At 41.4% G+C, this 142,619-nt stretch overlaps 8 protein-coding genes across 9 annotated transcripts; 4 read left to right on the forward strand and 4 right to left on the reverse strand.

Moving 5' to 3' along the window:
* Positions 1-246: 246 nt before the first annotated feature.
* On the reverse strand, positions 247-11,268 carry gabpb2a (GA binding protein transcription factor subunit beta 2a). Of its 2 annotated transcripts, none has more exons than XM_075449264.1 (8): positions 11,100-11,268; positions 7,514-7,621; positions 7,095-7,262; positions 5,173-5,367; positions 4,458-4,626; positions 4,026-4,202; positions 3,823-3,941; positions 247-3,371 (listed from the first exon to the last, which is right to left on the reverse strand). In XM_075449264.1, exons 2-8 carry the CDS (start codon positions 7,619-7,621, stop codon positions 3,024-3,026), a joined length of 1,284 nt encoding a protein of 427 aa, XP_075305379.1. In that variant the 5' UTR covers positions 11,100-11,268; the 3' UTR covers positions 247-3,023. The 2 variants fall into 2 exon arrangements, with proteins under 2 accessions (XP_075305379.1, XP_075305378.1); XM_075449263.1 differs by lacking the exon at positions 11,100-11,268 and adding an exon at positions 10,064-10,385.
* An 898-nt stretch (positions 11,269-12,166) lies between these two features.
* Positions 12,167-14,473, reverse strand: mllt11 (MLLT11 transcription factor 7 cofactor). The gene is made up of 3 exons (XM_075449446.1): positions 14,337-14,473; positions 13,235-13,411; positions 12,167-13,104 (listed from the first exon to the last, which is right to left on the reverse strand). Exons 2-3 carry the CDS (start codon positions 13,400-13,402, stop codon positions 13,012-13,014), a joined length of 261 nt encoding a protein of 86 aa, XP_075305561.1. The 5' UTR covers positions 13,403-13,411; positions 14,337-14,473; the 3' UTR covers positions 12,167-13,011.
* Positions 14,474-15,725: 1,252 nt separating this feature from the next.
* cdc42se1 (CDC42 small effector 1) lies at positions 15,726-40,263 on the forward strand. The gene is made up of 5 exons (XM_075449268.1): positions 15,726-15,806; positions 27,088-27,475; positions 34,126-34,230; positions 35,264-35,335; positions 35,628-40,263. The coding sequence occupies exons 2-4, from the start codon at positions 27,326-27,328 to the stop codon at positions 35,330-35,332; spliced, it is 324 nt and encodes a 107-aa protein (XP_075305383.1). The 5' UTR covers positions 15,726-15,806; positions 27,088-27,325; the 3' UTR covers positions 35,333-35,335; positions 35,628-40,263.
* Positions 40,264-47,661: 7,398 nt separating this feature from the next.
* LOC142367996 (bcl-2/adenovirus E1B 19 kDa-interacting protein 2-like protein) lies at positions 47,662-57,563 on the reverse strand. The gene is made up of 13 exons (XM_075450033.1): positions 57,328-57,563; positions 56,211-56,334; positions 55,479-55,591; positions 54,866-54,943; positions 51,872-51,943; positions 51,420-51,503; positions 50,882-51,043; positions 50,531-50,767; positions 50,344-50,446; positions 49,768-49,899; positions 48,654-48,740; positions 48,459-48,557; positions 47,662-48,226 (listed from the first exon to the last, which is right to left on the reverse strand). The coding sequence occupies exons 2-13, from the start codon at positions 56,249-56,251 to the stop codon at positions 48,202-48,204; spliced, it is 1,233 nt and encodes a 410-aa protein (XP_075306148.1). The 5' UTR covers positions 56,252-56,334; positions 57,328-57,563; the 3' UTR covers positions 47,662-48,201.
* A 4,237-nt stretch (positions 57,564-61,800) lies between these two features.
* psmb4 (proteasome 20S subunit beta 4) lies at positions 61,801-66,978 on the forward strand. The gene is made up of 8 exons (XM_075449221.1): positions 61,801-61,944; positions 63,611-63,737; positions 63,814-63,893; positions 63,974-64,120; positions 64,910-64,991; positions 65,351-65,467; positions 66,593-66,681; positions 66,836-66,978. The coding sequence occupies exons 1-8, from the start codon at positions 61,826-61,828 to the stop codon at positions 66,846-66,848; spliced, it is 774 nt and encodes a 257-aa protein (XP_075305336.1). The 5' UTR covers positions 61,801-61,825; the 3' UTR covers positions 66,849-66,978.
* A 797-nt stretch (positions 66,979-67,775) lies between these two features.
* Positions 67,776-82,073, forward strand: rfx5 (regulatory factor X, 5). The gene is made up of 11 exons (XM_075449554.1): positions 67,776-67,822; positions 69,738-69,892; positions 70,259-70,292; positions 70,415-70,497; positions 71,064-71,186; positions 71,482-71,598; positions 72,583-72,661; positions 72,753-72,951; positions 73,572-73,654; positions 73,727-73,852; positions 74,267-82,073. Exons 2-11 carry the CDS (start codon positions 69,771-69,773, stop codon positions 75,389-75,391), a joined length of 2,091 nt encoding a protein of 696 aa, XP_075305669.1. The 5' UTR covers positions 67,776-67,822; positions 69,738-69,770; the 3' UTR covers positions 75,392-82,073.
* Positions 82,074-83,970: 1,897 nt separating this feature from the next.
* Positions 83,971-103,443, forward strand: LOC142367118 (phosphatidylinositol 4-kinase beta-like). Its single transcript, XM_075449054.1, has 14 exons — positions 83,971-84,216; positions 89,287-89,779; positions 91,380-91,879; positions 92,001-92,450; positions 96,672-96,899; positions 98,024-98,281; positions 98,365-98,471; positions 98,675-98,779; positions 98,860-98,983; positions 99,516-99,629; positions 99,773-99,924; positions 100,518-100,650; positions 100,925-101,045; positions 101,373-103,443. Exons 2-14 carry the CDS (start codon positions 89,302-89,304, stop codon positions 101,552-101,554), a joined length of 2,952 nt encoding a protein of 983 aa, XP_075305169.1. The 5' UTR covers positions 83,971-84,216; positions 89,287-89,301; the 3' UTR covers positions 101,555-103,443.
* Positions 103,444-111,165: 7,722 nt separating this feature from the next.
* mindy1 (MINDY lysine 48 deubiquitinase 1) lies at positions 111,166-127,629 on the reverse strand. The gene is made up of 12 exons (XM_075450402.1): positions 127,530-127,629; positions 125,941-126,672; positions 123,019-123,270; positions 121,756-121,952; positions 119,754-119,811; positions 119,609-119,673; positions 117,562-117,720; positions 116,688-116,790; positions 115,751-115,893; positions 115,478-115,672; positions 115,229-115,399; positions 111,166-114,750 (listed from the first exon to the last, which is right to left on the reverse strand). Exons 2-12 carry the CDS (start codon positions 126,284-126,286, stop codon positions 114,685-114,687), a joined length of 1,755 nt encoding a protein of 584 aa, XP_075306517.1. The 5' UTR covers positions 126,287-126,672; positions 127,530-127,629; the 3' UTR covers positions 111,166-114,684.
* Between the last annotated feature and the right edge of the window lie 14,990 nt (positions 127,630-142,619).

The raw sequence follows: 142,619 nt of genomic DNA on the forward strand, positions 1-142,619 counted from the left end.
TGCTTTCAATGTAAAAAAGAAAAAAGAAAAAGACAAATTGCATCAGATTACTCAATAAGGTTAATTTCTTTAACTGGTAAACAATTAAATTAACATTTTTGCAAAAAAAAAAAAAAAAAAAAAATCAAGACTAATGGTGAATGCGTCCGTGCTGCAAAGAAAAAAGATAGAAAGCTCATAAACAAACGATGTAAGGTGTGGTCGGCAAAGGCCTCTCAAAGCGTTAAAAAACACAACAAAAAAAAGTTCTTATTCCAAAAAACAAGTTTATATTTCAGATTACCAATGCAGGCAGCCATTACCATCATAATCATCATCATAAGCAATCAGGTACAGTTAAAAAAATACAACTTTATATGTACATACAAAAGGGTTGGCTTTTCTGAGGTTATAAAAATAACTATAACTCAAAAGATGCAGGATCATAGATTAAAGGAAGAAGGGAAGGGAGGGCACAACAGGTGGCTGAGAGGATACAGGTGGGTTTAAAAAGCTGTTCACAGACATAAGCTCACAGATAGCATCAGCAACTGGTTTCTGAACTGAACCAACATGAAGCCTCTTAGAGGAGCATGCCTCTGGCATTAGGCGTTTCTCCTCCAACTAGAGTTCACTTTAATTAGACACTGTTATACAAGTGACATTTTAAAACCCTGCAGCTGTAAACAGGTTGTTCCGCTGCAATTTGTGGTGAAAGCCATTTTGATACTGCTGAACTAAGAGTTTTACCTGTTTTAGTTTGACATTCAGAGGGAACTTCTGCGGCGAACCATGAGCTGGAAAACACATTGCTGCTTGGGAAGCTCCTGACATTAGTTTAAATTAAGGGACGTTAAAATTCTTGCACTAAGATCAGCTGATTATCAACACAAGTTTTGACTGCTCCGTACTCCTACTGATGTGTGTGGATGTCGAGATAAGAGGAGGTAAGAAAACTTGACAAGATCGTATTTTTTGTCAAGACACTGGGAACTGTTCAAGGCGTAGCATTAGTTGTCAACCATTATGATCCAACACGTGGCAAAACCGCCCTGCCGAAAGGCAATTCCAAGTTTCATCCAGCCCGCAGGGGTTCACCAGGTCTGAATCCATTTCCATTCAAATAAACATGACAAAGAAAACTAGGTGCAGAATAACAACAAGGATGCTTGTTTTGAAAAGACACTTTGCAGGGGAATTGCTTCTACAGTCACTTGTATTATGTCCAAGCTTCAGTGCAGCCGATCCAAAAGGTAGTATGTTTAAGACAGTCCATGTCTGCACATGCATACTGAGACAGCAGGCACCGGCTTAATGTTTCCTGGTTCATTCACTTGATTTGCAGCCTGAAAAAGTCCAAGTTTCTTTTGTAGATTGCCTTCAGTGTATTGAATCATTTTGCACACGTATGGCCAAAGCCAACAGAAACACAGAACTACTGTAACTCTGAGACTGTTTTACAAACCAGACGAACTGTTACCGTGGGCAACACACCGAGCGTTTCATCAGGACTTTAGATCAATTCAGCTACTCCAGCGCTGTGTCACAGCCTCATGAAAAGTTTCAATACATGAAAAGTTTCAATCCAAACAAGAACTGGCCAAACGGATGATTTTTAACTCTTTGGGTTTTCAGAATTGTTCAAATTGCAGAACAAAAAAAAGAAGCTTCACGTGTTAATATGTAACATATACCTCCTTCTAGAGGCTGATGTGTAATATTTATCTGTAGTATTTGGACACCTAAAGAGTCACTCTTAGGACAGATCAGATAGAGGACCTGATAACTGGATCATCGACTACATGATGATTGGGGAATTAAAGAGGGAAGGGACAATATTTTGATATTTTCTTTGATATTACTTTGGGTTTTAAACAAAAAAAAGACAGTTGACAGTCATTTTGGACTGTGGCAAAACTGGGTTTATTTTAAAGCCTTAAAAATAAAATAAAAACATAGGGAGACTGACCGAGAAGCTCTTTGTCGAGGTCCCAGTCATACCAACAATGTCTTTAAATAATTAGTTGGAATAATTACGGTTTCAGTGATGGATCTGGTTCAGTTGTTGGATCAGTGACACTATAATTGGTTTCAGATTTAAAACGGGGAACGTTGGGCTGCCTCCCGGAAATGATCCCTTTGTTTGTGAAAGAATTCCACGGACAGATTAGTTATCGAAAGGCGAATGAGAAATGCTGTTTGGTGCTCAAACATGATCACATATGAAAAAGTCCAAAAACAAAAGTTCATAAGAAGCGAAGCGAAGAAAATAATTAAAGATTGGAGATCACTTCAGAAGGAGTTGGTGTCCTTGTTTTCTGTCCTTCTGCTTCGCTGTTACAGGGAAGCAAAATGGTGTCAGACAGGGAAACACCTTCCCCTGTCAGCAACATGTGTAGTTGTGAAGCCATTCAATAAACCGTGTCGACTCTGACATTTACTAAATGAGAGAGCATCGGGGAAAACTGAATATCATGTAATCAAAAGGGCATACATGGATAAGGTAAGAAAAAGCAAAGGTATTCACAAAAATCAAGAGGGGAAATTGTTATTAAACACAAACTAAACTCAAATATCTTGCTGCGCATCACTTCTTCTACATGAACCAACTGTTTTAAATGATCTTGTCTTCATAACCACTCACCACTCAACCTTTTGAGGAGGCATTCAAGAAAAACAAACAAGAAGGAACTCAACACTGTGAATGATTAAAGTCCTCCATCTCGTCCTTCCACATCTTCCGTTAGTAGAAAATCATGCTGCAGACATGAACTACACCATCATGACGATCGTCATGACATCAGTCCGTGTTTCTTCTCTGAATATTCTGTTTAGAGAATCCATTTTGTCTCTCTTCTCCTACTAGTTGGTTTCAGATCTTTGAAGGGGATTGAAAATGGTGCACGCTTCCCGCCGTGAGTCAGCTCCTCTCCCCTGGTCTCAGTTAAATGCTTGAGTCTAATCAACCATCTCCTGTTATGAGGAGTCTTTTCATTGGTGTACCTCCCCCTCCTCCCCCTTCTTCTCCTCCCGCTCCTCTTATGTTATGAGCTGACCTGTGTTGCTTCTCCACCCGTCTCCACCAGAGTCACCTGACCCTCCTCTCCCTCCATGATGATGCCACCCTCCTGCAGCACCACCATCTCTCCCTCTTCTTCCACCACACTGGCAGCGCCCTCCTCTTCATCTTCCCCTCCAACCACTTCCTCGGGGCTGGCGGCGTTGGCAGCAGCGCTGCCGGCAGTGTTGGCGTTGGTGCTGTTTTCCTGACTTTGGGACATGGCCTCCAGCTTGATGCGGTACTCCTCGGCTTCCTGCTCCTTACGCATCAGCTGCTGTCGGTACTCCTGAGCCTTTCTGTTGGCCTCCAGCAGTTGTCTCTGCAACATCTCCTGAGGAGGATGAAAAAGGGTATATTTATGAAGTCACACGAGTCTTTGAAATTGTTTTCTTGTTTTGGTCAAAAAGATAGATAATCAAGCCAACTTTGACTAAAACCTGCTGGGTTTTTTTAGCTTCTAAAAAAGTTTTTTTGTTTATATTCATCCATACTTGACATATATGATAATTATGGTCATCAGTTATGAAGATTTTCTTTCTCATATCTGATCATAAATGATAGATTTTGGGGTTTAGATTGTTGCGTGAATCAGACGAGACATTTGATTTACCAGCAGAATAATCAGTTACAGCAGGAAATTTGAACTGTTGGTCAAAATAGTACAGTTTTAAACTGAATAGTCGTCCCCACGTCCGTACATCAGACTGAGACTACAGATGTGACGTAACAGACCTATGACCATGGTTTTTACTGCTCTTTGTTCGTAAACGAGCTCCACTCACCGTCTCCCCTGTGTCGTTGTGGTTGTTGGTTACCTCCAGCTTCCTCTTCCTGGAGGGTGGAGGCTGAGGCTCCTCCGTCACCACCTCCTCTGTCACTGTGTTGGCGGGCACCGCCAGCACTGAAAATAAAACAAACACTCAGCAACAGAACAACCTCAGGGCTACTCCGAGTCTGATGAGAGGCATTACTGTCTGAGCCGTACTCTGCTGTCCGTGCTGCATTGTGACAAAGAACGGCTGCGACATCCCTCCGGTGGTCTGCAGGTTGCCGTGCTGGTCCGTTACTATGGTGATAACTCTCTGACCACTCTCGTTGACGACAGCAGCATGCTGGATGTTTGAGTCCAGAGCGCTGGCGGCCATCGCTTCTTCTGAATCTCCTGAAGGACAAAAACATTAAACCCGACGCACATGGTTTAGTCCTCAGTTGTGATACAATTCCCAGGTTTAAGAGTTTAATAACCGGGTTTCTATTAAAGCCTTTTACGCAATTTCAAGAGTTAACTGATTGTTCTGTCAGCAAAATGTTTTATTTTTATTTTACCTTCATGCTGTCTATCTCAGCCAAATAATTACACACCAACAGGGCTAATTATCAACCACAGCAGGGATATGGTGCCAGTGTGTGTTCATACCGGCGTTGGCCTTGTTGAGGAGCTCAGCCAGGTTGACCACGCCCCCTTGGAGGGCAGGTATCCCCTGGATGATGAACTGTGGCTGGTTGGTGGTGCCGCTCGTCTCCACGTTCATACTCAATTGGTTCATGTTCACTTGGTTCATGTTAACCTGGTTCTGCATACCCTCCTGAAGAAGCACAAAATGGAAACGTTCCTCTAAGTCACCATTACAGATATTTGTGAGCTCCTAAACAAACCTTTTTTCTGTTTTAGCCTCCATACATCTTTTTTTTTTTGTTAAACATCTTGAGGGCACTGATGTTCAGCTCCATCGCCCCGTTTCAAACTACACTCACGTTAAGCTGACCAGATTTTCATTCCCAAACACGTTAACAACAACAACACCAACAACAGAGCTGCATCACGAGAGAACATGACAGTTTAAAATCTTTACCGATAAGTTATGGAGGTTAAAAGTGATTCAGATTTATTTCAGCTTGTTGTATTGATCATTTATGTCCTTATTTTGGCTTCCCACAGCTGTAAAGCTGCAGGGAACTTACAACTAATTTTTCTACTGAAAATCACGGAGAAATTATTGGGATGAATAAATGAATATATGCTTTATCTACATCCTTCACAAAAAGTACAAACTGATACATCCAAGAAGAACAGGAGTACAACAGTCTCAAGGCTCAAGTCAGCCGACTGGATGTTTAAGGTCTTGTCTCACCTGCAGCAGCAGCATCAGCTCCGTGTTCTGGATGTCTACCGCGATGTCAAACGGCGTCTTGTCGAACTTGCTGAGCGAGTGCACGTCAGCCCCGTGTTTGATGAGGGTTTCGGCCACGCCGTTGTGCCCGTGCTGGGCTGCCCAGTGAAGAGCCGTCATCTTCAGCATGTCTTTGGCGTTAATGTCTGCTCCGCTCTGAAACCAGTTTTAAAAAGCTGATGAGAGCGCTGCAGACACCGATTCTGAACCAACTGTTTCTCTGACAGCAGGCGTTTACATTTAAATATTAAAAAAAATGACTTTTTAAGGCCTTTCAAGCGCAAGTAAACACAGCATGTAGGAACCTCTGTCCACAGAACCGATGCTAAAGCTGCGGTGGAGCTCTTTGATTCTCCTCCTCGACCAAAGCAGTTTCAGAGCCGGTTCTGGTGCTGGAGCCGCTTCAACTTGGTCTTATAAACAACCGGCTAAGAAGTTTTGGATTTTCCAAAGCCAGTGTGCATCTATGGAGCTGCTTTAAAAGCATCATCCAACACGTTTCAACTTCCCTCTTGTATTTTTTGAGTTTCTGTAGAGGACCTCAGAGTAAGGACACAGATTATCTTCACGGATATCAGTACTTGTTTAATTGTCCATGCAAACCAATGTCTTAATATCACCAGCCTAGCTTATAAACTTTTTGTGAATATTTCTTGCAAATCCGTCCAGACTTTAAAAACACTTACTGACGTTCATGAAGGTACTGAAATGATACTTATACACACCATCTCACGTGGAATCTATAAACCGCAGCTCGAAATATTAAAACACCAGACAATGTTTGTAAAGTTACCTGCAAACGCTGCTCTATGCAGGTCATTAGGCAGCGTTCACAAATACGACTTTAGATGTTAAAAACATTAAAGAGCAGGAAAACGAGAGGAAGACTGAGCTCATGTTCTTCCACTGCTGCTTCAACTTCCCATCAATGTTGGAGCTCAGTTTCAGCAAACCCGATACTTGCTCTGGATATATATATATATATATATATATATATATATATATATATATATATATATGTATTTTTTATATATATATATATATATTTTTTTAAATGTGGCGGTCACGACATTTTAGTTGGTCTCCATATGTCCGACCACAGCCCTTTGCTCAGATCGGTGCTGCTGTAGCACCGGCTTTTCGGGGCCCGAGAAAATGCTTTGGCGGTCAATTCAGAAAGAACTAGTTTCAAGTCAGGCTCGGGCTCCGAATCAGGACTGGAGCTGCCTTCGTGAGACCTGAATTCCCCCTGAAAACGGGTTGTTTTTATTTTGCTGTTACAAACTCACAGCTGTAAAAGGTTTCAGCAGCAGCCAAGCAGTTACTGATCAATCATGAACTGATTATTTGCTATAAATAACATAATTCAATAAACGGTAATGCAAAAAAAATAATAATATCTGATGGAACTGCACAACCAGGAGGAGTCTGTTCATGTATGATGAAGTGGAGATGCAGGTATTAATGCTCGCCACCAGTACAGACTGTAAAAACGTGAAATCATTGCACTGTTGATGACCTCCGGAACTTTAACTTCCTGAGTTGTCGTCTGTCTGCCTTAACTCGCTGCCCTCGGCCTCATATGTACAGGAGCACCAGGACTGGCTGACATTCTTCCTACAACATTAGCTTTAAAGCGTTTATCATCCGAGGATGGAAAGTTTTGAACACCTGTTCCAGCTGTAAACAGCTCACTGCATCTTGGAGATCAGTTCTGAGGAATACCGTAGACAGGAGCTCTAAAATGTCAAGTTAAAATTCAAAAAGCTTGTTTATGTAGCTGGTCTTTTAAGTCATTATGTGATTTAATATTGCTGTGTATGTTAGGTAGAAAAGATTTACTTTAAGCCTATGGAAAGAAATGTAAAAACTAGAGGCCCCACCCTGACCAGCAGCTCTACGATGACTGTGTGACCCTCGGCGGCCGCCATATGCAGTGGGGTCCTGTCAACTTTCGTGCGGGCATCCCTGCTGACGCCAGCTCTCAGCAGGACGTCTGCGGTCGAGTAATGGCCGTGCTGAGCGGCCAGATGGAGAGGGGACGTTCCCAACTGTGGGACACAGGAGTAAAACACATGTGACACCAATGCAGCAGATAAACTGAAGCTGAAAGACCTAAAACGGGTCTCTTTGGGTACATACTGATGGCAACAGCTGTAGCTTCAAAATGCTTAGAAGATAAGAAAATGAAGGAAATCTTTAGTTTGTTTTAACTACAATCTGAATGACTTGGTTTCAACATTTAACTCGTTAATCAGGAAACATTAAACAGATATCACTCAAAGTGACGTAAGCCTCTCACCCAGTCGGTGGTGAACGGAGCTCCGTTGGCCATCAGGTTTCGGACCTCGTCGTCCTGACCTTTCCGAGCCGCCTCCAGCAGCCTCTTCCCCAGGTCCACCAGCGACATCTGGCACAGAGCAGTACAGGTGATCACTCTTAACAGGAAGCACCACTTGCACTAAAGGTCTATTTCACACAAAATAGCCGTTTTCCCCTCCATTTCATCAACAAGTCTCTTTGAGATTACAATCTGTCTCACAAATAGCAGCATTTAAATTTGTTTCAAGCAGAAATAAACTGCCTTCAGAATAATCAATCAATATTGAATATATTTAAATAGTAAAGACAGAATCCAATTAACGAGCAGAAACACAAAGTTATTTAATCAACTGAATACAATATAGTCAACAGGTTTCTGGTCGTTCTCAGCCATTCTGTCTCTCTATGAGATGTGGTCTAGTACTGCCATCCTTACGAACAGCCAAGCCTCAGTCCAGACCCTTTTTATGTTGGAACCAGCTGCGAAGAGCAGAGCAGTGGCATCCTTATCTGCCTTTAAAAAGCTCTTGGGACATGCCTCTCACCATTCTGTACCAATACCCTCTTTTATTGTCCATTAAATACATTCAGTACCTAATGCTTACAACACAATTGTTTTGTTTTTTTTTACTGTAGCAAGTAACTTAGGATAAAACTATCTGCTAGTTAACTGTTTGGCAACTCATTCAAAGAAACATTTTTATTCCAAACAGAGATCCAAAATATTTGATGATTTCATGCTTCTCCTTGTTACACAGCCTTAAACTAGAACTCTTTGCCTTTTTTGGACTCAACTTGTCACTGTTTTCTGTCGACGGTAATACACTTTAATCATTTTGTGATGTTTTATTTAACCTCGAGGACACATGCAGCTCATGAAGAAACTAATAAGTTTGTCTATTTACTGTCTCAGTGGAAAAAGAGGAAAACTGCTGTAGACTTTTCCAGTAATCATGAAAATTAAACTAAATTAACTATAAAATAACATGTCAAAGTATGTATGAATTAACTGATCGTGATCAATGACTGAGAGCCTATGACAAAAGGAAACTTGTAAATATTTAGTGGAAAATATTTATTGAATTCATTGGCAAATCGATCATCAACCTTGTATATAGCAAATGTTTATTCACTATTTTTATTTTATATTTATTTTATTCTACTTGCTTGTTTTTACTTGAATTGTTTTCACATATTTTACTGTATGCTGGTGCAACAAAACAATTTCCCAAATTGGGATGAATAAAGTATTTATCTATCTATCTATCAACATAACTAACAATAAAAAATAATGTTAGTAACCTCTTATTTGTCTTCAAGGATAATTAACGAAACAACTTGGTTTCAGAGAGTTAATCAGACTAAACTAAATAAACACGTTCAGACTTTAGGGGGTAGGATGGGCATCTTGCATTGACTTCTTACATTTTATGGAATAAATTCTGCCCAAATTGCTTCTGTATGACTTGAGAGGGTTTATGAGACTTAAACTGTATTACGTTTTCATTTCACAGCATTTAGTGCCGCTGTGTGTGTGTGTCTGTGTGTGTGTGTGTGTGTGAGATGTAGGTTTCCATATAAAGTCAATCTTTCCATGAGAAAGGGCGTTTGTTAGCTTCCCCCTCCCCATCTCCATTCACTGTAACTAAAGCTAAATGTTAGGTGCCCATTATCGGACGCAGCTCCCGCCTATTGCCATCAAAATAAATCTGGAAAACTCTTGGAGGCGTTACTATTTTCTGCGTATTTCATTACGTTATAGCAACATTAACTTAGCAACTTTTGGTGAATGAGACCCGAACCATACAGATGATTAAAGTTCCTCAGAAAGGTGCCAAAACAACACGATGTGTCCGATAATGGATTAACGCGTGCGGGTGTTCTCAGTGCTAACAACACCCGTGACATCCTCAAACTGAGACTACACAGAATCACCTCATAACCGAACAATTTTTTTTAAAGTTAAGTCTTGGAATGAGGGCTCTTCTGGCGTTTAAATAAGAAATTGTAGTTTTCTTTTGTAAGAAAATTCAACAAAGCGGTGTCCGATAATGGAACCCAATCACACACACAGCATCTCGTATTGCGAAACAGCGGAGAAGGACGAGGCTTTTCTCTTCGCGGCCGAGGAGCCATTTTACGCGCCTTCATGGCCAGAAAAAGAGTCCGCCATGTGCCACGTACCCCCTTGCCCCCTCTCTAAGCTGCAATCTACTGCATTCGACGTGTAAATCTGTCCTCCTGTGCCACCGATGCATTTACAGTAGCACAGACAGGAAACTGTTTGATATTAAGTTGTTGGTTTTCCGGGGGAAGTCACACAGAAATTTCCTATTTTACACACGGAGAAAAAAACTACTTCCACATCCGGTTAAGTTGAATTCTGAAAGCGTGCATCGTCAAACCGCTTACCGGAGACCCGACTGAAGATACTCTTCAACTTCCCCCTTTATTTTTTGGTATTTTAAAGTATAAAGGCTAATAAAGCATGCATCTTCTCCTGGCGTAGGACGGCGGAGCGGCTACTTACCTTGTCCAGGTTTGTTAGGGGCCAGCCGGGCTGCTCCTCTCTGCTAATGTTAGCACGCTAGCCGGCTAAGTAGCACAAGCTCCCCTTTGTGAGGAGGACTAATTGGCTTTTACAGTTCCGCGATACGTAGAAAGAGCTGATGAGGTGCAAACTTTATTTCAAAATGCGCAAAACATGGACATTAGGCGCCGCTACAGCTTGTCGGGTTCCTCTAGGCTTGTTTACTGCAGAAAGTTAGCGAGAGGCGGCCGTTACCAAACCCGGATGTTATGAATTTAGCCTTCAAAATAAGAGTTTGATGAATGTCATATCACATCGCATCAATAAGCAAACGTACAAATATATTAGTGAATAAACTTCCACCATAAACGTATCCATGGTAGATTAGATAATTTCTAATAATAAACGTATTAATTAGCTCAAAATAACTATTGTTTTATTGAGATAAATTAGCACGCCTGGAGAACACAGTACAGGGAAAACTAATAATATTTTTAAAAAAAAATCAAATTCTTTGGACAGTTACCTAAAGTTATTGACACGAATGCTTTCATTTTGTCGGAATTAATATTAAATGTAACAATCAAGTAAAGTGATACAATTTATGTTAGGCTACCAGTCCCAGTCGTGGAGCCGATTGTACAGCTGTCTCCTTGTGGGTAACTGATTTACACACATTTTTAAAAGGATGTCTGCGTGTCTGCATTTGTTTCATTTTTGTGTTTGATTTATTGTTAAGTTTACTATTTTATCTTTAGCCATAACACTTAACCTATAAATATGTTAAGTTTTCTGAAAGCACATCAGCTAAACTGCTAACTTTTTCTCGAAATATAACCGAAATGACAGATCGATTATGAGAAATAAATACATACGAACTTCCCGCACATTTAGAGGGCACAGGCTGTATTTTATGTTGAAACTCCTGACAGGAAGTGCATACTTTTTTAACTCTTGCTGTTTACCAGCTGGTGGTGTTAGCCGTTAGCTTGAACACATGCAGATGATTAGCAGGTCAGATTAACGCGTGTTTTACCTTCTGTTCTTGGTCAGTCTCGTAACTGTACGCCTCCTGACGTGAATCTGTTTCTGACTGGTGTTCACCTGCCGAGGGCGCTTTAAAAAAACTCTTTATTTTTGTGTTTTGTCCAGTACAAATATGGCGGCCCCGCGACACCGGAGGTGGAAGCCAGGGTGTGCGTTAACCTCCCAGTGGGCGGGCTTTTGTCGCATCTTGTTCGAACAGACCTGAGGTCGGTATTGATAAGCAGAGACCGATTTACACGTCGGGACAGACGCTTATCTGAGAACAGCGCAAATAAAGCATTCCTGCCTGTAAAGAGCGTATTGTGTTCATTAGAAAACTATCAATTACCTGAATTGCACAAACATATGAAAATCGGATCTAATTGTTAACCGGGATATGAAGTCGGTTTCAAATATGCAATATGAATATTTATTCAGATTTTTATTAAACTCAGCTGTTGGTTTCAGAAGTTTGACTTATATTAAACATAATAGAGAAAACTACGCCTGGTGACGGGGTAATTGCCCAATTCTAGATTATTACTTTTGCTTTTACATTTGTAATGAGGGAAATCACAACTCATGAGCTCAACTATATTTTCAGATAAAGTGTTAATGTTTGGCAATATGTTGTATTACCCCTAAAAGTTGAGTATGAATAAAGTGTTTAAACCCAAATAAATTGGAGTCTTTCACTTTTACATATATTTATTTCTTTAAAAAATGTGTTAAAAAGACATGATTTTGTAACTATAGAGAAATAGCTATTAGTTTATTAGTATAGTTTTTCAATATTTCAGTCGTTTTCTTATAGAAAACAATTTGATAACTAAACTTCAATAAAAAAAGTGGGAAATTATTTAAGCACTTGTATTTTACAGTAATTTTTCATGTTTATTTTGAATAATATTACAGACTAATTAGTTTTAATATACAATTGGACATTTTCTATTGCAATTCTTCCTGAAACCATCCTCCATATTGGCTTTTCTTTGAACTTTTACAGCTTTCAGCTGAGAATTTGTTCTTCCTTCATGAGAGTTATTACGAAAAAAAAAAAAAGACAAGTGATTCCAGTCAAGAAAGGACATTTTATTTATTTTATTTTATTGTCTGTTCCAACAGGAAAAAGTGAACACAAGTTTAAAAGCAGCTTAAATAGATCAGAACAGAATGGGGAACTTAGTGTTAATAAAGCAGCTCTGAAGGAAACAAAATTGAACATTTAAACTCATCAGAAAAACATTCACTAAAGAATAATAAACAAAGGCTTTATTTCACAGCAGATGGATCCTGTCCAACTAACTGCTGGGATGGAAACAAACAGGCTTCAGGACACATTTCCTTTCATCCTGTTGGTAAAACTTTTAGATTACGGACAAAAAATTCATTCTGGTAGCAACTTCGTGTCGCCTCCTTCCGTCATAAATGTGTGATCAGAGCGTCTTATGTTAAATTGATATGGCACACAGACATTTTGGACTGAATGAGTGGATGGGAACAATGTTTTGATCATCAGTGGCCCTAGTAAGTAATGCAGTGTTTCTGTTTTGTGACCTAAAGAGATTAAAAAATCCAGCCTGATCAGAATCGGATTCTTTTCTGGTGTAAACACAGTCCGAAATCAGGTTTTAAAGCAGCGTTAGGTTATTAAACAACCAGATTCATACAAATTCAGTCCAACTCCTGGTGAACTGAGCCAGGATCAGAGTTTAATGTGAACCAGGATCAGTTTAGTCCCTCGTTTTATCCAAACTCTCTGTGTGTGACCGTGATAAGTCTTCCCATGTCTGTGGGAAACATTTAACACTGATCCAGGGTCAAAGGTCAACTGAAATCTAACTGATCTGGGTCTGAAGGTGCAGATCAGGGGTTAGTGGTCAAGGGATCTTGGGCTGGGCTGGGTTCAGGCTCAGGTAGTTTCAGAGCAGCAGGCTGAGGTCGGCCAGCAGAGCGTCCACGTCACCGATGGGAGCCCTCCAGTAGTTAAAGGAGGAAAACTCGACCAGCTCACCCTGTTAGGAGGGAGGAAACAGTTCTATTTACAGACCCAAAAAAAGAACAACGTCACAGCAAACAAAAATTCAGGTTGTCGCTTAACGAAGTCTGCATTTTAAATAAGGACTGAGAAAGCAAATGTGTCACCTGCTCTTGCGGACTCCTCAGCTGGGACGTCTTGTCTTTTGTTTTGCTGCCGCTGATCGGCTGACCGTCAGTCAGACCCAGGTCCTCCAGCTCGGACAGGTCGACGACCGGGATGGGCTGCCTCCAGAACAGGAAGGAGTCGTACTGGCTGTGGGATTTCTCCATCATGCCAAGAGTCTGAAATGAGAAAGAGAAGCACAAACCTGCAAACTATCTGGCACCAACCACGGCTGGACGGAGCGCTTTTACCTACACTGTGTTTGTATATCTGATTGAAATACTTTCATGTTGATATAATTAAATGCAAGTGATATCTGATCTGAGGAAACCCAGGATTAAAATCTGGTGAGGCCCCATCTGGTGGAGCAGACACCAGCTAATGAGCAATGTGAAATATCAGCTGATAATTAATGGACAGAGAGGAGGTTTATCTGGGTCACTTTTTTACGCCGATTAGTCGATTATAATAGACGATTTCATGATGAAATGGATGATTGGCTGCAGGCGCACAGAGTCTGATTCTTTCTCAGGGGGTGTGGTTCCGGTCCAGCATCAGTTATCTTTCAGGGGAATGATGCGGATTGTACCTGAGACTCCAAACAGAAACGGAGACCTGTTCATCGTGTCTCAGCAGACTGAAATAAACCTGCCACCAAACCCCATTTATATTTCTGCGCATTTTATTTTGGGCTGCTTTTATTCTGGGACGCGGATCCCGAGAAGTCGGCCTGGTTTCTGCGGACAACTGGTGGCCTACATGGCGATGAATAACAAATGTGTGATTTAATATGTGTGGCCAGTATTCGTGTTGGGACTATTGATTATTGTATATATATTTTTTGCGACAGGGGAGCATCAGCCCGAGTTTGAGGCGTTGGCCGGAGCTCAGGCGCAGAATAAAATACAACCACTCATCAAATATAGGACATATATATAGGCCAAGTGACGAATACAAATAATAATAGTGATAGCAAAAAACGACACCAGATATCAAATAGCTATTTTAGTATTTAATGAGCGTCTGACCCGTTTCTGGTTTTAAACGAGAATCATTACAAAACGAAGAAGAAGAAGCATCAAAGTGAAAATGACGCAGCTTTACCTGGTTATCTATCAGAATGCTTCCGATGTGGAAATAAAACAGGATTTTTGGGATTTCCCTCTTTGTTCAGCTGTTTTTTGATGCAGGTGGATCAGATGGTCCTTCTGATGCGTTGCCGCAGGTCAAATGAGCTCAAAGCTCAGTTAATAGCCCCTTACTTCCTGTTCCTCATTTAGAAATAAAGGTCCGTGTTTATGGAAGAGTTGTCATCCTATACATCGTTTATTTCCTATTATGGTTTGAAACAGTCTATTTTTATGGCAAAGCTTATGTGAAATTTAGTTTTATACCACCATCTTCATGAGGACTCCCTGGAAGAAGACTGTGGTATCTCAATAGGATTTTCTTGGATAAATAAAGAAACGATAATATCATTGATGACAGAAGAACAAGCAAACAGAGGTTAGTGGCAAAAACTAAATTATTATTATGTCAGTAGAGCCTTATGACAAATCAGGATATTTTTTTTTACTTTGCAGCATCTTATAGATCATGGTAATAATCCAAATTATATCTGACTTTTTCTCCCTTTGCAGCGATACTTGAATATGTTGTCATTTCCTAACATCCTTTCACAAAATAGTGCACTTTATTTGGAAAGAGACACACATTTCCGGTGTTTGACTCGCACTAAGAACTTTACGATGACATGCACTTACAGACACATACACACACACTGTGGTTTGTGCCATTCTAGGTTTTAAAAAAAACCTGTGAATATACAAAATGTTGGTGTTTTTCCCAAATAAATAACCTCAGATCCTATTGACAGTAAATACATAAATAAATGGACACGACATTCATGCACGTTTTCTTTTCTTTTTGCTTATGTCGTACTCAGCGAGGGACAAAAAGAATCGCCACAAATCCTCATGAAATGCTGATAAACAGAGAGCTAAATATCTGCAGCAGTAAAAGTTACATCCAAAGATGTCGGCAATGTTTTGGATCAACAGGGGGCGCTGTTTGATTGAACAAACACGGTCTGAATCAGCTTACACACATCTATCTATAAAATTTCATCACCAAAAAAAACCCCCAAACTCTAATTTTAGTCTGGTGGTGGAAGAGAAAAAAATTCAGCTTGTAAGACCCTGGTTTTGTGTACAACTTCAGATTCAACAATTAAAAATAACAAAGCAATTTTTTATGCAAAAAGTTAAACATTCAACAGTTTCAGCCTGTTAAATGAGACACAAAAACATCTATCTTTAGCCCTGTTATTTATAGTTCCTGGTGCGTCCTGTAAAGCTGACCGTGTGATGGCCTTCCCCTGCAGGCAGGGGGCGCTGTTTGGCTGCACAGGAACACAAAGAGGGAGGGAGAAGGGAGAAAAATGAAGTTCTTTTGAAAGAAAAGAGGATGGATTTCCTGTTTGGAGCCACACCTCACAGAAACACTGTCAGAGCTGCAGCTGGTTCAGAGAGCAGTTTTTCAGCCGCCCTGGTTGTCTGCTGTCCTTCGTCTCTGGTAAGTCTGCTTTTTTTTTCTTAATGAAGCTGCTCCCAGGTCTGATCCACATGCAGGGGGGCTGGGGGGCTTCCAGCAGGATAACAGGAGACACATCAAAATGCTTTAGAATGTGAAATGTTCAGCTGTCACCTGAAGTTACCAGTTCAACCACCTCCCTGAAGGACAGTTTGATCTGTAAATGATTCATCTACAGTGTAGAAGAGTCAGCTCAGGCGTGTTCAATGACTGTTTTTTTTTTCTTCTGACTGTTTTTTACATTAACAGAACAATGATGCCATTTGAAGGCTTTTGCTTATACTGTTGCCTCAAGGCAGCAGGAATTAAGAGACATGTAGTCACAAATGATGTTGTAGGACCTTTGAAATGCCTGTGAATCATTTTAGCCGCTGTTCCAGGTTCCAGTGTTTCCCTTCATGACCCTTGATCTTCTGTTTTCGTCTTCACGTCAAGTGTTGAAATGTGTTTCCCTCCAGAGTTCAGTTTGCGTTCAAGGGACGCAAGACTGCATTTCAGTTCCTCTACCAGGTCGCAGAATCTGAGGGTCACAGGATACACCGGCACAGCTTCTGCTGGCTTTGCTTTTGATTCTTGTGCGGTTTTCAGTTGAATCTGTTCAGGAGGTAAAACCGTTTTCTGTGTGGGATCACGAAGGATACAGAAACGTGTGGGTTTTAGATCTGATAAGTGTAGCTTAGCACAATGAACAGAGGTAGAGAGGGGACCGCTTGCCTAGCTCTGTGAAATCAGAGAAAATGTCTGTAATTCGGCACCAAACAGGCTGCATAAGATCATGGTGACACTCCAATCAAGGTCTGATAATCTGTAACATGCAGCACTTCTATGGAATAGTTTTATACTGTGTGACAACCCGCTTGTGTTATTTTTAGCCACAAAACTGAGCTCTGCATTATGGACAAAATATTTTCTGATGCTTTAAACATTTCAGACTAATCACTTTGTTCACAGACCAGAGAATTTAGTTGCCAAAGATGAAATTTTCCTCACTAGAAAGTGGAAATATTTGTCTTTTTGCTGACAGCTGAGCTTTGCAAGATTTTATAATCAGCGGAGAGCAGTTAGCCTATCAAAATGACTAAATAAAACAGCCTGATAACACGTAAACACACTGGGACTCAGTGCTTTTCCTGAAAACATCTGTAACATAAAGCTTCCATTATGAGAACATCATAGGCGACCTGCAGTTTGGAGGTTAGAGGTCAGAGGTCACAGGGTGCAGACAAACTCTGCTGTAGCTGTCAGGCTCAGGATGGACTCTGAGAATTGTTTCCGGAAAGCTATAAATGCGATCCTCGCCGCCCGTGATGGAGCGAGTTCCTTCTTTCTGGATCTGCAGTGTGAAGATCCAGATGCGGAGCCAAATTACAGGTCTGCAGAGAACAGAGCCGCTGACTGTGGTGAGACGGGAGAAATACTGCAGGTCTCTGTTCTCAGTGTTAGTGGGATGTATTCGACCGTTAGGCTGCGTTCAAGTGCACTTAGGAAACCGTTCAGTTTGGAAACCGGGACTTTCATTTGTGTAGACCAAGCAGTATTTTAACGGGTCTTTGAAACAAATGGAAAACCTCTGAAGTTACGGATATTTCTTACAGCCGCTGCAGCTCCTCTGGGCTTTTGAGCCTTCTTTAGAGCTTTGTTTTGGGTTTTGTTAACAGCAAGTTTAAATGCAGCCTGTGGACAATTGTCAAGAAAGCTGTTCAGTCACATGTGAAGAGGCTTGGACCCAGTTGTGGCTTGGACCTCCTCACATATAACCTAATTTTTGCTGTTTACAGCAGCAGAGTGTTGGTTTTATTTCAATGTGTGTCTGTGTGTGTCATGCAAACACACTTAATAACTCGGATTCTTGGAAATTGGACTGTTAAAGTGCCAGAAGAAGTCACGTGTTTGCAGTTTTGCTGTTTATTTTAACCCGCTGAAAGGTTTACATGTGCAAATTATTTGTGGTTAGTTTCTGGTTAGTGATTCAGGCTAGTTACTGGATTTATCTAGTTTTTCATCATTTGATTTTCTTTAATAAGTTGTGGTTTAGTTCCTGGTTACTGTCTTTAGTTTGTTTCTGCATCTTGTTTTAGTTTTGGTTTGTTTCAGTGTGTTTTTGTCACAGTTGTGTTTCTTAGTAGTTTCCGTATTGTCACGAGTTAGTTTTCTTGCTGTTTCTAATTTCTGGCTCCTTCCCAGAGTTTTTCTGGACTGTACGTGAACTGTTAATCTTGTTGATTTCTGTGTGGTTCTTGGTTTGCTTCTGGATGGTTTTTGATAGTTTCTCTCACGTCTCGGCGTGTTTCTGGTTTCCATGGTAGCACTGACTCACAGCTGCTGATCTGCAGGTGAAGCCGTGACTTGGCTAGATTTTGGTTTCTGTACAAACGTCCCAGGACCGGCAGATACGTGTCATCAGTCTTCAGCTGCGTGAGAACTGAACACTTTGCTGACCTCATCTTTCGAACAGTTTAATCACTGCAGACGCCGTCAGGACTTTCAAACTGACTCAGGGCTTTTTTGGGGGGGACTGGGAATGTTCTAAAGTCTTCAAGGTATTTTATGTATTTTAGCAGCTACACAGACTCAAAGTTTCCAGTTGGCTAAGAATCCAGTTCTTGGTCAGTGTTCGTGGTGTTATTCCTGCAGACAGTCGGAGGAACAGGAAGTGATTCAGGGTTCTGTTAGAGCGTGTCGTTTGGCGGCATGTGGCTGCTGGACTCTGACCTCAGTGGCTGTTTTTAGGGAGATAAATGACTAACTGGTTTTTGTCCTGCTTTTGATCATGTTTGGCAATGAAGTTTAAATTTAGCTCTGTATATTCCTGCATGCTTGATAAATACTATCATCTAATTACAGGATAAATACCAGTATCTGACCACGGCATTTTAACACACGGTCTGTGTTGAATTGGTTCAGCTCTCAGCTTCTCTCAGTTTTTGGATCTTGCAGATTGCTACCGTATGTTGTGCTTTTGAGTTTTGTTGTTTGAGCTGCTGAACCTGGAAACTCACCTCTGTTTAAAGTATGTTGGTGTGATTTTATTTTCCAAGAAGTGAAAGCTGCTCGTTGTGTTCAAACAGAGGGGTCGGCCGTTAACCAGTTGGAAAGTTTTTCCTTTAAATGTCTGAATGAAAAGAGCTCATTGTGAAGCTGTGTGCTCTCTTCCTCTTTCTTGCTCACCAACTTGAGCTATGATTCTCTCTACCTGCTCCCTGTCACTTTCTCCACATGATACACTCACCATGGACATGGCAATGACAGCACTGGGTTGCTGTCATGTCTAGTAAAGTCTACAACAAGTCTACAACATCCATACACATTTAAATTCATTACAGGTTTTATATATTAATTGGAACTATCTTAACTTTACGTTAGTGATCATTACTGACTGCTGTTGGTATCTTCTCTGTGCCAACACACAGTAGAAAGGGTCTCAGAGTAGATCTGAGTAAGAGGATTGTACATTTTCCCAAATCAGGGATGTCTCCTGAAGCCGTTTCCAAACTGTCAGTTTAAAAATCACCAGCTGAAGCCCTTGTATGTAAGTTAAAGGTACTGATTGTGCAGCCACTTTGCAAAAGGTGAAGAAGAAGAAGATCCAAACTGTCTTCATCAGCGCTTGTTCAGATGGTCTGAAAAAAACCAGGAAGCACAGAGGAACGTCTTTTTCCCCACCTTGAGCCCGAAGAACTGCAGCTAAGAAAGAAAAATCTGTTCAAACTGAAGCTGGTACACTACATAAAGTACATGGAACAATCAGTATGTTTAACGCAACGTTACAAACAAATAAAGTTACCGTGTTAGTCCGGCTAAAACCAAACTTTTAAGATAGATGTTAACACGTCAGCCTGACTGAAACTGTTATTACAAAAAGACCCTCTGCACTGCGTGCGTGCTCCACAGATCCTGCTTTGACCCGGAAGTAAGAGAAGAAGCCGCGAACAGCAACCATAAGGGATAGCATGCAGCTCATTTGTTTGAAAAATGAAAAAGTACAGCGAGCTGGAAAGCTGTCGATTGGTGTCTCCACATGGTACCAATTTACTGCCAGCTGTTTTGTCCGTCAATTATTTTGATCCGTGAAGAAATAGGTCAACTGTTAAAAGCCCGATACTAACGAGCTGAAAGAGGGCATATTGCCAAATGTCGTTTATATGCTGGAACAAGGAGAGCAGTCCAATTAAATGACTAAGCTGACCTATAACAGCAGCTCAACTTAACTGTGCGTGTAAATGTATTTAAAAAAGAACAAACCTTCAGTTAAAAAAAGACAACTGAAACTTGGATAAATGTGAGTTTTCAAATGGGAAAGTGACCTCAAATTGCTCTAAACCTGCTGTCGAACATAAAACAGACTAATGTTGAAGTTCCCACGAAGCGCTTTTTTTTATGTTTTGTGTTTAGCAACAATACACAACATTTTGTAACAGATGTAGCTTAAAGGCAAATTTGCTGTGATATCTCACAAGAAAGTCACAAAAACCACAGCCCTAAACGTCTACGACACAAACGCAGCTTTAATGTGCAGCTATCAACAATCCTGGTCATCACTTATCTTCCACTACATGTCACCTATACACCAGATGCTTTTTTGTAGGTATTTTTTAAGGTATTTTAGAGTATTTCAATTCCTGGAAAGCGATTGAAAATCTTGATGACAAATCCTGCATTTGGGGGCATACGCTAATTTTGTGTCCGATGAAATGCTTCTTTTAAATTCTAAATCACAACAGGGCTCATGCAGAGTTCAGGGCGGTGCCTGATCAGACCGCTGGAGCCGACCAATCAGAGTAGGGAGGGAATTTAGGGAGATCAGCTTCTGTTTTAGCGGGAAATGTAAGTGAGCAAATGCCACGCCGCTCGCTGTTTCTGGGCATTATAAGATTTGTTCTCTTAAATTCAACCTCAGGCGTATTGCAAATATGAGAACGATGCTTCAGAATCGGGTCGATGCAAGGAAATAAACGAATTAAGGGTTCTTTACCAGAAGAGTGGTTAAGCGTGCAACTGGAATTCTGACAGATGTTGTTAACTCTCACTTCTCTGCTCAGTTTACAACTTGCGGATGAACCGCATACGACATGTTTAATGTTTAATTGCGACCATGGCTGGATTTAGGAAAACAATCATTTAAAAATACTCATTTTTGCCCCAGAAAAACAGATCTGAAAGCCAGTTCTGAATTCACATTAGAGCGTCACTATTTTCATGTGGTGTTTTAACAGTTCCCCAAGCATTTACATACTTATATTGTTGCATTTTTCAGTCATTTATTGTCATATTAACCTTTTTGTTTGCAATCTATCATCTCTGATTTCCATATTTACACTTTAGAGCCACGTTGTTAAACAGTGCGTGCTAAGAAATGTACTGTGTTGCTTAGTTTCTTTAAAAACCGAATGAGTGCACTCTCAGCAGATTCATTCAAAAGTGTTGAATATAACACAAAACATAATGAATTTAATGAACTTAAACGGAAAGAAAATAGCTTAAACCTAGTTCTTGTTAGATGTTTTACAGGTCTGCAAACTGATCCCACATAAGTTGTTTTTTTATAGTCTATGAAGCTGCTGTTCTCCTGCATTTTCATCAACACATTCTTCAGAGTTTTTACTCAGACTATCGAAAGACAAAAACATCAAGTAATGAAACACCCGACTGATGACTGAGAGGTCGGAGGTCAGACTGGTTGGAGCTGGCAGAAATGCTTTGCAAGCTCAGATAACTGTGTTGAGCAGGGAGGCAGCTCACAACACGTCCAACCTAGAGTTGGATACAAGAGCAGAGGAACCTGTCAGCCAGGAACAGAAATCTGAGGGCAGCAGTGTTTAAAGACTCACCAAAACCAGGCAGTTCAAGACTGAAAAAAGGTTGCCTGGTTCGATAAATCTCCCTTTCTGCTCTGGCTGCAGATGGTAGGTTAATATCAACAGCATGAATCTATGGAGAGAACCTGCTTTATGTCAACAATCCAGGTTGTTGCTGGTGTTCTCATGATGTGGAGCATGTTTTCTTGGCCCCTTTGGACCCTCTTGATGCCAGCAGTCATGGTTTGAATGCCACCGCTTGTCTCAGTGTTGTTGTTGACCGTGTCCATACTTTTATGGCCACGGTTTACCTTCTAAAGCGGAACCCATTTCCAACTGGTGTCATGAACGTGATGGGGAGTTCAGGGAGTTCAGTGGGTGCCTGATGCCTCACAGTCAGCGGATGTAAAACCAGAGGAGAACCTTTGTGATGCGGTAAGACAAATCTGCAGAAATATTGATCTAAGAGAGGGTTTACAACCTCTAAGTGCTGAGAGAGAAGAGAGGTCCACCTTGGTGTTAGTGTTGGGCTTTTCTGATGAAATGCATGTGCGAAAGGTCAGACTTTCATGCTCTTGTGCATCTTTTCACACTGTATATGTTGAATATGTGCATAGAAAAACGGAAATTTGAAATATTCCAGAAAGCTTTCATTCTTGTTGCAGGAAGAGCAAGGTTGAGCAGTTTTTGTGCATGAGACGCGTACACGGAACCTGGGAGACTTTAACCTTCCTCCTCAGTCCAGGCTCACCGGAGCTCAGGATCTGCTGTTTTAAAGACGAAGCCCTTGTGTTTTTTCTTATCACAAGCTGCTGACGCTCTGAGATAAGCAGCAGCAGGAAGTCAGCGTCTGAGTTTAGAAAAAGGGAAGTGAACCAGAAACCAGAGAATAACAATTCAGTCTGTGTGTTATTAAGAGTTCAGCTTCCATAAGGGACTGTGCAGCATTCATTACGCATCAACCTATTTACGCATCGTCAACGCATCGTCTACATATTGTTTTATTTTCAATCTTTAATCCAGACATTTTTCTTTGTCTGTTTTTTCTACAAGTTAGTAGAAAAGTTAGTTAGTTTTTGTTTTTTGGTTCTAGTTGTAAATTTAATGAGCTAATTATGAGTAACTTTATTTGATTAATTTCAGTGCTTTATTTAGATTAGATTTTTTTTTGCTAATATTCTTTGTTAGTTATTTGTTTAGAATATTTTGCTAATTGGGTCACACTGGGCACCTGAGGCTATTTATGTAGGTAGGAACCTGGAGTACCAGCATGCACCGGGGTGGGCCAATGGTTTTTAACAGGGAAAGGGAGAGAGCAGAAGGTTTTCTTTGTTCTTTTGTTTGTTTTATTGTTTGGAAATAAATAATCAGAAAAACGCAAGAATTCATTTTTGGACATTCATCATCTTTTGCCTGCGTTAAACCACATCCCCATGGTGCATCAGTGGTCTTTTGATATTGTTTGGTTTAAGTTTAATTTGTTTTTTTATGGACAAATGGCCACTACAATCAAATTTAAACTTTTTATGAAGCGCACACACGTAGACGAAGCAAATAGATTAATCAACCTCTTGTTTTGCTTATTTAAGTCGCATCTAATTGATAAACTCTCAGGATACGTTAGTTTTGGCGTTTACTTGTTAAAATTGACTTAACACTGTGTTATAGGGAACTAAAATGACATGAATGATTAAATGTTTTCTTTTCTAATAAAGCATAGATACAATGTAATACATGCAAAAAGGAGAACTATTAACCATTAAAACACATCAGCTGGAGGTCATATACTGACTTCACTCACGTTATCAACTTCACAGGCCCAGCAGGATCGTTGTGAGGCTGTCAGAGGTCAGACTGCTCAGCAGACTTGTGTAAATAAAGATTTCTCGGCTTTCTGCTCAGCTGCTTGAAGCGTGATCATGTGACCCGCAGGCTGTCTGCCCTCACAGACAGACCACTGCTGTTGTTTTTGTTTAGTGGCGTTTCAGCTGATTCTGCCCTCAGGCTGATGAACACTCAGCTGGTCCCAGAGCAGGAGGTCAGTGGTGACGATGATGATGACGCAGCGAGGGCGATGACATTAATTAGTTTGTCAGGGTTTGATGTTTCACGAACATGAAACGGCAGACATAATCCGTACATGAACATCAATCAAAAGGCAGGAAAAACTCAAAAACATGACAAGATGTTAAACTTTAATTAACTTTAATTCATTTCCCACTCTTGCACTGTTAAACTTCCTTAGATTTGGATTTTGTTCCCCAAACTGTGACTCAGTTCACCTTCACCTTCCTAAATTCCAGGACCGCACCGCCTGTAGACAACACCAGAGGTGTGAGAGGGCGGCGCCTTGCCTTCTCACAATAACGTCATGAGACAGACATTCTGTTAGCTAACACACAAACAAGCAGGAGGTCAGGAGGTTTGAATTAATTTTCTACATTCCCCCTGCCGCACATTCATCTCTGTTCAGTCATCCATTCAGTCATCCATCCATTCATTCATTCATCTCCTGCAGACAATCTGAACATCATTCACCATGTTTCAGAGATTGGGCTGAATGTCCACATCAGTATGAATTTTGGCACCTCGTGAGGATTTTTATCCCTCCTTTCCATCCTCTTTTTTTTTGGTTTTTCTCTTCGCTGATCTATAGTCAGATGAAGTTGTTTATATCTCTCCAGTTATAGTGGGCTGTGGGAGTAAAACCAGTGGAAATGAATTTGACAGAAGTAGGCGAATGTTTGGAACACATCTTTATGTTTCTGTTTTTATACGGCTGCACAGCTCTATCCATGGATATCCTGGTCTTTTAATGCTCTACGTTCACCCTGACCTCTTCCTGTTGAATCTAATTGAGTTCACACATGTGGAGCTTGATTCACTCAAAAAATTCTCTGATCATATCCTGCAGAGATGACGTTTTCCACCAGAGCCTAACAGTAAAACTGTTCAGTGATATATGGGCAGCATGTGCTCCACAGGAACAATAACGGGCAGCATTACAAACTGAACAAAAAGCACTAAACAAAGACACAGAGTTTCCAAAGATCCCAACTCTGTCAAGATGAGCGTTTGGGAATTCTTTTTTTAAGATTAAGCACTGACATGTGGAGTCGGAAAAGCAGTTTTTTGTCTTGACAGAGGAATAAGAAGCGGTGCTAGAACTGGAACTAGCTGCTGAAGTGAATTGGAAATTGAAACTAGACGCAAAGAGAGGAGGAAAATCCCCTTGTTTTGTGGGGCTTTCAGTTGCAAACTGAAAGTTTTTGGTTCATGTTCGGTTCATTAAATAAACTGTGAATTGTTTGATTCACAAACAGGAAGTCCACCATCAGGTGGAGCATCTGGATGTCAGAGCCTCAGGCTGAATTCCTCTCTGCTGATTTGTGTTGATGTGAAGCATGAAGCTACATGTTTCTGGCCTCCACATTCTTTCCTTATCATCTGCTGAAATGTGTTGGAGGGACTCCAGACATTTCTGCTGCAGGACCAGAACAGACTGAGAATAGAAACACAGTTTAACCATTCTTGTAATCAGGAAACACTGGACGCCTCCTGCCATCCAGTCAAGGCGAGCTGCAGCAAGATTCAGGTTTGTCTGTCAGAGCAGTGTTCGGATTTAGAGGTCACCTCAGTTTATCGCCATCTTGGATTCACTCAGGCTGAAGCAAATTCAAATCTCACCACAATAAACTCCCGTGAGACATTTCAAGCACCGTTATGAGTTCAAACGGCTCAGATTTGATGCCTTCAGGTGTGAATTTGGTTTTCTGCTGTTTGACATGTGATGCACTCATCTGCAAGCGTCATTTTTTTCCGTTTCACGCTGTTTTCCAGTCTTGTGGATGTACCTTTGGTGGAAGTTTATCATTGTGATTACTAAAGGTCTTATTGATGAGTTCCCCAGTATTCCTCAACACTTACTTACAAATTATTATGAAATCTGGTTCACTTGATCCCGTAAAAGTCAACAGGAGATTGAAAGTGACATAACATGAACTTGTTTTATAATTTTTTTTAGTGTTCAGAGCTCAAAAGAAAACCAAAAAATATGTCTGAGTTACATTTTTTGCAAACAAGGTTGTGAAAACAAGTCTTAAACCATTGACCGTGGTTCCGTGATTCCTCGACGGCAAATGGAATTATGATCAGATAGTACAATGTGAAATAGAACTAAAGCAGTAACTGCAGGTTAGAGTTAAGTTTGAAAAATAAATGTTACAGTAAATCTCCATCAGAGCAGGAAAGAGAAACAGAGGAGCTATTCATGTTCACAAACCAGACTTCATTCTGTGTTTTTATTGCAGTAATCACTCATTAGTCTGTATAAATCTCACCTGAGGAGGCAAAGGTCAGGTGTGTGTGTGTGTGTGTGTGTGTGTGTGCGTATGTCTTAAATCCACAGAAACTTGAGCAACTTCTGGAGTTTAGGTTCAAGTCTTCTGATCAATTAAATTTGTATTTGTTCAGTTTGTGTCATCTGGAAAAAAAGAAGACCAGAAGACCAGAGACTCACTTAAATTCAAAGTAACAGCCCCCTCAGTGTGTGTCTGTTACTTCCTGCACTGTGCTTGGACCACACCCAGTGTTTAGTCATGCTTAATGTGCTTGCCTTGTTGATGTCTCAGAGGGTTTGGTTCCCATGCAGCTCAATGGCAGAGTGTATACATGTTCTTCTATCCTTGCGAGGACTATACGGGGGAAAATGCTTTGGGGAAGTGGTTGTTTTTGGATCATAAGTGCTGTTTGAGAGTCTAAAGACTGTACAGTAATCAGTTATTACATTACATTGTTTTTCATGCAACACACAGGAATTTGACTTTTGTAACCTTATTTGGTAGCTGATGGTGGCCAACTTCAGTAGATACTGTAGACGTCTCTGTGTTACTGCTGTTCCTGGATCAGTTATGTGAATTTTATGGCTTTGATTTGAAACACTTTCTCTTTTCAGTGAGAGAGGAGGCTGAGTAAAGGTCAATAGTTGGCTAAAACAACTAGGTTCAGGGCCACTGGTACATTATATAGTTATAATAAATCAGATGTAATTTGGAAGCATTAAAAGTCTATTGACTGATATCAGTCTATCTGGTTGGTTTTGTGTTGATGTGGGGACTTGAGGCAGTTTGATGTAGGAATTTTTCAGGCGGAAAACCAGTGAGACGATAAAGTGAATGCAGGGCTTTTGATGGATTAAAAGGTTTTTCAGTGAGAGGCATATTATCACAGATAAAAGAAACCACTCTCAGTCTGATTGCAAAAGAGGAACTTGCACAACTAGTGGCAGGCTTCCCGAGACAATAAGTCATCTGAGAACTTCCTTCTTGTGAAGAGAGACAAAGTAAAGAGATGGAATGATGAAATGTTTGAATCTCTCTCCATTGTGGAGAGAGACAGATTACTTTGTTCCAAGAAAAAAATCAAATAAAGTGTTTATTTAAAGGATCTTTTGTTTTCTGTCTCCACAGATAAAACTTGAAGTTTCGGCTCTGAACTCATCACAATTTGGATTTTAAAATTTGGATTTTTTTTTTGTCATCTGATTTTGAGGAATAACCCTTTTTTTTGTTTGGTTCTTATTCAACCTCTGAGGTTTCCTTCTGAACCTCCTGGAGTCCTTCTAAAGACCATTTTCCCTCTGAGGTGGGGTAAATTTGAGGGTTCGTCCTCTGAGTGTCTACAGCAGTGTAGTTTTTTTTTGTCTGGATGCCCCAGGATTATCCTCAGGCTGCAGTTCTTCCTCCAGCCTGCAGGGCAGCAGCAGAGACCAACAGCAGGCCGCTGGACGGGCGGAGCATCGGTATGAGCGACTTCTGGCACAAGATGGGCTGCTGCGTGGTGGCTAAACCTCCACCGGTGAGACACTTACACATCTTAATTCTTTAATGACATAATGTCCAGGAACAGTAAACAGGAACATCCTGTACATAATACACAAAAAGATCAATTTTATTCAAAAAGGAAATGTCTGCTTGGGATTAGTTGTAGTTGCTGTGATGTGTGAAGAGTACTGGAAACTTGACTTTTATAAAAATCATTAGGGTGTAAGCACAATCTTTATGGGTTAAGCTTTAGGTAACTCTTGCTGGAACAATATCTAAAATATAGTTCATCAACTGAGCTCTTCTATCCTCTGAGACTGGTGGTAAATATAATAGATGGGGTGGGTGTGAGTGGTCGGGGCTCAGAGGTCAGGAGTGACGTAATTTACAAATGAAAATCGGATCGGCTCCTTAAATGAGGAACTTTCAAACAAAGGGGCACAAAAAAAAATGTCAGGGAGTTTTACACTTGCTGGTGGATTTCAAACACCTTAATATATGCTCCCAAGAACAGAAAGAAGCAAGTTTTCATAATATGTCCGCTTTAAAATTGTCCATCCGAGGGTTCCAAGTCAGTGTGGTTCCCACAAAGTTAAAGGAACAAGAATGCACGCACCTCATACGGGTGGCAGAACTTCCTGTTTCACCTTGACCTCTGACCTGTTTCTGCTGCAGCCTCTCGCTTCCCCTTTTTCCCTTCATTTCACGTAAAACGACCTGACATACATTATGTCCACACACGAAAATAGTTTCCTTCTCCGGCTCTGCATTCAACTCGCTGCAGCTCCGAACAGCCGCTGAACATTGATGGATCATCCACATTTTTTCTTTGTGATTCCTCTAAAAGAGAAATATTTCAGATTAAAAGACACGTCTGAAGACATCAGATTGGAAACATTGTAAATGTCATATTCAAATGAATAATTGATTAACGGGGAAACAATCAGAGCGAATCCCTGCAGCCATGGGAGTAAACCCCAGCTCGCCACCATGTGCGGGTTTACTACAGTAATGTGTTGTAGACACGGTGTGTGCTTGTGCTGCCGGGAGGAAGTTGTGCAATGTTGTGCTTCTCTCCAGAGACCCTCCCTCCTTCCTCTGCCTGTATTTTTAGAGTTTTCTGTTTGTTCTATTGTGCCACTGCAACAATACACCTTTAATAAACATACTCAGACACACAGCAATGCCAGAAGTGACTTCACTCAGGAAGCAAAAACTGAGCCTCTTTGTAAAGCCCGACTGTAAAGATCAGGCTCAACAACTGCTCCAGCTGTAGAAAATAATGTAAAGATGCTTTTCACACATGAATGAACAGATTATTAGACATACGCCTCTTTTTCATGAGTGAAGGAGAAACAACAGGGCTAACTCCATAGTATTTTGGTCGAATTTTTACTTCCATTTTTGATGTTTTTGCATTTCTTTGTAGTCATTCCGTGTCCTTGTTGTTGTTTTAGTGTTCAGTAAAGCTTCTCTCATTGTTTTGTGCATCTTTGTGGTTTTTTTGTGTTCCCATAACATCTATTTTGATTCTGCCGAAGTTGTCATTTTGAATTTCTTTCCCCTTATTTTGTCTCTTTATAGCCATTTTTGTTTTCAAAGCCAGTCTTTTTGTAGTTGTTTTGCATGTCTTTCCTGCACTTTGCGTCTTTGTTGGGTTGCTTTTGTCTCTTTGTAACATATCACCAGTATTCAGTGTTTCTTTGTAATCACTTGTTGCTGACGTCAGCAGTAGTCTTTGTTAGGATTATTGTTTTTGTGCCTTTTTCGTAGTAAATCTGTGCTTTTTAATGCTGCTATTTGCATGTCTGTCACTGAAACTGAACTTAAGTATTGAGTTCACTCGGTTTATGACGATATGCTGTCTGACATAAGTTTGAAGCCTCCCGCACAGCTGTTTGTCACCGATACGTCTTTGCCTGTATAAACACCACAGTACAGATTATAAAATACGGCCCCATAGAAATCCTGACCAGAGGGGCTTGTGGACCTATGACCAAAGAGCCCGCTCAGGGCATGTGCGTGATGTTACCGGCCCACTGTTTGAGATCTGTGAGCAGCTGATGGTGTGCACACAGTAAAACACAGGGCAGGGCCAGGACTGGTTTTCTGTATATGTTTATATATCTGTGATGTCACTCCTCAGCCTTTTATTTAGAAATTCCAGCCTGTTCCCTGCGTTCATGTAGATGACTCAGAGATTACATGATGATGATGGTGCTGGTGATGGAGAGCAGAGCTGTTTATCAACCCAACACAGAGGTTGCCAGGAGAGTCCTTTTTTTTTTTTTTCCCCTCCTGTTTGTTCAGTAACTGAGCCGCAGCATGACTGTTACGCAACAAAACTGCTCTCACATCAGTTTATACCTCAGTTTGCCGTGTTAAAATCTCACATGATGAGGTTCTCGCCGTTATTAGACGTCCAGTGCACTTTACGATTACAAAGACTTGAAGAAATGAAACAACAAAAAGAGATGAGATATGGCATAAATGTGTGGCCCTGGACTGTGAGGGGCGGCGCCATCCACGTGTATCCCTCTGATTGGATGCTAGAGATATTAAGGCTGTCTTGTTTCAACACTCGGCTGAAGCATCCCGGAGAAACAAAGGTTTAAGATTCTTCCAGTTTGTCAGCCTGCGTTGCCAGGTTGCTGTTTCACTGCTGTTGCCATGACGACAGCTGTCGCTGTGGAGGAGGAAGCGTGTAGGCTGAGGGATGATTCACTCCCAGCTGGTCGACCACAGGATGCCAGCATGCTCATGTGTTAGTGGACCAGTCTGCCGTACGAGGTCTGACTCGAGTTTCAACCTTGCGTAGATGCGATGCTACTGAACCAGACTGCAGGAAAAACACCAGTAAATAACAGAGAGATGACCTCACCATGTCTGCTTCACTGCCTTATCTTCATTATGTTCAGTCTGAATGTCCCCATCAGAGAGTCAGTGTAGATATTAGGCTACAAGTCATGCTCTGATTGTATATGTTTGAGATTTTAAAATGAAGGCCATCGAATTCGAATGTAGCCGATTAACTGATATCAGTATCTATCAGTTTCATTCAAGGACAAAGCCTCTTCATGTTGGTTTTTGCTGCCAAACATTAGAAATCTGCAGTGTTGAAGAGAAATTAACGACTGTTTTACGTCACAGTGCCAGGCCGCCGAGTGGACGGATTCATTGGGGTGAAAATTGGCAAAACTGAACTAGTAGATTAATCATATTTTGCAGTAACCTGCTGGTGGTTGAAATATATTCATACATGCACATTAATTGGTGTAGTTAGTTACTTTTTGGGAACAAACCAATTTGAAAAAAAAATATTTTGGGCTGTTAAAGAAAATGAATTTTGCATTATTGTTTAACAATGCTTTTGTATTTGACGGGCTGCACACCGTTGTCTTTAATCCTGGTGGGAGCGAAGGCATGCTAATTTAACTAATCGCCCAACAGTTATCACAACACGGTGATTTGACCTTTGTGTTTGGGCTTGTGCAGAATCATTTAAATGTTATTTTTCAGTTGGAACTACTTTTTATCGATAATTTTATTCAACCAAATTAGATTATCTTGGGTAAAGCTTAGCTTTGAATTAAGTTTCTTTCAGGTTAAGTACTTGGTAGTTTGCAAAGCTAGAATTCCTTCACTAAATATTCACTAAATGGCTGAAGTTTCTTCTGAATTTGGTTCATCTGCATTTTGAAAGCATTTGAAACTAATTACGTGTAGGATGCCTTTGGTTACACAGACTTTTCTGTTCATCTTTAAACAACATCTACTCAATACAAAAACCTGTCTATCAAATATACACATCATACTTTTTTTGCCCTTAACAGCTTGAATAAAACAGGGAATTACTCAATAACGACTAACACTTTGATTATATCCCTATTAATTCAAACAAGCTACATCCTGATCGTGAACGACTAATAAACTGTGTGCAGAGGTAACAGAACGTACCATGTAGGAGATTTTAATATTTTTAATTTTTAAGATAAAGAAAGTCTGTTTAAGAATTTAGGCGTCTCATCTAGGCTTTAAAAAGTAATATATTTATGATGGGTGAATATATAAACATAAAATTACATACAATACATTCAAAAGAGTAAATGAAAATGCAAATTAACAATAAATTTTGTTTATTTCACACCAAATGAATAAATACATGAGTTGATTTTAAAATGGTAAACTTGTTAACGAGTTTGAACTGTTTTTACACTTTCGGTCTTAACGTTTTTAGCAACTCACTCTAGAAACAGGCAGCTACTTTTATTTCATCCAAAACAAGATTTCTTGTGATCTTGCAGATTTGACTTGACCTCTTGGTCATGTTCAACCTTTCACTTCGGTTCTGCTGTGTTACATAAGATCTCTGAATAATCCTGAGGAGCATAAGCCTCTTAAATCACATCTTAATGGTTGTGATTGTGGTTGGGATGTGTTTCAACGCAGCAGGATTTACTGGACTTTGGGAGCAAAATGGGATTTTAATGAAATGTTCTGTGGCTGTGTGCCAGAGCTCTGAGTGTCCCTGAATGCAGCATAGAAACTGCACAATGCACTAGCCTAAAAACCTCATTTCAGTTGTCAAATGATAACTTTTATCAGGAACACACTGTCTTCAATTAAACTAAGTGTATGTGAGTCATATTATTTCATTCTGAAGGCTTAGCCTACTGCTTCTTGTATTTGTTTTCTTTCTCTCTTTATGTTGCTTCACATTTTTGTTCTTACATGATTCCCTAAGATGATGCGAGTCTGAGAGTATGTAGACATGTGGAGACACACCAGAGACACACTAGAGACAAATCAGACTATTGAATCCAGAGTAAATAAGAAATAAATCCATTTTCTGAGTATGTCACATCACAGACAAATGTGTTGTTAACCACCAAGTTAAACTTGAATGATTAAAGCAGTTATCAAGTAAATTAAATTAGGTCTCTAAATCCGGGAGAATGAGAAAAGATGCTGGGGCTGTGTCAGCGTAAAACTCCTTATGAACAGATCTCAGATCAGCTCAAATGAACCATTCCACATGCCAAACAGCGGACTTTAATTTGAACCCAAGTAAACTGCTTGGCATGAAATCAAAAACACACAATAAAGGCATGAAATATTTAAGTCTCTTGCTGTGGACTTGGGTATCAACACTGTTAACTTGTGCAGCTTACTCACATTCTCATGGCAGGTATGTCTTAGCTGCCAAGGATTCAGCAGATACATATCAGTGCAGTGTGGGCACGCTACCAGGAGCCGCAGAGGTCTATCACTGTATCTGCTAACCGCAGCTACCTCCAGTAGAAGTTTTTAAAAGTACCAGGTGAACAATGAGGCTGGCTCTGAAAAACAAAATGAATCCTCCATGTGTGCACCGACCATAGTTACTCCTGAAACTAAATCCGCCGCCCTGGAACCTAAACTGTGCCATGTCAGATCTTCACAAAATGAATTCCCGTTGTGTAACTCTTGACAAAATGAATTCAGTTGTTCTTGTTCTCATTATTTCTCTTGTGGTTTGAGTAGACTAGTTCTGCTAATTCTGGCGTACAGGAGAGATTCACGATGATGATTTCCATGAAGAAGACAGAGCAGTTAGTGAGCTAGCTGCTCATATGAGGCACGTAACGCATCTTGTAGGTCTGTTTATAAAGTTCCAGTGTCAGGGGTGAACTTGCCTTTTATACTCGATCCCCCTGCATCATGGAATTGTGTTTTTAGGCTTTTTAATCACGAATAATAGTCTGAGCTTGAATTGAGGATAATTTGAAATGGTGAAAGTTTCCTTAACAGAAATTATGTTTTGGTTTGTCGTGTGTATATGTGTATCTATATGATATAACACAATCTTATCTGTTTGGTCTAAAAAGGGAGTAACGGTGCTTTTTCTGGTACTAGAATGATGAGTATCCATAAATCTTATTTGACTTCTTTGCGTAGTTGTAGCTCAACGACTTGCTCTGCCCGACCGTCCATAGCTATTTTCTTAGTACTCATTCATTTTTGTAAATAAACTGAGTTAATATGTTTCTTCTAAGTGTTAGATATATGTATAGATTACCTTACCTTCTACGTTTAAAAAAAACAAAAGCACTTTGTCCAAAAAAGAAAAAAAACAAACACACTAAAAGAAAATCATTAAAAACCCTGAGCACAAATTATTAAAAAAAAAAAACAGTTTAACAGCACAACTGCACAATTCAGTAAAACACAGCTCTCTGCATTGTAACACATTTTAAGCAACTACTGTCTAACACAAGCAACATGTCTCCATGTAAATCAGACCATGTGATACATATTAAAGGCATATTAGACCATTAGAGACATAAGACCAGCATACTTAAGACGGATGTACACTTATGACATATCGAAGACGCATGAAAGGCATAAGAAACTATTGAACGTGTAAAAAGCATCCGATCATCATAGATACATCATCTCATTGTTGGAGACTTAAGGAGAAAGGTTTCGAACCAACAGGCATTCATTAAAATGAGTTCTATGCCTCAGAGCTGGTATTTTATAGCAACATGTGGCATACTTATGGCATTATGGCAGCAAAGTGGCATAATCTTACAGCTGTATTTAATGATCTCTGTCAGATGGGCAAGAAAAAAAAGAGAGAAGCAAGAAAAACCCACCTTAGTAATGCCGGGAATGTGTGTTTGATTGTGTCTTTCCGTGTAGAAGAAGAAGAGGAGGAAGATTGATCGCGCTATGATCGGGGAGCCGACGAACTTCGTCCACCTCACACACATCGGCTCTGGAGAGATGGCGGACGGCATGCAGCCGGTGAGACACCACACTTAAGTACACTTACTGAAGACCTTGCAGCAGTCTGCTATTTAACGTCTATCAGGACAAGAAGTAAAATTGAAACTCTGCAGCTCCTCACATCAGAGACGACTTATCAACAGATCAGGCTTCTGTCCAACACGAAGACAGAGCGACATTGTGTGTGTGCGTGTGTGTGTGTGGGTCAGGAAGTGTCATGGGGCACTGCATCCGTCGTGCTTCTATTTTGGCTTTTTGGTTTCACATCTGGTGTGTGAAAGTATGTATCGGTTGTGAGACTCAACAGCCCCTATGAAAAACTAACAGCGTTAAAAACAAACAAAAAGACAGGAAATTCATAAATGGACACGACTTACATGAAAAAGGGAAATAAAAGGGAAAATCGGGAAAATTTGAGTTAAATATAACATGGCCACACTTGGAGAGGTGCGACATCATCAGATGATATCATTGTATTTTAGATTTAGTCAGTGTCAGCAGGTGGTCTTCCTTTAAGGTGAGGTCAGAGGTCAAACATGTCCTTCCTCTGTGATGCTTCTGTTGTTTCTTCAGAGAATCTGAAATAACCAGAATCACATATGGACATGGAGTAAATCAATGATGTCAGACCAGCATGAACCATGTAAAAAGATTAAATAGATCTCTGTGTACATGTCCGTATATATTCTAAAATACTGAAGAGTCACGAAATACTCACGTTTAACCTTAAGTTTGATCTTTCTTGAACAAGAATTTAAGATAAAAAGTTTAGGATGAAATCTAAATTTGAACTTATTTTGAATTTGGTTGTATGAGGTAGTTTTTTTGTTTTGTGAATGTATTATACTTTTTATCATGAATCCATTATAAGCACAGATATGTGTTTTATGCTCCTTCGTTGCATTTGGAGAACCATAAAATCGGTTTTTATCTTCATCAGTTTAGCTTGTGTTTGTCATTCTGATGCGTTTCTTTGCCTGTGGGAGACCTTTGACTGTCCTCCATGTTTTAAAATGGGATGTTTGAAGATATACTTGTTGTTGTTTTGCAGTCCGGGTCGGTTCAGGAGCAGATGAGGTCCAAAGGCCCTAACGTAAACGGGAGGAACAGCCTGTTATAGCTGGTAAAAACAACATATGATGTCACTCATCGTTTCTGCTTCGTCTAACACTTGCAACTCTTTCACCCTTTAACATCCTGCTCTACCATTTGATAAATATTTTTCAGTGACTACTATGTATCTTATTGAAAATAAAATGATAAAAAGGTGCAAGATATGTGCATTAAAGTTAAATAATATGAAACTACAAACAATGACAGTCAAATCATCTATAATTATTGTTATGTTCTGATTAGTTCGGGTTAAAAGAAACAGCTACTCTTAATGTTTTTATCTTTTCACGTTCTTTTTTTAGGAGTATATTAAATTGACCCAGACCAGCTGACTGACCTCCTACGCACTCTAAACCTCTGAGCCTCTTCTCCAACATCTAGCCAAGAGCCAAAGGCTCCCCTCTTGCCCTGCTGAAGTGTCCTTGAGCAACTGCTGCCACCCCAACACCTTTTGCAGGGTTTTTTAAGTGCAACATTTTAACCTTTTTTTTTTTTTTTTTTCTCAATACCTTTATTTTACCATCCACCCACAAGTTCATCTTCTTCAGGTCCAATTGACCTGCAGCTCTAGATGTCATCCTGCAAAAACAAAGGCAAGGACTTCTCCCAGCATGCCTCTGACCGGCCTTTATTTCAATCTTTTAAGAAAAACACACCACAAGAGACTATTTTTACCACCACATTTAAGATGAAACGTAATCACTTCGGATCAGAGGAGTCGAGCACGGTGTTCGTGTGCTCGCCAATAGAGGGCAGAGTGAAGAGGTTCCCCCATCAGTATTAAATTAACCGATATCACCACTGGACTCCATTTCCCAGCATCCATTACCATTTATGATAAACAGTTGATGACAGAAGGTCTGTATTTAGAAAAGATTGATAAAAGGACGATGTTTTCCGGTCTCGAGCGCTGTCTTACAGGATGCCGACTTTCAGGATGCTTCATTGTGCTAAATTTGCTCCTTATATTGAGTTCCTAAAGGATTATTACACCTTTGTTTGGTCGAAGGGGGTGGGTGTTGTCTGTTTTCCAACCCTTCCATGTGTTGTGGGGTCACATGGCCACAGTGATGACATCACTGGACTTCATCTCCCAGGATGCATGTCAGGCCATCCTCCCTGCTGGTGCTCGATGATGACAGACTCTTGTTTTAAGAGATGGGAAAGTCCCAGAAATCCCTACTACACTGGACCGGACTGTGTGTGTGTGTGTGTGTGTGTGTGTGTGTGTGTGTGTGTGTGTGTGTGTGTGTGTGTGTGTGTGTGTGTGTGTGTGTGTGCACTTTTAAAGCTGTCTTTTTGGGGACCAAGTTCAGTTTCCGACCTTATGGGGACATTTATGATTAGTCCGGTCCTCACTTTCAGAACCAGGTTTCGGGTCGTGGGACTGCATTATGTCAACACATGTTCTAACAAAGATAGAAGCACAAGTGTATGTGTGTGTGTGTGTGTGTGAGAGAGAGAGAGAGAGCGCCCCGTTTTATTTTTATTTTTAACAAACATGTTTTATGCAACAAAATTGTTCCCACCCCATCACTTTACTCAGACTGCAGTTCAGGGACTCTAAATGGGTCTGACATTTTCAGTCCTTAAGTATCATGCTGAGATATTTTTAGTATTACTGTTCAAAACATTTCATGCTGCATGCTGTCATGGTAGAAGATCAAATGTTTTACTGCTTTGCATTGTGTGTGTGTTTTATGCAAATTTATATTATTTTAAATTGTTTGCTGTTTTGAATGATTTGCTGTTATATCTCTTGATTTCAGCCTGCTCTGTTTTCTCCTGATGCTTTAGCTCAGATTAGCTTTTTGCTTTCTTAGTGTTCAACTTTCTGGACATTTGGGTAGATATGGTGATTTGGAGATGATTCCATGTTTCAAGTGTGTGATTTCACTCACAGATCAAATGTTTCATGTAAAACAGCAAAACGATTGATAAAAACAAGACAAACACTTCATCATTTTGTTAAACAGAACATATTCAAAGTCTTTGTGTTTTTAATACAAAATTAAATTTTGACGAAAACTGATATTAACTTTAACTTTTTCAACTTAATCCTCAATCAAAAAGTTTAATTCCAGCACTTTGTAAGAAACGACCTCTGGCGCAGGGTTACACCCACTCACCAAAGTGTCTACTGTTATTCTCCAGCAAATATTCTAAAATGGAAGAGGAAGTCCTCATTTCATCTGTTTATGTAAATGTTTTGCCATATTTATCCACAGTTATACCTACACGATGGTCCAAATGTGCCAAAGGCTACTTTACACTAACTGAGACACCGACTAACTGCAGTTCAACGTAATTTATTACATTTGAAGGTATTCATAATGGGGAAAAAAATTTTTTATGTCAACAACTTTTCATATCATTAAAACTCTTAAATTACCAGAGTATTAGATATTCAATAAGTATGTTAGCGGGAGCTAAAGCCCTATTCCAGACTTCTATTGCCAGACTAGAAGCTTTACCATATACATTTATTTGCTGATCATTTTGAGATTTCTGGCCATGACAATTTAGTTCAAATCTTGATTTATTTACTTTGTTATTTATGCAACTATTCCAACGCTTCTTTAATCGGTTTGTTTCCACTCTGCTTGATCAATATGTAATTAAAGCATAAAAGTAGGAAATATGTCTGGAAAATTTGCAGATGAACACACAGACTGAACTGTGTCCGTAGCAGTAACTCCTTGAGGGAAATCCATCTGAATGGTTGCCACGGAAACCACTGAGTCACGGTGTTGCCCCTCACTGTGGCGACTGACCACTTCCTCCCCAAGACTGAGGCTTAAGTAGTCAAAAGTCTGTTTAAGGAAACTCAAGTGTTCACAAGCCCCCTCAAAGTGTGGGAGTTTTTACACTTCCTCTTTTGTCTCTTTTAGCTCCCTACATGAAAAATAATATGAATGTTTTTTTTGATGATCATCCAGGCTCAACCAAGACGAAGCTGTACATTCTGTGCACACCTGGGAGTCTTGGTTACAAACACATATATTCTTCAGCTTTGTGTCTAGGGTAGGCAAATGTGTAAATCCAGACACATGAGGAATTGGTCATGTTTACAGAAATATTAGTTAAACTTAGTTCACACCACACACACTTGAACTGATGTCAGAGACAGGTGTGGCTTCTGTAAGACAGGGTTTTAAGACCTTTTCATTCACTTTTCATAGTTTTATTTACAGATTCAGTTACCATTTGGTCACCACGTATCTGGAGGCCTCTTACATCCTCTTTAACTGTCATGTTGGAGTTGTATAAGTCTTTAGGTTCATGTCAGCGGTACTGCTGTTATCTGTCCCATTCCTCCTCTAATTCTTGGAAATTCAAACCTAGCTGTTGAACTCTAGTTCCTTTTGTTTATCTCAACCATAGTTTCTTTCTTCCTCTTCCTCTTCCTGTTTGATTCCCATCTATACTTACAGTCCAACAACACTGGAAAGCACTTTCCCTTCAGTCTCACCTTAAAGCAGAATGACTAAGAGATTCAGCCCTGAATATAAAATATACTGTTTATCTACTCAAATTCAAACTTTCTTATTATCACTTTATTTTCCTGGGGTTTTATTTGTTGTTGTTTATCAAAGATATTGATTCTGTTTAACTATATATTTGTATTAGTGTCCCATTCGGAAAATATTGCTTATTATTACTGTATTGATGCATCTATAAAGAGTATTGATTGAAAACCTTTTCTGTGACTTTTCACACCTTGAGCCTCTGTGGATCTTGCTGTCCAAAACCAGCAGGAGTTAATGAATCAGTCAAAGTCAGATTATTATTATTATTATAATTATTATTAATGTTATTATTTAGCTCATTTTCCTCTTTTAGCAACTGTTTGCTCACAAAATTCCTGGTAATGACCCAAAGTGTAATCTGATATAAACCAATCAGCAACCTTCACAGTTGAATGTTTAAGTGTACTGAACTGCAGGTTTTTTTTATTTTACCGTCCTCTTCTTAATTTTCACTGACCACTTTAAAAAAAAAAAAAATCTAATTTAGAAGCTAAAATGTTGCTTTTGTACTGTTCTCCTTTGGATGTTTGTTCGATTTACACGTGTCCCAGCTTATCAGACTCCCCTGTGGCGGTTCCTGTTTGGGGTTCGGAAAACTGTGAGCATGAAAACCTACAAAATGATGATCTATATCTTGAAACTTCCTGCGGTTTCAATGACAATCTGCCAACCTGGTGAGATTTGAGGAACACGATAACACGCAGAAGTTAACCTGAATCCTGTCACGGTAATTTTTTTTGTCTAGTTTAAACACTACAATTGTGTATTGAGGCCTAGCGGATTGACAAAAATATTACCGTAAAGAATGAATTATGCAGCAGCCTAATTTTTTTAATTGTTTTAATTTTCATAACAGGATTTACTGTCATGTGTCCATAACATTTTTTTTATAGATATATATCAGTTTCACATTTAGAAAACAGAGTTCTGTGAAAATAATGTTAACAAAAGAGGCGCATATGTTCTGTGAACTCTATTAGATACACCCCCATGCAAAGCAGATAATGAAATATCAACTTTTAGTACTTTTGATATGTTGAATCCAGTCATTAAACAAAAACTGGTCAGACTGTAATATGATTTGTGAAAAAAATCATATTTTCCGAAGGAAGGTCGGAAAAAACCTTCCGTTGACACATTGAGAGACTTTGCTTTAAAGTGGAGTTTATCATTGATGCTACATTAAATTGATCTCACATTCAGTCTTCACTCGGTATATGTGGCGTGATGTATTTTGAGTTAAAGTGACACGAATGTGTGGTTCCTGTGTGTGACTGATTATTACTTTTTGTGTTTGTTATGTAAGTTGTTCCTCCTCAGCAGAAAAAGAAATACAGATTGACTTTATTCCTCATCGTTGTGTAATACGTGTCTCATGGCGGCTGAATAAATCTGCTGTTTTCTCTCAGTGTGTGTTTGTATGTGTGAAGAGCAATTTATCCCCAAACTCAGTTTGTTGAGGAGGATGGACATTTGAAACAGGCTAAAGTTGTTGTGTTTCAGTAAGTCATAGTTTTTTGTAAATAATTCTGTGATTCAAAGTTAGTGCCACAGTTTTTTGAGAATAACAAGATTTTTCACAACTAAAGCTGTGGGAATTTTAAGAATAGATTGATTGTGATTTAGGAAAAACATCATGGTTTAAGAATTGTGATGTTTGAGAACTTCAATCTCAGTGTTTCAAGAATAATTTCAACAATGACACCTCTTTGTATCAAGACTAAAGTTCTAGTAGTATCCTTATCATAGTAAATATCACGTAGCATTAAACATTAGGGCAATTACAGGAGCCAAGTGAGCTAATGTACTTTAAAATTGACTTGAATTACCCAAAAGTTATAAGAAATGACAGTTTTAAATCATTTTACATATTATACCATCTAAAAAATTTAAAGGCCTTTTTACTCAATTCAGTTCTGACTTTTGGGACCTGCATCAAAATGATGTCCTGAGAGCGCAGAAATCCAAGAATGCATTTATAGATAAAAAAAAAAAACAGCCAGTGTCTGCGGTCAGATAGAGACGGACAATTTGCTGTAGCATACAAAGGACAGTGATGTACATGACAATGATAAACCTTTTTCTGGAATAATGTTGCAGTGTTTCAAAAATAGAATTGTCTCACCACTAAGGTTGTGGTAATTTAAGAATAAAGTCATTGCACAGTTTAAAGATAATGGCATAATGGTTTGACATTTTAATATATTGAAGGCTGGATTTAATATAGGAACCTGGAAATTCCAGTTTGTACATGTTCTTGAATGCACCACCAAAAGGCAATCTTATGTTGCATTAAATTAAATGTATGAACTTGGAATTTCTAACATCCAACGGAATAAAACGATGCAATTAATGTATTGAATAATAATAATAATTCATGATGTAATTATCTCTAAACAACAATTAAGTCAGATTTCACGGTTGGGAAAGTTAAGGTTTGTCGTCCACGACTTACAAATTTTATGACATTCCCCAGAAAAGTTCTTCACAAAGTAAAAGTAAAAACTTTCATCTGAATTTCATGATTTGATTTCTACCGGGAGAGTATTTTCTAGCTCATTCTTATGTTAAGTTAGCTATATAACTGCATAAGAGGATTTACTGTTAATATCAAAGCAAACCAGAAGGCAGCCATGTTTCTTTTCCCACTTTATACATCAGATGCACAAAAGGTAGAAAATGAAGATGTTCTAAGCTCTGACTTCCAAAGTAAAATGAATACGTGATGTGAAGCTGTGGGTGATGTCTGAGCCGACCGCAAATCTGAAATTTCACAACATTCAACTTTTTTTCAGACTTAAATGGCCCGAAAACACAATGACAGGGTTGTTTTATTTCTGAGTTTACAGTTATTTCAGACACCCAAACGTATCCTCTTGAGCAGAAGGAGAAATTATGCTGTTTTTTCATAATGTGTCCAGTTTAAGAATAATGTTTCAATCCTGAAGTTGTATTTTTTCAAGAATTAATGCAGTTTTAAAGATTAAAGCTGCATAGTTTCAAGTAGAAATTGGCTGGAGTTTTTTTTAACAATAAAGCTGAGATTATTTTAAGAAAATAATGTAACATTCAAAGAATAACAGTGTTATAGTCCAAAAATGAAGTAAAAGTTTTTCCAAGAAAAAAAAGGAAGAAGATTAATTCACAAATAAAGCAATATGTAAATAAAGAATGAGAATCTTTCAGGAAAAGGTTGATTTGAATTCAGTTTGCACCACTGGGACAGGCTCCAGCCCCCCTGCAACACTGAACTGGATTAAGCGAGTGTAGAAAATGTTTTTGGAAGAATACATTCAAAGCCATATAAAAGATATTTATGAATAAGCCTTAACGGAGTGGTACCATGCTCGGAATGCCTTCTAAAAACTGTGGAAATTATAGTTTTAAAGATTTATTGATCGTGTCTGTAAAACCATCAAGCATCACATGTAATCCAAACACTCTCTTATGGTTCTGCGTGTACATGTGTGAGTGTTTGTTTACACACACCCTGTCTTTTTGTACATATATGACAACATTCACGTACTGTGTCGCACTTTAGGATCACGTTTTATTACAAGCAGCTGTGCAGAGACCGCAGAGCTGAAATAATGATGGTTGAACTCTGCGTTGCCACGGAAACGCAAGTCGAGCACCGAGGAAAAGGAAACACAAGTGGAAAAATTGAAGATGTGGTCGCTGGTGGCTTGTTTTGAGCTGAGTGTGTGGGAAACACACATGCTAAACATGCGTGACTTCATGCGTTCTCAATGTTCCAGCAGCTCAAATGAATCATTCGAAACTTTTTTAAGAAACCGACCCCCAACGAAAAAACTCTTCTTTGAACTGAGCCACGATTAGCTGTTTTTTAATACAGATCAACTCTTGGGAGAATGTTTTTTGCAAAGACTTGGTGGCGTTACAGACACAAATAAGACTCACGAATGCAGTGAATGTGTGTATTTTTGACCATGAATGGATTCCATTCGGTATTTGAAGGACACGAAGCCATATTTACCCTTTCCCACAGACCTTTTTTAATGCATATGCTGAACTCACAACCCTATAATACACACAGATAAAAGCATTGGGATTCATGGGAAAGCACTGGCTTAACTGTCAGTCCAGTCCTCTGTATTTTCTGTATAGAATGTTTGTAATGCTAATGTTAAGATTTTATGTCTATTTGAAAAAGTCCTCCATTTGTTCATTATGTCCCGGTTAGACTACTGCTGCTGCTGTAACAGTGAGCCTCATTTCAGAGCTGCACTCAAGACCAATTTCTTTGGTTTTTAAACGCAGCAGAGGCTGATTTTTATTTGAACCTTTTCCTCTTTTTATTCCGTTTTATTGTGTATTTAGCATACTTTTATTGGGTGTTGTTAGTTTTTAGACTGTACAGCACTTTGGGCAGTTGTAAATGTTGTAAATGTGCTATATAAATGAACATGACCTTGACCTATATGAGCCATGTTTTACCTCTTAGAGACTGGCAGCAAACGCTAACGTGTCTACTTATGAACAAGTGACAAGCTTCTCATGTGGTCGCTGCAGGATAAGAAGTGGAAATTCACAGGACCTGAAACATGACGATCACGATTGAGAATGCTGTTTCTAACTTAAATGTTCTTATTAATGTGTTTACTTTCAGTTCCACTCGTGGTTTTATTAGGTTTAGAGTACACAGCTGCTCCAGATATTGACATAAATGAAAGCCGACACCAAAGACTACCTTCTCCTATTTGTTTATAGGGTTTTTATCACATAGTAAGGCCACGGTTAGGATTTATGCTTCTGGATGTGCAAAGCAAGTGGCACTAATCATAATACCCTTTGCTTCAGCTTCCAGTTCATGGTGCCTGTTATCTGTCTACTGTACACTGTGGAGGTGTGGATGACAGCGCTTACTCTGGAAAGGTTTTCTTCTAAATAGGCATCCATGTTGTTCTTCTGTTCCTCTTCCTCTCTGGTATCTTTTTTTCTGAATGGACATTGATCCAGGTTCATGTGTAATCATTTGGGATGCAGGTGGTCATCCACGGAGTGACCCAGCAGACCCTTATGGACCAGTAAAAATGTCACGTCCACGCAGGCCCAGAGCATGAGCCGATGCAGAAACCTGGAATTAGCTTTAATAGTTTCATCATCTAATTCTTCTTTAGCACAATCTATTGCCTTTGGTAATGACCAAATTACCTAATGTTACCTTAGTTACACATACACATACACATACACATACACATGTACCAAAGGCTCTCAAAACTCTTTTCGAAGTTATCTCTTATTTTAACAACACCTCACCCTCACCACTAAACAGAACAACTTGTTTGTCCATGCAAACACTCTAAATAAACCTTACACCAGGATGAACCCTGAGGAAAGAAACACAGAAAAACTGACATTTATTTCTTTTAACAAACTGACATAACCCTCGTTTCTTCTGTGATTAGAGGTCTATTCATTCATTGAAAACACGTTGAAAAATTCTGAAATTATTGTATGCTTCAAAAGATAGCAAACTTTTGAATTTTATATATTTAGCAAACAACCAAGTTTGCTTATGTCTAATTTGTTTTAAAAAGTTTTTTTTTTTTTTTCATGCTTACAGCCTCCTGCCAATAGGGTGCAGGGGCCCCCTCAGCACCACTACTTCCTGCATCCCTTTTTATACTGTTTTCAAACCAAAAGCAGAATGTTTAAACTGTTTTTCGAACACGGGTACACCCACTAAATCACGCTGATTAATGCCTATCCGACTGCGAGTAGTAACTACTGGTCCAGCGTACCTCTACCTCCCAGTGGACAGGGGTGTCACTATGACAACACGAAGTTAGGGCATTACACTGTATCCTGAAGGCTGTGCTTCTAATTATCATGACTCCGAGATTATCAGGGTTGTTTACTACTTTTTTATAGGACCACAGATGTCAGCCCCATACAGTGGGATGGAGAACTACAAGTAAAAGACAAAAGTATGTGAATTGTTGTCAGTTTTAGAGGCTCCTTGTGAGATGTTACGGTCAGTAAATGTGTGTTTCTGTAAGGAAAGTGTGAGCTGGGCCCTTATTACGATCCAGAGTGAAGATGAACACGTCAACCTGGGCCTTGTGTTCCCACTGCGACTACTGCAGAGTCATTTGAGTCTGAATGCCGATGAAACACTTTCCCATTTTTGTCAAAAGCCCTTTTTAGTAGCTATAAAGTTTCCATATTCAATACATTCTGTTTCCTGTGCAGGATGATGCAGCAGTTTGTAAAATCATACCAAGAGAAGCTCATTTTAGCTCATTTAAAAGTTGTTGCTGCACAGGAGTGTGATGGTTAGCAGGGTCGCCTCACAGCAGAAAGGTTCCTGGTTTGAATCCCGACTGGGGCCTTTCTGTGTGGAGTTTACATGTTCTCTCTGTGTATTTGTGGGTTGTCTCCAGTTTCCTCCCACCATGCAAAAATATGCATGTCAGGTAAATTGGTGATTCCAGATTTGTCTCTGTGTTGGTCCGGCAACCTGTCCAAGGTGTACCCTGCTTCTTGCCCAATGGCTACTTGGATCGGCTCCTCTACGGGTTATTACTACAACACTCTGAGTGGGGACGTTGATGGAACGTTAGTGTCGTCTGTACACGACTAACTAACATAACTAACAAGTTATCGTTGTAAATAAGATGTAAATCAGACCTTCAGGGAACGTCCACATTTGGTCCTGTGGATGACATTTTCACAATCAATACCGATCAAGTTGTGTCTGTTTTTCATGTGCATCAATAAAATCACTGAGAATACTAGTGAAAAAACTATTATCTCTGAGCTGCTAACAAAAAGATAAAATGCCCTTATGTCAGTGTGGGTGTATACTTCACACAGGTGTGGGAGGACTGGGTTTAATCCTTGGATTTGCATAAGTAAAAGTAAAGTTCTTGGTGGTTTGGCTACATGTGACCTTTAAAGTTTCAGTTCTGAATTTCCAGAAAATAACTACACAGTAATAAAAAAGGAACCCAACACAATGACGTGGCTGAATGTCTCAGGGACTTTTCATTGTTTTGCTGGAGGCGTGTGGTTTACTTTGCTTAATTCCCCATCATTAGGTTTTCATTATACGTTTCACTGAAATGAGAAACAGAACCTTAGACACAGGAGGGAGTCCAGTACAATTAACAACGCTGAGTTTCTTCACGTGTTTAGATTTCAATGAATGTGGAAAAATTCCGAAAAATAAGTCAGCTTGGACCTGGATTCACACACAGTCTGCTCTGTGTTTTTGGAGTTTCCTCAGCAGCTACATCACTTCCTTCCTGTCAAACTCCATTTCCTGACCAGCAGCTTGATTCATACAGACCATACAAATTACTGTGTTTCCATCACTTCAGAGGGCATTACTTTGACTTCAATAACCAAACCTTACTGTAACCTTACTCTAGCACTGATTTCCCAGTTTAATGTGATGATCAACTTTATGGGAACTCCGAAAACCCACATAATGACTTTCTACACTTACCGTATGTTCCTGAAACATGTTTGCTGTATTCAGTGCTCAAACACTGAAGGTGTTCACACGCAGCTCACTCTGTTGTGTTTATTAGTGACCTAAAAGCTCACAGAGAGCCATGGTCAGAGCCAGATTAACCAGCTTGGAGGCCACGGGTCAGATAAGAGCTGCGGGCCCCTGTTCCAACCCAAACTTTATCTTTAGCTGGCTTGTCCCCTGTGTACTTTGTTTAAAATGACTGATATGACAAGAAAATAACATTTTTTCAAGTAAAATCTATATTACATTGTAAAGAAACGTTAATGGCAGAATCAGACATGCCCATTACACAAGATACACAGTGCAGTAAAATAGTGAACACTAATTTAACAGATTACCATTACATAGGAAGTGGGGAGTAAAAGATTTCAAACTTAATGACATGACAGGATCTGCGCTGCAACAACCTTGAACATTCAGGACGATAAACAAGTATAAATCCTCTCAAACAACTCATATCTAAGCAGAATACAGTTCCCAACTTTCCTGAACATCTTATTTTTCCCCATAGTCACAGTAAGACGGCCACAGTTAACTGTACACACTTGATACAATGGGCTCAGAGAGGAGCACAACTTCCTCAAGATGATTTTCCCCTCTTAGTGTTCTTTACCCCAAACCATGCAAAGTTACGTCATGGCCACCAAAGAAAGTGCTCTCAGTTTATTTTGCAAATTCTATTCGTTCAGGCTTTAAGAGTTCATAATTATGATGAAGAAACATATTTGTCCTGTAGGAATTCCAGTTGAAGTACCACTTCTGGCAGGCGGTCTCAGTCTGTGTTGATACATCCAGCTGTGATAATACTCCCAAGACAGAAAGCCGAGAGAGTTTCAGAGTAAACATGGCAATGCCTGGCACTGGAAGGGCATTGCAACACCTCCCATAACTTGTTCTGGCATTTCTTAATTTGCTATGTTCAAAGTGTTGCCAATACTTCTCTGGCAGGATAGTTTAAGTCTCAGAGTTTTGTGTTTTTAGAAGCATCAAATTTGAAGGAAGAACCACTTTGTGAACTTTGATACACAGTTAAAGACATGCTTTTACCATTAGTTTCAAACGGGAACGGGACAAGTCTTTACCACCAGGTCGCTGACTGAAAATGTCTCTTTGACAGTTCAAAGCATTCAACTTCTCATTCGGCTAAGATTCAAATATTAAGATAAACTATCAAAGCAGGAGAGACTTGTTTAACCCTCTGTAGAACCTGTTTATAACTTGCATAAACAACTTTATGAAGAAGATTATGACTGAAGTAAAATGATTTGCTTGCATAAAAAAAACATTGCAGACTCTTAAACGCACAGTGAGAATGATATTAGTCCATGTTGTTTTAAGTCAGTGTCTTAATACATGAGGAAGCACAGCATATAATAACTGTTAAAAATGTTTGGTTAAAACTCATAAGTCTGAAATTCTATCTGAAAAATACATTTTGTAATCAAAAAAATCACACAGTTTGAAATCAGGGAGGTCGTATTCTTTGCTAGTTTACGTCATACTGCATTTTTCTTTTGAAAAGGCACATAACGGGTTAATCCTTTTTTATCTTTTTAATCTTGAATATCTGGGACCAAAGTCACCATCAACACTGTTTTCAGATGATCCGTAAAAGAGGCCAAAACTCATGTAACGACTGCTTGTTCTTCAACACCACATCAGGGCAGAGATCCGCCCTTTTATACTGTCAGGGGTTTGTCCTTCAGCTCGGACGAAGTGTCTCGGACGAAGTGTCTCTGAAGAAGACGCTGGCGCTCCTCCTGCTGGATGACATGCTCTGGCAGCTGTTAGTATTGAAATGACAGGGAGGAGTATTCCCAGCGCCCAGCATCACCTGAGCTTTTACCTGGACAGGTTCTGGTCGTACCTGCAGGAAAATCAAAAACATTATCAGGATGTTGAGGCATTTCTGAGCTGAAAATTTATTTGTCTCTACTTCTAGAGTCATCTTTTGATTATTTTTAGAGTTCTCTGATTGATCCCAGACTCTTTACAGCTGAGGTAACAATGATGAATGTGTTCCCTGAGTTTCTTAATCCACCTGCGTTGTTTTGAGTTTTTTTATATGCGGTTCCTTTGAATGAATGAATGTCACTCACTCTCTGACGCTGTCTGGGATCTGCACGTGCTCAGTGGTGATGAAGTGCGAAAGCTCCTGAAGACTGTCGACAAACTGCAGCTTCCTGCTGAACTTAGAGCTGAGGAGGAGGAAGAGGTGGAGACGAAAAAGTGGTGTTAATTGGTTTACTTGTTTATCTCAGTAACAAAAGAGGGATAATGAGGAAGCAGCTGACCTGATGAAGGGTTTGATGATGGTAATGAGAGCTTTGATGTACCAGGTGGGATGGACAACATAGAAGCCCTTCAGGTTCTTCCTCAGCCTGCAGTCAAACAAACAGATGAAAAATCATGACTCCTGCAAACATCATACTGCAGCTCATCCACACCTTCAATCCTCAGTCAATCTTTATCCAACTCAAAGTGCAAAGAGTCCCTCTCACACACAGGATGGTAAATATGTAGGAATAAATAAAAAGTTTGGGTAAAGTTAACATGAGAAAATTCATGTAAAAAGAAACAAAAACAAAAGGCATGTTAATGTTTTGCTGCAGCAGTGTTGATCGTGGAATCTTCAGTGTGTATCACCTTGTTTTTTTTATCAAGCATAAACTAAAACAAGAAACTGATTTATAGTAAAAACAACAAAACAGTCTGATAAAATCTGACATTTGTTGGTGCAGTTATGGGGCTCTTGTGCAACTGAACTATATGAAAGAGCTGATTTTCACAGCGAGGATGTTACGCCCTCTACTGGACTCTCACTGAAATAACCTGAAAGCTGAAATACGTTAAGATTTTCTGACCTTAAAATACTGAAACACCACACAGTTCCTCCTCTGCAGTAAATCTCATCAATAACTCACCGCCTGCATATTTTTTAAACACTCTTCTTGATAAATGAAAGAGAATAAACAATCAACAAACATCAATAAATCAAAAATGCAGCTGGATTACATTATTGCAAACCAGTGACTGAAACCAAAAATACAGAAAAACATTGCAAATGTTCAAAAAACCTTTTCCTTCTTTGTTTTCCCTCAGCAGCTTTAAATTTAACATCTTCTTACTCACCCCACCTGAAAGAATTAAACCAATCAAACCCATGATTAAATTAATGCGATGTTCAGACAGACAGAGGCTGAACAAGCCGTGTCAGGGCCCGTGTTGTAAGGGCCAAACAAGCTGAATCGCTGCTTACTGTAGACGTTCCTCTAAGTAATGCAAACTGACCAAATCAGGTAAAATCAGTTCTATATATTTAGTCTTCATGCATCAAAGATTCAGCTTTTACCCTGAGGGGGACCTTTTAGTTTCAGTGTCCTAATTCATATTCGCTGGTTTTCTTACCTCCGGTCAATGGTGGTGTAACACTCTTTGAGCCAGCTGATTCCCGGAAGTTTCTCCTTCTGGCCTCCAACACAAAAATACACTATCACATAGTTCTCTGCCACCATCAGTTCCAGAGTGCCGACGACAAACCTGACAGATGGGCGGAAAGAAGTCAGAGTCACAAACAAAACCATCTCCGATCCGATTAATTAGCTTATTGGTTTAAGAATCTGACGTCCAGCTGAAGGACATGAATCATTTCATGAGAATAGTTCAGCAGCTGTTCTGGTGTGGACGGGTCAGAGCTGACAACAGACTTGTTTTACTGCTTTAGATTAGGCACCTGGAAATACAGTACAATTCCACCACCAAGGTCTAATCTCAATTGCTCCAGTCGGCCCTAACCATGCTTTTTACTGAGGTGACAGGTGCCTTCATTTTATGAATCAAGAGGAAGTGGTTGTCCAGCCACCTAGAGGGCCTCCAAAGCCCCTGATGAAAAGCTGCCCTTTACCTGCAAAATATAGCAGTAGGGCCAAAAGGGGGAACTGAGGATGGGCCTTCGAGCAATAAGAATGTGTGTGTATGCTGTACCTGAACAGGTTATCCATCACATACTGGTAGTTCTCCAGGCTGTTCTCCGGCAGGTAACAGGAGGAAAACACAATGATGTCATTCATGCCGTCTCCATAGTAACCTGAGTGATGACAACAGCAGTTTAATTTGAGCACCACAGGTGAAGGTTAACCAGGTAAACCAGCGTGCAGGTAGCTGGTCGTACCTCCGTGTGACAGCACCCTGAGGAACGGCTCCAGAACGCTCATGTTGACCCGGCTCTCCTGCGGCGGGTCACCTGTGGAGAAGCAGCGCCACTTGGTGCCCTCGCTGTCCACTACATCCTCCTGGTCCAGTCCGCTCTGATCAATCCCCCGTAAGGAACTGGCATGAGAATCTGCCCTGGACCTGGAGCTAGACACTCTGTGGCGGCGGGACGCCACGCCAAGACGCCGCAGGTCATCTGTAGAGCAAACCAGTGATTCATCAGAGATAATAAAAATAATAAAACAGGCTGTCACAACAAATGGATTTCTACACTGACATCCATAAAACAAAAATGGATTTGATCTCTCACCTTCCAGGTCCAGGTCATAGATGGGAAAGTGCAGCGATTCGCTGTCAGAAGGCGTCTCGATGGCGTCCAAGTCAAAGTCGAGTCCGGTGTCGTCATCATTTTCAGGTGACGGGGAGATGAAGGCTGCGGATAAGTCGTCAGAGACGATCGACTCGCTGCCAGCTGAAGAAGAAACACCATCATCTGAAACTGTCACGTGACAAAATGGCAGCATCTAACAGCTGATCCAGAGTCGACCCTTTTGGCATCCAGTAGGGACCCACCTGCGCTAAGGATGAAGTACTTCTACAGTCAGCAAACCCTGTGATAACCTCGTACCCACAGAGCATGCTCATTAACGATCCTTTTAGTTGAGCCAAAGAAGCGCTGAGACCGAGATTCACCTGAACTAAATCAAAGTGGCCATCCACACATGAATGATGCGAAACTAATGAAAAATTCATACAGTTACTTAAAAATGTAAAAATTCAAGCCAGTTCAGAACCGGAGCATTTGTTCTGTGTTCCAGATGATGACAAAAACAGCCATTTCTTGTTACCTAACGACAGACTGAGAGTTGGAGCCACCAGGACTTTCTTCTTTATGGGTCGTGGAGCCGATAAAGCCAGACTGCTGGGAGGAGCTGCAAACAGGAGGTGCAGACACAGAGCATTAAAAAGGACGCCTCATTATGATCACACACTTGTGTTTCTGTTGATAAACTCCTCTAAATTCACATTCACATTCTTCCTGATTTAACTAGAACAATTATATACAAACTGTAGTCTTATTTTCACATCTCATTCTTATTCACTTCCAGTTAAAACGGATTATTATATTTCTAATAACTTTGTTTTATAACACTTGCTTTAATTTTGTCCCCATTCTTACATCTTATTTTTTCTTTTCTCTAAATTTGGTTGTTTATCTGTTCATTATACATTTTTCACCCGTACGTTTTTTATGTGTTACTGGCTACGATTTCATGTCACAGCAGAGAAACTTGTGTACCTGGCCTGCCTCTGCTAGGTGTTGATGATCTCTGCTCGGACTCGGACTCTGACTCTTCAGACTTCGCAGCTCCTGATGGACGAGAGGAAAACAGGATGTAAGAGAGGAACAGTGCCGGCCTTACAGTAATCGGGTGTTATCGCCCACCGTCTGCAACAACTGAGGCTGCAACTGCGCTATCTGAAGTGCTGCACAAATACACGGGCAACGAGCTCCTACTGTTGGGAGATCTAAACTGGGACTGGTTGTCCGCATCGTCAAACGCGCTTAAGGACATTTGTGATGCGCTGCATCTTGAGCAATTAGTGCATGCGCCCACGCGGATTAATTTAAAAGACATGAACAAGTCAACTTTATTGGATGTCATCCTCACAAATACCCCACATAAATATACTGCTGTTGGTATATTCTGCAATGATATCAGTGACCACTGCACAATTGCTTGTGTTAGAGATTGTAAGCCACCAAAATCTAGTCCAAGATATGTCTTCAAACGGGACTATAAGCATTTCAATGAGCAGGCCTTCCTGCATGATGTTTTTCATAGTGATTTGCACTATGTGTGTAATATGACTACTGTAGAAGAGGCTTGGGACTTTTTTAAAGCAACTTTTCTTTTTTTAATTAACAAACATGCTCCATTGAGATCTTTTAGAATAAGTGGTAAAAACAATCCTTGGTTCAAAGATGATATTGCTGTGGCCATTAGAGAAAGGGACAGAGCCTGGGCAAATGCTAAGAAACATAATGACCCCAATCTGTGGTTGAACTACAGGACTCTCAGAAACAGGTGCACAAGATTAGTGAAGAACGCAAAAAGTGGTTATTAACTTGAAATGATAAATGAAAATCTAAATGACCCTAAAAAGTTTTGGAAACTGATCAAATCTACTGAAGGTACAATGGCGCCACCTACCCTTCCAAACTCTCTTTCATGTAGTAAAGGGGAAATTATAGGGAAACAAAACATTGTAAATGCCTTCAATGAGCACTTCATAAATGCAGGGGTTATGACTCAGACTAAAACTGATGTAACAAATACTGACCACATATGTACTGCATCTAATACTAGTTATTTTAACTTTACTCATATATCCACCTCGCAGGTACGAAAGGCGTTGGCAAACTTGGATTGTAAAAAATCAGCAGGTCCTGATCAAATTGAACCATTCTTTTATAAAACTGCTGCACTTTTAATTTCTGATGCCATTGCTGCTATTTTTAACCTTAGTTTAACAAGTGGATGTATCCCAAAATCTTGGAAATCAGCTCAAGTATTGCCACTTCTAAAAGGGGGTGACCCGTCTATCTTAGATAATTATCGACCCATTTCTAGGTTGTCAACCCTAGCTAAAGTGTTTGAATCTCTTGTCAGTGAGCAAATTAAACACTACTTAGCTGAAAACAATATTTTAAGTTCAACTCAATCAGGCTTCAGGCAAGGTCATAGCACTGGAACTGCCGTGACATCTGTTTTAAATGATTTTATTTCTGCCTTGGACACAAAAAAATCATGTTGTGCACTTTTTGTTGACCTCTCCAAGGCGTTTGATACTGTTGATTTTAAAATACTATTGCATAGACTTAAGGCTTTAGGTTTTAGTAGCCCAGTGTTACAATGGTTTTCAAATTATTTAGTTGGCAGAACACAGTGTGTTGCCCTAGAGAACCTTCAATCACCCTTACTTACCATAAAAGCAGGTGTCCCGCAAGGGTCAGTTCTTGGCCCAATCTTGTTTTCTCTGTATATTGATGATATAGGTAAGGGCCTAAATCCAGCTAAGGTACATCTATATGCAGATGATACCATTCTATACACTGTTAGTACCTCAGTGCAAGATGCCTTGGATTCTTTACAAACGTCCTTCATATCCATTCAAAATGCATTATTGCAGTTAAAATTAGCACTAAACACAAATAAAACGAAGTATATGATTTTCACACGATCAAGAGCATGTCCTGATGGTAACTTAACAACACTTGATGGCACCTTCCTGGAGCGGGTTATTTCTTACAAATATCTTGGTATTTGGTTAGACCAAAAGCTCACATTTGAAGTGCATATCAATAATCTTTTAAGAAAGCTAAGGCCTAAGGTTGGTTTTTATTTTCGTATGAAAAAATGTTTTTTATTTTTAGCAAGAAAAAGGCTGGTCCAGAGTACTTTTCTCTCAGTGTTGGATTATGGTGATACAATTTATATGCATGCGCCCTTATGCTTCCTCAAGAAGCTGGACGCAGTTTATCATTCTGCATTGCGATTTGTAACAGGTGCCCCCTCAAGAACTCACCATTGTGATCTATACTCTAAAGTCCAATGGCCATCTCTGTATTTAAGGCGTAAATTGCATATGATACTTTTTATTGCTAAGGCATTGTTGGGTAAACTTCCCCATTATATCTGTAATTTATTGACTCTTCGCACTTCATCTTATGGTACATGTTCCTCACAGAAGTTGTTACTTCAGTCTTGCACTCCTCGTACTGAATTAGGGAAGACAGGCTTTTCTTTTTATGCTCCTCACCTATGGAATGAGTTGCAGAATATATTGTGTATGGATTCTCTGCCCTCTTTGGAGACTTTTAAGAGGGAAATTAATGCTGTTTACACAGAGGAATGTCATTGTTTTTAAACATACACCACATAACCTTGATTTGATGCTATGTTTTATGTAGGCCTAAGTTTATCATTATTATTTTCTCTCTTAATGTATTTTTTGTAAGTTTATTTTCCTTATTATATGTTTTGTGTCTGTCTGCGTCTGGAACTGTATGTAAGCTGCCATTTTGACCAGGACTCCCTGGCAGAAGAGACTCTTAGTCTCAATGGGACAATCCTGGCTAAATAAAGGAAAAAATAAAAATAAAAATAAATAAATAAATAAAAAAAAACAGCAGAAGAAGAAGAACGAGGGCAATGACTGACTTCTCAAGCTGGAAATCAAACAAAACACGTTTCTGAAAGCGATATTATAATGGAGGAGTGTTCCTCACCCTGCTCCTCTTCCTCCTCCCATTCTTCATCTGCAGCAGATGCTTCCTCCCTGCATGTGTCCTCCGCCTCGTCTTTGCCTTAAAAACAAATAGATCTGACAGTAAATGACAAAGACTCACCTGAGACTGCGACACATGTCAGTTCTTCCTACCTGTTTTCTTATCTCCTGCAGAGAAATATTTAGAAATAAGCTGCAGGTTAAGGTTTCAGCCCGCAGTCAGGACTCAAATCTACCAGCCCTTTCTATAAGATATCTGTTTGTTTTGTCTGTCAAACAGTGAAAATGCAACAACGTCCAACACAAACATTCAAATGTGACTGTTCACTTGTGAAAGATGACAACGTTACTCATGACTTACAGAATTAAGGTAAAGTGATATGATCATATACCCTGATGACATACATTTGTTTGTCAAAGATTGTGAGTTTTTGCTTTGAACAACTTTACAACCTAGTGTTTATTTGATGTTCCAGAATTAAATTTACTGAATTTCTGGGTTGATTTTCCAGAAAAATACATTATCAGTTTCTAGATTATTAACATGCGCTGTGGTACTTTAATGATATTGTCTATAATGTTTGACTTCTTGTGTCCAACAACACTATTAATACCTGTTTGACCATCACTCAAGGTTGAAGCCGTAGCAGTAGCTGTTGTGACTGAAATTGCAGTCATGCTGTTGGTGGTTTCCAAGGTTTCCATGTTTTCTTCTGCCGAAGACTGCCTGCAAATGACAGACACAACTAAAGGATCATTCTGAGACTTATTTTCTATTTTGGTGTAACTTTTTATGTCTCAGATCGCTGAAATTTACCTTCTTTTTTTAGAGTTTCAGGAGAAAACTGACGTTGAAATCAGCAGGTGAACTTTTTAACTTTAAACCGAGCCAGCCTTCAATCTGACGTTAGTCTTTATGATAAGCTAACAAATCTCATGACTTGGTGCGATGCATTTAAACTCACACCCCACTTACATAAATCCATTCTCACTAAATCAGCCAAAAAAGATTTCTTGTTGAGCTGCTGCTCTTCCTCTCTGGTTACTCATACTGGCTGAATAGAGACAGTGTCCATTGATTTGCAGATGACACTGCTGTATTCCGATAGCTTCCATGATAACCAGGAAACTTTCACTTTAAGTAATTAAGATATTCTCACACCCATCACTGATTTTTATTACAGCTTCTTTCCAGTTTTTTTTAAAGCAAAGAGAAAGAGGCCAGGACATTTGAATCATTCTCAAAGAATTATCCTAACAAATAGGGGAGTACTGACAGTAATATGGGAGCAAATACACCTAATGGCCAAAATAAAGAAATGAAAACTCTCAGAAAACGCTCTTACCTGTGTGTTTTTTCCTCTTGTTCTTCCCCTCTGGACTCCATGTTGTTTCTCTGGCTGCTGGGTAAGTTTGTGTCCTGGTCAGCTGCTTTAATTTGAGTTTGGACCAAACCAACACTGCTGCAGCCTGATTTAGTTACAGAAGTAATAGAAATGTAATTAAAGCTTATCAGCTACATTTTATTCTGCTCTTATTCTATATATGTCTATAACAATATCATCTCTATAACAGCAGTGTATACTGCAGCAATATGATTTCCCTTTGAGGAGGAACAGAGTATCATTGAACTGAACTGAGATTTAATTTAATTTAATTTCCAGTCACAATTTCTGAGGCGTTCAGTTGTCTCACAAAGGCAATTTAAAAAATACGTGAATGTTAGCACTTTTGTCGAGAATTCGGCTTTATAGACATACACTTAAGTCTTACTGTTTTTTGCAAAAAGTCTTAAAAAAGATGGAACTTTGGAGCATTTGTGGAGCGCTTCGGTCCATTTAAGTCTAGCTGAGTGTAAACATGCATGCGATGCAGTTTCAAACCACATCATGTCCAGGTTTGACAAGCTCCATTTCGTACAGTTCTGATCAGACCGATGTGCACTTTAGTCTTGCTTTGGTGGGACTAACATAGTTTGTTATGGTGCCATGGAAACGGCTGATTATCTGGCAATATTTTTCTAATAGTTTCCAGGTCCAGGTGTCAGACTCAGGTGCAGTGAATACTGTAGAACAAAGTTGCTAATTCATGAAATAAAAATACTCTTTTTGCTGTCTGGAGAAATGCTCTGGGTACTTTGCCAACAGTGTTTCTTCATCTCTATTTCCTGACGCGATGAAGAAACAACTAAAACAAACCGAACCTGTTGTCACAACAGGGCAGAAGTCGCCGCATCAAGATTTCACCTGGCTGGAACTAAACCAGGAAAACAAACCCTGTCCACACACTTCTGCGTTAATCATGCTCATAATCACGCTGCCTCACGCGGCTCTTATCTGGCTTTTACACACGAAAGGGACAGAGAAACTTTGCGCGACATAATGAAAGTTCAACTTCACAATGATCGGGAACTACCGCATAAAGAAATCAAAGAGCGAAGAGGAAAAACTTGGACGGACTTACCGGCAGTTCTGCTTCCTTAGCCCGTCGACTGCCAGCTAAGGAGAGAAAACAGGTGAGACGGGTTCTGGACCAGAAGCCGAGATCACTGAGGAACCTGCAGCACACCTGACGGCTCAGCTGATGACATCACAGCCTTTTTTTTTTTTTCCAATTCATTATTTATTTTTTTATGAGTTTATATGAGCGACCTCTGACTCCCACACGGCCCCCACCACTTGCCTGTCTCTGTACATTTGGCCAACAGAGGTGTGGTGCGTTGCAGTAACACGGGTGACGCCCGGTTGCTATGCCAACTATGAGTGTTCAAGCAGGAGTGCCGGGGTGGAAATTGCCGCGCGCATGTTGCTGCCTGCTGAGCGCACCCGCGTGGATATGCTCACAGTCGATTGTACAACTGATGTTGTTGAACTGTTGGTCTGCAGTCTGGACTTAAAGGTTTATTTTCTTTAGTAAACCAACAGCAGAACCAACATACTTCTGACTGCACGCTGCTCATAACAACATGCATCTTCACGAGAGAGAGCAACTTCTGTATATGAATATATGTCTTTACATATAATCCAAGTCGTTAACCTAACTAAGAAAAACGATTGGCTTGAAAATAAATAAACTAATGTAGCACTGGCAAATGCAATTAACTAAAAAGTACACTATTATAGTGTAGATTTACTAGTAACCAGGTAATGTCAACTAAATAATTTTAGTCAGAACATTTTTTGCAGATAATATCTAGTCTACTCACATGATCTTAATATGCATAACGGTAATAAACCCTTTCATTTCAACATTTCCTGTGAAGTTGGGAATGTGAAATGTAAAAAAAAAAATTGCTTTTCTTTTAGTAAGCAGTGGATGGGCTGTTTAATGAGATCAATTAACCTCTAAATCGACAGAAAATGATCTCAAAAGAGCATATGTTGGATAAAAGATTAGCCCAAGTATTTTTTTCAATAGAGTAACAAACATTTTTAGACTCGTACTTTTTTCTCCTCCCTCAGTCATCTCAAACTAATAAATCCTGTATAATCCTGTACATACAAACGTTATATTTCCTCCAATTGGAAGGTCAACAGCTCCATCCCCAGCCCCTCTTCATGGTGAAGTGTGCGTGGGCAAAACATTGCACCCCACACTGTCCCTGATGTGCTCATCATTGTGCGATTGCACAGAAAAAGTGCTGTATGAATATAAAGTGCGTATGAACAGGCTAAGAATGAATGTTTCAGGGAACAGGTGAATGAGAAACACGATATAAAGTGATTCAAAGATTCAAAAACAAGATTACAAAGCGTCGTTTAAGAATGGATAAATAACAATTATCAATATCAATAATCTGACAAAGGCAGCAGCTAAAGATCCACTAACAGCTTTCCGTTAAAGCTGCTCGACTTGAAGTTTCAAATTCCTGCTCCTGCTTCAGAGGAAACAGTTCAAAGTGAAAGTCTCATCTCAGTGGATTCAGTAAACTGCTGCAAGTCGTCGCCATGGTTCGGATTGGGTTAAATCCATTAAAGCTATAAAAAGGCTTAGTATTGAGGAAGATGAGGGAGTTTGTGATCCTCTTGCTCGGTAAGATAACCTGCAGCCTCCTGCTTTGAACGATCCTCTCAGAGTTTTATTTGGACCCACAGGCTTCATGTTTGTGTGTTGGCTTTAAGTTGGCTTTAAGTCATCATGGAGCACATTTGAATCTGCTAATCTAATTCAACTCTCAGTCTCTTTCACATAAAGTCATATTAATCTTTGTTGAACTCTGATTTGGTTGTTCGTTCATTCAACTGAGGACACCACTGTGACGTGGGACCGTGATGACATTGACCCCAAAACCGTCCACATGCGGCACGAAGACAGACACGAGCTCGACAGTCAGCTCGGCGTTACAGAGGCCGAACGTCGATGACGACGAACAAAGCAGACCTGAGCCTTATTCTGAGCGAACCACAGCTGTCTAACAGTGGCAACTACACCTGCATCATCGGCAAGCTTAAAGACCAGCTGAGACTGACTGATGTACAGCTCAGGGTCAAAGGTCGGCAGCATTGTTAACCATGGTTTTCATGGTTACAGTGCAGTAAAAGGTCCACAATTGTGACTATTAAGTATTTGGCAGAGGCTATATACTTGTAGCAGGAGGCTATATCCCTGCTGAGGTCTGGTGATAACAAGAACCCGAGCCAACTCAGCAGCTGATTGAGTTAGTCTCGACAAGCTGAAAACCAAAGCAGTGGACTATTTAGAAGGTTGCAAACCCAGAAATATTAATGGCCAGCGTCTTTACTTTTGTTTGAAAGAGAGACGGTTCATGGTGGGCGACCCACTGCAGACCTGAAACTTTGGGCTGATGCTGAATGGACCCACCCTGCTGGACAGCGGCACCTACGTCTGCACCATCAGCAAGGATGGACTCATCCTGAAGAGCAAAAGTCTGTGACTACACGTCAGCGTCAGAGCCTTTGTTTTCCTTTTTAATGAATTTCATATTTGAAACTGAGTTTCCTGTTCAGATGTATTTTCATTGTTCTCTTTAATGATCTGAGTTTGTCTCAGAATTCTTTGTTTAGCTTGTTTTTCTGCTGCAGGACTGTGACGTGATGGTATGTTCTTTGTATCTTCCACAGACACCACTCAGGTCTCAGATGACAGAGACGATGCAGAAGATGATCCAATAATTCCTCCAACTGCCTCAACTGATCATCATCATTCTCCTTCAATCATGATAATGGAATGAATGTCGTCTGAAACATGAAAACATTTTGTTTTGTTTGTCATTGTCGAGATTTTGAAATGAAGTATTAATCATGTCTGCAGAAAGCACACACTGAGCAGATTGAAGCAGCTCGTTCAAATGTAAAACTGAGTGAAGAATCGCTATTTTTGTGGATTCTTGATCTGAGTTTACTTTTTTTTTTTTAATTGGACAATGGAGGAAGAAATTGTTCGACAACTTACTTTGAGCCCCTCATCTTGTGTTTTTTTTTTTCATTTTTACACTTTTTTGCCATGTAGAATAAAGGAAATTTGCATAGTTTTTCTCCATCTTCCAAGCCTTTTGTTTTGATTTTCACCTCGTTAAAGTTCAGCTCATCACTTCCTGGTTTCTCTGATGTCTGACAGTCAGCAATCATCAATTAAGATAGAGCAAGACGAGAAAAAGTATGAAATCTTGAATTTTTTATTAAATATGTGTCTCCTAAACGATTCTCTGCAGCAGCTGTTTCAAAGGGATTTTACTTCTCATGGAAACATCTCAACTTGCACTGCTTATGATTTTTTTTCAATCTGCTGCCTGTATTAAAACCAAACTGAAAATGTCCTTTTATTGTAATTCCTCTAACTACAGCAACATGTGGTGCCACAAAAGGTTAATCTTCACTTTCACTGTTGCTAAAAGAGACTAAAAGAGAAGGAGGAGAACTCTTTATTCTCCACAGTCTGTGCTCATCCTTGGGTCACTAATGCTGCTGAGTCACTAGAAAATAATTCTTTCAGGTTAACATGAACACTTAGTGTTGGAAAACCCTGTGTGTGTTGAAAGAAAAAAATGTTGTAATATGTCATCTGTTAAAGGAGAAAGTTTCTTTTTTGTACAGATGGTCAAGCTATAAATGTCTCTTTCACTGAGTGTCTAAAAGTATGCACAGCAGACGAGACAAGTGAAAATAAATGTTCTAATGGGGCTACGCAGTCCATTCAAATGTATTTATGAAGCACACATAAAGAACGAGTGTTGTATACAATATGAAGGCACAGCAACTGCAAAACAGATAGAGTAGAGAAAAATATGGCCATGGTAAAGCGAATAACACAAAGCTGTGTTTGTCCATAATACTTACGTTGATTTTTAATGATCAGTTTGTTTGACTGAAATTTGGTTGAGTAACCTTTCAAATATTCCAGGAGAAGTTATACAGACGCAAAAGTCATTCTCTGTATGCTGATTGTACTTTATTGTGTGTTTTATTATGTGATTAAGCCAAGGAAAAGATGCAGAAAAACACAATGAAAACACACTTTTATTTATGAAGATTGTTATCATGAAAATTCTGCTTTTTGATTAGATATTTGTTTCAATATAGTGTCTCTCCTGAAAAAAATGGCATCTTAGCAGTCTTTATATAATTTTTTTAACACTTTAAAAAAAGAAGCAGATTATCTATATAATGTGTATTCATTCTATATAAAGACCCATTGTATATCTGTTTATGTTGTCTATACAAAAATCTTATTTCACATATTTTCTTCTTAATATTATGATCGTTATTTCTTAACCATCTAATACACTTAATCTTTGAGGATATATTTAAAATGTAAAGATTAAAATTCTCTCTCTCTCTCTCTCTTTTTTTTTTTTATCCTTTTACAGCCTTTTTGTCTCAGTATCTTCCATATACAGACTGTAAATATTCCAATCAGTAGGTGGCGGTAAAGTTAGGCTTGGTGACGTCAAACCGGCTCCTTGACAAGGCGACGGTGTTTCGTCACTTCCTGCATATTCATCATGGCGTCGAGCAACTTGAAGCTGAATTTCTGGGAGAACGGACCAAAGCCCGGAGAGTTTTACTCTCTAAATGGCAGCAGCGGGACCGGTACTTCATGTGGACCTATCACACACACACTGTGAGTGTGGGTTCTCTTTAGGAACCGGAGCTGTTTAGGGTCGATTTAAGCCGAACACCTCTGTCAGTTTCGGTTTGAGCTCCGCTTCAGTGCTGTATCATCATGGAGAAACGGCTGCTAACAGATGCTAAGCTAACTGCCGGTCTACATAAGGTTTAATATTTTTTGGCGAATTGAAGATTGGGTTTTACTCGAGTAATAAACCATTGTACAGACTATTTAACACAACAATACAGCAACCATTGCAGTTATTTTGGCTTTGTTGTTGTACTGACTATAAACTGCGTTAGCAAAGTTAGCCATGGGGGATTTTTTTTGTTTACAGACGCGAAAACTTCTCATAAGGAGACTTCGTAAAACTACGTAAGACATTAGAAAGTGAACAACATAACCTGAGTAAATGGAGGATTTATTTTAGAACTGTTTGGTTTCGCATCTTTCAGAATAAATAATATATTTATGTGTTTTCTCGTATAGCAATCCAGTTTCTACATCTATGATACAATCATAGAGGCAATTCAGATACTTAAAATGTAACAGATATGGCAAAATGGAGCATTAAAACAGGACTTATATGACAATATTATGAACCCTGTACAAAATAAGAATTTCATGCTGAGATGATATAATGCAGGTGGTGAAAAAGAGACTCATTTTAAGATACAGATGCTTCATTATGTTGCATAATTAACCAATCCACCAAAACAGTGACTTTTTAATTAGTTGAGTTTGATCATTAAAATAACAAGTTGTTTTTCCCTATCTCTATAATTTAAAGTAACAATTAGTTCTGCATTTGGCTGCCACTTTCATCTCTTAAGTTATTGAGCTAAACCTTTTGTTAATTTAATTTAAAATCCATAATGTACACAAATTATTGCAGTGTCGTGGTATTTAGCTTGCTGATTAAATTTGTGATCTTAATGTCAATAGATGCGGACCTTGCGCCCAGAGATGAACAACTGCTGAAACGGGGCTGCAGATAATATATATTTTGAAATAATAGTGGAAATCAGACCTTTCTTGGCTTCATACATCCATCCATCCATCCATTTTCTATATTCGCTTAATCCGTCGGTCGGGTCGTGGGGGGTGGGGGGGGGTGGGGCTGGAGCCTATTCCAGCGGTCATCGGGCGAGAGGCGGGTTTTTCTTTTGGCTTCATCCAGCTATTTCATAGATATGAGGGCAAACTATTCTGACATAAAACGAAATGATTGTGATCAGGGAAAGTAAACTGCATTATGCAATATTTGTGACAGCTATGCTTTTACTGTGAAGGTTTTCTTAATGTTGGATTACGGGATATTATTGCAGGTATTTTCTCAATTTTCTAGCAATTTGCAAATTAAAGTCTTGGGAAATTAGTTGAGTCTTTGATGCTGAGCCTGACTTTGGCCAAGTTTAGAAATGGTTATTCAATCCATAATCGGTTTATTAACAAGTTTATTTAAATTCTGGAAAAAACAGCTTTGTAAGAACAAAAAGTTTTCAACTATAAGATTAAGGATTAGAAATAATCTGAAAGGTACTGGGTTAGGGTTAGGTAACCCATACCTCAGAAGGCTTCCACCTGTAGGTAGACATCAAAGCTTTTATACAGTCATGTTCACAGATCTTTGTATTCTGACTTACGGTTAATGACAATAACTCCTTCCTCTCCTCAGCAAACCGATGGTGACTGGGACATCAGTGCTTGGTGTGAAGTTCACAGGTGGCGTTGTCATCGCAGCTGACATGTTGGGCTCATACGGCTCTCTGGCTCGGTTCAGAAACGTCTCCCGTCTAATGAAGGTGATGGTCGCTGTTGAAAAAAAACTGCTGTGATGTAACTGAGTGAAAACGTGCTGAATCTGTGTTTGTTCTGCAGGTGAACAGCAACACTATCCTGGGGGCGTCAGGAGACTACGCCGACTACCAGTACCTCAAACAGGTCATCGAACAGATGGTGTAAGCAGTGGATCGGTTTAAAATACAACTCACTGCCTCTTTATTACGTCAGTCTAAAAACATTTTGGTTGATCTGGCAGGATCGATGAGGAGCTTCTGGGTGACGGTCACAGGTACAGTCCCAAGGCCGTCCACTCCTGGCTGACCAGGGTAATGTACAACCGCCGCAGCAAGATGAATCCTCTGTGGAACACAGTGGTCATTGGAGGTTTCTACAACGGGGAGAGGTGAGACTTTTACCTCACTGCTGTAATTTCTAACTTTCCATTCAGATGTAGCTCGAGAAGTATTTCCTAAAATTTGTAAAAATGACAACAAATGTTTATTTCTTTCACATTAACTCCTCCTTATTCAGGTCACTTGTGATTTCAAGTATTCATTTGTTCACACCTGGTTTTACATTTATTTTTGGGGGGTGAAATTAAAGATTAAAATCTTCTAATTATGTAGTTTTTTTTATTAATATTATTTTGTAAATAAATGTATAAACTGAATTAATCAGATTTTCGTTTTAAAAAATGGTTAATTTGTCATTTATTTTTTATTAGATTCATTTTTAATGTATTTAATTTTAATTCAACTGTCTTTTTCCATACGCCTCTTTTTAGTTGCATACTTGAAAATAAGTACATTTTTTTTGTTTAAATCTGTTTAATTGATGTACTACTTTCTTTCTTCAGTCTTTTTGTTTTTATTTGTATTTATTTAAATATATGTCTAGTCATCACTTTATCACTTTGTTTCCATGAGAAAACTAATACGTCCATGTGTCATAAAACCTGCTGACATAAAAAGAAGTCTAATACAACTCCCAGGTTGTATTTAACCAACAAATATCAAATTATATTTCGATGATGTAAATATGAGAAATAATTATTCACACATTCCTGTTGAGTGTGTACTCACACTCAGAACAAACGACTATAAAAAAAACGGGTTAATAAATCAGCTTCTTCTCTTGCCTCTCACCTTTGTTTTCTAAGATAAATAACCAGGTGACCATCTCACCTCTGTAGTTTCCTAGGTTATGTGGACAAGCTGGGTGTAGCATATGAGGCTCCCACAGTGGCCACTGGTTTTGGAGCGTACCTGGCTCAGGTGAGTTTGATCTCTTGGTTCGAATGTCAACAAGATCTAAGTTTTTATTATTATGTTATTGATGAATTTAAAAAAAAAAAAAGATTAATGAAAGGACTTTCTGCTTGTTGCTGTTCACTTCAGCTTTGTTTAAACTACACATTTACAGCCACGTTTATAAGGAGGTAGTGAGCGACCGTGAGGAACGTGGCCTTTATGTTGTTCTGTGAATCAGTTTCAGCAGTTTGAAAGTGAAATCTGCTGTCAGTTATATAAAAGACGTGTTCAAGCACTGAATCGCTGGAAATGTGTGAATGAAAGTGGCCTGAAGCTCTGTAGACTGAGTGAAGCCCACAAACTGTGTGTGCTTGTGTTTTCAGCCTCTGATGAGGGAGGTGTTGGAGAACAAGGTGGAGATCACGAAACAGGAGGCTCGTGACCTGGTGGAGCGCTGTCTTAAAGTACTGTACTACAGAGACGCTCGTTCCTACAACAGGGTGAGTCTACGCCCCATCATTCATATTAACAGAGGTTAAAAATACAGCGTTTATTTAAAGTGATAGTTCGGAGTAGATTCACCCTAGGGTCATTTGAACCGTGAAATCCAGCCAAGTAGCCCACCCGAAGTTTTTTCGATCTTGGCTGAACATCAGCTGAGTTACTGAGTTATTCCGAATAGCTTAGTACAAGCGCTAATGGACCCTGGCAGTATCTCCAAAATTACCACACTAAAATCACATGCCATGACACCAAACTTCTACAGTAGTACAAATATGGTCTGTACTCACAAAACGATGCATTTTGAAGTTTGTACATAGTCCAGGAGTTTATTATTATCAACACAAGTCTAATAGCTTCTCTGCTGCTAAAGCTGCGTCGACGTCACTTCCTTGATCTGGGAGCTTCAATGTAAGATGAGGGTTGATCTACTACTGTAGACAACAAAGCAAGGCTGCTCAATTTCTCCATTGATAAAATAAATTCACAACTCTACAACATAAAAAATCATATAGAATATAGCATATACTTTGTTGTCTACAGTAGTAGATCAACCCTCATCTTACTTTGAAGCTCCCAGATCAAGGAAGTGACGTCGACGCAGCTTTAGCAGCAGAGAAGCTATCAGGCTTGTGTTGATAATAATAAACTCCTGGACTATGTACAAACTTCAAAATGCATCGTTTTATGAGTACAGACCATATTTGTACTACTGTAGAAGTTTGGTGTCATGGCATGTGATTCTAGTGTGGTAATTTTGGAGATACTGCCAGGTTCCATTAGGGCTTGTACTAAGCTATTCGGGATAACTCAGTAACTCAGCTGATGTTCAGCCAAGATTGAAAAAACTTCGGGTGGGCTACTTGGCTGGATGTCACGGTTCAAATGACCCTAGGGTGAATCTACTCCGAACTATCACTTTAAGTTGTTCGGACCCAATTGCTCTTTATTCTGTTTTTCTAATTATATACATATATACATTGTTGATTTTTTTTTTTTTTTTTTTTTTTTTTTTTTCCAGACTTTAGAGTAACTGTACACAAAAGAAAATTAGTATTTTGCAGTAAATCGTGGCTCATTTGCTCCTCATATCATGTGATGCGATTTGATGTTTGTTATTTCAGCATGAAATTGCCATAGTAACCGAGGAGGGTGTGGAGATCATTGGTCCTCTGTCATCTGAAACCAACTGGGACATTGCCCACCTGGTCAGGTAGGGTCCTTTCTTTTTGTTGGTAATAAAGGGTTTGACATGATTGTAGCCTAATTTCTATGTAAGGATTTATAGTAAACCAGATTTTCAGAAGGTTAAACATCATGTCGACAACTCTGCTTTAACTTCTTTTTCTTGTCTTGTTTCTGCGCAGCGGGTTTGAGTGAAGATGACCTGCGAGTGTTTCCCTGCTGCATCAGAAATGGCTACTCACATGCAACTTATCTGTACCGATTTAGTTTCTTTTTGCTTATGGTTACTTTTGTATAACTGAAAATAAATGTGATAAATGACAAACTTATTGTATTTCTCTTTTCTTCAGAAAACTTTATTACATTTCAGTTCAATAAATAATTCGGGAATAGAATTATTTTGTTTAAATTTGTTTCAGTCTAACTACCATTAAACTAGTCATATTTTTGTGATCATGAATATCCTGTGTTTTTTTTTTCAAAATTCTAGTGTCAGACCAATCATGTTTCATTGGAGTCAAATGCATAATTTGGTAAAGATTGTGATATTTTTTGTCTTTTTTAGTTTTTATGTAATTGTACTCCACATTTGTGTCTTGCCAAATTACACCCGAACAAGACTACATGGATACTTTGTTATTGCACATAAAAATATATGCAACAAAACTTTGTGCAGCATTCCCATACCAGCAGCAAATGAAAATAGATGCATAGAAATAATAGAAACACTAAAAGTGCAGCATTAGTAATTACAATATTGCACATCTCATAAATTTCCATACGTATGAAAAGTTTATTTTTCCCGCATATTTTATGCGCTTATTTTATAAGTAGCTACGTTAAGCGTGTGTGTTGCTGATTGTGTTATAAAACTCATTTGACTTTCAGTTTCCTTACGTGAAGGCGCGGCTGTTGCTAGGCAGGTTTCGCAAGATAACTTCATCTGTTTTGTAACTGGGCAGACCAGAAAGCAGCGTCCAATCAGAAAAACCTCTATAAGAAAAATAATTCCATTCCACGAATAGAAATTCACCCACTTTCTGTATCCGAGTAGATGTTTGACAGCTGACCAATCGAAGTAGACGTTGGCTTTGTAGTCAGGCAGACATAACAAAGTCGTCCAATCACAAAAAAATCTGAAAGGGGATTTTTGCTGTATCTTGGCTCAGGTACTTTCTTTTTCTTTTTTAAAATAAATATTGAAATATGAGTAACCCGCCCGATCATACATTAAAGAGAGAATTAACTGATTATTGTCCTGAATTATTTTGAAATTGAAAATAGCGCGTAAAAATCGGTTTGAGAGATCTTTCATTGCTTGCTAGCTAATGCTATCTGATAGCACGTAGCTAAGTTTGCTATCTAGCCTTCAACAGTTAGCGACATCTTCAAGGTATCCGAACAAAATATCATTAGACGTTTTGATATCACTCTTCTCTATAGGAAACACTTTTCGTTTTCTTTGGCTTTCAAGCGTTGTTAAAATTTGACCGAATTCAATTCAGCTAACGACTGAAGGGCGCCTATGTTGTTCGCTAGCCAGCTAGCTTGGCAGTAACATGTTGAGCTGGGTCAGTGTGTTGGTGCGACTGTGTTGTGTAGTAAATGGCAGGCACATGACCATCGGCGCTGCGCCCGCTGTAAACACGGCAGTCAGACCTGACATGGTAGCTCTGCTGGCACACGAGCATTTCCAACTAATGCTTGCGGGTGTGTCGAGGGACTGTGGCCAGCGGCCGATTGAATGTGGCTTCTTAAAGGCGTGTGACCCGCTCCGTTTGTGGAAGTTAGTGACAGCACTGTGACAGCTGACATGTGTTACTACCCGGCAGCCAGCAGGCCTTTTTACCAGCTGTCAGCGGAACCGCGATGGATTCTTAGCTTAATGATAACATGGTGTGATGCTGAAATGGATCGAGTTGCTCCGGTCGGGCTGCAGGTGCTGCAAAGACCCGAAACCGGTGACAACAGCAGCTTCAACGCCTCCGTACTCAGAAAAACACTAAACTCACGCCCGTTTGCACATTGGAGTCTCTGGTACATTTTGAGTTAGCACTTTTAAATTCAGATGCTCATTTCTCATATTATTGTTAGTTTTAATCATCTTAACGGCTTGAGTAACTCCGGCATGAACAGGTGATAAAATGAAAGGCCCCTGGGAACCTGAGAGCTGACATGCAAAGGCCCGCCCTTACAGATTAATAAGGTTTCTCTTGATAGTCATAATGTGTACTATATTTTTTTGTGTTTTTTTTTTTTTTTTTAGTGGTTGATATTATACTGCTTGGTTTCATATAATTTTGTTGATTATTTTGATCTTTCTGTGATTATTCAAACACTTGCTCTTCAACATGACAAACATTCATGTGCATGGCTGTTTATTGTTGTGGTGTTACATCTCACAACTATAGAGGGAGCCAAAAATGAGAAAAATAATTGCCAAGTTCTCGGTGTTACTTCAGGCCTCTGGGCCTTGATGAGGGTTAGCTTTAAGGACCAAAGCAGCTTTTTGTACCGGGCTGTAGATGTTTTTCTCTGTTGTAAAGTTAACCATTTTAACGCTGTGGTCTACATTGATCAGCTCTCTTTTTGAGGCAGTTTTTTGTGCTCTTAGATGATGCTGGTTTAGTACAACATACCTGTACCACCCAGTGCCATTATTCACCTTGATATTTTATCAACACAGGAATCCTAAAATGGTTGATTAACAAGAAATTCATCTGTAACAATTCTGATAAATAATCAACCGTATGAGTCACTTTCAAAGGGAAAAAAATGTCTTTTTTTAGCCTCTCAGATGTGACTATTTGTTAGTTTTCCAGCTGCAATCTCGGCCTCTGTGTTTTAGTTTCACAGTAAGTTGGGTAATAAAGGAAGCCAACGTTCAAATATATTCAGGATGACAATAGTTATTGCCCCAAATTTTTCACATCTAGTCTTCTGTAACTAGATAAACCACACAGGAGATTTCCTGAGTGTTACTGTGCATTAAAGCGTCTGTACAGATCCAAGGTGACGCCTGGATCTGTACAGACGCCTCATCAGAGAGTTTTCATGGAGTGTTTCTTGCCCATGTGTTCTCAGATGGTGGCGATTAGCACCGGTTAGTCGGTCCAGATGTCGGAGGACCAGCACCACCCGCGGGCTGAAGCCTCCCAGCGAGGGGAGGGCGCTCTGGAGGCAGCGGAGGGCGACACCGAGCCCAGCATGCTGCTCCAGAAACTGAAAAGCAACATCTCGTAAGTCTTGCAGCGAACCAGAGAAGTTCTGTGGTTTCTTAAAAAAAACTAATTCAAGAGGAAAATCCATGAAGCTGAAAGTCAGAAGACAGTTGTCTTGATGTGTGTTTTCAAAGGTCTGCATAAGCGGAGCAGTGAATGAAACGCTCAGTTAAAACAGCAACGTAAAGAGGTTAATCAGAGATAACTGAATATTTCTTCTCTGTTTTTTATGCGTCTCTCAGTGTCAGTGAAAATATCCTGTGAGGTTGTTTTGGTGATTTAAAGCTGCCGCCTTGTTGTGAGGGAGCGTCGATAGGTGCTTAAACGCATCGTGTTTGAATGAATGTGAGCAGGTTTCTGAGTGGTGCCTTCTCTGTCTTGCAGTAAGAATGTTCAGACCAAAGTGGATCAGATCTTGGTAAGAACTAAACTTTGATCTTTAAAATCCTGCTGATTAAAAAACTTCGAGGCCTGCAGGTCTTTTGGGAAGTTTGTGCCTCCTTGGGGCTTGGCTTGATCTTTTCTGTTCTGCTTCAACAGCAAGACGTCCAACGTTTCTCTGACAATGACAAGCTTTACCTGTACCTCCAGCTGCCCTCTGGACCCGCTTCTGGGGACAAAAGGTCAGAGAAGTCCAACTATGTAATGCGGGGCAACGAATTTAGCACAGGTCCCGTTTTTAACTGTATTTTTTAAAGGTCTTTTGTGCATCTCTTGATGTACTTGTATGCACGTGATGCTTTTAGGTTTCATCTTTTATAGAATATAGCGCAGGGTGCTCCTATATCATTACAACCAGTTATTTAAAACTGAATTCTCTTGGATTTTTACTAAGCTGTTGAGAAATTATTCAGTAAATAATCTCAGTCACCCAGTTCATGATTTTCCAAGAGGTGTTGACTTACAGGTGAATGGATTTAGTAGCTTATTCGATGCTTGAGGACCATCCCCCTTTTTGCCCAGCAGTGTTTGTCTATCTGAACTATCTTCAAGCTTCTACTGCTAACTTCAGTTACCTATTAATTAATTAATTATTAATTAGTTACCTATTAAGTAATTTAACCTGTGTTTGGTATGAGGAAATTTTTCGGGAACTGGCGGACCCGTTCAATAAACTTTATCGAGTATATTTTGGCAGGGAGAGACATTCGTGGTTAATACGCAGCTGAATTTTTATGTTTGTGGACAGTAGCAGCGACTCCTGTTCATTCAACACAGCCGACCAGCTTCACACCTGTACCTGGATCCGCAGTCATCTGGAGGAGCATTCGGACACCTGTCTGCCTAAACAGGACGTCTATGAGACATACAAGTGAGAAAACACACAGATTCACCCCCTGTTTTAATTAGACAAAGAGAGACGGGCAGATTATAATCACGTTAAAGCAAATAAGGATCAGATGTAAACGAATGGAGCGAGATAAGAACAGGCCAGAGTACAGCCTACAAAATACGAGTGGTTAAATCATAATGGTTGCTCATGTCCTGGTTGTCCCACTGTTTGGTGTATGGAGGTTACATTAATTATTCTTTTTCATTAAGAATTTGAATAAAAAATGTTAATAGTTGACTGACAATCCCCTGTTTCTGCCCGCTTTGTGCCTCAGGAGACACTGCGAGAACCTGCAGCATCGCCCCCTGAGCGCTGCCAACTTTGGGAAGATCATCCGAGATATTTTCCCTAACATCAAAGCGAGACGACTCGGGGGCAGAGGACAGTCCAAATATCCTTTTCTTACAGTCGAAACAAACGAGAAAAGATGGACAGTCTGCTGCTGTTCTGGAGCTGAATGAATGTAACGGCTCAAAGAGTTGCTTTTTATTTCCCTGAGCATACAGAGAGCTACGTCTTTATCAGCCAGGCGAGCAATCAAATGCATTTATCATTCCAATGATTGTTATTTATTTGAAAACAACGATAGCATTGAAGGATTGTCGCATAGAAAAACATTTGGTGAATACAGAAACACGATAAGCTGCAGATGAATAAGTTATCAGATCAGAAATCATGCAATTTCATTCAGCTGCTGACAGCCAGAAAAGGTAATAATAATGATAATGATAATCATATAAAACAAAGACAATTATGAACACTGTTTATTAATCTTACTGCAACCAACCCAGCTTTCACCTGTTTTTTGGGGACCCGACACCGTTTAAAAATCAATTTTTTGCTTCCACTTATATGGAAACTTGATGGAAATGCTCAAAGTTCAGAAAGTACACGTCATCCCCAACAATCTCAGGGGCTAAGATGAAGCAGTTCACGACTTCGGTTTCCAGTCAAGCCACCAAAACTACACACAAAGGACTGCTGTTTGTATTTAGAGTTACAGCCATTAAAGACCTCTGTGTCACAGCCAGGATTATACCAACTAAGAACAGCTGTCATTCAGAACAGAAACAGAATATCGCCGACATTTTCTCACACAGACCTCATAGTTGCAGTGCATGCAAACACTTACAAGGATGGGGGTCTGGTTAAATGACCCAGTCGAGCTGTGACCGTAGCAGCTCCTCTAGTTTTCTGCCTAACTGCAGAGGTTCAGACCTGTGCCTGACAGACACAGCTGAGGGTGTGCTGAATACAGCAGCACCGATCACCTTCATTTTTAGGTCTTCCACCTGATTTGGCCCCTTTATCGGATGCTTTTATTCTCAGGCTGTGAAGGCTGCCGGTTGAACTCCTTGACCTGCTCGGCCGATACGTACTGTTACAGCGGCATCAGGAGGAAGACGGTTCTCAACATGCCTCTGCTGCCCAACCTGGACCTGAAGAATGACCCGGTACTCATACACCGACTTTGTTAACGTGTGAGAAATGTGTACATTGCTTTTAGGCGAGCCCGAGCTTACGCTCGTTCCTCTTTGTTTCCAGTCGGAGCTGACAGAGCTGGTCCAGACCTACAAACAGGAAGTGACGGAGGCAGCATGTGAGCTGATCTGTGATTGGGCGCAGAAGATCCTGAAGCGTTCCTTCGACACAGTCGTGGAGATTGCTCGGTACCTGATCCAGGAGCACATTGTAAACCCTCGCTGCAGCCAGGCCGAGTTGGTGACCTCTGCAGCACTCGCAGGTGCGTCTCTCTGTCTTTGGTCTTGTCTTTGTTACTTCATTAGGACCTTTTCTGGTACTATCACTGACCTTCATGGGACCTGTAATCCTCATGGGAACCAAAACAGATTATCATTGAGGCAAGATACTGGTTATGGTTAATTCCAAGATGTTTATTGAGGTTATTTTTATTGGGTTTGGCTGCCTTTAATGAATTAACGCGATGTCCTAATCCGGAAAACAGTGCAAGTTCGTGTGTGTATATGTGATCATTTTAGATTTGGACTTTTTGATAAACAAGGACTGTTCCTGGAAAGTGTGGACAATTACTGGAAAGTTGGTACATATTTTGGAAACTGGGGAGAGTTTTAGAGAGAAGTTGTTTTTATTTTAGACCTGAATTCTTCCCTGCATGTAGCAGTAAGGAGGACTTTGAACCTAGAAATTAGATGATAAAGTGGGCTGGTCCTGGGCTTAAAACTAGTCCCACTGGACAGTTTTTTTTAATTTTTTTTTTAAAGCTGGGACATTGCTAACTCAAGACTTTGTTAAAGCAGCATGAGCACTGAATAGCTGCAACATAAATGCCGCTCCTGTTCGTGACGATATGACTCAGCTGTTGCTCTTGTTGCTTGCCTGCAGGTGGCCCCGCTAAAACGCACAAAGTCATTAAGAAAACTCCCGTGGTCTCTAAAGCTGACGGTGACGGGGCTCCAGATCAGAAGGTTTGTTCCTGAACAGTCGCGGATCTCATCGATCCGCATGTTCGCTGCTCACTGCTTCCTCCCTGTCTGCAGAAGGAATCCGGAGACCCGTCCTTACTGAAGCTCACATCTGGAGATAAATCAGCAGCAGTAGCCAAATCTTCTTCAGCAGACGCTCCTCCTCCTTCCTCTACCTCTTCCTCGTCTCTGCATCCAGCGGTGAGTCAAAACAACTTTATTTCCTTCAAAAGCAGCTGATGTGCTGCTGTTGAGAGAGTTGTAGTGCCCCATGCAGCGGCCGCGGTGGCGTCTGATCTCGTCTAAACCGCAGAAATGGTTTAACTAGAATTAAATGAACAATTTCCTTTTAAGCTGCATATCACCCTGTGGGTTAAATTCCCAACCTTCTGATCTATTCTGTAACAGCTGCTGGATCTGCTTTGTGTCGTTAAACACAAAGGCCACACCATCGGTGGTCACTACTTGTCAGATATGAAGTGTTACGGCCTTTTTTGAGTGTGATTTAAAAGCGGGCTGACTGTTGGCTACAACAAAAAGCTGATATGTTTCAGTTAGTACAGTAATGAGTGGGGAAATCAATAAAAATAACACAACTCTCTGACTTTGCTGCAGATGCAGGCGTTCATGAAGCAGTTACCCAGAATCCTCCCTCGCAGCTCCATCCCTGATAAGACCCTCTCTGTCCGCTCCTCTCCGCCCTCGCTGGCTCCCAAAGATGCATCAGGTGTCGGCGGCGCGTCCGGACACAGAGGTCCAGCTGCTGCTGCTGCTGCTGCCAGCAGTGGTGGGGTGAAGGTCATTGCCATGGCAACGCTGCCCCAGCAGCAGGTCGGTCCTGTCCCTCTTATGATCCTGCCTCAGGGCTGTCTGTCCTATGAAAGGGAGAAGATTGCCCCTCCTCCCCCTCTCCCTGCTCAGCAGCAGCAGCACACTCCGGCGGCCCCCACCTCTGTGGTCCAGAAAGCACGAGGAAGCGCCACCAAGCGCCCCCTGGAGGGCGTGTCGTCAGGCGGCAGTACTGTCGGTGTGTCTGGTGGCTCTGCTGTTAACGCTCCTCTGGTGAAGCGGAAACGAGGACGACCGAGGAAACCTCGTCCGGAGGATTCCCTTCCTGCTCCTCCCGTTGCGCTTCCTCCTCAGGCTCCGCCTCCTGCACCTCCCTCACAGCCTCCGGTCATCACCTCCTTGACCGGCGGTGTCATCCAGAAGGCTTCTTCCTCCTTGTCGTCCTCCTCGCAGCCGGTGCTGGAGCTGGTGATCCAGGAGCAGTCGGGGCTGCTTCTAAGTCAGCTGCCGGCGATGCCGGACACGGTGCACCAGCTGGTGGAGCACCGCGGCGTGGTGGTGCAGTGCCAACCTGGCGGGACAGCCGAGCCAGATCGACAAAGCAGGCCGCTGCTGCTGTTCCAGAGCTCGGGGAACTCCAGCTTGGAGCTGGCGCCGTCAGGACGGACCCCGATGGTGGAAGTCATCCAAAAAGCTCCAAGACCGAGCAATAACAACACCTGCCCCGCTCCTCTTCCTGGAGCAAACCCCCAGCCGCCTCCCCTTCTCCTGCCCACGCTGCACGAGGAGCGAGGCGAGGTGGAAATAACACTGACGCCCGGGGAACTGCCGCCTCCCTCCACCTCTGCTGTTGCTCCCGTCTACTCCCCTCCCGCCTCCCCCATCATGGATGTGAAGCTTGAGGAGGAGGGAAAAGAGATCAGCAGCTCCTCGAAGAGAGAAGGACATTAGCTCTCATCAATCTCCTCTTTGTCTTTTTTTTACTGTCCTCCCTCGCACAGCTTTTACCTCACCTGCTCTGAAGCTCCGCCCCTTTACCTCTCCTTCTCTTTATTGGTGGAAATCCCCGATTGGCGGCAGCAGCAAGCAGCCAATCGAGCGGGATAAATGAAGCCAAAACGTCGGCACTCTGTCCTTTCATCGACTTAAACGCACTTGTAAACTGAACCTACGATCCTGTAACTGCATGCGTGTCTGTGCGTCGCCCGTAGCCGAAACCAGAACCACTCCTCTACCCTCGTTCCCTTCCTCCCTCTCGCGCTTTCTTGTTTTCCTCACTCTCAAATTTTCCGTGCCGAGGTTTCATCGTCTGCTGCTTTGCTTCATATAAAAAAAGAAAAACTGAAAAAGAAGAGATTCATGCAAAGGAAGTCGGGAAGTTGAAAATAGGAGGGAGACGTGTTCGCCTGGATATAGTCGATAGATATCGTAGGTACTTACGGGTCTGAGCCTCGTGAAGGTTCTATGTGCTTCAATTAAAAAACGGCCTCTTTAACAGAGCCCAGCCTGGATCCCGCTATTCCTCATGAAAAATAGCTGTTTTTAGTCCCTGTTTTAAACAGCTTTGTATTTCTGATTGTGGATGTGTGAGAAAGTAGCCCTCACCCAAAAACTCGTTTGACATGACTCGTCAGTGTTGATGTATATTTAAATTGAATTAATTATTCCAAGTCATTTTTCAGAAAACAGATTCGAACACTAGAACACTTAAAAGTCGGGTCCTGCTTTTCTTCCATCTGAGTCGCAGAGCTTCAGAAACACTTCGTTAAACCTTATTGAGCTGAGAATCAGTTCTAAACCAAATACCTGGTTGACTAAAGCAGCCGGGTCTCATGCGTTATGACTACACATTTTTTTTGTTGATGTTTTGATGTCGATTCACACTGTGGACAAACTTTTTAGCGGCCTAAAATAACACACTAAAAGTTAAAAATGTGTATTAATGACCCAAATCATGTTGACTAAAGCTTTTTAAATTCTGACACAGCTCGAGATGAAGCTACAGCCGACTGCTTTTAAGTTAACTTACCACACAGACAAAAAAAAGATGGGGGAGATTGCTATCTTGTTTTCGGCCCCAGACGTAACAAATCTAGTGGTCCAACAGCTCTATAGCTTGTTTAAAACTATATGTGTGAAATCTAACAAGTAGATCCTAGAAAGGAGTGAAGGTGAAATATCCAGCCCCCGATGATCCCAAGCAGACCCGACTTTTTGAGTTGAGCGAGGCACCAAACTGCTTCATGAACACTCAACAGAGCTGATGCAAGATGCAAATAAATGATGATATACGCTGACGTGCTCATCCAGCTCAATCCCAGCTGCAGCAGCCGGAGTAAAATTCAATTTGTCCTCAAGTGCTGAAGAAAATGCTTCAGCTCAGGCACTTTGAGCAAAGCACAAAGATACCTGCCACGTGGCACTAACACGTTAAGATGCAGTAAAAATGACCAATTTATGGGAGATATTTTGCATAGGATTAGCTTTCTTTGCACTAAAGCTGTTTTAGCTAGCTGGCTTAGTTCTCGTTGTATATTGCCATGCGCCCTTTGCACTAACTTAACCACCTCTTTGAGCTCGTCACTGCAGCTCTGTCTGGATCAGCAATGTGAACCAGCCGTCATCGTTTCACTGACTTTGGATGTTAAAAAAAAAAAGCCATTTTGTCCTTATTTTAAAGTCATTTTCAGTTGAGACACCAACTTGAGCTCAACTTTTAATTTCAAACCTCTCAGTTTTATACTCCTAACTGCTCACAAATTAGAAAAGCTGCAGTTCCTGAGCTACAGAAAATTAAATACAGCCGTCGAAGACGCTCTTCTTCACTGAAAATAGACCAAATTGGATTGCGGAGGCTGTTTTTTTTGGGGGCACTATTGTAGTCCTCCTTTTAGTTTTGATGCATGAAAATCCTCATTTAATCTCTTTAGTGCGTCATATTTGATTAAAACATGGTTAAAAGAGGTTAGAGCTTATTCTCAAATGTCTCAGGCGCTTTAGAATAACTTCATATATCTGGTCTTGGTGACTTTTGCAGGGTTCACATCCTGATAAACATCTAGAATTAAAACTGTTCAGAGGATTAATCGATAAATTTGAATATTTGCTACTTGTTTGAACTTAATTTATTTAGCAAAAACAAGTCGGCAGAAGGAAGGATTTCCTCCTCCTCCTCATATTTGCTGATTTCTAAAGGAGTTTGACCCTATGTCGTCATGGAAATGTCATTTCACTGCTGTTCTTCACCTCTGCCGAACGTCCTCTCGCTCTTTGAGAGGGCGTCGTCTTCATTGTTGGTGCTAAACACCGCAGGGCTTGATCTTGCTGTCTGTCCTTGCTGTTTTCTATCCCCAGTGTCCTTGTTTCCCTGCATCCAAAAGCTACAGATCAGTCAAAGGGACCCTTGAAAATGTCAGACTTGTTGCATGATGGGAAAGCGAGTTTTAGAGAAGGCCAGCTGACGTGCTTGCTGTTTTTACCACTGCCCACATTTTCCTGATTAAAATGAACAGTAATACTATGTGTTGTTCAGTCACATGAGTTTAGTGAAGTGCCAATATGCCACATCTTCCCTCGTGGGGGAGCAACAGCTTCACTGAAATGTCTCGGTTTGAGCCTCAGCCCTTTTCAGACAGAACCGAAACAAACCGTTGAGAGATAAAAGACGGAGTCTGTGTACGTTATGAATTTGTTCATTGAGATAATAGATTGACGAGTATACATGGGTGATGTAGCGTTCTGCACTCTGCTCGAGGCTGACAGTGGTCGGCGCTATTTTTTATGGCAAAAAATTTGGTCAGAATAAAAATCCTTGTTCAGACGTTACTGTGTTCAGTGGAGAGATTAGCTGTAGGTAAAAAGGAGATGAATAAAAACACTCTTTCATGTTAAAGTTGCTGTAACTGGAGGGGTTTGAAGAAACGAGACGTGTGATTAAAGGCAACATTTCACTTGTTGGGCTTTGTTTGCAGCAATAGTGAAGTATGAATGCTTCTTTAAAGGCCTCAGTGTGCTTCCAGTGAGCTGGTCCTTTACAACAGTGTCAAAACCTCGTCTGGAAGAGACCTTTACGCCTGTCAGATGACCTGGATTTGTGTCAGCAGCCAATCGCGGTCGTGTTTTCTACACTCGCAGTGGACAAGGAATAGGTTGATGATCATTTCTGATGTTGCCGTGGTCTTTCTAGTTCTGCTCGATGAAACAAATGTTACGTTTAAACCTGGTCAGGTCCAGAGTAAAGACCTGGATCCCCACCTGGGACTCGTAACTTGGGAATTTTGATAAAAGTTAGTTTTACTTTGCTCTGGACTTCCAGACCTTTGTTTGGGACCAGTTGATCTTGGCTCAGGTGCTTGGAGATCCTGACTTAGACACGTTAATCTTGACTTTGGACTTGACTCGATAGATTTTTTTCAGACTTTTTCTTTTTTAAATGCTCTTCTTTTTTGTTACTCTTTACTTTAGACCTGCTGGTCTTGATTTGGAGCTGATTTAGAGGATTTAACCAGCACTTCCTTTCTGGTGCTCCGAGGCCTGAATGTTTTCAAAATCCTTTCGGTCTAAAGTAAACTGAAGCTTCCTTTGGGGAAGTCTGGAGTGGTCCAACAAGTTGCACTTCAATCACTCATCCATAAACATGTCCTTTTACTTGTTGTTCCGAAATTTCTAACCTCTTAATACAAGAGACGGACGATCGTGATCTCAGATCTGATCTCAAAGTGAAATGTTGCTTTTTGATTTAATGGTGATGCAAAAAGGTTCAGACTGAAACCGGAGGTTATGCAGCAGCTGTTTCCGTCTGCTGGACCTGCTGGGTTAAACTGGTCCAACTGGAAAACATGACAAAGATCTAAAAGGTGCTCAAAAATAGCACCGTTGAAGTCAAGTGGAACGAGGATCCAGTTTGAAGCAGCTGTGGACATTTCTAAGTAACACCATGTCCAGTTGAATGCAATTTGGCTCCTCTAGACAAGTAAAGAGCCCGAGAGACGAGTAGCTCGGAAACTGGGTTTGGAGTTCTGGAGTGTTTCTTAAAGTCCTGTTTGACAAGATGTTTTGGAGCAAGTCAGCACGCGTGCACCAGTTCAGCTCAGTTTGAACTCGTATATGGAAAACTTTGGCCTCTTGAACATGTGCTGTTCCCTTCATGTGAGAACGTTTGTGGAAATCAAAATCAAGAATATGTCATGATGATTTGGGTCTGTGTCAGATATGTGTAATACCCTGAGAAATGAGACATGAAACTGCTTTTGTAAATGGTTTCAAGCAACTCACAAACCCCAGTTTGGCTGAGCTCATCTCTGAATAGGAATGACGGGATGTAGATGTTTTGTTGGAATGTTTTTTCTTTCTTATGTTTTGAAGAAGCCCGAAGGATCAGCAGGACTCTGAAGGTCCAGCTCCAAAATGACGTGGAAGTCAAGGCCCAGTTTGGCAAAGACACTGGATAGACTGGAGATGTGGAGTTCTTTTCAGGATTTCCAACAAAAGAAATCTTAAGAAAACTCAAAGAGATGGTCAGGAGCTAGCCTTTGAAGGCAGGAAAGCTCTAGCATGGCCCAGTTTGATTTACTTTGGTCCAGTTTGGCCCAGTTTGGCCCAGCCAGCTTGAAAGTGGAGCTGGTTAAGGGAAACTTTCACTGTGGAGCCGCGTAGCTCAAACAAACAAACTAGAAACGGGTCAGATAATCAAAGATAAATGGATCGGGATTCGGGTAGCGGTGTGTTGACTCTGAAGGATCAGAGCGAATCAAACAACGCCCTCTGATGTCACTTCCTGTCCTGTTCCTGTTGTTGTTTATTGAAGTTAAAGTGAGACAGAGAAGCTTTAAATGTTTTATGACCAAACATTTTACTGAAACTTTTTTTTTAATTCCTGAACAGCAACATTTCTGACACTTTGGGGATCTAGATCGCCAATAATTACCGGCCAGGGGGGCTCAAGTGAGATCAGATTAAAAAAATCTGTGTAACAACATTGATCTTTGTCTTTAAAACGTCACAAAGTTTCACAGATAGAAGAACCTATAAAACAAAGTGGATGTTTACGGATTAAATAGAATAGAAATAATTAACGGGAGCAGCTAAAGGAAAAGCCAGTTTAGAGCTAAAAGACTACTTAAGAGCGAAGGTGACGAGATGACGAGACGTTTGTTTGAGCGAGCTGATCCTGGTCAACCCTGCAGTTAATGTGATGATGGTGAACTCTCAGTCTGACGTCAGAGTAGCTCTGTTTGCTGTCAGAAGCCCACTCGTTTTTTTTAAATGATTTTTTTTTTTTACTCCAGAAAAACATTTGTGTGGATAAGATTTTCCCGCCCTGAGTGAGGCCTCGCAGGTGCTGTGCCTCCCAGGCTCAGGAACTCTGGGTCACGTCGTCCTGAGTGGGATTTTGACACCAAGCAGCTTCTTGCTGCTGTTTTCTGTTCACTCTGAAAAGATGAGGAGTCATCAGTGCTTTCATAAATCTGTTGTTTACTGCTCTGTCGTCTGTCTTTGGTTCTGTTCGTTGCTGTGTGTCCGCTGTTTATTACAGTTGTACAGCTTCTCGATGTGCAGTTTTTCTTCCTCTTAGTGTAAAATTGTTTAAAGTATGTTTTATTTGCAGATGACACCGTCGTCTTCCTGCATGTTTTTTTTTCCCTGTGGTTTCTTGTCCGGTTTTCTAGATTCTCACCTGTAAACGTTTGCTTTTGTTTATCTGTGACCTGCTGGCTTTGTGTTGTTTTCTTTTGTTTGTTTTCCTCCTTATTTTGCACTTTACTTCTGAAGTAAAAAAGATATTTTTGGTTGGTTTGCTTTGGAGATGACAATAAGCAGTGAAATGCACCTTTACTTTGCCCTGTTAGTTTTGCTTGTTAGTTTTCGTTTGTTTGTTGTGAAGAGAAACAGAGTGACGGAGGACAGAAGCCAGGACATTAATGTGAATCTATTTTCCTACATTGATGGAATAAAAGACGTGACGTTCACTTATTATGTGATGCCTTCTTTCCCTCTCTTCCCTCCCATTCTTTCTTTTTATTTCATCACATCTCTGTCTGATTCCCCCCTTTTTTTCATTGTCTCTTCTCAGTCTTTCTATTCAAATGCAGCAGAGTCTGAATCTCTTGGACCACTACTGAAGATTCTTTTGATTTTAGCATTTATTTCAGAAACAGACCCAAGGATGTTTCCATGCTGAGCAGGATCTGACAAAGCTCCAAACAACTTCTTACCGTGTCAGAAATGTTTGAGGAAAGTCTGTGACTCTTTGGTCTCCAAGTGGGTCTTGAAGACATTGACTATTATCCCGCAGCAATGTGAATCCTTTTGGAAAAAGCTGGAAAACCACAGGGAGGAAGACGTGTCTCGTCCTTTTTTTGGATGCTACTGATCCAGTTTCAATAAATCAATCAATTGGGCTACTTGTTTAGCACCAAAGATGGAAACTGAAGTGCTTTACAGTGGTTCAAATGCAAAGAAAAAAGTAGAAAAGATTCAAAAGTGAGCATTAAAAACTACACCAGCTCAAAGCACTGAAGGGACCGTGCTCTGGGAAAACAAACTGAAGAAGAAAAGATCATAATCAGATCATATAAACATTCAAAAATAGTATTTCCGGATCATAAATATAGATAAAATTATGTGAAAGGTACGTTTGAGATAAAAAAAAAAGAAAAAAAACCCAGACAGACCATTTGTTGAAAACAATTTAACAGAAATTTAATGAATTTAGGGACCAGACTAAAAGTTTGGTATAAATGAACTGTGGGTTTTAGCTCTTACCTCAGGTTTAATCAAGAGGCCTTGGCTGGAACAGTTAATTAGATAAAAGTGAATGTAAGTCAAATTAGAGTTAATTTCTGTTGTACATTTGAGACAACCGCAGTTTACCAAGTGCTCTACAAGCTGAACAAATAAAGTATATTTAACAGTCCCTAAAACAGCAATAAATATGTGTTAAAATGGGCAGTAAAGCATCAAAAAGCATAATTTCCTTCTGTAGTGTTTCTCGTTTCGTCTCCTGTTTCTTTCAACTTTTTCTCTTCATGTTCTCCCTTACTTGTCCACCTTTTATGGTTTTTCCTCCATTAAAGGGATAGTTCGCCTCTTTTGACATGACGCTGTATGACATCCCATACCGACAGCCTGCCGACAGCCGCGCCTGTTACGGTGTTTACTGCTCGGAAGCAGGGGACTGCTTGGTCTGCACTTCGGTCTGCTCGGTCTACACAGCATGCAGTGATACGAAGGGAGAGAAAATAGCGCCAAGCGATTGTGAGGTCTGACTTTTTTCTGGAGAACGATTTTGTGATGCAAATGTATTACTCTTTTGAACGCATATTGTTTTGAGAAGCAAAACGCTTTATTTTTGTGGCCCCAGCCAACTAGCCGGACTACCTTCTTCAACGCCAAAACGAGGCCGGAACTCGGCTCACAGTACACATTGGGGGGTAAGAAAATGTTCATAAACGATATTGCTAGTATGGGATGTCATACAGCTTCAATTATTAGTTTCGAACTAATTACTAGTTTCTAATATTTAATATTTAATATTTAAGATTAATCCTGTCCTCAAGACTTAGGTTATACAGACAGAGACTGAACAAAGAGGTTTGAAACACGTGAAATAAATCAAACTCATATCTATCTACCAGTCAATCTATCTATTACAGTATATAATTCAAATGTAAAATAGTTAACAAAATGGCGGGAATGAAGTGGCGTTTATTTCTATTGGAAAAAGTTAATTAGTTTGTTAATTAAAAGTTTTATTAACGCATTAAGATGAAGAACTGAGTGGGAGGACAGGATGAATAATTTGATCAAAACGGAAACACAACCAAAAACAGCTGCTCTGTCAAGGTAACCTTGGTAACACCGGAAGTGACGCCATACTGGCTTCAAAATGAAGGCTTCAAAGCTTTTACTCTTCCAAAAACTCATAATTTTCAATCTAATTTTAAATGCAAAATCCAGAAAAATATTCAAATTCGAAAGACTGAAACTAGAGAAGAGTTTGGTCATGGAAGAAGTAAATAGAATTGCTGTTTATAAGTTATTTGATCCGCGATAAGTACTCTCGCAAGATCAATATTAGTTTTATGCATTAAGCAAAAGCACCAAGACTAGAATAAATACATATTTTGTATTTCATAGAATGGATGACTAAAAAAAACGGGATTTGGTGTCAACTCTTTATGTCCTATTTTCGGGATTTTAGATTTGTAGTTAATTAGAATAGTCTGTCAGTTTTTTTTTTCTCTTTTTCAAATTTGTCCAATTAGAAATAAAGATAAAAACCATCCAGAAATCACGTCATACACACAGCACAAACAACACAGTACATACAGCAAAAAGAAATAGACACATATAATGTCATGTATATGTTCAGTGACATTAATGGTGATTTAACATATAATGTGAGTGTTTCAGATAAAAAATATCACCTAAATGTGTGTGTTTCAGATGATTTTCAGCTTGAATATATTAAGCGAAATCTATTTTTCTATACGCTTTTATTTTGTCGTCAGCTTAACCGGAAGTAATGGCCGTGCTGGACCGCCGTTGTCTTGACGGATGTTGCGTCACGGCTGCTTTAAAGCAGCCCGAGTCGAGACCAAGCTCCAAATCCCGGATCAGATGGACCGTGTCCGAGCCTGAAAACTCGGACTAAAACCCGCTCTGACACCTGGATTAAAGACCCGGAGTCGACTGGGACAGACCCCGGACGGAAACTAGATTATACCTCGAGTGTCGGAGCTTTTACACCGGAGTGAAGGCGCTTCAGTGCCCGGGTAGGTCCCGTTTTTCTTCGCTGCTTTTACACCCTTTTACTTTAGGTTTTCCCCTCTCGACCCGTTTACGTTAGTTTGGTTTAGCTAGCTGTCAGGCGAATGTGTTCTTCGGCTGTTTTGGTGTTAAATTCCCGGGCTGTGGGCCTGCTGAAGCCCGGCTCTAGTTTGTTTTCATCAGGAGGGAGCGGCTCCTCTCCTCCTCTTCCTCCTCCTCCTGCTGCTTCTGCTTCTGGCAGCCAAACCCGTGTATCTCAACAAAAGGCCCATCCTCGCAAGGTCTCTACATTATTATGTTTCCCACCACTTCCACTTTTTATTTTATTTCTCTTTCTAATAATCCATCTATCTATGGCATTGCAACCAAGATGCACAGTATGCCAAATAAATCTGTTGGCCTTATGAAAGTGATATTTATATAGTAGAAATGAATCAATACATCAGACCTTCACACAGCAAAGCAAAGAAAATCATAATGCACAGAATGAAAGTAAAATACTTACAACATGTATATGGGTAGAAATATGGAGGAGAGACCGCAAGCTTTGAATATTATAGTTGCTGAATGTGAGTATCATTCAGGGAGTTTTTATAGTTTCTTGTAGTATTTTTCACCGGGGATGTGCCCGTGTATCTGTATTTGTAAAACTCCTAGGCGCACACAGAATCTGTGAAAAGAAAATACTGTGATTGGCCCAAGTCCCCCGGCATGTGCTTGTTTTCTAACGCCTGACAAAGAGCCAAAAGAAAGTGTAAAAGTCTAGTTTTATACCAGCTCACTTGCAGGACAATATGCTGAGTGATTACTGCTTAAAATCAGCTTTAAAACCATTTCAAACGGGGAGTGTTCACAGATTCCTGGACAAGATAAATGTTGACAAATTTGGCATCCTGAACAAGATTTTCATCAGGTAGTACGCTCTCTATAGAGTGCGATATTTCCTGTTGCTGGGTCTGAATCTAAGCTCAGAGAAACCTGTCGCACAGACTGTCAACCTTTCACAGAAATATGTTTTATTTCCTGCTGATAGATTAAAAACTGAGGTCTTGATTTTCTCTGGGCGTGCGTCTGTTTGTGTTTAAGGTTTGTGGACGGACTCTGTGGCCCCTTAACGGTGATGTATTCCTGATAACTTTCACACTTTGCCCTGAACTCGCACGTTGCCTCCACTGCGAGGGCGCTGCGATTAAATCAACTTCCCTGACCTCCGAACTGTTTCCTCCTCTGACATCGAAACCACTTTGTGTGATTTGAAAATATTCAGAGAGGGTTTAACTCTTTTAAATATTTCAGTAGAATCTCAAAGGATCTTAGGTTTAACGTAAACACGGAGAGCTACAGTGCACGGCTCTTTAAGTGGGACTTTTGAGCTCTTTTTTGTTGTTGGTTCGTCCAACCAACCAGCAGTCAGCAGGTCAAAGGTCAAACAGTAACGTGACATCACTGAGCTCAATATTCAGACCTTTAAACTCAAAATATCTCTCCTTATCACTGGAAATTTCAAAGTAGCACGCTCCAGGTTACTGGTAAAGGAAAGGAGTACAGTTTTTTTTTTAATTTATTTATTTATTTTTTACAGCGGTTGTTGTAAAGCAGGTTGCAGGTCGTGTGCTTGTGACTTGAAACGGTTCTGGTAATGTAGCATCTGTGCGCAGGTGGTGTATCAAATTTCAGAAACCTCTATCCTCGATTACAGGAAAATGTCTGGTCATCCAGAGCCAGGGATTCCTCGATTTTCCTCGTCATGGATTTTCTTTTCCTTTCTGAAAGAGCGGTTGAATAAGAGGCTGCTGGTTGGTGGCCTGCTGTGTGCTCGTAGGTTTAATTTTAGCAGCTTAGCCTTGGTTAGCGTCGTCACACTGCGTCTGGTTTAAGTTTGTACATTTTCGGGGGTTGATCCTCGGCGGCTTATTGCAACAAATTGCAAGCTTTGGTTCATCTGTGGGAAAACTTGCACACCAAAGACATGCCAATGTGTGAGTTTGTGCGCATGGTGTGTTTAAAGGATAAAATCAGATTTTTCTAGCTGGTCATGCTGAGAAATCGTCTGATTCTGGCCACGAGCCGAGTGACGGCTGCCCCCCCACCTCTGTATCTTTGAGTTTAGGGCTGCTGGACGTCAAGAGTGTGGAGCCATAACACAACAAAGATAAATTACCTGATAAAACTCCTCTTGATGATAGAATATAAGTTTATGAAGAGAGATTTGTGGCGTATTGCCACTTCATGTCCTTATGGAAGCTGTGTGTGTGTGTATATATATATATGACATAAAACTAATTATTTAATGCCCTAATCTACTGTAAATTACTGTCAGTTAATGATTTATGATGAAAGTTGGATTTTTATTTCGTATAAAGATTCTGAAAAATAAATGCTTTCTTACCAGTTATTGTTTCATGAAAGAAAACAGGATTTGGGAACCAGCCTTGAAAACTGCAACAGTTGCACGTCTAATCAACTCTGTTTGATGTTATTACGAGTTTAACGGGCTGTGACTGTAACCTCTTTATGGATGATTAAACCAAATGATCCAGACTGTCTGAGTCAGGCATGTAACAGCATATCGCAGCAAATGTTTACTGATGATCAGAAACGGCCTCGGAGTAACCTGGGCTCGGACACAAACACCAGCGCAGAAAAGCGGCGCACGTTTAAACACCGTCACCATGGCAGCGACCTCTACGGCTTGCACATCTGGAAGCCATCACACACACGTATTAACTCCCACACTCCCTGTGCAGTGCGATGACCTCATGCTCAGCCTCTCTTCTAAACATGTGAGGGCTCTGATGTCATCAGGAGTAAATCAAAGTAATTAACTTATTTTATTCAGCTTGGGGCGGCGTACGGCTGGATGTAAGGGGCAGGCGTTATTTGTAAAATTAAAATAAGAGGTGTGATTTATTTTTTTGGATGTTATACTGATGATCAGGGCCAGATGATCTAAAAGCTTTGACTGGGTGGGTTTTCCTTTTAATATCCTTTGGGTGTTTGTAGATGTTTCACTGATTTCGTGGTACTCTCGCTGTAAAAGGTCAAGTTAAAAGATCATTATTTTCTGGGGAGCTTTAACCAGCTGCTGCAGGGCCGTGCACACCTCATCCCAGCTTGTGATGTTGCCAGTTAGGATCTCTGTCGGGCTTTCCTAACGTTTCCTAACAAGTTGCCGTCCTCTGAGACGTGATACGACCATGACTCTTCCTCTGTGGTATTGATATCCAGGAACTTAAAACTTTTCTCTGATTAAGTATGCAAGCCGTGGACATTATGCAGTCATTGAATTTCCCCAAAGCAACGCAGTAGCGGTGCACATCGAACAGTAACTCGGCTGTTTATCATTTCTCTTTAATTTAAGTAAGTGTATTGTTTCGCTCTTCGAGACATAATGTGTGTAGATGCGTTTTTGACAGGTTACCATGGTTTTGCGCTACCTCCAGTGTGTTCTAGAGGTAAGATGGATAATTAACAGTAGGTTAATTTTTGTATTTTAAATAATTATTTTTCAAGAGGATGATTTGTCACTAATTAAAAAAAAGCATCTTTTCTTTGGACTTATTATGAGCAACGCTGAGTTTAATTTTTTCCTACTCCTTGTAGGTTGTCAAAAAATTTTCACGGCAGATGTGTTTCATTTGAGATGTTGTTTTTTTGTTTTTTTTTTTGTTGCGTTTCGGCTCTGAATGTTGCAACAATGACAACAGAAGCACCGTTACTGGTCATGCTTTGGCGGCATTCGTTGCGATACAGATTCACATTGGTTATTTTATCGTACCTAAGGCGGACGCTTAGGTGCGCCCAAGGGCTGTGATACCGCAGTTCACGACTTTGGTTTCCAGCCCTGCATCAGCATCGCGTCATTTTGCTTTATGAATTCTTGACATTTTTGTGGGCTTTTGATGGTGTCTTTGTGGCCACTTTAGCATTACAACTGATTCATGTGTATGGCTGTGCATGTGCAGGGTTCACTCGGAGATTTGTTTTTAAGACAGTGGTGTTATATCCCACACCGGAAGGGGGAGCCAAAGAGCAAAGTATTTGCATAATTTTCTGGTGTTACTTTAGCGTTAGGCACACAGTGCGACAAATTAAAAAAGTTAGTCACACTGCAGAAAAAAAATCCTAATTTTTCTTGTAAAAACAAACAAAACGTTGTCAGAGACGTGAAACATTTATCACGAAGCACTGTCATGGAAACTGAAACATTTCATGTAAAGCATTGTGATCTGAGAACAAAGAGATACCGGAGGAAGCGAGTTGAGTCTGTGATTAAAAATTAAAATAGAAACCAGACGCCTCCTCAGACGGCAGGCAAACAGACGATGGTGGTGAGGATGGTGATGCACGCCGCCTGCGTCACACCGATCATGCGCCAACACAAACGCAAGCAGTGACTCCCTGTCACTCCTCCTCGCTGTGTCGGGTATTGCTGAACAAAAGAAACGTTTTCGGACCTAAAGAAAGACTCCAGATCAGACCAGATCAGCTGGTCAGGAATCATTAACGCTTACATCCACACATTTTCATGATCTTATCTGTGTCATTTTCATTTAAAGTCATCCTCCCCGCTCTGTCATCACAGGCGAGCAGGAAGTCGATTATATCTGGGTTTCCAATCATAAACCATCCTCACTGCACTTCCTTCCAATAAACCTCTGCTGACACTCGCCGTTGATGCCAGCGTCCACAGGAAGTCCACCTGTCCAATTTACATGTTTAAAATGAAACATTTTAAACATGTAATTTTATCGTGCGATTCTGTAGCTGTTGCCATCATTTAATGCCTTTTTCAGAGGTGATTATGTTAAGTCTCAAAATCGTAATATTTTTCAGAAATGCCAACCAAGAAAAACCCCAAATGTTTGAGATGAGTTGGAAGACTGTAAAATGACTCATAATAACTTTATGACAGGTGGTAAATGTGCAAATTTTGAAAAAAAGGTGACACATGTTGAGTACAGAGTTATTATCTTCCTAACCCTTGTGAAGTTTTTTTTTATTTATTTATTTATTTTTTATGTTCATCAGGTTCTGTTTTGGTTCTAATTTGGAGTTTTTGTCTCTTTTTACAGCCCTTCCCCTCCAAAATGGCCGACGCCGAGGTCTCCTTGTCCCCGGCTCTGCAGCCACTCCACCTTAGCCCCTCTCACTCCTCCCAGCCTCCTCTGCCAGCCTCTTCCTCCTCCCCCACCACTTTCTCCTGCCCCTCCTCCCCCTCCAGTGCCTCATCCTCCTCTTCCTCTTCCTCTTCCTCGTGCTCTGAGAGCTCCTCAGATTGCCCCAATCACCACCACCACCACCACAGTCATCATCACCACCGTCCCCGGCCTCAGCTGCAGCTTCCCCCGCCCTCCCACAGCGAGCAGCCGTCCTCCCCCAGCGCCAGCCCTCGCAGCTCCAGCCCCAGCGGGAGCATCGGCAGCACCGGCAGCCTCGGCAGCAGCAGCGCCAGCGAGGGCATCGGCAGCAGCGGCATGTCGAGCAGCGGCGACCCACGGGAGCCGAGTCCACTCCTGGACGTCATCTCAGAGGACGCCATGGAGATGGACCTGGTAGTCGACCAAGGTAGAGGAATGATTCAGATGTTCGGTCAGATGAGATGAGCTCTGATGTAAGAATCCACTGAAGTCAGAAATGAAAGTGCGCGGTTGGATTTCTCAGTTAAATTAAGTGAAGTAATTATTCTCCTACGGTCAGATTGTTCCACGCCTGAAAATCTTCAACACCCTGCTAATGTTTCCTTTGGGTCTGTGAGGATGTGAGGAACGGAGCTCCACTGGAACCTTTTTCAGGAACCAGGGTTAAAACAGAGCTCCAGGGTAGAAAAATGGGCCCTGGTGGGGAGGTAGTACTTTTGGGACCATCCTGAACCTTTGGGGTGGGGCTTGCAGAGCTGCACTTTTCTGATTGGTCACATAGTCCAAGGTTTTATAGCCACAAAAGTTAGACCTCAGGAGTTGATGTTGGAGTTGTGAACACTGAAATTCAGACTCTTTTTTTTTTTTTTTTTTGGGAGCTCCTGAATGAATGAGGAGACAGAGGTCAGATTTTGACAAGAACGCAGTTAAATGAAACATTAATCTCAGATTGTTTCACAGCGGTTAAGCTTTTAGACAGAGATCTGCAACTTGGATGAATTTTGTGTCGATAAAGCTGAAGCAGACTTCCTGGTTCTACTGTGTGCTCAGCCTGGCAGTGATGAGCACAGACGGGTTGGAGCCACTCTCTGGTCTACCCTGAACCTTAGACTTCAGTGGAAGTAAAACCAGATCCAGGGCTGAAATAATCTTTTAGTTCCTTGAAAAAAAGGCACCGGACTGCTAAAGTTCTGGGTGCTGTTTGCCGTAATGCAGTTTTTATTTCCTGGGGAAAGTTCCAGTGATGGTCTTTGGAAATGGGCCACAAGATTCGGCTGCATATGAAGGATAGATGTTCGGTCAAGCACTGGAAATCCTTCTATCTAATGGGTAAGAGGGGCAACTCTGAGTGTAAAAACTCTAAAGGAGGAGTTTGAGGAAAAGTTACCATTTTTCTCTCTTGACTTTTCCTTTAGTTGACATCTTTTTACTGGATTTATGATCTTAATTAATACGTCATTATTATAATTATATTGATAAAACCACAGATTGTTGATTGTCCGACTTTGCTGTTGTAGACAAAAAAAAAAGGAAAAAACAAAAGAGCCAGTCATCATGAAAAGTGGATGAACAAACTTCAAATTTGTAGCTCCAAAGGTAGTAAAGTGGAGAGAAAAGCGACGTTTTCTTTTGTCTTGTTTTACACTGAAGATCCAAAACATTCTGACTGCTCACAGACGAAGTGAAAATCGCCGTTAATCTGTTGTTAAGATGCTTTTACTGGAGCTACATGATTACATTTGGCTCTTTGGTCATAGCATCTCTGAAACTTACTGAATTTGCTGCTGATCAGCAGTGGAGGATGGACTTTAGGTAGGAGAACTAAAACAGGAAACGGATCTCATGGTACCAGGGATTGTAACTTCCCAGGACCGCTGCGATCAGCCTGATGTCAGACACCGCAGGGACCTTCAGAAGTCCGAGGTGCTGTCGGGTGTTTTGGACTCTTGTCTCTGAAATGTTGTTGTTGGCTTCTGTCTGACCTTTTTTTTTTTTTTTTTTTTTTTCCTTTTCTTCTCTGCTCGCAGTGATCGATCCAGAGGTGGCGCTGAAGGCTTGCCAGGAAGTGCTTCTCAAAGTGAAGCTGCTCGACAACAAACAGCAACAAGATGACCACCAACATCATCATCAACAAAACAACTCTGATGTCACAGAGCGCTGCAGCTCGCAGTGGCACATGAGCCCAGACACCAGCTCCATCAAAGAGGAGGACGAGAACGAGGAGGAAGGACAAAAAGCTGTCGTTGCGTCCCAGCAAAACCCCCCTCTGCCAGCCCCGCCTGGGTCTTCCTCACCATCATCATCATCTAAACAGTCATGGCTCTTGCGCCTGTTTGAATCCAAGCTGTTTGACGTTTCCATGGCAATCTCTTACCTGTACAAGTCGAAGGAGCCGGGGGTGCAGGCGTACATCGGGAACCGCCTCTTCAGCTTCCCTGACAGCGAGGTGGAATTCTACCTGCCACAGCTCCTGAGCATGTACGTGCACATGGACACCGAGGTGGGAGACGCCATCAGACCCTACCTGGTGAGTCCTTCACACCTGGTTGGCTTTATTTACCCATCGCAGCACCACATTGAGCTTGGGTTTTGTTTGTAAATGTATTGGAAGCTAAGGCTGACATTGTGGGAATTGATTTCTCCCTCAGATGCATCGCTGCAAAGGCAGCATAACCTTCTCCTTGCTGTCGGCCTGGCTGTTGGGCGCCTACTCCTCCGACATGCACATCTCCACCCAGCGTCACTCCAGAGGCACCAAATTCCGAAAGCTCATCCTATCCGATGAGCTGAAACCTTCTGCTCCACCGTGTGACCTGCCTCGATCTGTTTCAGCGTCTGTGTCCGACAGTCCGCTGTCCTCGCCGTCCAACCGCCGCTGCCACCGCAGGCACAACAGCAGCAACACGGAGGCCTTCGTCGCCCCCTCCTCTGTTGTCGGCCCTGCCCCAAACGGCCCCGATCAGGGGGAGGTGTTCGTGTCCCCGTCCAGGAGGACCCACCAGAGATCAAAGTCGGACGCCACCACAGCCAGCAGCGGGCTTGGTGCCAGCCTCCGTCGGACTGGCAGTAACCCGAAGGTGGAGGCGGTCCATGAGGAGGTGAGGGGCAGATTTATCAGGATGGGAGAACTTGGATGGCGTTGCCTGAAGGGGATTAGAGGCTGAGGAGTGCGATGTTGATTCACGAGGGTGGATAAACCCGTAACCCATTTAAACCCCACGGCCTCCAAGTTCCCCCTAATTCCTGCAAGCCTGGAATTTTTGATTAAACACAACTTTACATGTGAATGTAATCCACATGGAGATGACGTGCACTAAAATGTGATACGAGCCCTCGCTTCACCACTGGGTCTGATACTTAGCTAAAAAGTCTTCCAAGTCTAAAGTCTAGTTCCAAATTCACATCTCTAACTCCTCACTAGATGAGTGTAAAATAAATTATTTTCTTCGTGATGAAGATTATAAATCAAAGTTCTGTATTATCTGGTTAAAAATGCCCTCACATGAAATCTGTCCTTTATTTTAGATGGCAGCTGCGATTCAGAAACGTGTGAATCAGCATAAAATTTTGCCAGGAAAACATTTATACCCTCAAAGTTTTTCATTGTAGCCTTGTTCACGTTCCCTCCGATTGCATCTCATGATGCTTTTTTTTTTTTTTTTTTTTTTTGCCATTCTAAGCTTCTTTTCCTTTGTCGGTTATGTAATTTTTGTGCAGTAGAAGAAGTTGAAGAAAACCTGTTTGTTTAGTGAGAGAAACCAGAGTCGGCTTCATTCATCACCTGTTTAATCCTCTTTTTCTGTTTGTCCAATGGCTGTCCTTAAATGATCTGTGAAGACACAGATTCCTAAAGAGTAATCTTCAGACTTCAGTTGCTGATGTTGTGTCAGCAGGTGATCTACAAACAGGAAGTAACTCCTGGAAGTATCACCCAGAAATCCCCTCTAAACCAGGCGGAAAAGATGCCGCAGAATTGGCTCGAGAATCCTCCTGTTTTTACATTTTTCCTGAGTATCGGTACAACCTACTGATAATTTTTTGTGTGCTTATGATACACTGCGATCAGAAGCTGCTTATACAGAATTCAGCTACCTTTTTTAAACAAAGGTTGTCTGCGTTCTGCATCCTGTCGGTGCCGACAGCACCACCTGTGAGATTTGCTGCTGCCTCTCATCTCCACCAGTCAGATGAGAGGGCCGGAGCTGGTTTCCAGTACGAGTCTGTACTAAGACAGAGATGCATGGAGATCAGCGTGTGCTTTCTGGGTTGGGCTTGTCCTTCACATTCCTGGCTGGCGGCTCAGTCACATGCTCCGAGGCTCTCCATTGGCTGAGAGCCAGATGCATTGTGCGATGCGATTTTTTTTATTTTTAATTTTTTTCTCTTCCTGCTGCTCATGTTTGATGTTATTTCCCAGTTATTTGTGTGCTTTAGTAGTAGAGAGATACTCCACCTGAAAGACTGAAGCAGGGGAGACTTAAGAAGACGACTGACAATAAACTTTCTGTTGCTGAACGTCTGACGTCCCGATAAAGAAAACTAAGAAAAGAAAAGCTTTGATTCTGATCCCGTTGTTTCCTCGGCAGAATAAGAAAAAGTTCAGGACCGATAAGGCTAAATGTACAACGGGGATGTAGAACTTTTCCTTAACACAGACGTGGTTTAGGTAAGCTGACAGACTTCTGTGCGGTCATGGGATAATATTTGCTTTAAGCACTATAGATTTGAGGTTTCAGAAACAAATATTCAGCATTCTGCTGCTCCACATTCATCTGGTAGCAGGAATTGTGGGTTAGTTTCTAGACTTTTTAAAGAAAAAGTGGGATTAGGTCTTTAAAGAGATGTGCTGCTTCCCAGTGGTATCAATGCAACAAGAAAATGAAAAGCAATTTAACGCAGAGATATTGAGAATCATTCAGTGATGCACAGTGCTGTGAAACGGTATCTGTCGGTTCGGTCTTTTGTTCCTTGTGTTCGAGTGTGCAGACTCGCAGACTTTAAGAGTTTGAACTTGGCAAGTCATCTCTGTGCAGGCTCCACAGTTAAGACGGCAGGAATGTTTGCAGCTAGATCAGCAGCTCGGCTCTTTATTACACATCACAGCTGTGGCTGTACTGAGACAGAAAAACCTGAACTCAAGGGCCCGGAAAAGACGACGGACTCAGAAAAAAAAAATAGATATTCAAAAAAAGTACATACAATCTTCATAAACTGCTCGCCTAGTGTTAATCCAATGAGTTTCCTTCTCACCTGGAAAAAATGTTAAAATTGTAGAAAGCAAACATCCCAGCTCTGAAATGAAACTGCACAGCTTGATTTAAGGATTCATATAAGTTCTTTATGACGATGTTCAAAGTTTTAATTGGGTAAGAGCCACTATAAACCTTTGAGTGGATAGCCCATATAGTTTCTTGATGAATGTGTTTGAGTGATGGATCGGGTGGATGACCTAAGTTTTTAGGCTTTCTGTATAAGTTTCTGAGACTTTTTGTGAGTTTGAACATTTGAAGGCCTCTGGTTTCCTCAGTTCAGTTTAATCTGCAGCAGACCCACAGTTCAGCTACAAACGGTGTAACAGAGACATACTTTGAAGGTACAGAATAACAAAAGGAAACATAACCCTACTGTCCACTTAGTGTCATTTGTTTGCAGTCAGGCTTCAGAAAGTCCCCTTCTTCTTCCCTGTTATCATCACGTGTCTTTCCCTCCTATCAGACAAAGGTATCCCGAACGTGGCATCAATTGACAGGAAGTGACAATCTTCAAAAGTCTCGTCTTAAACCTAAAATATTAAAATAACTTTAAAAAAAAAAAAACAGGACATCTGAGGATTTTTGCTTGAACACTAACAGGAGAGCACAGACCAGGCCCCGGTACATGCCGTAAGTGCCATAAGTGTATCACATTTAAAGCATTTGCTGCATGAGCTGAATCACAGTTCCTCTTTGTTTCTTTGCTTCCTCTGGTTAAATGATTAACCTTTCACGTAAAAGGCAGAAGTTTTAACAGGAACTGTCTGTCTTTGTGTCTCTGCGTTCTCACTTTGTACAAAGAAGGAGACGTTCTTTGAAAGAAACATGATATGATGCAGTGAAACGTAAACCCGTCACAGAGGATAGCCTCTCTGATACCTCGCCCTCTTTGTGGTAGGCCTGGGTTGTCATGGTGACGGAGGGGAGGAGGTGAGTGGGAGGGCAGGAAGCGGAGGGGTGGACAAAGATGGGATGAGTGTCAGCTTACAGCCAGAGGCTGCAGATACTTTAAACAACAGAGTGAGAGCACCAGACTCTATTTGAAATATTCCTGATTTACATCTAAGGGACGTGAAGGCAGCAGATACGCGTCTTATTCTAAAGATTGAACAGTAACAAGTTTCAGTTGCATGTTTTTATTTAGTTTCTTCTGTAGCATGGCAGTTTCCCATCTGAACGATCTTCAGATGCTCTGCATATCCTGCAGAATGTGAGTCATAAAAATATCTTTAACCTTCTTTCCTGTCTTTGATTTCCTTTGTGGAACGTTTCCATGTGTCTGCGAAGGAGCTCAACCTGGTCTGGTTCTGGGTATGTGTGAGTGGGTGGGGGGGGTTACGCATGCCTCTGGAGGAGGATTTTAACCCACGTGATGCTGAATCGGCAGCTTGGTTATCACATGACTCGAGCTGCTGTTTCAGAACTGGTCGTCTGGTTTCTGACGAATTGAACTAGTTTGTATCGAAGCCGCCGATTCCTGTAACTCACTTGGAATACAAAGACTTGTTTCATGCCGCTGGTTACAAAAACAAAGAACTTTTAAGAGTTTTGACCTGGTTCCTTCACGTCTCTCACTGCTGTCAGAAATGGAAGACGAGAAGAGGTTGAACTCTTATGACTGAATGTGCTGGAAAACATGAACACAAAAACTTTAATTACAGTCGACAGATTTGACAAAAAATTGAGTTGAATTATTTATTTATTTTTGGTATGTTCTCTTTGATTAATCACAAGAAAAGAAAAAAAAATCCAGTGTGGAAAGATGACTAAAAGGCCTCCCACCTTCCTATTGATGACGCTGCACGCCGACAAACACCCAAACCTGGTGGTTGCATCCACTCTGGTTGTTTTTGTGTCTTTCAAGCAAGAAATATTCCTCACAACTTGCTGGGTTTGTGCCCTGCTGGCTGACAGGAACGTATTTCAGTTCACTCATGTGGATCTGACCGTTAAAGTGTGAGTTTTCATTTCACCGTGGTGAACTGTGTTTGTTATTTTTCTTTTGTTGTTGCTCCCTGGCTGTTCAAACGCTCTTTTGAAAGGGTTTTTCTTCCTGCCTCTTTCTAGCCGGAGCGTCTTCGTCCTCAGAGGGAGTTCGTCAAGTCTCTGTTCGGCATCGGAAAGCGTTTGGCCACGCTGCCCACCAAAGAGCAGAAGACCCAGCGGCTGATCTCGGAGCTATCGCTGCTCAACCACAAGCTGCCAGCCAGGGTTTGGTTACCCACAGCTGAGCAGCAGCACCACGTCTGCAGGGTGCCCCACACCCAGGCTGTGGTCCTCAACTCCAAGGACAAGGTGACTCACACCGTTAACAGCTGCAATCATGACAAACCCTGTGCAAAAGGCTTGAGCAACCATCATTTCTTTATATGTTAAAACATGTGCAAACATAAATTGAAGTATTGTAATATTTGGGAAACCCTCTCAGACAAGCTTTCTGTTATTTCTTTAAGTAGTCTTCAGGAATAGTTCTCCAGGCTCCTTGAAGGACATCCCAAAGCTCTTCTTTGGATGTCGGCTGCCTTTTCTTCCGTTCTCTGTGAAGATGATCCCAAACTGTTTCAATAATATTGAGGTCCGGTCTCTGGGGAGGATTCATCCCTCCATCAGACCTGCTGCCACTGATTTTCAGTCCACTTCTTGTGTCATTTGGCACAGCTCAGCCTTTTCTCCCTGTTTCCTTTCCTTAAGAACGGCTTCTTGACAGCCACCCTTCCATGGAGCCCATTTCTAATGAGGCTAGGGCCAACAGCAGATGGATCAACAGGTCTTTGTTGGATTTCTTCCTCTTTCTTAAGGACATCACTTTCAGATACTGTTCTGATCTGCTGGAGATAGTTTATCTTTTTTAGGCCTTTCACTTCTTCTTTTATTCTCCACTTGTCCAGTTTCCTCAAATAAATGAAGGACCCCATGCTATGAGAGGTTTTCAGCTAATAGCTCTTTGCAGATCCCCTTGTTGGTGGGGAAAAATAAAAATTTTTGCTTTTCTTTGGAAGTGTGACAAGATAAATAGCAACAAATGATCAGTCTTCTTTGACTGGCTGCTAGTAACAAAGTGCTCTGTGCTTTGTTGCCTGTTATGTGTAGACACAACACTGGTTCTTAAGTACCTTTTTTTTTTTTCTTTTTATGCTTGACTGGTTCATGCGTCAGTCTTAAGTGGTTTTACAAACAAATGACACATTCCTCTGAATATGGTCCGGCAGAACGACTGGAGTGAAAACGAGTGAAAAAGCAACTAATGTCCAATGAAAAACTTGGCTTGGAGAACCATTGCTTAAGACCGCTTTAAATGATTACAAGAAATTGGCAGCTTAGGAAGTAAAATCTAAATAAATGAGATGTGGTTTAACACAGTAATACACAATAAATGGAGGACATCCATTAACATGGTCAGACTGCGACTCCTCCTTCAGGCTCCCTACATCATCTACGTCGAGGTCCTGGAGTGCGACAGCTTCGAGACGTCTCCTGTTCCTGTCCGGATCCCAGAGACCAGGATCCGCTCCGCTCGCTCTGCAGATAATCTGGACTGCGGCACCGCGGCGAACAGTAATGCTAATAGCGGCGTTATGACGTCAGAGCACAGAGCGGGGAGTTTCTCCACTGTCCCAAACTACGACAATGACGACGAGGCCTGGGCCACGGACGATATTGGACAGCTTCAAGTGGAGGTACTTGCTGTTCTGTCCGAGGTGTAGCGGTGGGGGTCCAGGTAAACCCTCAGTATTAACACGTTTGTGTGTGTCTGCTGCAGGCGGAGGCTCAGACCAGCAGCAGTGACAACATCAGTCAGTTTTCAGTGGACAGCATCACCAGCCTGGAGAGCAAAGAGCCGGTGTTCATCGCTGCAGGAGACATCAGGTAGACGCACGCCGCAGGGGAACGACTAGATAGGAATACGAAGGACCAAAAGTCATACAACGGCTTCCATTTTCGTGCTCACATTTCTAACAGTTAGGCTGTGATGTGCTGTCGCCGTTCATTGGCTGCCACGAAGATGCACTTTTCTTAATCCATCAGTCGTCCAGCTCTGAGCTTTCTCTCTGTTTCTGGTGGCTTGTCAGACGCCGTCTATCAGAAAACCTCGCTCACCCACCGACATCGTTCAGGAGGGACCCCGAGGACCCGTCAGCCGTCGCCCTCAAAGAACCCTGGGAGGAGAAAGTCAGGTGTGTCTGCGGCGGCGAGCAGAAGAAGGCTTCTCGCCTGCTTCCGTGTGTCTCTGTGGTAACTCTGCGTTTGTATTCAGGCGGATCAGAGAAGCCTCTCCGTACGGTCACCTGCTCAACTGGAGGCTGCTGTCGGTCATCGTGAAGTGTGGAGACGACCTGAGACAGGAGCTGCTGGCCTATCAGGTCCTCAAACAGCTGCAGGTACAGACGCACCTTGAAATCAAGCTCATCGTCCACTGAACGGGCTGCAATCTCGATAGTTTTATCCCTTAAAACAGAGTATTTACTCATTTGTAACCCCACACCCAGCAGACAGCCATGAGTTCATTTACAGGCATGTTGTTTAACGTCAGTGTGAGTAGTGTCAGTTTTTATCTTTAAAAAAAAACAAAATCTCCTGTTTCAAAACATTACTGAAAACTTTATTAACATACAACCTTTACAGAATTGTCATAAATGACTCCAACTGAAGACACTTGGAGTTCCAACAATGGAATGACCTCGGTGATAATGACACAAAAACTTAGCAGAGGCTAATAGTAGTAATAACGCTGCTCATAGTTGTAATATCACCGTTTTATTTAGGCTGTTGAACATAATGGAACTAAAGGAGAGAATAATTTAATTGTCAAGAAAAAACCCAAAACATAAAGAACATTACTCCAATCATCAGATTTCAGAAAATGCAGTTTCCATCCTTTTTAATGACCTCTGTTCTGATTGGTCTCATCAGTCCATCTGGCAACAGGAGCGAGTTCCTCTGTGGATCAAACCTTATAAGATCCTGGTGATGTCATCAGACAGCGGCATGATCGAGCCCGTCCTCAACGCTGTCTCTCTGCATCAGGTACACAGGGGATCCTGGAAAACTTTAATACAGTCACATTAAAACATACTCACACATTTCATGTTTTTTTTCCATGAAATAGTCTTTATGTGCCACGAGGACGTAAACGGACTGAATGTTTGGGTTTGTGTTCCGTCCTTCAGGTGAGAAAACAAAGTCAGCTGTCGCTGCTGGACTACTTCCTGCAGGAACACGGCAGCTTCACCACGGAAGCTTTCCTCACGGCACAGAGGAACTTTGTCCAGAGCTGCGCTGGATACAGCCTCATCTGTTACCTGCTGCAGGTCAAAGACAGGTGAGACGCAGAACGACCACAAAGAGGCATGAAGCGAGAGCAAAATAGACAAACAAATGAGGCGATGTGGAGTTTGCTGAAAAGCTTTTCAAGCGTCGGCCTTTGTGAGCCTTTCTGTGCCTCCTGCTCTTTGTAAGGCAGTAAAGGCTTTTGCCAACAGTGTAAATACAAAGTTTTCAACACACAAAGGAATCTGGCTGTGCCCCTCTTGCACGGTTGATAAACTCTGCAGGTAGCTGCCTGTGATGTTTTCAGCTTAAACGCAGTCAGATGTGAGGCAACATGCCTTTCAACCCTGAAGCAACGCCACGTTGCGCCACTTTTAAGACCCACCGTTACTTCTTTTGAAAGATTCTGACAAATCTAAGGGCAAATATTGAATCCTTTTCAATATTTTGTGGAGATGTGAGAAATAAATCTGACCAGGACAAGCTTTTTAAGTTTTAAGAACGTTCTGGAGTGTTTTTAACCTGTTGAAGCGACATTTGGCACAGTTTATTGTTGTTTTGTATTTGTTTGAACCTGATAAAGTGTATAAGTTAAGCAATCCTGCGTTTCTCTGAGCTGAAACTGTCTTTGTGTGATCTCTGCAGACACAACGGAAACATCCTGCTGGACTCTGAAGGCCACATCATCCACATAGACTTCGGCTTCATCCTCTCCAGCTCGCCTCGTAACCTCGGCTTCGAGACATCAGCCTTCAAACTGACGTCAGAGTTCGTCGACGTGAGTAAAGACTTTGCTTTTCTATATCGGGGGTTGATGTATGCTGAGAAAACTGAGTTGAAGTTGGATGTGTAACGGCACAGATGCTGATATTGAGAAATATCTGCCAGATGTTTGCTGAGGAGGTGTAGAATAAACAGGGAGCTGCTCGTGGAGAATTTAGGAACTTTTAATGATAGCAAGTTGACAAAAACATGCACATTTGAGCTTAAAATGTGACCGAGCAGCAGAAACTCCCTGTATCTGACATTTCATTTAATTTCATGTGTTTCAGGTGATGGGCGGCCTGGACGGAGACATGTTTATCTACTATAAGATGCTGATGCTGCAGGGCCTGATTGCAGCCAGAAAGCACATGGAGAAAGTGTTGCAGATAGTTGAGATCATGCAGCAAGGTAGCCACTGACACATGTTCCACAGCTGTTGTATCAAAGTTTATGAAACAACCGATTTATGCAGCATAAATCTAGCATAATGCTAGACTTGAAGCATAAATCTAAACATAAATGACTTTATTGTCGACAGGTTTGTGTAGAACTCTGAATGCATATGACAAAAGAAACGATGAATTGGATGTTAGGGCAATTAATTTGACTGTAGGGAGTTTAATCAAATATGTTTCTGCAATATTTTACAAACCTGATATTATGATAGAAGTGAGTAAACATTACAGATACAAACTCCTCCTCATCTTGTTAACCTGTCTTTTTGTGTACCTGTAGGCTCTCACCTGCCTTGTTTCCACGGCTCCAGCACCATCCGTGGCCTGAAGGAGCGTTTCCACATGTCTCTGACGGAGGAGCAGCTGCAGCTGCTGGTGGAGCAGCTGGTGGACGGATCCATGCGCTCCATCACAACAAAACTCTATGACTCCTTCCAGTACGTCACCAATGGCATCATGTGACCGCAGATGCCGGGAAAAGCCGAGGACGTCTTCAGACTGCGGCGCTGGAACTCAGATCGACTCCGCAGATGAAAGTGGCGGCTTTACGTTTGTTTTCCTCCTTCTGATGAACCAGGAGGTGAATGTTGGCACCGACGGGATTAACTGGATCCGAAGTTTGTGATTCTTCTGGAATCTGATTAATGGATTAGAGCAGCTTTTTGTTGGGATCCTGGAAAGTATGGAATCTGTAACTTTTCCAGGTCAGAAAAACACTAAAGGGGGCTAACTGAGTTATCAGACGTTTGCTGTGCTGCTGCTTTTGATGGCTTGAAATGAGACCGGACTGACTTATGCTGGACTCGCCTCTGAACCGGCTCACAAGCTGCTGGTTTTAGGGGATCCTTCGGTTTCCAGATCAGTTTAGATTGTTAAACTGCTGCTGAAAGGATTCAATGGAAAGAGAAATCATTTCATTCCGTCACAGAGGAATTCATTTAGTCATTTATTGAGTTAAACTCCCACGATTTGCACAGTGCAATGTTACAAAACTGAGCCATCACCTCTTCCGGTCACATGATCGATAAATCGATCAACTGGCAGCAGAGCTTCTTCCTTCTGTTTTATTGGCAGTTTTGGATTTATTGTGTTGTATGCAGTCTCCACCAATAACATCAGCTCATTATTTTATTGAATAATTGGGATGAAATTGACTTCATGGCTTCAAATTAGAGTAAAAAAATAAAGAAAAAACAGAGAAAAAAAAAGTAAATCTACCTGAAAAGTTTCAGTTATGATCATTACATGATACAAGTTTCATCATCACATGACTCTGAGATGAAGCTTAATCTCAGTTTATGACCTCAAATGATAAAAATCAAGGTCATGTATAAGTCTACAATATTTAATATGAATTAGTTGAGTTCTTTAGAACATGACGACTGACTGCAAAGTAGTTGTGAAACTGATTAATTGTAACCCCTGTTATTTTATAATCATTCTAAGATTAAATCCTCAGAAGATCGTGTGGGTCGTCGTAGCTCTTCAGACCAACATGAGGGGGCGCCCTGTCCCTGCAAAGTGCAGCCCGACAGGGCAGCAAACGCTACGCCTCGCATCAACCGAAGGAATTAATCTGCATTTGTGGTTGTTCTTAAAGAACAGAAACACTAAATGGTAAAAGCACAACCTAAAACTTGGGTGTTTTCTCTGGATCTGGTCTCTTGAAAAGCAGAGAAAGCGATTTCTGGAGAAAAGAAAGACTTAAATATTTTTTTTTTTTTTTTTTTTTTTTCCTCAAGTTTCAAATGATGTTTTCGAGGAGTTTTGTCTATCGGCAGGATTCCTTGATGTGTTAAACTTCAGTTAATTTCACCAGATGCTTCCGACAACTGCAAATCTGAACCCATTAAAACTAATCCCATCAGCATAGTAACTTGGGTGGGGGGGAATTAAATGTTTTCTCATTTCATTTGTGCCACGATGAGGTAAAATTTTCACATTTCTAATACTTACAAGAGCGCTCAGAAGTCAGTGACAGTCCCTTTGTAGTCTAAACTGTACACAACATGCCGTTATGTTTAAATGCAGCAACATTTCTCATATCGATTTTCTAATGCTTGCTCAAATTATTAATAAGTATTGACAAGTTGTTGTACAATTTCTGCTAACAAAAGCATGCTTACAAAATGACTGACCATGTACTGTGTTTAAATGATGGATGTAGCCTCTCACTTAAAAACATTAACCCAGTGCGGAAGACTTCCACTTGTATAGAAGTTTGTGGGATTATGACCCTACATCTTTCTTGATCACTTATGTCTGTAAACCTTTCCTGAATGCATTTGTTGACATGTTGTGTGGGTTCAAACCTTATTTGATAGAGCATAAAATACACAATGGTGATTGAATCCAGTGGGACTGAGTAGTTCTCGCGAAGGCCTATCGCTTACTATCACGTCAGGTTTCAGAGGAGCAAGATTGCAACGGCCAAAATGCTAAATTTAAGGTTTCAAAGTCTGTTCTCAAACCAACGAGAGAGGCGGTGGCTGCATCCATAATTCCTCTACAGTCTACGACTGTGACCCTGGGATCTTTTGACAACTTTATTAACGGTGGTTGTTTTTGAGATCTTATTGCTGCCCCCCAAAATGTTGAAATATTCCAACGCTTGATGATTTCTCTCTTTCAGAAACCTCACACGCTGCAGACTTTGCAAATGTAAGAAGTGTCTGGTGAATAATGAACTTTTTAATGTTTGTTACATCACTTTAGGTCCGAGTTGAATTTCAGAAGAAAATGATCTGTAATTAATTTTCAATTTCTGCCAACACGCTCCGTTGAGACTTTAAAAATGATAATGTTAACACAAGACTAAAGTGTTGACTTAAAGGAGGAAAAACCCGCATGCATTTAAATGGAGGCTAACAGATTGTCTCCACTTCAGGCCAAAATGGCCGTGGAGCTGCAACAATACTATTTAATGGATTTTTAGCAAGAATCCTCGTTCATCATCCATATTTACATCTGTGATTACAGTTACACGAGTGACATTTGCATATTTAATGAACACTTAACATTCTTTCTTCTGATTGGCTTCAAGACACATTCCTCTAAAACCGGCCAATCAGGAGAGGCAGCTTTGTGGATTGGCTGAATGAGACGGATGGACTAAAAGTTTATTTCTGCCATTTTTTTTTTTTTTCTTTTTTAAATTGGTGAAGAACAGTTTCCTAATGTTATTCTCCTTAAAAAGACACGAGTCCCACAAACAGATATGAACAGATTGTTTATACACAGGAATATTTTTTTTTTCCTTATGAGGTGAAGTATTTCTTGTGTACTTTACTAACACCACTATGAGCATTTAAGACTTACTTACCTAACGCACAGTTTGTCGAGGTCTGTAAATTGCAGCTTGTTCTTCTGATGTAAAAACAAGATAGTTGGCAAGTCACTGCTATCTTACTGCAAGTTTATTCAGTTTTATTTATATCAGAACAACCATAATCAGAATGAGAATTACTGCTAGCTAAAAAAAAAAGCTACTAAGCCAACTCCTGTGCTGCCTGTCGCAGTTAATTTAGCTCAGGTTACTTTTCTCACATTAGAAATGAAGCAGAATCTGACATTCAGGCAAAACTGAACTGAACTAAACATACTTGGTCTGTTGGTCATCAACCATTTTGTCATACTAATTGCTAACAAGCCACTGCTGATTGAATTATGTGGATAAATATTTTATATAACAGAGTATGAATATTTTTATATCAACGGAGAGGGTCTGTCACATATCTTATGTCCACTTGCTAGACGACTGATCAAAATACCCATTAGCTGAGTGACTATCATGCTAATTTTCCAACAGTCACTAGAATTTTGTACTGTCTCTTTTTATATGCGTTTCTCCCCCCTCTCCTAATAATTTATATTTTATTTTATTAAAACAATTTTTTTTAGGTGATTAAAGGAGGTTTAATTCTGTTAACACATCGTTAATAGCTAGCTAGATAACACACACAGGCTTTTAGCTGAGTCATTATCATGCTAATTGCTAACAACCAAGAGTCACTATAGAATTTTGAGTTATTTATTCAAATAGTGTTTTTTCTACTGATAAGTAATATTTTAAATAAGAAAGCTGATTTCTTTTCATACACATATTTTGGCTAACATTTGGCTAACATTTCTATAGTAGGTAGCTAGATAATTAGCTAGCTAGATAATTAATTCAATTCAATTCAATTCAAAATACTTTATTTATCCCAGAGGGAAATTAAATGTTGATGTAGCTCAATTAAATCAAAGAGTTATTATAGATGCTGATGGCTGTGGGCAGGAAAGATTTCCTGTAGCGGTCCGTTTTGCATCCAAACTGAAGAAGCCTTTGACTGAAGAGACTCTGTTTTCTGATAACAGTCTCATGGAGAGGATGTTCAGGGTTGTCCATAATTCTCTTGATTTTATGCAAAATCCTTCTTTGCATTATTGTCTCCAGAGGTTCCACAGTCGTCCCCAGAACAGAACCAGCCTTCTTTATCAGGTTGTTGAGTCTTTTTAGGTCCCTGGTTCTGATGCTGCTGCCCCAACAGATGACGCAAGAGGAAATGACGCTCTCAACAACAGACTTGTAGAAGATCTGCAACATCTTGTTGCAAACCTTGAAGGACCTTAGCTTCCTCAAGAAGTACAGTCTGCTCTGTCCTTTCTTGTAGATTGCTTCACTGTTGTGTCTCCAGTCCAGTCTGTTGTCCACATGAACACCAAGGTATTTATATTCCTCAACCACCTCCACTTCTTCTCCCATGATGGAAACAGGGTTTGATCTGACCTTGTTTCTCCTGAAATCTACAATCATCTCCTTTGTTTTGTTAACATTCAAGATGAGATGATTGTTCCCACACCATGCCACAAAGCGGTCCACCAGCTCTCTGTACTCAGCTTCTTGTCCATCTCTGATACACCCGACAACTGCAGAGTCATCTGAATATTTCTGTAGATGACAGGAGTCTGACTTGTACTGGAAGTCTGAAGTGTACAGAGTGAAAAGGAATGGTGAGAGTACAGTCCCCTGTGGTGCTCCTGTGCTGCTGATCACCTGGTTAGACACACAATTCTTCAGTCTGACAAACTGTGGTCTGTTTGTCAGGTAGTCATTAATCCAGGTGATTGTTGAGGCCTCCACCTGAGTCTTCTGGAGTTTCAGACTAAGCAGATCAGGCTGGATTGTGTTAAATGCACTGGAGAAATCAAAGAACATGATCCTCACAGTGCTGCCTGCTTTATCCAGATGACAGTGGGTTTGTTGAAGCAGGTGTATGATAGCGTCTTCAACTCCAACTCCATGGCGATAAGCAAACTGCAGGGGGTCCTGATATGTGCTGGTTTGCTTACACAGGTGGGTCAACAGGAGTCTCTCCAGGACCTTCATGATGTGGGATGTCAGGGAAACAGGTCTGTAGTCATTGATGTCTGAAGGGTGAGTTTTCTTTGGTACCGGAACCAGACAGGATGTCTTCCACAACAGTGGTACCTTCTCTTGGGTCAAGCTAAGGTTGAAAAGGTGTTGCAGAATCCCACAGAGTTGCTCTGCACAGGCCTTCAGGACTCGGGGGCTGACACCATCTGGACCTGCAGCCTTGTTCCGGTTCAGTCTTTCCAACTGCCTCTTCACCTGACTTCTAGAAACAGAAAAGTGGGAGGGGGAGGCAAAGGGGACAGCAGCATCTCCTGATTGGGTTGATGACAAACTAGTGGAAGCAGAAGAATCCATGACTGAGGTGGAGGTGGAGATGTTACAGGAAAGCTGTGGGTCAGAGGAGGGTGGGATGTCTCTTTGGCTGGGAACAGGAGGGGAGGATGGTGAGCTTGTTCCTGAACTGAACCTGTTGAAGAATGTGTTCAGCTCATTTGCTGTGTCCAGACTTCCATCCATCCGATCCTCCCTCTGCTTGAGGCCTGTGATCTTCTTCATTCCTGACCACACATCTCTGATATCATTCCTTTGCAGTTTACTCTCAAGCTTCTTTCTATACACCTCCTTGCTCTCTCTGATCTTGACTTTGAGCTGCTTCTGTATACTCCTCAGTAACTCCCTGTCTCGCTCCCTAAAGGCTCTTTTTTTCTTGTTCAATAGTTCCTTTAGCTCACTGGTGATCCAGGGTTTGTTATTAGGGAAGCATCTCACTGTTCTGGTGGGGATGGTGTTGTCCACACAGAAGTTTATATAGTCAGTCACACACTCAGTCATGGCATTAATGTCCTCTCCATGTGGCTTACAAAGAGAAATCCAATCAGTTGCATCAAAACAACCCTGTAAGGCTTCTTCAGCATCATGTGACCACTTTCTAACAGTCCTTTTTATGACAGGTAGTCTCTGGACAAGGGGTTTATATGCTGAACAGAGAAAAACAAGGTTGTGATCTGATTTTCCCAGGGGAGGTCTTGATTTGGAAATGTATGAATCCTTGACATTTGTGTAAAACAAGTCCAATGTCTTGTTTTCTCTGGTAGAGCAGCTGACAAACTGTTGAAAAGTTGGCAGTGTAGCAGAGAGTGAGGCATGATTAAAATCACCAGATATTGCCACAAAAGAATTGGGGTGTTGAGTCTGTATCTTAGCAACAACGGAACTGATGACATCACATGCAGTGTCGGCAACCGCTGAGGGTGGAATGTAAACAGCCACCAAAACAACACTGGTGAACTCTCTTGGCAAATAATATGGACGAAAACTTACTGCCAATAGTTCAATGTCAGGACTGCAGATACGACTCTTCACAGTAACATGTCCTGGGTGACACCATCTGTTGTTGACAAGCACTGCCAATCCACCCCCTTTCCTTTTCCTGCTACTATTTAAATCTCGATCTGCTCGTACAGTCAGGAAGCCCGGCAGAGAGACGCTGGAGTCGGGTATATGATCCTGTAGCCATGTCTCAGTAAAACACATAATGCTACATTCCCGATATTCTTGCTGAGTCCTTATCAAGGCTAAAAGTTCATCCAACTTGTTAGCTAACGATCTTACATTTCCCATGATGCAGGATGGCAGAGATGGTTTGAACTTCTTCTTCTTTCTTTCTCTCCTCTTTGCTCCTGCTCTGCATCCACGACGCCTCCTTTTCATTACCCACCCATTTCGACGTCATTATCGCACAAGTACTAAACAGAGGTTGATGCAAAATGTGAAATTCATAAGCAGAAATGAGGTATTACTTTTAAGCTTTAAATGCAGAAAAGTAATTAATTTAATTTTTGTTCCAAATTTTTTTCCAGCTAGTTTGTTGCATAGTTGACATCACGCATCAGATGTAGCCTGATCTTGAATTCTTACCTCAGAATAGGGTTTCTGTGCTCCGACTGTTAAATCAGCCTTTAAAATAATTTCTTATTCCATTTCTGCTCATCACAACCAAATGCTAAACCTATGTCCACTGCAAGCTAAAGAAAAAACAAGTTCCATGATTAAAACTCATAACTCTTATTAATATATTGACATAAAACCCACAGCATGTGACTATAAAAAAAATCAATTCTTCCTCTCAATAAATTTTCTTTGTGCAGGCAAAGGAGTGAAATATTAGAAAAAAAGAAAGTTAACAGGAAAGAACAAGGGCTCTCTTTGAACATGCAAAGTAAAATTTTAGACTTGTGATTCATTTTAACAACCATATTTTAGATTTTTTTTTTACATTTCCAATCTGTTTGCTTCAGTAATCTTATGCATGAATGCAAAATTAACTGCAACAGGAGAGCGTTTTGGCTTGAAATGAGCTAATTTTGACACTTAATGACAGTAAAGCCAGCGGAGTTGTGGGTAAAGTGATCAAAAGTCCCTCACTTTAAAAAAAAAAAAAAAAAAAGCTGTTTTTAGGGATGTTGTCGGATATTACATTTATGGTTATTTTCCGAATGCGTTTGTGTTTTGACCACTATTGAAGGAGAAGCACAGATTTGTTATGAGTCGGTGTCGTTACCTTCTGCTAACCATACGAGTGCTACTTTACACACAGCTGTGACTAAAGTTTACCAGATAAGCAACTGAAATAGCAAATGTCTTTGCAATCTTTCTTTTTCATTTGTGAATATTTATTTGTGTATGTACGTTTTCCTGTGAGAATATTGATGCCTTGAGATGTACAGAAGGTACAAACTCTTTATCAATGCAACCGGAGGGACGATGGAGTTCGGACCTCACAAGTGCTTTTATATTAGATATTTGATAGCTTCAGGGGCGAGTTTCAATACTTGGATGTCCTCCTACCTTACGTGTATCTCCAATTAAAGTCACACTTGAGCAGAAATCTTTGGACATTTTAAATTGTTCCTCAATTTATCAAAGTTACGCTTACGTTTCCACATGTTATTGTCCACTGTCAGTTGCAAAATGCCTGTAACATAAAGCTAAGATGGCTGCCAAATGATGTCCGTTGTCTTGGTGAGGAAAACACCAGCTTGTTGAAGCTCGAACCTTTCATTGCCTTTTATCTTCCTTTCATCAGCTCTGAACACAGTCTATAGTTTCAATGTGAAAAACTAAGTGCATTTATCTTGAATGAAAATGTTTGTCATATGTAAGGATTCCTTGTTGTTTTTGACTTCATTTGGAGCTCAATATGTAACACTAAAGTCATTAAAACAAATGTGAAGTTTTTTTTTTTTCCCCCAAAGGCATTTTGACTGAATTCCAGAAGAACAAGACAAAACTTAATCGCAAGATGCCAAAACAAAAGGAAAAAATATATATATTTCAGAGTTATTTTACAAATGGCAAATGCCATAAGGCAGAAGAAAGACCAGTAATCAATTAACTATTTTAAACAAATTAAAATAAAACGGCTGAATTTAAGGTCACAAATGGAGGTAGCATACCTTCCAAATTCTGTCGTTTTTGGACCCAAAATAAAAATCCATCCATTGTTCTATACCCGCTTAATCCAATGGTCGAGTCGCGGGGGGGCTGGAGCCTATCCCAGCGGTCATCGGGCGAGGTACACCGTGGACGGGTCGCCAGTCCATCACAGGGCCACACAGAGACAAACGAGACAAACAACCACACACACACTCCTGGGGACAATTTTTTTTTTTTTAGAGACACCAATTAACCTAACATGCAGGTTTTTTTCATTTCGAAATATCATTTTACAAAAAGAGGTGAAATCCAACATTTTTAACGTAATTGTCAGGTCATTTAGTTACTCATCTTTTCTTTTGGCCACTCTCAGTCCAGGTTACATTTAGTTACTCGTCTTTTCTTTTGGCCACTCTCAGTCCAGGTTACATTTAGTTACTCGTCTTTTCTTTTGGCCACTCTCACTCCAGGTTACATTTAGTTACTCGTCTTTTCTTTTGGCCACTCTCACTCCAGGTTACATTTAGTTACTCGTCTTTTCTTTTGGCCACTCTCACTCCAGGTTACATTTAGTTACTCATCTTTTCTTTTGGCCACTCTCAGTCCAGGTTACATTTAGTTACTCGTCTTTTCTTTTGGCCACTCTCAGTCCAGGTTACATTTAGTTACTCGTCTTTTCTTTTGGCCACTCTCAGTCCAGGTTACATTTAGTTACTCGTCTTTTCTTTTGGCCACTCTCAGTCCAGGTTACATTTAGTTACTCGTCTTTTCTTTTGGCCACTCTCAGTCCAGGTTACATTTAGTTACTCGTCTTTTCTTTTGGCCACTCTCAGTCCAGGTTACATTTAGTTACTCGTCTTTTCTTTTGGCCACTCTCAGTCCAGGTTACATTTAGTTACTCGTCTTTTCTTTTGGCCACTCTCAGTCCAGGTTACATTTAGTTACTCGTCTTTTCTTTTGGCCACTCTCAGTCCAGGTTACATTTAGTTACTCGTCTTTTCTTTTGGCCACTCTCACTCCAGGTTACATTTAGTTACTCGTCTTTTCTTTTGGCCACTCTCAGTCCAGGTTCCTCTCACCTGCTACTCCCAGGTGGGCCTGATTTCTAATCTTCCTTCCCCCTCCCATTCATGTTAAGGACCAATCTGCTACAACTTAATCTCTTTGAGTTAACAGTTGGTCTCAGGACTACCCGAGACCCTTCATTTTCTGATCAAATCTCCCATACAAGTGTTCACTCTCACTGTATAAAGACCAACAAAGCACCAAAGAGCGGAGCTGTAAGGAGATTCTGTTTTTATTGACAATTTGACACGATGGCAAATTAAATACAAAAGCTTGAACAGAGCATGGTGGCAGTCAAACAGTCACACTGAAGGAAAACCAAAAGGAAATAAAACTACCGGAATGATGAAACAAAGTGCTGGTGACACCCGAAACACTCAGACAGGCATAATGGGAAAGGTTTACAAACTGAATAATTACTTTGAAACTGCTGGGTTCATTAGAAAACAGTTTTTACTCTGAGTCATTAACAGTTTCATTCACCTTGGCCTTAAAGACATTTATTTAAAATCAGCACGAGTTACTTAATTCAAGTTTTTGACTTATATCTTAGTTCGAAGAAGAAAATGGAGACAAAGTTTAAAGAAAGAAAACGTATGAGAATCAGCGACTGCAAGCCGTGTTTGACCTGTCTCTGGGAACTCCGTTCAGATTTCGTTTTGATTTGGTTTCCACAGCAGCTTTTAAAATTTATTCAAGCTCAACAGAGTCTATAGAAATCCCTGGAAACAAACAAAAATATGATTAAACTTCTCGCCACGAGATACCTAAATAATACACAACGACTCGTAGCTTCATAAATTGGATTTCAACGTTTGACGACAGTCCAAATAAGGTGTATACACCCGAATCAAGGGTTAATCAAGGGTTAGCCACGCCTAACAGCGTACAAAGTTTTATTGTTTAATTCAGTCTGTTTGGAGCCAATGTTTTCAATATTAGCAACTTAATATACTGAAGAATTTATAATCTCATTCCAAAAGTTAATTTGACTGTGGTAGAAAATGAGAACTGGGATCTTTTGAACGATTACAACGTTTCTCCCGCTGCCCCATGGGACATTTAGGTCAAATTATAAGATAATGAGTCAAATTCTATCATGAATACAGGTTTCCTACAAACAATGTGTACACATTTGTCTCAGAAATCTTAAGATTTCAATCCAAATCACGTGATGAGTCAAAATTCGGACTTCTTGAACCAAATTGTGGGCTCGCCAAGTCAAATTTCTGATACGGTTTGTGCTTTTTTCCCCCCACTTGAATGTAAAAGATTAGCAATCATGAGACAAATTTGTAACTAGATTATTGAGAAGGTAGAAATTACTACTAAAGTTAAACTTACTGGAGATTAAAAAGTCCAGAATGATGTGAAATGAAGTAAAACAATTTGACTTTTTAAAAAGGCAGCAATGTGTAGTCATGGCAACCAGCAGTACTAATATAGAAAAGCAGAAATGTTTAATTAGTGCCGAGGTGATTGAAAATAAGAATCGTGGTTTTAAAACCATAAAAAGAGCGATTCATATCTACAGATGTTGCATCTCCAGGTCTGCACAGTAGTCCAGGAAGAATCCAACGGTTCGTTTAATATCTACTGGCCACAAGCTAAAATATATTGGCTGCTTTATGTTACTACAGCCCAGATCACAGCCCTGTATCATACCTCTGAGCCCGTTAACAATTATAATGTCTTTTATTGTTGCTTTGCCAGTTTTTCTGTCGTCAGATGTTCACTTTTCCTCACTGCCTCAGCTTTCGTTCAGGAAGAAAATCGTTCCCAGTTCTATTTTCAATTCTACATTTTATTTGTGCACACGCAGGGCGGTCTGAGATCCGGCAGCTTTCTGCTGATCAAAACTTTATGTCAATGCTGTCAAACTTTACCAGCAATTCCAGGATGTTTGTTAATTTGATACTATGGCAAATTAACTGAAAAATGGAGACATTGTTCATCTGGTGCTCTTAAACATCGACAGTTTGAACCCTTATTGGACTGCTGGGAGACAAAAATCTGTGGAAATCTGAATGGAGTTACATGGAACTGATCCTTTGTTTGAATAAGTTACTAAATCCCTGGTTATAATATGCAACTTCCAATCAGCATTGAGAAGCAGTTATTGGAAATGGATCACCTTTAGAGGACATTACGTAACGGAAACTTTTTAGTGTTGCTGAGGAGGAAAATATCTGAGCGTATGTAACATTCATCGCATCTAACGGCTGAGTTTTCAACGGATTTCCTCTCAAAATGATCCACAACTTCTTTTACAAATTCAAGTTTATCAACAAAAAAGAATTTCCTGTAAAGAAACCTACTTCCCGCAGGTGAAAGCAGCCCCCATAAGAAAAGGTCCGTGAAGTACAAATTCAACGAGCCAACCTTTCAACGGTTTCCCTTCATCATCAGGAAGTGCCACCTTCTGTGAAACCATCCTTTCTACGGGCTCGACAAGATGTCTTTATAGATGGTTAATAAACAGTTGAGTCATTACAGAGAACTACGTGTGAGCGGTTAACTTTATGTCTGGGACTCTTTGGCTCACAGCTGCATTGAAAATAGAGGAACTCTGTATTCTGGCAGCCAGATATTTTCAGGTAAAAACAGCGAAAAATGCCAAATACTCTCTGAAGTACTGCTTTTCCTTGTCATGTATCATTGTAGGGTGAATATTTGAGTTTTGGACGATTGACTGAACAAAACGAGACATTTGAAGACATCTCCATCAGCTTAGCAGCGCTTTTTATGCTCCCTGTTGTTTCCACCGACTACACTGTACAGAGAAGTTGTTCGGTGACATTAAAGGATAATTCAGTGGGCGCATTTTGTAGGTGATTAGTTCCGCTTCATGTTCCTTCATTTTAGCTTGAAGCAAACTTTCCAAATGATCCGTGCCATCTTTTTTTTGTGTAAAGCAGCAAGTTAGCACGACCCATAGGGACACAAGAGACCCATAAATGGGGAATATTCCAGGCTGAAATAGGGCAGAATTATCTTTTAAAGTACTTCGATCTGATGAATATTTCACTTCCATTTAAAAAAAAAAAGTCCCTCATCAAATCATCAACTCATTTGTGTCAATGTTAAGTTTTACATTTTATTTATAATGAAGATGACTCAGTGCAGCAACGACACCCTGTAAGAAAAATAACGGATGTCTGATTATTACCGATGTCCACGTGTGTGGTTGGGATGCTTTCTGGACTGTATAAAGCTGTCAGTGCTTCTATTATTTCGTCCGCAAAATTCACTTTCATCAGGAGCTCAAATATCTTTTGTTAGCTCCTAAAATGTTGTCAAAGGTGTCGTGACTCTGGAGCGACTTCTTCAGGTGTCTCGCTTTGTTTCACAGTTTTTACCTTTAATCATCAGGCTGGAAGGTTTTGACTGTTGGCAGCACAAAGTTCTTCTTATCAATGATTCGAACCTGATCTACAAGCAGCAGTTAATGAGTTCATTGACGATAAATAAAGACTTCAGTTGCTTAATGAGCCCTTGATAAAGGCAGATTTGTTAAGTCAGTGGTTACCCGTGTGTTCCTCCCGACTCCACCGTTTCATTCTTACAACTTTACAAACTGGAATCGCGGCTGAAACAGACTGTGACCTGCTGGATAAAAGCACTGGGGTTTGGCATCAAAAGCGGACTCGGTGTAAGTCTGTCTGCGTGTGTCTGTGTGTGTGTGTGACCTCCCCGCTGCAGACAAACTGGACTCGGGAAGCTTCAGATGAGTCTATAGGATGACACAGTCTGAGTCCTTCTCTCTTCTCCTGGGTGGCTGTGACCCCTGACCTCTGACCTGGAGACAGTAACAAAACACTGACATCTTCAGATAAATGTAAATGTATTTTATTTATATAGCCCTTTACAAACAATCATTACGATGTACCAAAGTGCTTTACAGTAGGTAATAATTAAAGAGAAGAATAAGTAAAAACAAATAAAAACAATAAAAGAACAGTGAAAGCAATAAAATACAACAAAATCAAATAAGACAAAATAAGATAAAAGTGTCATCATACTACTGGGTATTAGGATAAAAGTCTTATTTTATCATTTTATTTTATAATACTTAGATAAAGGATCATCACATGTAAACGCGCCACCTACCAACCAGCTAACTTTCTTTGACGACAAAAAAAAAAAGAAAAAAAAAAAGGAGTCTGGTCCACCTTGGTGTGAGGACATGGAGTTATTCTATCAGAAAAGCTTTTTAGTTCCACGTCAACATGAAAAGAGTCACGTGGATTTACTAATTCTCAGGATGTGGCTGTTACCTGCTGTGTTGTCTGCGCTGATCCTGGCTGCTGCTGCTGCTGTTGCTGTTGCTGCTGCTGCTGCTGCTGCTGGTACTCCTCCTGTTGGAGCTTCCGGGCCAACTCCAAGTCACTAAGAGGTCCCGGGGCACCGCCCTGCTGTTGCTGGAGTGATACCGCCACAAGGTAGTCCTGAGACCAACAACCATAATCAGTGGTGCGTTAATCTGCCAATCACCTCTGCTCATCAGTGTCACCTGGTGGCCTCACCTGGTCAATCTGCCTCTGCTGCTCCTGGGCACTGGGCGGCAGGTGGGAGGAGGGTGGAGTTCTCTGAGGAGGATGGCACAGTCTAAAGTCTGAATCGCAGAAGTTTCCGTCTCCTTCGACGTTATGAAGAGACTCCCAAACCAAGCCCTCCTCCTGCAGGAAGCCCTGGTCTGTCACCAGCAGGTACAAGTGACCCTGACAGAGAGCAGGAAGCTTTAATGACAGCTACACTTTGCGTTTGATTGTACAGCCGCACAGTGCGCTTCACCCCACCTTGTGTTTGATCACGGTACTGAAGTGGTTGTTTCTGAAGAACACGGAGATCTCTCCCTCTTTGGCCGTCGTGTTGAGTTCACACAGACCGTGATACGACAGCTGAGTTGCTGTCGACTCCAGAAACTGCTCGGCCACCAGACCTACGGAGCACATGAATATATGCTGCGTAAACACACACACATAAATACAGACTGCATATATACAAACATTCATATGTATACTTTATGTACACTGCTGTTATCTATAGAGAGATCCAGGAGATATGGTGCATTGGCCTGAATGCAGCGGCTGCATGGCACCGATCAGGGGGGCGATTGCTTTCCTGGTTCTCAAAACTGCAACAATACACGAAGGCCAGGACTGGCAGATTGGGGTGATGGTCTCACATTTTAAAAAAAGAGAATGCAATCGATCTTAAGGGGGAAATACACATTTCAAACACACTGGGAAGGTCTATGCTAAATCAGTGGAGGGGAGAGTCGGGTTTTTGTTTGAGTTAACTCTACTTGCTCGGAGATACTTTGCTAACCTGGACTTGACATAACTGCAGTCTATGAGATGTATTGTGGGGGTGATACAAGCCTATCTGTCCCTGTATAACATATAGTGACAAAAAGCACACCCAAGGGGCAGGGAGTGTCGGGTCTGGAGGGCTCAGGGCTGCATCTTTAGGCCTTTTCACATATGATTTTCAAGCCTGTACTCATGCGTCTTCGTAGGTGTTTCTAAATTCTCTTCTCCATAACTTTGTCTGATGGATGTAAGAACTTAGCATCTTAAAGTTGCAGAAGCCCTTTATTCTGGCCACTCAGTGGACGTTTGGATGAGTCTTTGCTGTGATCCGCTCTCCAGTAAACCCTCACCTACAGTCGCCTTTGCTGCTTCTGCTAATCAAGTGTGTTTATGATCGTGTGTACATTAGCACGTGTGTTACCTTCACTGACTCGGCTGCTGTCGGCAGAGTGTTTGTAGTCAATGATTTTCTCTACCAGCTGGTTGTAACTCAGCTTCCCCACAGCGGCCACCATCTCTGGACTCTAAACACAGCAGGCACGATGCGGAGACACATATTATCAAAATCAAATCAAATCAAATTTATTTATATAGCACATTTCATGTACAAACAATTCAAAGTGCTTTACATGAAATAAAAGCATTGCAGCAGGGAGTGGAAGAAGCATTAAAATACATAAAAGAATATGAAGAGAAACAAATAAAATCATTTAAATGAATTTAAAAACAAGCAACAGTCTAGATAAATTAAAAGATATCGTGCAGATTTCATGCAAAGACACATGAGAACAGAATTTTTTTTTAACCTGGATTTAAAAATGTCTACATTTGGTGAAAGTTTAATCTCCACTGGCAGTTTGTTCCACTTGTTTACAGCATAAAAGCTAAATGCTGCTTCTCCATGTTTAGTCTGGACTCTGGACTGGACCAGCTGACCTGAGTCCTTGGATGTAAGAGCTCTGCTTGGTTTATATTCTCTGAACATATCACAGATGTATTTTGGCCCTAAACCATTCTGGGATTTGTAAACCATCAGCAGGCTTTTAAAACCTATTCTGTGACTGACTGGAAGCCAGTGTAAAGATTTTAAAGCTGCTGTGATGTGTTCAGATCTCTTAGTCCGGGTTAGAACTCTAGCAGCAGCGTCAGTGACTTTTAGGATAATGGAACAGATTAACATCACATTTACACCTTAGTTAGCGTATGTGCAGGTTTTTATTACTACTTTATTATTGGTTATTTGGTTTGAATTTAAACAGATGCACAATTTAACTTGAGTACAGATATGTTGTTACCTGTGGGTCGACCAGCCAGCCGTGGTACAGTGGGATGTTCAGCAGGTCGAACACGATGCACTCCGGCGTATATTCAAAGTCTGTGACTCCAGTGAAACGCACGTTAACATCCAGACCTGTGGACAGCTTTGGAAGGACGGCCATGGCATCGCTCATGTTCTGCAGACACGCACAGTTCATCTCAACTTGTTATCGATCACAGGTCAACAGTGTTTAATGCAGGAGAAAATGTTGAGTAAAGCTGCAATGATTTGTCAATCAGGAGCCCTCTGAACAATGAGAATGTATTAATGAATCCTGACAAAATTATTTTTTATTTCCAAGGAAGAACAAAAAAAAAATTCTTTTGTATTTTACAGTTTGATAAAATTTGTGAAAATGTGTATTTCAGTTATCTGGAAAGACATTTTTGGAAAGCAGGGAGATCTTTTTAAAAGTCTTTGGAAATTGAGGACATTGACTTTGAGACCTTCAAATATCTCTTTGACTGTTCAGATTGCATTTCAGGATACAGGTTAGAAGTAGGTTGAGGCTCGTGTTCAGGGACCGACATGAGAGCATGTCTATAGCCACGTTTATACTATTGGGCCATTTGGAGGTTTGGACTTTCATCAACCCAGTGCGTGCTGGAAGCTCCGAGGCAAAAACAGCTTTAAACTGAGGGGGGTTGGCCCTGAAGCATTGTCCTAGAACCCGCCCACAATATACCGTGTCACTGTGAATGTCACCCAGCCTGCTGTGAAACAGCCATGAGAGTGAAACTGTGTGCAATTCATGCATAACACACAGGAGCACAAAGTAATGACCTAACTCCAAAAGGCGTGTACATACAGGAGCAATCAGGTCAGAAAAAGCTTAGAATCTTTCCCCCCTCAGACACAAACTTTAAGTTAGTTGTTTAGCCAGAAAAATAAATGATGCTTTTAAAAAAAAGACTTGCTGTCTGAATTTGAATCCTGTGGCAGAGCCGTGTCCTGGGAGATCTCTTTGCTGATAATGGCAGACACTGTTTGTGTGTTTGTGTACACAGTACAGCGGCTGAAGCCGGACAACAAAACAAAAAGCGAGTTGTTGGGCTGCAGAGTGAACTTCCTCTTTCTTCAGCACCAGGTATCTGCGTTTAAACCCACAGATGAGCTCGCCTTTAAAGCCACCTCATACCAGAGTAACCCTGTGTGGCCCAGGGGTATCTGTCGGGCCAAAAGCCCTGACCCCCATCCGATGGATGGAAGCCTCGATCAAGCACCATTTCAGCCCTGTAAGTGAAAGTGGAAACGTTCTGGCCCTTGGCACACACTCACTCACTAAGGCTACGGCTACACGAAAACGAAACAAGGTTTTTTTTTTAAAACGGGTACGAAAATTATTGCGACCACACGGGAAAGCTGCTGTAAAGACTCAGGTCCAGATGGGAACGATGAAAACGATGCAGTACACACGAAACACCTCTAGGTGCGCTGTAAGCCACCCCCACTGGTTACACCAGAACAATAGAAGAAGCAATGCGCATGCGTGTACGCCCCTACTTCTACCAGCGCGAAGCTCACGTTGTTCCTTCAACAACGCCGCTGTAGTTAGCAGTGTCTGCAGCAGTGTTGCTATCAATGTTGTGGGGTCCATGATGATCGCTGTCTGTCCTTGTTGTGTTGTCTTCTTCTTCCGGATTTTGAATGGAAGCCGCTTTTTGTTCTGGTCACTGACGTATGTGTATACATCACTGGCGTTGGCCGTGTGGCTGTGACGCAGATGTAAACAAATCCGTTTTCGCTGTAACAATGGAAACGAAACGATGCCGTTCTCAGATCTTCCCACTCTGGAACCCGTTCTCAAAAACTATCGTTTTGGGGTAGTGGGAACGCCGGCTCCGTGTGGCTGCGACAGCCAAACGATAAGAAAAAGTATCATTTACAGTGAAAAACGTTTTCGTGTAGCCGTAGCCTAACTAACTGGCTGGCTGGCTGGCTGGCTCTTGGCCCGATAATTTAAACGTGTCTAATGACATTCTTCAGAAAGGCAGATGTTAAAAACGATGTATGTATTTGTGTACCTGCTGGAAGTTGAGCTCCATGCCATTGGCTTTCTCTCTGGGAGTGACAGACAGAACACACTCTCCTACACAATGAAACACGCAAAAACCAGTCAGTAACAAGATGTGTACATCAATATTCATCAGAGCCTTGCAGTGATCTTACCCAGGTGAGCCATAAGGTCCTCAGCGGTGACCACTTCAGTCTGAGCAGGAAGTTTAGCCTAAACACAAACACACGTACGCAATTATTACTGTTTTCTTTCTTTCTTTTTCTTCTTTCAAAGGGTTTTTGGGCACTTGTGGCCTTTATTTGACACTGAATAGGCTCCAGGGCCACCTGGGCTCCAGGCCAGGACTCACACCCGGGCCAGCTGTGTCATTCAGCCTCTGTATATGGGGCGTCTGCTTAACCAGTTGAGCTATCCAGCACCCTACGTGTATACAGTAAAGGCTCAGTTCACCCAAATCACTCTCAGTAGTTGCTGGTTTTGGAGTTTTTAGGTTCAAACGCCAGATAACTGCTTACTTTAAAACTTTCTCCTTTCAAAATGACTGTTCTGACATGCCTGAATATGATGATGGAGACTTGAAGACAACCTGATAAAAGACTGCATGTAATCCAAGTCTGAATGTAGCAACAGGTACATGGAAACAATGTTTTTTTTAAATATTGATGAACAAATGGGCAAAATCAGGATAATGAGATGAGGATATAAGATGATTTCACTTGTCAAATGTGTTGATTTCACACAGTTTCTAGCTGAAGGAAAAAAAAAAAAAAAAACAGGTTCTCGTGAACAGTCGCAGTTTTGTTCAAGATTTTTCTGTAAGAGGCTGTTTTCAAACTACGTCTTTGGTCAAAATGGGATTACACCAACATACAGGTCTGTGTGGAGGCCATTACGAGTACAAAAAGAAGACCTGTATGGCTATTTATATACCGTTGTACTGTCAATCACATGGATGTGAAGCAAGATGCCGCAGTACTGGCAAACCATGCAGATTTAAGGTTGAAAAGTGGGGCAATTTTTGTGTCAATATACCAGAATTGATCAATAAAAGCAAATTTTTGCTCACAGAAGTGTTTATGTGTGACGAGAATCAGAAAAGAGGAACCGATCGACGTCATGTCAACAACAAGCAAAGGGTGGAACTGATGCAGAATATCAGAAAAACATGCGCACTCTTACCTATTATTATCATTATTTAACCAGGAAAAGTCTCACTGAGATCAACGATCTCTTTCGTGTCCTGATCAAGAGCCCAGTTACAACACAAAGTACTTAGAGATATGTGACTAAAGGATAAGAATCGTATAAAGTTTACATTTACAAGAAAAGTGAAACGAGAACCCCCGAATAAAGCATAAAACCACAAGATAAATATCACAAGTGTAAATACAAAGTTAATTGTGATCAATTAAAACTTGTACATTGTAAATTTTCTGCCTCCAAGTCAAAAAAAAATGTTTTGAATTAATTTAGGGAGATCAGATTCTTTCATTTTAAAGAAACATTAGAGAATTTGTCAAATGATTCCACGTTGGCGCCCCCTACAGTTGTGGGATGTAACCACTATCATAACAAGAAACCCCATAGGACGCCTGCAAATGTACAGCCAAACACATGGAATGGTTGTCATGTTGAAGAGGCCCCAAAAGTGCCATCAAAAGCCCGTAAAGGTGTCAAGCTGGAAACTAACACTGGGAACTGCGGCATCTCAGCCTCTGGGTGCTACAGAGCAGTTTCAGGCCTGGGAATGTGCATAAGAAAGAATAGAGTACTTCAAAACAAGCCAGAAATGTATAGTTTTAAGGTTCAAATGCAAAGAAAGCAGCATGATGCCTTTTTTCCTGGTTCAGAACGGGCTCTGAGAACAGAACTGGACTTCATAATGCTGCTGTGCTCTAAATCAAATCCTGATTTAGTGTCCATTTTGCTACAATAACACCCTAATTCACAATCTTAACATCTTCTTGTCTCGAAGAAAGCCTGAAACCAGCAAAAGAGACAGCTAACCCATTAAGAAAAGATTACTGAGGGGTGAAGTGAAGTCATTTTCTTGTGAAAGTGAAACTTCTGTAGCTGCCAAAGTTGCCTCCTGCTGGCCATCAAAAAGAAAGCAGCGTTGATATATACAAAGAAGATTATTAATGTGTGTTTTACCTTCCAGCGCAGGAACAGTGTGTTCATGATGGCCAGCAGGGGGCAGGGTCCGTTCTCACTCTGAGTGATGATGGGAGTCTTCTTCTCCTTCCAAGTGATCCACTTCACCAGGTAGTAGGCAGGCATGGAGGGTCCAGGCTCTGGGACGGCAGCGGCGCTGGGATGGGGAGGAGCTGCTGCAGCAACAACAGCACCCCCTGTGGTCAGGAGGGCAATTACAGTCAGACTCTGACACGGAAAAGCAGCCGAACATGCATCTGTCCTAAAATCTAATCAGACCTTCATCCCACCTGATGTGAACCATATTTCGCAAAAGAGATCAGAAAATATCACAGAGGATTATAAATTAAATTAAATTAAGTTGAAAGGCTAATAGACACATAATCTAGGACCTCGCAGTTTGTTCATTAATCCAGTTTGACAAGCTGATTACAAACAGAGACAGTTTAGTTACGTTGTAAGGAAATTTAACTGTAAAAGCCCACAGTGCAGGATGCCAGTGGCTCAGAGCGTAGGTACTCCAATCAAAGAATTTAAATATTAAAATGGCCACAAAGTGACACAAAACTATAACTATAAGAGGAAGCTAAATTGATTCGTAGAAACAAAACAGAATTACCTTGGAACAACCTTGGTCATTACTGCAGCAAAAATCACAAAAGTCTTAAATGTGATCATTTGATTTCTTGCTTTGCTAAATATGAATGTTTACAGAATATTACTGGATTCTTTGACGGATGGTCAGACAAAACAAACACATGAGGTTGGCGCTTTGGACTGCTGAGAACTACAATGGTAATTTTCCTTTATTATATCCTTAGCTGTTAACTGATTAATGCAAAATAACTTTTAATTTCAGTTTTCATACTGAATGTCATGGCTGTGTCACAACTTTAGATAAACAAATGAATTATAATCATGGCTGGAACGCTTTCCATCTTAAAATCATTTTCACAAATAAAGGATTGTTTTTACTTTTGATGGTTTTTATCATCTAAAAGAAGAGGATTTTTACTGAAAATTTAGTATTTTTGGAACTCTTTTTGAAGTGTTTGTGTTCTTAATGGTTTTAAAGCTAAATAATGAACTGAGAAATAAATCAGTCAAAAAAACTCTGTAAATACATTCAGGGACTAGTATAATTTACACAGCACACGAAAGGCTTGTTGTTTGGTGGACTGATTATATTGATTCCATAAAGCTAAAATCTGACTGACAAGAAATGAACTCAGTCTGACTTTGCACCTCCAGATGACACCTCACCAGCAGCTTCCAGTGCCTCGTCCTCCTTCAGACTGGGAACCTCAGTGGAAGGAGAGAAGCCCTCAACACCCAGAGCCGAGTAGGACGAAGACAAGCCATCCTCGATGTCCAGAGAGTTCCCCGCGGCCGTGAGCCCGTCTGAAAGCTCCAGACTGGGGATGGAGAATGACGCAGAGTCGGTGGACTCCCGCTGATCATCAGAGCCATCCGCTGTCATTACTGAAGAGTTCTCCTCCAGGTCCTGGTCCACACCTGGAGACAGGAACAGACACAGATCAGAGGGACTCTCCTTTAGGTCCAAGTTTGCAAATGCTTTCACCCCGATGAAACTATGTGTACGCAGCACAAGGAACAAAAAGAGGAACCACTGAATTTTAAGGCAACTGACGTACAACTGGAATTAAATAAAACCTTGTTTGTGTTTCGTGCCGACTCTGAGCTAACATACATTATAGAGCTATAAATACCAATTATCATGTTGGTGCAACTGCATTCATAACAATAATTACCAAAGCTGCGGAAATGCCTTAAGTGTGTCGTTCTAAATCTTATTTACGGGGGCGTGTTGTAAGTGTTCTCACAGCTTCCAGGACAGGATATAAATTTTCTACAAGTGATTCGCAGCGGGTTGAAGCCAGGGTCGAAGGTCGCAGCGAGGACTCTTACTGTACTCTCATTTCTGACCTCGTGGGCCCACCTGAAAGGTGTGCTGGAGACCAAAGCAGCAGCAGAGCAGGAGCCAAAACTTACAGCTGACCTGAAGCGATTCATCCTGAAGCTAATGGAGGGCAAATTTGACCCTAGATGATGAATGGACTTCATGAAGACACCTGAGCTACGTGCCAATAACACAGAATTGGTAGCAGAGAGGCCGACAGCAATAGTAACACCATCTAAGAAGAAAGGTGGTTCACTGAGCAAAATTATTGTGGGAATAGCAGTTCGAACCGTTCATTTAACCTGATGTGTCAGGTGCTTCGTGGTTATCTTGTACAATCGGTGATGCTCCTTGAGATATTAAAAAAAAACATGTCAGATGATTAAATGAAACATCTAACGCTGTCACAACCTCAGTGAATGACACAGTGAATGACACAGATGTGTCCAAAGTTTTGTGGTTTGACCACAAACTTTTAAGCCTGGAGGAATCTGTCTGGGACACCGCGCTAACTCTGGTGATTAAAAACACGAAGCAGAGATCACGGGAGATTTCTACAGATGAAGAAGATATGAGAAATAAAATCATTGTGTGAAATAACTAAAACCCCACCAGGTACTTTGCATTAGCTAGCTTTGGGAAAATTAGGATGATAAGAACCAGTATTTCTTCTACTCATTATAATATTGACAGAATATATGAATTATTTAAGACAAGTGCAGCAAAGAACAGGAGAGTTCACTAGACAGGGAAGTTTTATTATGCAAACAAAGACTACCCAGGCAAGCGAGAACCGAGCAGATTAACTTTTTTTTTTATGTAGCACCTACACGAAAGCAGAGATAATACAGCAGGAAGGATTTCTGCAAATGTTTACCTCATGCTGACATCTGGCATTACGACAGGATATGAGCAAAGGAGAAATCACAAATATCATCATGTGTTTTTCTTCATTTAGACCAAAACTCTGGTGTGCACAATGTTTGCACCACATTTCTCTTTGAAACTGCTGGGAAAACAACGGTTGGAAGTAAAGCTGCTGTGGATATTGTTTGGTCTTGTCATTTTGCACACGTTGTCCCGACTGGCCAGCAGCCACCAATATCTCAAAACAACAAAGGCTCATTTAAGGCGTCTCCTGCTCTACAGTCTCAGCTTCCTGAATGTTAACCCACTGAAACCCTCCAAACTCAAAATCACAGAGTGATTCTGTCCCCCATACAAAGACATGCGATGAAATAACCAGTGACACTGTCTGCTAGTCCATGTTATAGACAGCATGACAACCAGTTTTCTTCCTTTTTTACCTTCCCAACCTGAGCTTCCAACAGCGTGGAGAGTTTTAATCAGCACGAAAAACAGAGGAAGAATCAGTATAATTAAGAGAACTAACTACGAGTAATGTAGTATTACAATCTGCACCACCAACAATACATCGATCAATTAATGTTAGGAATTATTTTTATGATACTCAATCAGGTCTTTATTCAATCAAATGAAAAGCTTTTGGTTTGCCAGATTGTGGAAAATCTTCCTTTTAATTGCCCTTTTTAGCCTCTAAATTCCTGCTAGCTTTTAGTTGGTTTTATGTTTCTCCTTTTCGGTTTCTAGGTTTGCAGCTGTTATCTTAAGTTCTGCGTCTGTTTTGAGCCATTTTGTTTCATCAGGGAAATGGTTTACGGTCAGGGAACGAGCTGCGGAGCATCTTGTCTAAAATCCACTTCCACAATGTTTTTAGCATCATCATTTACAGGTGTAATCTGATTCTGGTATGTCAGTTTCATAACTTATACACAGAGTTTCATCTGTTCCTAATCTGTGCTTAAATGGTTCTAATGTGTGCACCATAGTTATTCTGTTGTTTGAATAAAAGCACAAAGATCAGTGTTAAGAGCTTGGATATGTGCTTGTATTTGGTAGAATTGGTGTTACTGTAGTAGCTAAAATGATTACTTATTAGGATATTGTTCAGAATAAGGTATGTATGACATTCAAGAACGAGACAGTTACTTATTGCAAATTGTAGACAGACTATTAATGATTTACCACCCTCTTTAGGCCTGGAATCATAAAGGCTTTTGGGCCCAGCAGTGCCTCATCAGTGGTTTCTTAAATAAATCAGATTCTAAAGTCAAGGAAAGCGTGTTTATGAGTCATAGGAATTGAGAAACTTATCTACATTAGGTAATTGCATTAATTTCAGCTTACACAGACTTTGTAAACAGGCCTTTATCAGAAAGGGGTTCTTGTCTGACTTCTCTTACCTGCTTCTCCTCTGTCCGGTCCTCCTTGTCTCTTGATGTGTTTGAGCAGGGCTGACAGATTTTCTTCTTCTGTGGTAACAATGGTCAACGTCTCATTTTCAGACACACTTGGTGATGACTCTGGAGGGGTGGGCGTGGCCTCCTCTTCGGGGACTTTGGCAGGAAGAGGTCTGTCGGCAGAGCCGTTGCTGCTCAGGACTTTGGCTCCGAGGTCTGGTCCCTCTTTTGTCATGGTTACATTCAGTACTTTGGAGGGGCTTTCTTTGCTGAGAGCTGGCTCTTCTTTGCTGCGTTCAATCAGCAGGTCTGCTGCAGCTGCCAGCTGCTGTGAGCTGGATTCTGCCATGATCAGCTCAGTGTTGGATGCTGACGAAACAAGATGCTTCACAGGACACAACAACTGCTTATTTACCTTAAAAACATGTATTTAAAAATGAATCACGAACACGTTCTCAGAGTCAGGCGGTGTGCTTCGGTCAAACGGCTGATTTAAGGGGCAGGCAAGGTAGTGAAGATGGCAGGTAGCATCAGATGTTCCAACATGGCCACCGGTGAACACTGTGGAGACAGATCTTTGAAGGTTTCAAAAACCAAATGCGACTCTATATGCGCAGGTCAGGTATCCATCTTGAATAAAACACTGTTGAACTTAAAGGCAGAAAATCCAAAGAGCGATTGCAAAGATTTTTTCTCTTTTTCCTCTGTATTTAGTCGGCAGATGTCCGGTCAGACCTTAGGACAAAGAAACAAGAGCAATAAATCAACAAAGACGTCTTTGAGGTCATTCAGTGCCTCGTTGTAATCACTCTGAATCTCAATTAGACTTTTAACAGAGCTCAATCATTTTCAAACAACAAATATCAACAGTCACTTCAGACAGAGTTTGGGCATCCTGACCTCTGGGGCCCCAAAAGTCTGTGCACTTATTGATTGGCCCTGCTTTCATTAGGACTTTCCTCTGAGCTTCAGTGTTTTTACTGTCAGGTGAACTTCCCGCACCTTATCTTGTTAGTGATAACAAACTGGTTTACTTTCAGCCACTAATATTTGACTAAAACGGGAAGTAAAAGAATGAAAATACCTTTGAGGGTTCATCGCTCTGTATGAGGTGAAAGGGAGCAGAAAGTTTCTATAAAACAGTATATAGTGGACTCTGAGGACAGTCATTAGTCAGCCAAACAAATGCTTAAGTTTCCCATAATGCCTCTTGGTCAGATAAGAAACCACAGTAAAAGCTCAACGTCACACTGATTAAACATGTTTCGCAGCTAAAACTTGAGACGGTAGGTGTCTGTGTTAACCTATGATAACATTAAAAGGACAACAGTCCTCAAAACGACCGTCACTTCAGCAGAAACCCGACAGAACCCCTGAAACACGCGTCTTGCTGACGCCTCAATATTAAGCAGCTTTCTGCTCTGACACAACTCTGCACTTGCTAACCTGAAGCTAGCTCTCCGAGATATTTCAGCTAAGTTAGCTTTAATCCGCAAACAGAAAAACCAGAGCGGGACCGGGTGTTCAAGCCACGGCACTAACCACTTTATTAATATCTGAATGGTTAGTCTACTTGTTAATCTTCGCCTTACCGATAACAGTTGTGGGTCTGTGATCTGCGCTGACGTTAGCTGATAAACAGCCATCCTAGCTGTTTACATTCCTTACCATCAGGCACTCAGTGGGCTCACAGGCCCCGCCCACCAACGTGCACACGTTAAAACCCAGACGTTCCGGTACGTTAGCTACGCATCAGGTTTTGGTTCTGAAAAAAAAATACTACAGATCATTTGTACTCGCGTTTAAGATAAAAAAAACACACTGAAAAGAGTCTGAGAGATTCAAGAGAGTCTGTCAGGACCCACAGACCTGCACTGTCAGGACCCTGTTGGAGACCGTCACCACAGCCCTTTTACAGACAGCCGTTCCACTTCCTATTCGCTCCATTATAAACAATTTGGCTGCAGTTCAGTTGATTTTCTCTGGGGGCGCTGGCGAGCGAGTGCAGAATGACCATTTTCCATAGGGCTGGCGCTAATAACTCAAAAAAATGTCCCCGCTAGCGGCTGAAACCTGAAAATAATACTGTGATTTCTGACAGAGGGATGTGGATTTATATCGAAAGTACAATAACCTGGGAGTTATAGCTTTCTGTTTTCTTACAGGTCTGGCATTTGCGAGTCAGTATCTGCTAGCATCAAGTTAACGGAATCTGAAGAACGCAAGGCTGATTACGACCAGCTGCTTTACGGCTCTCGTCCACTGTGCCAGGGTACTAACCTGGTGCCGCTAACAACAACCAAAGCTAAACCAGAGGCTAGTCAGAGAGTATGTAAAAGGGCTGTGCTGAAATCTGTAACTATTTGAACTAACCCCTCTCTGCTAGCTCAGCGCTAGGACTGACCATGCCGTAAAGTGATGCCACATGCGTGACGTCACTCGGAATGCAATACTGACAATAAATGTGTATTTTAAACAAATCTAGTGAGTCTAAAAAATCAAACCAAGTGCCGTTTGAAAGCATAATTTATCCTGCCTTTAGGAAAATTAAAATGAAAAAATATAAAAAATTATATCCAAAGCAATGGCTGGATCTAAGGTGGATTTCATAGTACCACCACTGGCGGCTATTTCCGGGTGGTACTGCACTCTAGGGGCGCCAACGAAGCAGTGCAGAGCACGCCGAACTCTATGGTGGTACTATGAAATCCACCTTAGATGCAGCCATTGCTTTGGATATAATTAGGGACCGAGCAGTGAAGCTGCAAGGACCCTATTGTATCTGTAAGGTTTATTATTTTTAGGGACCGAGCAGTGAAACTGCAAGGACCCAATTGTATCTGTAAGGTTTATTATTTTTAGGGACCGAGCAGTGAAACTACAAGGACCCTATTGTATCTGTAAGGTTTATTATTATTATTAGGGACCGAGCAGTGAAACTGCAAGGACCCTATTGTATCTGTAAGGTTTATTATTATTATTAGGGACCGAGCAGTGAAACTGCAAGGACCCTATTGTATCTGTAAGGTTTATTATTAGGGACCGAGCAGTGAAACTGCAAGGACCCTATTGTATCTGTAAGGATTATTATTAGGTTCCCACGTACACAGGAAGGCGGCCATTTTGGATGGAAAGTGCGTTTTCGTGCCATTTTTGACCGATTCCACGCCTTGCTTAAGATCGAACTTGTTCTACAGATGTAATGCTACAAACTTCAAACTTGGCCAGGTTACTCTTAAGACATGGGGGGGGGAAATTCATGGAGAAACTTTTTCAAAACGTAAAGGGCGTGGGCGTGGCAACTCCTCAAATTTCGATGACTCGCCATCACTCGCCACAACAAATGAAGTCGCTTATAACTCCCACATACATTATCCAATCTGTCCCAAACTTCATACGGTGAATGCTGGACCCAGCCTGAATGCGTACATATTATCATAACGACATCCACCTATAGCGCCACCTGCTGGGGGTTGGTAACATCTCTTTTTTTCCACATCTCGCATTTGATCGAACTCGTCCTACAGATTTAATGCTACAAGCTTGAAACTTGGCCAGATTACTCTTAAGACATGGGGGGAAAGAGTCATGGAGAAACTTTTTCAAACCTCAAAGGGCGTGGCCGTGGCGACGCCTCAAAGTTATGACTCCCCATGAAGAATTAAGTCGCTTATAACTTCCACACTCATTATCCAATCTGTCCCAAACTTCATACAGTGAATGCTGGACCCAGCTTGAACGCGTACATATTATCATAGTGACATCCTCCTATAGCGCCACCTGCTGGTGGTCGGAAATGTCTTTTTTTGCCACACCTCACATTTTATAAAACTCCTCCTACAGATTTAATGCTACAAGCTTCAAACTTAGCCAGGTTACTCTTAAGACATGGGGGCAAAAATTCGTGGAGAAACTTTTCCAAACTCTGAACAATTCGGGCGTGGCCAGGCGGTGAAAATCGTGTGATGGTGTTTGTGATTTGAAAGCCTTATCATCATCACAACGTCATGAAACTTGGCACACACGTCCATCCTGAACACCTCGTACGTATGTGAAGGGTATCGTATGTGGGCGGAGCAAAGTGGCTCAGTGGCGCCCCCTAGGGTACTTAAAAATGGTCCACACATTGGGGTTAGTTTTGCGTGGGACGACGAAATTCGGTACACTCATTCATCATGCCCAGACGCACAAAAAAGTCTCATGCCGCCATGGTCCCACATCCACAGGAAGGCGGCCATTTTTGATGGAAAGTGCGTTTTCGTGCAGTTTTTAGCCGATTCCATGCCTGGCATAAGATCGAACTTGTCCTACAGATTTCATGCTACAGACTTCAAACTTGGCCAGGTTACTCTTAAGACATGAGGGGAAAAATTCATGGGGAAACTTTTTCAAAACATAAAGGGCGTGGCCGTGGCGACGCTTCAAAGTTTGATGACTCGCCATCACTGGCCTCAAAAAATTAAGTCGCTTATAACTCCGACATACATTATCCAATCTGTCCCAGACTCCATACGGTGATTGCTGGACACAGCCTGAAAGCACACATATTATCATAGTGACATCCACCTATAGCGCCACCTGCTGGTGGTTGGAAATGTCTTTTTCTATCCACACCTCGCATTTGATCGAACTCGTCCTACAGATTTAATGCTATAGACTTCAAACTTGGCCAGCTTACTCTTAAGACATGGGGGGAAACAATCATGGAGAAACTTTTTCAAACCTCAAAGGGCGTGGCCGTGGCGACGCCTCAAAGTTATGACTCGTCATGAAGAATTAAGTCGCTTATAACTTCCACATACATTATCCAATCTGTCCCAAACTTCATACGGTGATTGCTGGACCCAGCCTGAATGCGCACATATAAAACAGTAATAAACACCTACAGCGCCACCTGCTGGGGGTTGGAAACGTCTTTTTTTTCCACACCTCAAACTCCTCCTACAGATTTAATGCTACAGGCTTCAAACTTGGCCAGGTTACTCTTAAGAAATGGGGGAAAAAATTCATGGAGAAACTTTTCCAAACTCAGAATGGTGTGGGCGTGGCCAGGCGGTGAAAATCGTGTGATGGCGTTTGTGATTTGAAAGCCTTATCATGATCGCAAGGTCATGAAACTTGGCACACACGTCCACCCTGATGACCTCGTACGTATGTAAAGGGTATCGTGTGTGGGCGGAGCAAAATGGCTCAGTGGCGCCCCCCTAGAAATTTTCGAAAACCCCTCCGCATTTGGGTTTTTATGCGCTTGTAAGTATGCAGAGGGTATCGTGCGTGTGGGCAGAGCTGCAGCTCAAGCGTCCAGCGCATGCCCCAACATGCGTACATCCCAACGTACGCACACCTCGGTCCCGCTCACAGCTGCTTGCAGCTTTCTAGTTAGGGACCGAGCAGTGAAACTGCAAGGACCCTATTGTATCTGTAAGGTTTATTATTATTAGGGACCGAGCAGTGAAACTGCAAGGACCCTATTGTATCTGTAAGGTTTATTATTAGGGACCGAGCAGTGAAACTGCAAGGACCCTATTGTATCTGTAAGGTTTATTAGGGACCGAGCAGTGAAACTGCAAGGACCCTATTGTATCTGTAAGGTTTATTATTATTAGGGACCGAGCAGTGAAACTGCAAGGACCCTATTGTATCTGTAAGGTTTATTAGGGACCGAGCAGTGAAACTGCAAGGACCCTATTGTATCTGTAAGGTTTATTATTATTATTATTATTCTTATTCTTTGCAAAAGGTATGCGAAAACTCAGGAAATTTTGCGAGCGCCACGTGCTAGTCGACGACATGAAAGAATCTAAACATTATATCTTTGGGAGTTGCTCATTGGCTCTGTAGCGCCCCCTACGATGCTTAAAAATGGTGCCCGCAATGGGGTTAGTTTCGCGTAGGACAATGAAATTCGGTACACTCATTCACCATGCCCAGACGCACAAAAAAGTCTCTTGCCGCCATGGTCCCACGTACACAGGAAGGCGGCCATTTTGGATGGAAAGTGCGTTTTCGTGCCATTTTTGACCGATTCCACGCCTTGCTTAAGATCGAACTTGTCCTACAGATGTAATGCTACAAACTTCAAACTTGGCCAGGTTACTCTTAAGACATGGGGGGGGGAATTCATGGAGAAACTTTTTCAAAACTTAAAGGGTGTGGGCGTGGCAACTCCTCAAAGTTTGATGACTCGCCATCACTCGCCACAAAAAATGAAGTCGCTTATAACTCCCACATACATTATCCAATCTGTCCCAAACTTCATACGGTGAATGCTGGACCCAGCCTGAATGCGTACATATTATCATAACGACATCTACCTATAGCGCCACCTGCTGGTGGTCGGAAACATCTCTTTTTTTCCACATCTCGCATTTGATCGAACTCGTCCTACAGATTTAATGCTACAACCTTCAAACTTGGCCAGATTACTCTTAAGACATGGGGGGAAAGAGTCATGGAGAAACTTTTTCAAACCTCAAAGGGCGTGGCCGTGGCGACGCCTCAAAGTTATGACTCGCCATGAAGAATTAATTCGCTTATAACTTCCACACTCATTATCCAATCTGTCCCAAACTTCACACGGTGAATGCTGGACTCAGCCTGAACGCGTACATATTATCATAGTGACATCCTCCTATAGCGCCACCTGCTGGTGGTCGGAAATGTCATTTTTTGCCACACCTCACATTTTATAAAACTCCTCCTACAGATTTAATGCTACAAGCTTCAAACTTAGCCAGGTTACTCTTAAGACATGGGGGCAAATATTCATGGAGAAACTTTTCCAAACTCTGAACAATTCGGGCGTGGTCAGGCGGTGAAAAACGTGTGATGGTGTTTGTGATTTGAAAGCCTTATCATCATCACAACGTCATGAAACTTGGCACACACGTCCATCCTGAACACCTCGTACGTATGTGAAGGGTATCGTGTGTGGGCGGAGCAAAGTGGCTCAGTGGCGCCCCCTAGGGTACTTAAAAATGGTCCACACATTGGGGTTAGTTTTGCGTGGGACGACGAAATTCGGTACACTCATTCATCATGCCCAGACGCACAAAAAAGTCTCATGCCGCCATGGTCCCACGTCCACAGGAAGTCGGCCATTTTGGATGGAAAGTGCGTTTTCGTGCCATTTTTGACCGATTCTACACCTTGTATAAGATCGAACTTGTCCTACAGATTTAATGCTACAGACTTCAAACTTGGCCAGGCTACTCTTAAGACATGGGGGGAAAAATTCATGGAGAAACTTTTTCAAACCTCAAAGGGCGTGGGCGTGGCGACGCCTCAAAGTTCTATGACTCGCCATCACTCGCCACAACAAATTAAGTTGCTTATAACTCCCACATACATTATCCAATCTGTCCCAAACTTCATACGGTGAATGCTGGACCCAGCCTGAACGCGTACATATTATCATAGTGACATCCACCCATAGCGCCACCTGCTGGTGGTTGGAAACATCTTTTTTTTTCACACCTCGCATTTGATCAAACTCCTCCTACATATTTAATGCTAAAATCTTCAAACTTGGCCAGGTTACTCTTAAGCTAGGGGGGAAGAAAACTCTTGAGAAGCTTTTCCAAACTCTGAACGGTGTGGGCGTGGCCAGGCGGTGACAATCGTGTGATGGCGATTGTGATTTGAAAGCCTTATCATCATCGCAACTTAATGAAACTTGGCACACACGTCCACCCTGATGACCTCGTTCGTATGTGAAGGGTATCGTGTGTGGGCTGAGCAAAATGGCTCAGTGGCGCCCCCTAGAAATTTTCAAAAACCCCTCCGCATTGGAGTTATTATGTCCTCGTACGTACGCAGAGGGTATCGTGTGTGTGGGCAGAGCTGCGGCTCCAGCGTCCAGCGCATGCCCCAACGTGCGCATATCCCAACGTACGCACACCTCGGTCCCGCTCACAGCTGCTTGCAGCTTTCTATTTATTATTCTTTCTTTCTTATTCTTTGCAAAAGGTATGCGAAAACTCAGGAAATTTTGCGAGCGCCACCTGCCAGTCGACGACATGAAAGAATCTAAACTTTATATTTTTGGGAGTTGCTCATTGACTCTGTAGCGCCCCCTACGGTGCTTAAAAATGGTCCCCTTAATAGGATTAGTTTTGCGTAGGACAACGAAATTCGGTACACTTATTCATCTTGCCCAGACGCACAAAAAAGTCTCTCGCCGCCATGGTCCCACGTACACAGGAAGGCAGCCATTTTGGATGGAAAGTGCGTTTTCGTGCCATTTTTGACCGATTCCACGCCTTGCATAAGATCGAACTTGTCCCACAGATTTCATGCTACAGACTTGAAACTTGGCCAGGTTACTCTTAAGACATGGGGGGAGAGATTCATGGGGAAACTTTTTCAAAACTTAAAGGGCGTGGCCGTAGCGACGCCTCAAAGTTTGATGACTCGCCATCACTCGCCACAAAAATTGAAGTCGCTTATAACTTCTACATACATTATCCAATCTGTCCCAAACTTCATACGGTGAATGCTGGACCCAGACTGAACGCGTACATATTATCATAGTGACATCTACCTATAGCGCCACCTGTTGGTGGTCGGAAACATCTCTTTTTTTCCACATCTCGCATTTGATCAAACTCGTCCTACAGATTTAATACTACAAGCTTCAAACTTGGCCAGATTACTCTTAAGACATGGGGGGAAAGAGTCATGGAGAAACTTTTTCAAACCTCAAAGGGCGTGGCCGTGGCGACGCCTTGAAGTTATGACTCGCCATGAAAAATTAAGTCGCTTATAACTTCCACATACATTATCCAATCTGTCCCAAACTTCATACGGTGATATCTGGACCCAGCCTGAACGCGCATAGATAAAATAGTGACATCCACCAACAGCGCCACCTGCTGGTGGTCAGAAACGTCTTTTTTTTCCATACCTCACATTTTATCAAACTCCTCCCACAGATTTAATGTTACAAACTTCAAACTTAGCCAAGTTACTCTTAAGACATGGAGGCAACAATTCATGGAGAAACTTTTCCAAACTCTGAACGGTGTGGGCGTGGCCATGCGGTGAAAATCGTGTGATGACGTTTGTGATTTGAAAGCCTTATCATCATCTCAAGGTAATGAAACTTGGTACACACGTCCACCCTGACGACCTCGTATGTATGTAAAGGGTATCGTGTGTGGGCGGAGCAAAATGGCTCAGTGGCGCCCCCTAGAAATTTTCAAAAACCCCTCCGCATTGGGCTTATGCTGTGCTCGTAAGTACACAGCGGGTATCGTGCGTGTGGGAAGAGCTGCGGCTCCAGCGTCCAGCGCATGCCCAACGTACGCACATCCCAACGTACGCACACCTCGGTCCCGCTCACAGCTGCTTGCAGCTTTCTAGTTAGGGACCGAGCAGTGAAACTGCAAGGACCCTATTGTATCTGTAAGGTTTATTATTATTCTTTCTTTCTTCTTTCTTTCTTTCTTTCTTTCTTATTCTTTGCAAAAGGTATGCGAAAACTCAGGAAATTTTGCGAGCGCCACGTGCTAGTCGACGACATGAAAGAATCTAAACATTATATCTTTGGGAGTTGCTCATTGGCTCTGTAGCGCCCCCTACGGTGCTTAAAAATGGTGCCCGCAATGGGGTTAGTTTCGCGTAGGACAATGAAATTCGGTACACTGATTCACCATGCCCAGACGCACAAAAAAGTCTCTTGCCGCCATGGTCCCACGTAGACAGGAAGGAGGCCATTTTGGATGGAAAGTGCGTTTTCGTGCCATTTTTGACCGATTCCACGCCTTGCTTAAGATCGAACTTGTCCTACAGATTTAATGCTACAGACTTCAAACTTGGCCAGGTTACTCTTAAGACATGGGGGGAAAAATTCATGGAGAAACTTTTTCAAAACTTAAAGGGCGTGGGCGTGGCAACTCCTCAAAGTTCGATGACTCGCCATCACTCGCCACAAAAAATGAAGTCGCTTATAACTCCCACATACATTATCCAATCTGTCCCAAACTTCATACGGTGAATGCTGGACCCAGCCTGAACGCGTACATATTATCATAACGACATCCACCTATAGCGCCACCTGCTGGTGGTCGGAAACATCTCTTTTTTTCCACATCTCGCATTTGATCGAACTCGTCCTACAGATTTAATGCTACAAGCTTCAAACTTGGCCAGATTACTCTTAAGACATGGGGGGAAAGAGTCATGGAGAAACTTTTTCAAACCTCAAAGGGCGTGGCCGTGGCGACGCCTCAAAGTTATGACTCGCCATGAAGAATTAAGTCGCTTATAACTTCCACACTCATTATCCAATCTGTCCCAAACTTCACACGGTGAATGCTGGACTCAGCCTGAACGCATACATATTATCATAACGACATCCACCTATAGCGCCACCTGCTGGTGGTCGGAAACATCTCTTTTTTTCCACATCTCGCATTTGATCGAACTCGTCCTACAGATTTAATGCTACAAGCTTCAAACTTGGCCAGATTACTCTGGAGAAACTTTTTCAAACCTCAAAGGGCGTGGCCGTGGCGACGCCTCAAAGTTATGACTCGCCATGAAGAATTAAGTCGCTTATAACTTCCACACTCATTATCCAATCTGTCCCAAACTTCATACGGTGAATGCTGGACCAAGCCTGAACGCGTACATATTATCATAGTGACATCCTCCTATAGCGCCACCTGCTGGTGGTCGGAAATTTCATTTTTTGCCACACCTCACATTTTATAAAACTCCTCCTACAGATTTAATGCTACAAGCTTCAAACTTAGCCAGGTTACTCTTAAGACATGGGGGCAAATATTCATGGAGAAACTTTTCCAAACTCTGAACAATTCGGGCGTGGTCAGGCGGTGAAAATCGTGTGATGGTGTTTGTGATTTGAAAGCTTTATCATCATCACAACGTCATGAAACTTGGCACACACGTCCATCCTGAACACCTCGTACGTATGTGAAGGGTATCGTGTGTGGGCGGAGCAAAGTGGCTCAGTGGCGCCCCCTAGGGTACTTAAAAATGGTCCACACATTGGGGTTAGTTTTGCGTGGGACGACGAAATTCGGTACACTCATTCATCATGCCCAGACGCACAAAAAAGTCTCATGCCGCCATGGTCCCACGTCCACAGGAAGTCGGCCATTTTGGATGGAAAGTGCGTTTTCGTGCCATTTTTGACCGATTCTACACCTTGTATAAGATCGAACTTGTCCTACAGATTTAATGCTACAGACTTCAAACTTGGCCAGGCTACTCTTAAGACATGGGGGGAAAAATTCATGGAGAAACTTTTTCAAACCTCAAAGGGCGTGGGCGTGGCGACGCCTCAAAGTTCTATGACTCGCCATCACTCGCCACAACAAATTAAGTTGCTTATAACTCCCACATACATTATTCAATCTGTCCCAAACTTCATACGGTGAATGCTGGACCTAGCCTGAACGCGTACATATTATCATAACGACATCCACCCATAGCGCCACCTGCTGGTGGTTGGAAACATCTTTTTTTTTCACACCTCGCATTTGATCAAACTCCTCCTACATATTTCATGGTAAAATCTTCAAACTTGGCCAGGTTACTCTTAAGCTAGGGGGGAAGAAAACTCTTGAGAAGCTTTTCCAAACTCTGAACGGTGTGGGCGTGGCCAGGCGGTGACAATCGTGTGATGGCGATTGTGATTTGAAAGCCTTATCATCATCGCAACTTAATGAAACTTGGCACACACGTCCACCCTGATGACCTCGTTCGTATGTGAAGGGTATCGTGTGTGGGCTGAGCAAAATGGCTCAGTGGCGCCCCCTAGAAATTTTCAAAAACCCCTCCGCATTGGAGTTATTATGTCCTCGTACGTACGCAGAGGGTATCGTGTGTGTGGGCAGAGCTGCGGCTCCAGCGTCCAGCGCATGCCCCAACGTGCGCATATCCCAACGTACGCACACCTCGGTCCCGCTCACAGCTGCTTGCAGCTTTCTAGTTATTATTATTATTATTCTTATTCTTTGCAAAAGGTATGCGAAAACTCAGGAAATTTTGCAAGCGCCACGTGCTAGTCGACGACATGAAAGAATCTAAACATTATATCTTTGGGAGTTGCTCATTGGCTCTGTAGCGCCCCCTACGATGCTTAAAAATGGTGCCCGCAATGGGGTTAGTTTCGCGTAGGACAATGAAATTCGGTACACTCATTCACCATGCCCAGACACACAAAAAAGTCTCTTGCCGCCATGGTCCCATGTACACAGGAAGGCGGCCATTTTGGATGGAAAGTGCGTTTTCGTGCCATTTTTGACCGATTCCACGCCTTGCTTAAGATCGAACTTGTCCTACAGATTTCATGCTACAAGCTTCAAACTTGGACAGGTTACTCTTAAGACATGGGGGGGGGGAATTCATGGAGAAACTTTTTCAAAACTTAAAGGGCGTGGGCGTGGCAACTCCTCAAAGTTCGATGACTCGCCATCACTCGCCACAAAAAATGAAGTCGCTTATAACTCCCACATACATTATCCAATCTGTCCCAAACTTCATACGGTGAATGCTGGACCCAGCGTGAACGCGTACATATTATCATAACGACATCCACCTATAGCGCCACCTGCTGGGGGTTGGAAACATCTCTTTTTTTCCACATCTCGCATTTGATCGAACTCGTCCTACAGATTTAATGCTACAAGCTTCAAACTTGGCCAGATTACTCTTAAGACATGGGGGGAAAGAGTCATGGAGAAACTTTTTCAAACCTCAAAGGGCGTGGCCGTGGCGACGCCTCAAAGTTATGACTCACCATGAAGAATTAAGTCGCTTATAACTTCCACACTCATTATCCAATCTGTCCCAAACTTCATACGGTGAATGCTGGACCAAGCCTGAACGCGTACATATTATCATAGTGACATCCTCCTATAGCGCCACCTGCTGGTGGTCGGAAATGTCATTTTTTGCCACACCTCACATTTTATAAAACTCCTCCTACAGATTTAATGCTACAAGCTTCAAACTTAGCCAGGTTACTCTTAAGACATGGGGGCAAAAATTCATGGAGAAACTTTTCCAAACTCTGAACAATTCGGGCGTGGTCAGGCGGTGAAAATCGTGTGATGGTGTTTGTGATTTGAAAGCCTTATCATCATCACAACGTCATGAAACTTGGCACACACGTCCATCCTGAACACCTCGTACGTATGTGAAGGGTATCGTGTGTGGAAGGAGCAAAGTGGCTCAGTGGCGCCCCCTAGGGTACTTAAAAATGGTCCACACATTGGGGTTAGTTTTGCGTGGGACGACGAAATTCGGTACACTCATTCATCATGCCCAGACGCACAAAAAAGTCTCATGCCGCCATGGTCCCACGTCCACAGGAAGTCGGCCATTTTGGATGGAAAGTGCGTTTTCGTGCCATTTTTGACCGATTCTACACCTTGTATAAGATCGAACTTGTCCTACAGATTTAATGCTACAGACTTCAAACTTGGCCAGGTTACTCTTAAGACATGGGGGGAAAAATTCATGGAGAAACTTTTTCAAACCTCAAAGGGCGTGGGCGTGGCGACGCCTCAAAGTTTGATGACTCGCCATCACTCGCCACAACAAATTAAGTTGCTTATAACTCCCACATACATTATCCAATCTGTCCCAAACTTCATACGGTGAATGCTGGACCCAGCCTGAACGCGTACATATTATCATAGTGACATCCACCCATAGCGCCACCTGCTGGTGGTTGGAAACATCTTTTTTTTTCACACCTCGCATTTGATCAAACTCCTCCTACATATTTAATGCTAAAATCTTCAAACTTGGCCAGGTTACTCTTAAGCTAGGGGGGAAGAAAACTCTTGAGAAGCTTTTCCAAACTCTGAACGGTGTGGGCGTGGCCAGGCGGTGACAATCGTGTGATGGCGTTTGTGATTTGAAAGCCTTATCATCATCGCAACTTAATGAAACTTGGCACACACGTCCACCCTGATGACCTCGTTCGTATGTGAAGGGTATCGTGTGTGGGCTGAGCAAAATGGCTCAGTGGCGCCCCCTAGAAATTTTCAAAAACCCCTCCTCATTGGAGTTATTATGTGCTCGTACGTACGCAGAGGGTATTGTGTGTGTGGGCAGAGCTGCGGCTCCAGCGTCCAGCGCATGCCCCAACGTGCGCACATCCCAACGTACGCACACCTCGGTCCCGCTCACAGCTGCTTGCAGCTTTCTAGTTATTATTATTCTTTCTTATTCTTTGCAAAAGGTATGCGAAAACTCAGGAAATTTTGCGAGCGCCACCTGCCAGTCGACGACATGAAAGAATCTAAACTTTATATTTTTGGGAGTCGCTCATTGACTCTGTAGCGCCCCCTACGATGCATAAAAATGATCCCCTTAATAAGATTAGTTTCGCTTGGGACGACGAAAGTCGGTACACTCATTCATCATGCCCAGACGCACAAAAAAGTCTCACGCCGTCATGGTCCCATGTACACAGGAAGGCGGCCATTTTGGATGGAATTTGCGTTTTCGTGCCATTTTTGACCGATTCCAAGCCTTGCTTATGATCGAACTTGTCCTACAGATTTAATGCTACAGACTTCAAACTTGGCCAGGTTACTCTTCAGACATGGGGGGGAAAATTCATGGAGAAACTTTTTCAAAACTTAAAGGGCGTGGCCGTGGCGACTTCTCAAAGTTCGATGATTCGCCATCACTCGCCACAAAAAATGAATTTGCTTATAACTTCCACATACATTATCCAATCTGTCCCAAACTTCATACGGTGAATGCTGGACGCAGCCTGAACGCGCACATATAACATAGTGACATCAACCTACAGCGCCACCTGCTGGTGGTCGGAAACGTCTTTTTTTTCCCACACCTCGCATTTGATCGAACTTGTCCTACAGATTTCATGCTACACACTTCAAACTTGGCCAGGTTACTCTTAAGACATGGGGGGAAAAATTCATGGAGAAACTTTTCCAAACCTCAAAGGGCGTGGCCGTGGCCACGCCTCAAATTTATGACTCGCCATGAAAAATTAAGTCGCTTATAACTTCCACATACATTATCCAATCTGTCCCAAACTTCATACGGTGATTGCTGGACCCAGCCTGAATGCGCACATATAAAAAAGTAATAAACACCTACAGCGCCACCTGCTGGGGGTTGGAAACGTCTTTTTTTTCCACACCTCAAACTCCTCCTACAGATTTAATGCTACAGGCTTCAAACTTGGTCAGGTTACTCTTAAGACATGGGGGGAAAAATTCATGGAGAAATTTTTCCAAACTCAGAATGGTGTGGGCGTGGCCAGGTGGTGAAAATCGTGTGATGGCGTTTGTGATTTGAAAGCCTTATCATGATCGCAAGGTCATGAAACTTGGCACACACGTCCACCCTGATGACCTCGTACGTATGTAAAGGGTATCGTGTTTGGGCGGAGCAAAATGGCTCAGTGGCGCCCCCTAGAAATTTTCAAAAACCCCTCCGCATTTGGGTTTTTATGCGCTTGTAAGTATGCAGAGGGTATCGTGCGTGTGGGCAGAGCTGCAGCTCAAGCGTCCAGGGCATGCCCCAACATGCGTACATCCCAACGTACGCACACCTCGGTCCCGCTCACAGCTGCTTGCAGCTTTCTAGTTATTATTCTTATTCTTTGCAAAAGGTATGCGAAAACTCAGGAAATTTTGCAAGCGCCACGTGCCAGTCGACGACATGAAAGAATCTAAACATTATATCTTTGGGAGTTGCTCATTGGCTCTGTAGCGCCCCCTACGGTGCTTAAAAATGGTGCCCGCAATGGGGTTAGTTTCGCGTAGGACAATGAAATTCGGTACACTGATTCACCATGCCCAGACGCACAAAAAAGTCTCTTGCCGCCATGGTCCCACGTAGACAGGAAGGAGGCCATTTTGGATGGAAAGTGCGTTTTCGTGCCATTTTTGACCGATTCCACGCCTTGCTTAAGATCGAACTTGTCCTACAGATTTAATGCTACAGACTTCAAACTTGGCCAGGTTACTCTTAAGACATGGGGGGAAAAATTCATGGAGAAACTTTTTCAAAACTTAAAGGGCGTGGGCGTGGCAACTCCTCAAAGTTCGATGACTCGCCATCACTCGCCACAAAAAATGAAGTCGCTTATAACTCCCACATACATTATCCAATCTGTCCCAAACTTCATACGGTGAATGCTGGACCCAGCCTGAACGCGTACATATTATCATAACGACATCCACCTATAGCGCCACCTGCTGGGGGTTGGAAACATCTCTTTTTTTCCACATCTCGCATTTGATCGAACTCGTCCTACAGATTTAATGCTACAAGCTTCAAACTTGGCCAGATTACTCTTAAGACATGGGGGGAAAGAGTCATGGAGAAACTTTTTCAAACCTCAAAGGGCGTGGCCGTGGCGACGCCTCAAAGTTATGACTCGCCATGAAGAATTAAGTCGCTTATAACTTCCACACTCATTATCCAATCTGTCCCAAACTTCATACGGTGAATGCTGGACCAAGCCTGAACGCGTACATATTATCATAGTGACATCCTCCTATAGCGCCACCTGCTGGTGGTCGGAAATGTCATTTTTTGCCACACCTCACATTTTATAAAACTCCTCCTACAGATTTAATGCTACAAGCTTCAAACTTAGCCAGGTTACTCTTAAGACATGGGGGCAAATATTCATGGAGAAACTTTTCCAAACTCTG

Source organism: Odontesthes bonariensis, chromosome 18 (genome assembly GCF_027942865.1).
Source record: "Odontesthes bonariensis isolate fOdoBon6 chromosome 18, fOdoBon6.hap1, whole genome shotgun sequence".
NCBI lineage: Eukaryota > Metazoa > Chordata > Actinopteri > Atheriniformes > Atherinopsidae > Odontesthes > Odontesthes bonariensis.

Bases quoted from the DNA above. Each gene is read 5' to 3' on its own strand.
- LOC142367996 (XM_075450033.1), bottom strand. From the start codon at position 56,251: ATGGAGTCCAGAGGGGAAGAACAAGAGGAAAAAACACACAG. The intron at 48,558-48,653 runs GTCAGCTGCTTC...CCTCCTCCTCAG, and splicing joins ATCATCAAACCCTTCATCAG to CTCTAAGTTCAGCAGGAAGC. The intron at 48,227-48,458 runs GTGAGTGACATT...ATTTTCCTGCAG, and splicing joins ATCCCAGACAGCGTCAGAGA to GTACGACCAGAACCTGTCCA.
- gabpb2a (XM_075449264.1), bottom strand. From the start codon at position 7,621: ATGTCGCTGGTGGACCTGGGGAAGAGGCTGCTGGAGGCGGCTCGGAAA. The intron at 7,263-7,513 runs GTGAGAGGCTTA...TGTGTCCCACAG, and splicing joins CTCCGTTCACCACCGACTGG to TTGGGAACGTCCCCTCTCCA. The intron at 4,627-5,172 runs GTGAGACAAGAC...GTGCTTCTTCAG, and splicing joins AGCTGATGCTGCTGCTGCAG to GAGGGTATGCAGAACCAGGT.
- psmb4 (XM_075449221.1), top strand. From the start codon at position 61,826: ATGGCGTCGAGCAACTTGAAGCTGAATTTCTGGGAGAACGGACCAAAG. The intron at 63,738-63,813 runs GTGATGGTCGCT...TTTGTTCTGCAG, and splicing joins ACGTCTCCCGTCTAATGAAG to GTGAACAGCAACACTATCCT. The intron at 65,468-66,592 runs GTGAGTCTACGC...TTGTTATTTCAG, and splicing joins ACGCTCGTTCCTACAACAGG to CATGAAATTGCCATAGTAAC.
- cdc42se1 (XM_075449268.1), top strand. From the start codon at position 27,326: ATGCCCCAGGATTATCCTCAGGCTGCAGTTCTTCCTCCAGCCTGCAGG. The intron at 27,476-34,125 runs GTGAGACACTTA...CTTTCCGTGTAG, and splicing joins TGGTGGCTAAACCTCCACCG to AAGAAGAAGAGGAGGAAGAT. The intron at 34,231-35,263 runs GTGAGACACCAC...GTTGTTTTGCAG, and splicing joins TGGCGGACGGCATGCAGCCG to TCCGGGTCGGTTCAGGAGCA.
- mindy1 (XM_075450402.1), bottom strand. From the start codon at position 126,286: ATGGCAGAATCCAGCTCACAGCAGCTGGCAGCTGCAGCAGACCTGCTG. The intron at 121,953-123,018 runs GTGAGGTGTCAT...TCCTGACCACAG, and splicing joins CGAGGCACTGGAAGCTGCTG to GGGGTGCTGTTGTTGCTGCA. The intron at 119,674-119,753 runs GTAAGATCACTG...TTCATTGTGTAG, and splicing joins GGACCTTATGGCTCACCTGG to GAGAGTGTGTTCTGTCTGTC.
- LOC142367118 (XM_075449054.1), top strand. From the start codon at position 89,302: ATGGCCGACGCCGAGGTCTCCTTGTCCCCGGCTCTGCAGCCACTCCAC. The intron at 98,472-98,674 runs GTAGACGCACGC...GTGGCTTGTCAG, and splicing joins ATCGCTGCAGGAGACATCAG to ACGCCGTCTATCAGAAAACC. The intron at 101,046-101,372 runs GTAGCCACTGAC...GTGTACCTGTAG, and splicing joins AGTTGAGATCATGCAGCAAG to GCTCTCACCTGCCTTGTTTC.
- mllt11 (XM_075449446.1), bottom strand. From the start codon at position 13,402: ATGATGGAGAAATCCCACAGCCAGTACGACTCCTTCCTGTTCTGGAGG. The intron at 13,105-13,234 runs GTGACACATTTG...CCCTCCTAACAG, and splicing joins TGAGGAGTCCGCAAGAGCAG to GGTGAGCTGGTCGAGTTTTC.
- rfx5 (XM_075449554.1), top strand. From the start codon at position 69,771: ATGTCGGAGGACCAGCACCACCCGCGGGCTGAAGCCTCCCAGCGAGGG. The intron at 71,599-72,582 runs ATATCCTTTTCT...CTCGGCCGATAC, and splicing joins GGGGGCAGAGGACAGTCCAA to GTACTGTTACAGCGGCATCA. The intron at 73,655-73,726 runs GTTTGTTCCTGA...CCCTGTCTGCAG, and splicing joins ACGGGGCTCCAGATCAGAAG to AAGGAATCCGGAGACCCGTC.